The sequence below is a fragment of the Homarus americanus genome, unplaced genomic scaffold (assembly GCF_018991925.1).
Source record: "Homarus americanus isolate GMGI-L3 unplaced genomic scaffold, GMGI_Hamer_2.0 scaffold32159, whole genome shotgun sequence".
NCBI classification, from domain to species: Eukaryota; Metazoa; Arthropoda; class Malacostraca; order Decapoda; family Nephropidae; genus Homarus; species Homarus americanus.
In genome coordinates this window covers 135,726-279,904 of record NW_024742776.1, presented here as the reverse complement: position 1 = coordinate 279,904, position 144,179 = coordinate 135,726, and the positions used below count along the sequence as shown (strand labels likewise).

Below are 144,179 nucleotides of genomic sequence, written 5' to 3'. Positions count from 1 at the left end.
GACACGGACGGGTGGGGGATGGATGACACGGACGGGTGAGGAGGGATGGATGACACGGACGGATGGGGGGATGGATGACACGGACGGGTGAGGGAGGATGATGACACGGACGGATGGGGGATGGATGACACGGACGGGTGGAGGAGGGATGGATGATGACACGGACGGATGAGGAGGATGGATGACACGGACGGGTGGGGGATTGATGACACGGACGGGTGAGGGATGGATGACACGGACGGGTGAGAGGGTGGATGAGACGGACGGGTGAGAGCTTTGTCCGCAACACAAGGAAGGCGCTGATAACCTGAAGTTTACACACCCCAGCTATATTTTTCCCTCATATTAAACACCCTATCGCTCCCTGAGGGGGGGGGGAGGTTAGGTTAGGTCATTTAATCATCAGGTGAAATAAGCTGGGGTGCCTAATCTTCGGGTGACACACAATATTAACTCACCCACCAGCTCACTCACCTATCCAACCATCCACTCACTCACCCATTCAACCGCCTACCCACTCACCCATCCACCCAGCCAACCATCCACCCACCCATCCACCCACCCAGCCACCCATCCACCCACCCATCCACCCAGCCAGCCAGCCATCCACCCACCCATCCTCTCTCGTCATTTTCAGCCATTACATCCATTACCATCTAAACACAAGCGCCTAATTACTAAATAACATGTTGTATAATCGTCGTAAAAATTATACTGTTGATAAATGTTGATAATTATACTACTGCTGCAAATTATTAATAAAAATTACTGCTGTATAATTTAATAATAATTACTGTTGCATGAATTTGAAGGAAAATAACCAAACATTGCTAAGGGTTATATTAACTGTGTATAACCTAACCTGATCTCATTAATAAGATTTATAAGAGGAAATGATGTCATGAATCTCAGGTGAATGTTTACTCCTTAATATAAGTCAAGGTGTTACTACTATACCACCACCACTACCACCAATACCACACCATTGTCTCATAAACACTAAAATGTCTTTATATTCCAGTAAACACAAACACTTCTAATGACATAAAATCACTGTCTCAAAAACTTTCATTCAAGACAACGACATAAACGCCGCCATGTTGCCCCAAAACTTACCACTGTTGTCGTTGGCCTCAAGTCCGCACCTTGAGACTGACACCACACAACCCTCACCTTACTGCACCCTCCCTCTCTCCCTCCCTCCGCCCGTGACTCCTACCACAAGGATGACCTCCACAATTAACCCAATCATTAGTCAGCTAGGTCACAGGCGACGATGTCATTGGCTGTATCGTTACGGTGATGCTGGTGGCGTAGGAGAGCGAAACACGGGTTCGATCTTGGGGATACTTCAGAGCTCTTTGATCTCACTTCACTAAGATAGAGAGTGAAAGCGTTGAGGTGTGCCTTTTGGGGAGGGCTGGTGGGGGGGGGGGTGTTAACATTTCACCTCACTGTCACTTTCCTTAGCTTTAAAACTCAAGGGAAAAAATATATCGCCGGCTAAAAATTCCTTCCAGGTGTGTGTGGTTGGTCATCGTGATGTTCAACAATCCTTTACGAACTCTTCAGAAATGTAAGTTGTGTAAGTGGAAGGCGTGTGTGACAAGAGGGAGTCGCCGTGGGCTTGTGAAGGTGACATGAACGAGTTGAGGGAGTGGAAGACGGGAAGGAAATCGAGTTAATGATTCAGACGGAACAAGAGAGAGAGCGAGAGGGAATGACCGAGGAAGAGATGAAGGAACAGGAAGCAGCGGCGGTGGTGGACGTGTATGACAGGAGAACATGACGTCCAGTTGTTTATGGACGTGACGGGTGTGGTGACACTCCTCCCTCACCTGGACACTTCTTCACCCCCCACCTTGACACTTCCCTCCTCCCTCACCTGGACACTTCTTCACCTCCCACCTGGACACTTCTTCACCCCCCACCTTGACACTTCCCTCCTCCCTCACCTCCTCCCTCACCTGGACACTTCTTCACCCCCCACCTTGACACTCCCTCACCTCCTCCCTCACCTGGACACTTCTTCACCCCCCACCTTGACACCTTCCCTCCTCCTCACCTGGACACTTCTTCCACCTTGACACTTCCCTCTCCCTGACGCTCCCACCTTCGGACACTTCCACCTTGACGCCTCCTCCTCACCTGGACACTTCTTCACCCCTCACCTTGACACTTCTTCACCTCCCACCTTGACACTTCCCTCCTCCCTCACCTGGACACTTCTTCACCCCCCACCTTGACACTTCCCTCCTCCCTCACCTGGACACTTCTTCACCTCCCACCTTGACACTTCCCTCCTCCCTCACCTGGACACTTCTTCACCCCTCACCTTGACACTCTCCTATTCACTGCCTTGATACTTACCTCTTGACCGCCTTGACACTTTCGTCCTCACAGGCCAAGGGAGATGAGATCCTTGAGTGGCTGTCAGTGAAAGTAGTAATGCTTGGCCTCTCCCTCCCACAATACACACCTCTCATCAACATCTTTAATACGTGTCATGAAACGCACCTAACTTAATCTAACCTACCTTAATTTAATCTAACCTAACTTAATCTCACTTAACCTAACCTAACTCTCATTAATATCTTATAACAGGTGTCATGAAACGCAACTGTAATTTACTGACCACAGTCCTTCAGTACAGGTGTTTGACAGGTGTGGCATCACTAATAAAACGCACCAATATATTCAAAACTCGTAATAAGACTTGACACCTGTTGAGACTTGATCAACACTTCTGACGTCACAGGGTCTTTTAGTCTTTAATACACAAAATTACTTTACGAGATGATCCGGATTTTATTAATAACAGTCATATATTTTTTAATAACTCTTATATCTTAGTATGTAATTTTTTTGGGGGGGCAGGGGAGGGGGACAGGGGGAAGGAGGAAGAGAGGAAGGAAAGGAACAGGAGGAGGAGGAAACAGGAAGGAACATAAGGAGAAGGAGGGAGGTCTGAGGAGGGGAGGGGTGGGGGGAGAGACACGTTTAGGGTATTAACATAAACGGTGAAGTTTTAATAAAACGACTGAAAATATACAGAAATATATTTATAACACGTAGCAAAAAACTTTCATTTACATGTACAATAAATTATGTGTATCTCACCAGCACACACTGACGTAATTCACCTTATTCAACAATATTTCTCCACATAACAATTATACATCTTACCACAAACTATTATGAGTCATACATTTCAACAACACGTAAACTCAGTGACGCGTAACAGGTGATATGACTACACAATGATAAAACATATATATAATGAATCCTCTACCATGTCTTGTGCAACCTCCAGCTGTCAAGCTTGAAATTTAGTTATTGACAGACACGCACAGTGCAGCATAGTTTACCAACACCCGGGCCTCGTGAACCACTACACACACACACACACACACACTAAGCTATACTGGTTACAAAAATACTTTGCCTCAACTCTCTCTCTCTCTCTCTCTCTCTCTCTCTCATTCTTCTCCACCATCTCTCGTTCCTCCAGCATACAGACCTCCCCTCACCAGCCGCCCCCGTCACTTTGTTCCGTTCACTTCAGCCTGGCGGTGACTTGCTCTCTGCTATGTTTCATTATTTCACACTTCACTTCAGATATTTTACCCACAAAAGGCAAGCTAAATAGAAGATTGGGTGGGTGGGTGGAGTGGAGTGGTGGAGTGGAGTGGGTGGAGTGTGGTGTGGTGGTGCAGGTGGGTGGGTGGCTGTCTTCTTCTAATATTACTTGAGTATTTTAGTAACAATAACCAATTCACTGCATTGTTCTTTTACTTGATATATAATTTTTTCTTACACTCACTAATTCTCCTTTCTTTATTATTCCTTCTATTCCCTTCTTCTTCTTCTTACATTTGCCATCTCTTCTCTCACCTGCTCTCTCCTCCTATGTCTTCACCGTGGAGGTCAGGAAGCCACTCAGGTTAGTGACCCCTAATGATACTCCCTCCCTCTCACTGTGCCCCTTCCTTCCCCCTTGCCTTCTCATCTCTCCCTCCTTTCCTCCCTCCCCATCCCTCACCTCTCACTCAACCTCTTCAACTCGTGTAGAGAAAACAGTTGTTATTTCCTTAAACCCACAATTAAGATGGAGGGAGGGAGGGAGGAGGGAGGAGGGAGGAGGAGGAGGAGGAGGGAGGAGGAGGGAGGAGGAGGACACAAGCCTTTCAAGTGAAACTATTTGTGTCTTAACGTTAAGTAACTTATAAACTGATTGGACTATTTGACCTCCGTGTACACACACACACACACACACACACACACACACACACACACACACACACACACGAAAGATAAGTGTATGAAGAAAACTGATAATGAAGGAGAATTGAAAAGCAAGAGTGGATGACAGGGAAGAGGGGGTGTGGAGAAATGTGGAATAAGAGAAATGAAAGAAAATTAAGAAAACTATAAAACGTGTGTAATGATAATAATAAAAATACGTAATTAATAAAGAAAGAATTTATTAATATAGATGAGAGAGAGAGAGAGAGAGAGAGAGTGTGTGTGTGTGTGCTGGACCTGACTACTGACAGAGGAGGAGAGTGTACTGACCTTAGCAACACCCTCCTCCTCTTTATACATCTCTATACTACAGGTATATATATAGGAAGCCCCCCCTAGTCATGAACAGACGACAGGTGATGTTAAACCATAACTTAATAAAAAAGTTGACCCCTGACCTAGCCTCACACGCCACCTTCATGATTCCCTCCTGCTAGCTCCCCCCTTCCCTTCCCATCACCACCTCCCATTCCCTTGCCACCCCTTTACATCAATCCCTACCCTCCCCTTTACATCTCCCCTTCTCATCCCATTACATTATTTCCCTCCGTCCCTTCACATCACCACCCCCCAAGAACTCAGAATCCAAAATCTTATTCACAAGCATCAGAACAACTGCAGATCTAAGTTACTATTTTCAGTATACTGTTTAGTTCTGTACAGAGGTCTTGACTTATCTACGAGAGCCAAAATGTGTTTACAGTTTTAATGTGTGTTATCTTGATCCCTTCACCTGGGAGACGATTACTCCACACCGTAACGCTTGGAGGAGCACCACACGAGAAAGTGTCAATACTTCCGGGTTAGCCCGACTGCATTCCGAGGCAGACAAGCGCCAACGCCGGAAAGACGGTGCCGCCACCCCTCCCGCACTAGATGTAGCCCTCCACACGTGCAACATCTATGGATGACCCTGCCGGTCCCGTATCGGCCTCTCTAGTCACCTCAGAGCTCACCAACGAAGGTGACATCCTTAATAACTCACATTATTGTATAATAAGCTGGATGATCGTCATATTCGATTCTGAGTGACAGCAAAGTAGTAAGCAGAGAGAGAGAGAGAGAGAGAGAGAGAGTGTGTGTGTGTGTGTGTGTGTGTGTGTGTGTGTGTGTGTGTGTGTGTGTGTGTGTGTGTGTGTGTGTGTGTGTGTGTGTGTGTGTGTGTGTGTACTACTAGCTCGGTTGGACTTGAGATGATCAATAGTAACTACGAGTGTATCCTTGCATGACCTTGATCATGGAACACGCCACGGTGACACGCCTTCCTTCTCTCCCTCAAGTAGGTCTTTTCTTTCTTTCCCTAATCCCCCTTAACCCCTCCTATTCCTTCCTTTACCTCACCCCACAACTACCGTTCCTGATGCAACACACACACAGTCACACCACACCACTACACTATCATCAGCGACACAGTAACACCACAACACCTCAGGACAGTACCAAGCAAGGCTACATCCTCACACCCGATGCGTACACACTACCACCCTACACCCCCTTACTTACACTGATACACAATACCCACCATAGTTACACCCAAACACACCAAAGCACTACACCCTCACTATCTGCTAAATCCCCCACACCATAACACTACACTCTTGCCTCCCCCTACCGCAGATACACCTACACTACACCTACACTACACCCACATCTCGCCCTGGCTCCTACACCGCCGCCCCTCACGCCCATGGTCCTTAAGTGTCTCTATTGTTTCCTGGTTAAGAGAGGATACGCCACTTAACAACCCTAAACTGCCAATTCAAGGCCACGTGTGCTTAACTAGCGACCATTGTCCCTCTTCTAACTGGATGGGAACACACACACTTTAAATCTCTTTTAACATTAAAGTGTGACTGCTGTTACACACACACTCATTATGTGAGGGATTCCTCTTGTCACACTTTCTGTCACTGTCACGTGGAGGGACCTGTTATATTATCCCCTCGTGTTACAGAATCAGTGTTACGGATTCATTGTGATTTCTAAAGATAACATGTTGAAATATTTTTTGTTATATGGTTGTTATTGTTATTATAAACACATCTTGTACAGTGAGTCAATAGGGACGCACCATAGTCCTGCAGCAGTTTATAGTGTTAATTAAAATAACGTCCTGTCAAAACCTCTTGACACGAGTACTGTACGAGTATTGAGGTGTTAGGTGTTGTACCATCACACACACACACACACGACCACGTAAGGTCCTTCATATCAACACCTGAGGACGAGTTACTACACCACGTGAACACCTCACCACCTGGTGTCTCCATGACCAGGCCGGGCCATCAACTGTAAACTATAATAATTTGTATGTCCAATCAATGTTCCTTCTCCTTCCAGTAATGAAAGCTTTCGTTAAACGACCCACCCACCCCACGTCTTAATATGTAATAAGCCATTTTTGCCCAATGTATATTTTCAGCCTTCGGGCTGCCGACTTTTTCAATAAACCGTTAATTAATTATTATTATTACACACAGCCATGTGCTTGGTGGGGTGTGAGGTGTGTCGACCTTGGAGGGAGAGTTGATTCAGCAGCTCTTGTCGCCCCACTGCTGCTAATGCCTCCCTCCTCCTCTTTCCCCTTTGTTTACTCGGCACATATCTTCCCTCCCATCTCTCCACCTTTCCCCTCACCAACTTTCCACTCATCCCTACTCTCACCGCCACCACTTTCCGCCCTGACCTCACCTGTACGCCTTCACCCATCCATTAGTTACTCATCCGTCAGTTTTAACGAGGTGCCTCATCCGTCAATAAGGACTCGGGGAGGAAGCCGGGGAGAAAGTAAACAAGGGGAGACGACCTCACTCACAGGTGTAATTTAATTAACTCAGGTATACCTATACAACTCTCAGTGTTACCTTGATGTTTATCTCTTGTATTTATTAAAGGTATAAAGGCATCAATAATAATAATAATAATAATAATAATAATAATAATAATAATAATAATAATAATAATAATAATAATAATGATGATGATGATGATGATGATGATTAAGGCGATGACGATGATGATTAACGACAACAATGATCATTCCGCACGTGGAAAGAACATCCCTCATGGGCAAGAAGCATCCATCAGCGAGATTAGGAATGACAGCAACTGAGGTGTCTACACGTAGCCTCTAACTTTGTATTAGTGAAGAATATTCCTTGAAATATAACTGTGTTACATGACGTGCGATGGGTGGGTGGGGTGGGTGTGCGTGGGGTTAGGTGAGTGAAGAGTAGGTGTGTTGGTGGGTGGGAGAGTGAGTGGGTGGGTAGATGGAAAAAGTGTGTTAACGTTTACAAGAGCTGTTACACCCAAGACAACACATACACCCCACATACACAACACCCACCTACCTACACACACACACACACCAACCCACCCAAGCCACACACACCACCCACACGTCCACCCATTCAAGCCAACACAAACACCCCACCGCTGTCTTGCTTCTCTCTAAACTTTAACCAATATTCTAAAGAGTATTTATTTTCCTCGTATAAACCTCCACACACACATATAGTACGAACAATTTTCATACTAGAATAACACAATTAAGTGGTAACTGTAACGTAGGTATAAGTGGTGATGTGTACTTGTATAAGGTGCTAGTAAAGTGGTCATGTTAAGTGTTGATAGTGGTAAGGAGTAACGTACAGTACAGTTCCCTTCACTGGTGCGTTTACAGGGGCTTGTCAGGTTTTGTGCAGTGTGGCAGAGCTGTGTTTGTTTACATTCGACAGAAGGAAATTCGCAATATTTATGGAATCAAAACAATATTAAAACAAATATCTCAATGTAATGCTTAGTGAAATGTTTAAATGACGAGCCCCTGTAAACACACTAGTGAAGGGGACTGTACAACTACACTCAGCATGTGTACGGTTATGAAGACTTACAAGGTGTGAAGCCCTACACCACCACCACATAATACACGCCACAACCACCACACCATAACTTACACACAACCATTACAACACTGCTCTACACATCACGCCACGAAGCAGGATACAAGAGACCCGCGTGAGCAATGATACAATCTGTTATTTAGAGAATTTCAAGCCTTTTCACCCCCTCCAGTAGACTCGGCTGAGACATAACATAAATCTCGTGTTTATAAGGCGTCCGGAGGCGTGTGAGACATACCTGCCGCGCCTCCCTCAGGAACCATCTCGTCCACACCCAAACATCACACACATTCTTCTCAAGACGAGTGAAATTTTATTGCACCCTTAACTAAGAGTGCGGAGGTCATATTGCAACTATATCTTGCGCTAGTCAGGCCGCACCTCGATTATGCTGTTCAGTTCTGGTGCCCTTATTATAGAATGGATATCAATTCACTAGAGTCGGTGCAGCGAAGAATGACGAAAATGATTCCGGGACTTAGAAACCTTCCACATCAAGATAGATTAAAGAAACTAAACTTGCATTCCCTAGAAAGACGAAGAGTGCGGGGAGATATGATAGAAGTATTTAAGTGGGTGAAAGGAATCAATAAAGGCGATATAGATAAAGTTCCTATAATATCAGAGCAGGATAGGACTCGGAGCAACGGATTAAAGTTGGATAAGTTTAGGTTTAGGAGGGAGATAGGAAGAAACTTGTTCACAAATAGGGTGGTGGACGAGTGGAACAAGCTTAGCAACTTTGTAGTAAGTGCTGGGACGCTGAAAAGTTTTAAAAGGAGGCTGGATAGATTCATGGATGATAGAGAGTGGTAGTAACTCTCGACGTGAGCTGTCATGCACAAGCCAACCGGCCTATTAAAGACTCCTTATTTTCTTATGAGAGCTAGTACTCAGCTTCCGACAATTGTAAAGGAGTGTTATTCTCTCATCATCGCTGCTGTACAACACACGTGTAAACCAATAAAAGGAAACTATTACTGTAGATGCCCCGGAACAAAGAGCACAAGTGTGTACCAACAATTCAGCGTTAATGTTATACTCGGTCGTCAGGGGGCGGCGGCATTTTTTCTCGCTACCAAAACAGTAAACCGGGAAGTTCTCAAGTTAACAAATAATACAGAACACATACGGAACTAGACACACCTTAGTCGAGAGCAGCCAACCTGCCCATGTCCGCTCACTTCTTAATAAAAAACAAGACACCTTCAGCCTTTAGTTCTACAGTTTATGAATTACAGTTAAATAAACAAAGTACAGAACGCTGTCTTTGGTGTTTTCTACCTGGAGGAGAGGATGGTTGTCTGTCAGCTGTCGCAGTCAGTTCAGATGGCGGTGTCTGCTCCTCTCACACACAGCAGACAGTTGTGGTCTTCTGTCTCTACCTGCAGGATGGACTATGGCGCTGTGTTTCTGTTTACTTTCGTGGAGGGGCAAATGTGTGTGTGTGTGTGTGTGTCTGCTGCCACACTGGCCAGGTGTTGTGTCTGCTTCTCAAATCAGAAATGACGTGACGCCCCCGCCTCCACCCGTAAGTTGCGGGTTAATAATAATAATACAGAAACAGAGGAAATATTTCCGGATGATCTTCTGGCGGAGCAGCGGCGGTGTTGGAGGAAATAGCGTCGTGACCACAACCTGGGAGGCACCTGGTGATGACTGCCTCACTGCAGTACCTTCACTGTCACCCCATCAACACCGTCACTGCCCCTCCCACTAGTAATGTCGCTACACTCGGACTCGTCCCCACCTCACTATTATTTAACCCAAACACTAAACCAATAAAACACCGCTGTCCAGTACTGCTCACACCACAAACCTAACCTAACCCGACAACCATTATCTACACAGGCAAAACTATGTCAACATTCTTATAGTCTCTCCTTAACACAGAGAACACCAGTACACCTACAGCTGCCCCTCCACACAGTGTTACACAGCTGCTCCTCCACACAGTGTTACACAGCTCCACCTCCACACAGTGTTACACAGCTGCTCCTCTTAAGGTTAGATCCATAGCATATTTAATTTGATGACTAACACCCTAAAGCTACCTGGAGGGGTTAGGTTAGGCTAGGATGCATTAGGTTAGGGTGATTAATCTCCAGGTGATCCAGATGACCTCACAAGAGCGACCCTCCAGGCTATCACTAATAACACCAGGTATAACAGTCCCCCCTCCACAGGTATGTAAGAGGGGGTAAGAGGGGGCTAGGGCGGGGAGTGGAGGGGGAGGGGGGGGAGTAGGTGAGCCCGAGGCCCCGGATTCACCTGCCTAAACACCAACAGCACCTAAAACACACACACACACACACACACACACACACACACACCTTAAGACCTTCCACGTGCACCTGACCGTCATACACGAGAAGCAATGACGACGATTTACACTCAGCTGGCCATAATGAGGACACACGACTTAGGTACATTATAAGTGAATGATGTAAAGTTGTTATATAATGTATTCATGAAATATATTTGTTTCTCTAATTATTGATATTTATAAACTTTTCCATTAGTTTGTTTTATGTTGTTGGAAAATAGAAAACTATATATTTTTCATTATCGTCATCAACAGCATTATTATTATTATTAGACAATTAACAACACACTCTACAGAACAACACACTCTACAGAACAACACAGTAATATCTACAACTCCTCGAGGCCTCAAAACACCGACTACACCCCAGCACTGTCGTCACCCAACCACGATACCAGAGGCATTTAAGGCGTAATTATGGCGTGTGTCCTGCTTTCTCTAGAACGGAAACCCTAACCACGAGAGAGAGAGAGAGAGAGAGAGAGAGAGAGAGAGAGAGAGAGAGAGAGAGAGAGAGCATATACCGGTATATTTTTATGATATACTCTGATTACGTATATACCTGTGTTCTTATATTTTTACACACGCTCTTATAATAATTATCGACATGAAAACGAACAACTTTGAATTAATACGCAAATTTCCATACTCTGTCTATATTACTCTTGGCTAAATTATAACAACACGCCGTAACTCTTACTCCACCACCCTCAAAAAATCACACCCGCCAAATTACCTGCTTCCTGACCTACCTACCTAACCTAACCTAACCTAGCCTAGCCTAGCCTAGCCTAGCCTAGCCTAGCCTAGCCTAACCTAACCTAACCTAACCTAACTTCCCTCGGTACTCGTGCGGGTTTATCAATGTAGGATCTTGTACGGCCACTTAGAGGGTCATTAAGCTTGTCCCATCAAACACGAAAATTCAAACACTACCATAAGCGTCAAGAGGAGGGAGGGAAGAGGGAAGGAAGAGGGAAGTTGGGAGGGAAAAAGGGAGGGTGGATGAGAAAGAGGGAGGTAAGGAGGGAGGGAGGTAAGGAGGGAGATGAGAGGGGGAGGTAAGGTAGAGGGAGGGAGGTAAGGAGGGAGGTAGGGGAGGGAGATAAAAGAAGGAGAGGGGGGACGGGGGGGGACAGGAGAAGGAAGAAGATAAGGGGAGGCAAGGAGAGAAGGAAGGAAGAAGGTAAGGAAGGAGGGAGGCAAGGAGAGAAGGAAGGAAGAAGGTAAGGAGGGAGGAGTAGGTAAGGAAGGTGGGCGAGAGCTCACGTCTGTCTGGAAGCCAATCACGTCTTGAGCGAGGGACGCCAGCACAGACATACACCTGTGAATACATTAACAATACATAACACGAGTGTTTTTATACATCAAGGCATACATACACCCCGAGAAATACAAGCGCTAGTGAATGCATACATCTACAGTACTTACACGAGACGATACACAGGCCAGTGCATACATAATTATGACAGGCTGAGGTGAGAGCAGTTTGTCGCCTTCACTCTGGCATATAAGACCTAATCCAGGAGAAAAAGTCACAGAACCTAACCAAACTTAACCTAACCAAACCTAACCTAACCAAACTTAACCTAACCAAACCTAACAACCTAACCAAACCAAACCAAACCAAACCAACCTAACACCTAACAAACAACCTAACTTAACCAAACCTAACCTAACCATAGTTAAGTAAAATGCCTGAGTGTCTGTGTATATGTTAGGCAGTTAAATTATTATTATTATTATTATTATTATTATTATTATTATTATTATTATTATTATTATTATTATTATTATTATTATTATTATTTCTGGTACTTTTATTATCATTATTACTGTTATTATTTCTTGCCCCCCTTACCGCTGTTATTTCTGCCCTTCTCACTATTAATGCTGTTATTATTATTTAATTTCTTCTCATTATTGTTATTATCGCTATTTTTGTTATTAGCATTGTTATATTTGGTTCTATTTCTTCCTTTATTGCTATCATTATTACTATTAATCTTCTCATTATAAAAATCATCATCCCTTCTGTAATAATCACCTAACCTAACCTACTATTGTATATAAAATTACAATAAATAAATATACAAATAAATAAAACAAACAAACAAATAAAACCTGAATAAATAAACCAAATTAATATAAACAAATCAAATATACAACACACACACACACACCTCTCACCCCCACATTATCTCCAGCGTGGAGTTTAAACGTCGTTAGAAAGTCTCATTTACACTCCAGCACAGAACGAGTTTGTCTTAAGTGCGTGAAAGAGAAAGGAAGTGTCAAGCGAAATAGTTCAACCCATAACAGGAATTAGTTTATGCGATGGTGTGTCAGAAATCCGGCAGCGAGTCAGTAAATCCAGCGGTGAGTCAGTAAATCCGGCAGTGAGTCAGTAAATCCGGCAGTGAGTCAGTAAATCCAGCAGTGAGTCAGTAAATCCAGCAGTGAGTCAGTAAATCCGGCAGTGAGTCAGCAAATCGCAGTGAGTCAGCAATCCGTCAGTAAATCCGCAGTGAGTCAGTAAATCGGCAGTGAGTCAGTAAATCAGCGGTGAGTCAGTAAATCAGCAGTGAGTCAGTAAATCCGGCAGTGAGTCAGTAAATCAGCAGTGAGTCAGTAAAATCCAGCAGTGAGTCAGTAAATCCAGCAGTGAGTCGTAAATCCAGCAGTGAGTCGTAAATCCGGCAGTGGTCAGTAAATCCAGCAGTGAGTCAGTAAATCCAGCAGTGAGTCAGTAAATCGGCAGTGAGTCAGTAAATCCGGCAGTGAGTCAGTAAATCCAGCAGTGAGTCAGTAAATCCGGCAGTGAGTCAGTAAATCCAGCAATGTATTAGTAAATCCGCCTGGGAGTTCTGTCAATCCTGTCTAAAAGCGATTCCGCCAAAATGCTTAAGTAAATCCACCACACACACCAGACTCTGGGTTCTAAAAAATCCTTTCCCGGGAAACCATTGTGTGAAATGACACCGGAACACAACCCGCCACAAGTGCAGCCTGCAACTAATTCAGGGTGGTGCTGTGACGAACCTCTTATAAAAGACCTTGACTCGTGAGACTTAAATCTTTGCCATCACGAGCATTTAGCAGCGTCTGGCGTTCCACTCCATTTTCAACATTTACGTGTAACACCTGGGGCTTAGTATATCACTCGAGTCTTCCCTTATAGCGTCCACTGTGTTCTTCAACGGGAAGAAGCTTTATACCATCGTAATTTCTGTTGTTTATTGACCCAAACAAAACACTCCGAGTCCCTGGCCACTATGAAACAGCTGGATTCTATACTACAGTCCGGTTAACAAACTCCTTCGTGTTTTCATGTCATCCGGAACAATGGAAAGTTGTAATTAAAGTCAACGTATCAGAATTAATCACTTTTTCTCTATCTCTGTGTGTGAAAGTTCTTGTCCATGTTCACCGTCCTTCCTTGATCACGCCAGAATTACTTCGTCGTGCTTGAATAATAAACATCATGTAACTCTCCACTGCTGTATACTGTTCACGCATTATAAACATCACCATTAAAATAAAGGTATTAATTCAGGTTTAAGTATGCCAACATGTATCTATAAAGTGATACAAAATATGGGTAACCTGGCGATTCATCCATCCAGTTTAAATCACCTTAAGATAACCACACAAACTCTACCTCAGGTTAGGTTAGGTTAGCGTTGGGATAGTTAATCTCCAGGTGATTCCAAAATTATGTCTCTTTGTTAACATACGTTCAATAACCCGAGGCTCTTGCTGTGCCCTTCACTAACTAACGCTCAGCTCACCACTACATACGTTCAGTAACCGAGGCTCTTGCTGTGCCCCTCACTAACTAACGCTCAGCTCACCACTTCATACGCTCAGTAACCCGAGGCTCTTGCTGTGCCCCTCACTAACTAACGCTCAGCTCACCACTTCATACGCTCAGTAACCCGAGGCTCTTGCTGTGCCCTCACTAACTAATGCTCAGCTCACCACTTCATACGCTCAGTAACCTAGGGCTCTTGCTGTGCCCTCACTAACTAACGTTCAGCTCACCACTACATACGCTCAGTAACCCGAGGCTCTTGCTGCGCCCCTCACTAACTAACGCTTCAACTCACTACGCCGCTCAGTAACCTGAGGCTCTTGCTGTGCCCTTCACTAACTAACGCTCAGCTCAGCTCACCACTACAATACATACGCTCAGTAACCCGAGGCTCTTGCTGTGCCCCTCACTAACTCAACGTTCAGCTCACCACTACAACATACGCTCAGCGCCAGGCTCTTGCTGTGCCCCTCACTAACTAACGTTCAACTCACCCACTACATACGCTCAGTAACCTGAGGCTCTTGCGCCCTTCACTAACTAACGCTCAGCTCAGCTCACCACTACAATACATACGCTCAGTAACCCGAGGCTCTTGCTGTGCCCCTCACTAACTAACGCTCAGCTCCACACCCACACCAGCTCAGTAACCTGAGGCTCTTGCTGTGCCCTTCACTACCGCTCAGCTCAGCTCACCACATACAATACACTCTCAGTAACCCGAGGCTCTTTGTACTGATATAATATAGGAAGTCACGGGTTTATACCTCACCAAAACAAAAAACAAACAATATATAGAAACAAATATACAACTTTTATTTTCAACAAAACAAAATAATAATAATAATAATGTCATCTATTATTATTAAACAGCAGAAACAATTGTATCCTATAAACAGTGATAATAAAGATGTGTTGGAGATATTACAAAAGGAAAACTTACATAAGGATATACATTACTAGGAATTGACGTGTCATGGCAGATTGAGTCATTGTTTTTATGAGTTATTACAGTTTCAAAGATAACTGGCGCCAAGAATATTTTGTATTTAATATAATTCTAACACCAACACCTAATATTTACAACTGGAAATGACACGAAGTAAAACTCACTATTAACTATTATACAGAAAATAGTCTTTCTCCTGATAATTATAATTCATAAAGAAATTATTGAACAAAATAATGTCTCAAAAAAAAAAAGAAAAACCCTCTTAATGGCGGCCAGTCAGGACACTCCCTTAAGTTATGTTTGTATTGGGAAGCGTGACAGTGTGGGTGTTGTAGAACGAGTTGTGGCACGCCCTACAGGTAGCCGGGGAGGCCCTTGTGAGGCACTTGAGGTGTACACAACACACTACAGTGAGGGAAGATACTGACCCCGAACCCCCCTGCCCTGCCCTGACTCCTCACCCCAAGACAACACTGCACACCCTCCACTAATCCTCTTATCCAGGAAAAAAAATAATCTGTGGGTTTAATATTACTAGACGACGTACTGTGTTCCCTGCCACCACACGCGTGCTGCTGCCGGTCAGAGTATAACAACACACGACTCTACTGTACCTGCTGGATGTGTCTAAACCTCAACAACACACCTCCTCTATACTGTATATCACTGCTGTCACCATCATGTCAGGGTAATGTACACTGTACTTAATATTGTGCTAAGACAGTAAGATATATGTAGACTACACCACTCCCCTACAATCCTCTTATTACTAGTGATTGTACAACTCAGCTGTCCTGGTACATGTAAGGGCAAACAACTGGTAGTAACTTGTGTGATACGACGACCTACACACGGCTGGTAGAGAGAACACAGCAGCAGCAACAAAACATCGCCCCTACACCGTCTTATCACTTACAACACATTCATGTCAATTATCCCCAAACGGGAGTCAGGGGCACACACCAGCCTTGTGATCTACTGCCTCACTACATCACTCCCTGCTCCTACGTGGCACAGCACAGCACCACCAATACCACAACAAGCACAGTACCAACAACAATAGCAACACAACACCACAAAACAACACAACAAGCGCAGCACCAAAACAACAACAAAACAAGCGCAGCACAACAACACAATCCTCGTTACGCTCGATGGTTCTCTACCTCATGTTATCTATACTGATTAAATCTGTTCATACTGGTCAATACCACCGAACCATCCACATATACAATCACTTACACCCAAGCTACACTTAGTACTGTACTGCCTAACACACACTGGTACACTGCTACACCCTCCCTACATGTAAACAAACTCTTACCCCTGTCAGTCATTGATATATCTGTCAGTTCTATATCAATAAAGATTATTTTTAACTGTTCTTTCCTCCTCTATACAACAACCCGCCTGACGGTGTTACTGTACAGGCAGACAACAACATCCATCCCTATAGGACTCAACTCTTGTCTTTTCTCTGCCATGTTTACGCAGTCTTCACTTCCTGTCTTCCTCTTCCTCTACTCCCATTTATCCAATTAATTACATATCTGCTAGTCTGTCTAGCTGTTTGTGTCTGTCTGTCTTTCACACACACACACACACACACACACACGGAATCAGCACATGTATGTCACCTCTGAACGGTTCACTAGAGGCTGGGAGAAACGGTTTCTAGGTGGTGCTACATCAGTCAGTCAGGCGCTGTGTGTTAGTTCCAGCAGTTATGACACACTAACAGAGCCTCACACGGGTTGACTGTCAGATAGATCACAAGTTTATGGCGGTGGAAACTCATTTACCTTCAGTGGAAACATTTAACATGAGAAAATCCGATGACCCTTTAACCTTAAAGCTTCCAGTGACCGCAGCGTGAACACTAGTGGACCTATACACGGGGTAGTCCTACTCTCACTAGGGGCGTGAGAGGACAGAGTGAGAGTAAGGAGGGGAGTTAAGAGGAGGGGGAGACAATCATGGGCCCCCAATACCGTCTACACTGTTCTCATCTGTGTTCCGCCAAAATCAAAACACAATAACTCACAAGTGCTTCAGGAGCGACGTTAATGTGTTGGATAATAAGAACTCCTGATACAGTCTTTAAGAAAATAAAAACACAGCATAAACTTATTTTAAGGAGAGGCGGAGACTCCACACAGGGGCCCCTCCTACTAGTCACGTGTATTATACAGGGACATAAGTACACTTGTAGACAGACACAAGACACTACGAGCACTCGACGTCCAAAAGGTTGTAGTGGATAGTTTAAAAAAAAAAAAACGCTACAGGGAACCACAAAAACTCACGGTACTCGTGTAAGGTCGACCTCCACCACAAGTGCCAACACTCCACCTACCAGAGAGAGTGTTAGCTTATAATGTTTAACCTTGTCAGGAGCTTAAGGACCTTTATTGTTGGAGCGCCGCACCTCACACCAGCCACCTGTCCCTCCCATCGCTAATCACTCCTCTTATATTGTTCCTGTAGTAATTACTTAATACATACACATCTAAACACAGTTTATTAAGGTGTTGTGTGTGTGTGTGTGTTGCTGTACTGTACTGTTGTTGCTATATAATTACCACAGCACTCGAGGGTTACTGGTTATTTTTACTGCCACAATACGTGCCGGTACAACCGTTAATGGCACAGCTAATTTACTTTAACTACTGTCACGGGCACTTACAACGAGTGAAAGATAAAACAATGTTTCAAAGTAAAACACTGCCAGCGCTGCCAGAGGCCCTGTGTCTCTGTCTGCACCTGCCACATTGCTGTCTACTAGAGCCCGCCACATCTATGTCAACACCGTGGCAGCCTGGCCTCTACATGGCGTCGATTCGTGAGTACCCTTTCCCCTCACCCACAACAAATTAATCTGTGAAGGAGGTTTTCCGTTTAACATCCTGAATAAGCAGCAACAGCCAGGTTGATCAAGTGTCATATGGGTAGATTGTTTACACACTCACCTACGACAGGTGAACCAAAACCCCCGAAATCGACGCCAGATGTAAACTAGGTAACCTGTAGCACAAGGTAAGGCTCCATGGGACGCCTGTTGAACGACCAACACCAACAATAGGAAATAATACCACAATTCTTCACTCATATCTTATAAATGGACTAAAACTTCTGAGGAACAATACTTGGCCAACGAAAACTACGACACGAGATAATGTTATTAAACACTTGTATTGTCACCACCAGAAGCTCCCGTGGTCGGCTCTATAGGCATTGTACTTTAGGTGGAACATAATGTATGTACGGTACGGTTAGGTTAGGTTAGCATCAGGGTGTTTAATCATCAGGTGAAATAAAAGAAGGTGCCTAAATTTCCTGTTCCTTAACCAATCTCACAAGCATGACAGACTCACTAACGGACAGGTATACTAAGTTATATAACAGGTAAAGCTGATTAATTAAAAGCCCAATATCCCACTTCACGATCTTGATAACATTGGTTTAAGTTACTCCAAGTCTACAGGTAAATTACGGTGGAAAATCTTGCCCTTCAACACACATTGGTGAGCCATATTGTGTGTGACATAATGCCCGGCAGCTGACCCCACGCCCACTGATAGCTCACCACGCCCACTGATAGCTCACCACGCCCACTGATAGCTCACCACGCCCACTGATAGCTCACCACGCCCACTGATAGCTCACCACGCCCACTGATAGCTCGCCACGCCTACCACTATCAGGGGAGTTGACGGGAGATTAACGAGTCACTTAATATACAGTTAATTATGGCAGTGAACACTTTGATACACGACTGGGCTGGAGGCGTCGGGGGTAACTGTTTGACTGGTGGAACATGATTATTAAACTGTGATTTGTCTTCTTAATGAACAACTCTTATCACGCCAAATTCATTCCTTTAAATATTTTGTAATTTTCTGTATTTTCTTATAATATCAGTATCACCTTCTCAATATTTCAACGGGTGTTTTTGGTGACTCACGTGACTGTATTGTATCAAACAATTGAAAATATAATGTACGGAAGTTTAGTCCAATCATGGCTGCTGTGACCTGTATAGCCATAAACACGACACAATTATTACAAAAACTGTCTTACAATATGTTCTGCTGACCGGAGTGTGGGGGTGAGGTGAGGTCGCCCCCCCCCCCTCCCCCAACAACAGGTAGGTCTTGGGTGAGACAGTGAGGGACTGCCCGGAGTGAGACCCTCATAGAGACTCCCCCTCCTCCATCAAGGTTCCCTGAGGGAGAAGTCTGGTGAGCCTCACACTCACTACCGTACTCAGAACTTAAACCCTGGCAGTGTGTCGCCGCCCTGGTGACGCCCAGTTGGCGGTGCTACAGCAATGGGACACGCTTGCTTCACCTAACACACGCACACAACGCATTGCACGCAGGCACGCATGTGAGATATATCCTGAGCCACATATAGAAATAGTTATCAACTCCGGTAATATACACCAGATGAGCTATAAATGTGACAGCGACAATCAAAGGAATGTGTCTGCGGGAGCCCCACTATGCCGGTAATCACAGCCCGCACCTGTACAGCGCTTAATTGCGCTCAGGTATGCGGGCGGCTCCCATAGGTGAGGTCATCATCACAGTAATGAGCCTGCCGGAACTGCTGAAATGGTCCAACCAATTTTGCTACAGTTGAGATATTTGACACGCAGCACCGCAGCTTTATGCCAGCCACAGATATGAGCACCGGTTAGGGGAATACCTCAGTCAGATGAACCGGAGTATTTACTTATCGTGTATTAATGACAAATAAGTATCTTTAAAATGACGTTTAAATCAATACAAGAAATTTCCTATGCATGTGTTACCAGCAACTACTAAACAGCAGAATAACAATATATATTTTTGTTAATGACGATATTTTTGTGTCAAATTCTCACTTAATCTAAACTCTGCTCTGGAATTTGTTTCATTTCAGCGAGCACCAGACTGTTGGCCAGCCTCCCTCACTATTACAGTCACCTAAGTTCATACGGTGAATATTTCTCCTAAGTGAACATATAAGACTGTCCAACTGGCTGACTTAATCTAAAACACACAACTCACAGAAACATTATTACTGAAGATGCAAGAAAATAACTACGTCGACAAACTAAACACACAAATCACCTTAACCAGATACATTCACTTAACACTTTACAGATGTCCGAGGATGATGCTTAACCTTTTCGTCTTCAAATAATTAAGCCCAGGTAGGAGGTGTACAGGTGCTCAATGAAAGCATCATAATACCAGTCTCTAAATAATTCGAATATAATTTACACCTGTGATATATTTTCCCTTTTATCAAGTCAAACAGTTGCATGCATTCTCACATCCACCTCACCTCCCTCCCCATACATCCACCTCGCCTCCCTCCCCATACATCCACCTCACCTCCCGCCCCATACACCCACCTCACCACCATCCCCATACATCCACCTCACCTCCCTCCCCATACATCCACCTCACCTCCCTCCCCACATCCACCTCACCTCCCTCCCCATACATCCTCACCTCCCCTCCCCATACATCCACCTCCACCACCATCCCCATACATCCACCTCACCCCCACCCCATACATCCACCTCCACCTCCTCCCCATACATCCACCTCACCTCCCCCACACACCCACCTCACCTCTCCCCATACATCCACCTCACCTCCTCCCCCCATACATCCACCCCACCCTCCCTCCCCATACATCCCCTCCCACACCACTCCACCTCCCTCCCCATACATCCACCCACCTCACCTCCCTCCTCCCCTTACATCCACCTCTCACCTCCCGCCCCATACACCACCTCACCTCCCACCACCCCACCTCCCACCCCACATGATAAACAGCCATACACACAGAATAACAACAAAATACACAGTTCCACTTCCCCATTTTAGGTAAGAAAAAAAACCCGCAAAACACAAAAAGATACGTGTTGGCCAGGCTCAGTACCTCTCCATGTGTGTGTGTGTGTGTGTGTGTGTGTGTGTTGTGTGTGTGTGTGTGTGTAGTATCCCAACCAACACAAACAACCATCCAATTCATATATATCAGTACAAGTCTTCAGCAGCTGGGGGAGGTCAATGTGCCGAGTCTTAGTGGTGCACGGGAGGGAGAAGGGGCATGTAAATGAAGGGACGAGGATAAACATGTGTGGTGTGCTTGTGTTTACCTTAGGCTGGAAGCTTGCCGACAGCCCCTATCCTACCCCCCTCTACTGTGTACAGAGGGAAGAGGTCTTGAGGGAGGGTGGAGACAGGGAAGACGGAAGGCCCACGTGACAGATGTACATCCCACCTGGTACACAGCTGTCGTCAGGCCGTTGACTCACAGAGTACATAAGCAGATTACAGAAACTTTCTTTTTTTAGTTTAACAATTTTATGGGTAAAAAACTTAAAGTACAATTTACTTATTCTTAGTAGGTCAGCCACATATTGACACTGAGGGCGCTATCCCATACCACTGTTCACTGCCACACTGGACAGAGGTTCATACACAAATGAGGTAATAGTATAGGTCATATACATTAGTGTTAAATTCTATTAGAGGACGAATCAGTGAGGCAGCAAATTTAGGACAGGCTACATGAATGTTCTCAAGGACGCCTTAATGAATATAGTAGTTATATAGTTCATGATATGAGGTTTTGAACAGTGTCACATTCAATAATAATGTTCAAGTATTATGCTTTAAAAGTTTATTACAAAATTTACAAGCTGAGTGTTCCGGTATGGGTACAGCGCCACTAACTTGCCAGATGTGTCTGTATCTTAGTTTAATTCTGGCCACATTTCTTTTAATATCCCAGACAACTTTAGACATAGAGCCTGACGGTCTGTTCATTAATTTCAAAGCACTTTGGTAGTCACAGAATATCACCCCACCTCCAATGTATTTAAGGTAGTCTGTGGCTTGGTAGATCCCCATTAGTTCAGTTTGTGTTGTGCTGGCCCAGTTGTTCAGTCTTTGCTTGTTTGACATTATCATCTTTTCTTTATATATTACAACTGCACAATCTGTTCTACCTGTGTTTGTCTGCCCAGAACCATCAGTAAAAGCATAACATTCACTTCATTTAATACTCTCTATGTGTCTGTTAGTAGTTTCTAGTGTTACACATCTAACCACCTTGATGTTCAACATTTGCTTCCTACTAACAGGAGTGTAAGTAATAGGAACTGATATATCCAGCCGAGGAGGAACGGCATTAAAGGCTTCATCTGGAGTGACAACACAGCTGTGTCTGGTGTTTGTAGACAAGACTACCGAGTGTCTGCCCCCTTACACGACCTCCTACAGGCTGTAAGGCACGTGACACGCCCCTCTGTTGTGCCCCTCTACATCCTGGCTTATCTCCCCCCACCACCTCCCAGCCCCTACACAGTAGCTATAATAGCCCTCTCCCACCCAAAGACTAGACCCCCAAGAGCTAGACCCCCTCCAAGCCCTCTATGTATAAACCCCTAACCTCTCCCTCCACCCCCAGGTCCTCACTTCTCCACCTCAAACCCTCATCACTCCAGGCCTATCCTTCTATCCCTACTACACTAGCACTCAACCCTCGTCTTCCCACCCCTCCCTCAACAGGCAGCTGGTGGGGAGGAGGATAACATAAACAAGGGCGGGCAGACGTATGCACATACATACATTCCTTCCTTCCTTCCTTCCTTCCTTCCTTCCTTCCTTCCTTCCTTCCTTCCTTCCTTCCTTCCTTCCTTCCTTTCCTGATTTAACTACTACGTTGAATAAGGACTGCTTGAGGACATTCTTTCTGTTTATCCAAAATTTGTTAGCCCACACTGATCAGTCCTCAAATAGAATATGATTTCTATTGTACATGAATCATTGTCCTGCATGACAGTGAACAGTGATATCACCCTCTTCAGTAGTTTTCCTGTCAGTGTAGATTATTCTTAACATTCGCCCATAACGCCACATTTCAAAGGCCTCAACCTCTGTCTGGTGTCTGTTCAAAGTGCCCACGCTCCTGACCCATACATCAGTCCTTGTCATATAAAGCCTATCAGCAGCCTTTGTGTTAAATTGAACTTAATGTCCCTTTTTCATCAGGTCTTTTACATTATTAATGCTGTTTGTGCTGGTCCTATTCTTGTTTTCATTTCTTCCGTACATCTACCATCACAGATAATGTTACTCTTCAAATACACAAAATTTGCCACTTAAGTTCTCTGTTGACGACCATATTTTTTATTTTTTTAGGATTTATATTCAATGAGGAAACAACCATCACTTTAGTGTTTACAGCATTACCTCTTAAGCCATGTCCTTCACCTTCTTCCACTAAGAGTAAACAATCTGTCCTAATAATGTATCAATAAGTTAAATAACATAATTACCAGCTGAGTAAACAAGTCCCATTATACACACTACAACATCATCAATGTGTCCTTACCACCACCACCACCACCACCATCATGACCACCATCACCACCATCACCATCATGACCACCATCACCATCACCACCACCACCACCATCACCACCACCATCATGACCAACATCACCACCATCACCACCACACCACCACCACCACCACCACACCATCATCATGACCAACATCACCACCATCACCACCACCACCACCACCACCAACATCACCACCACCATCATGACCACCATCACCATGACCAACATCACCACCACCACCATGACCAACATCACCACCACCACCACCATCACCACTGTCAGCACCACTATCCTGCTACAGCCACAATATTAGCCACATCCCCCAATGAACGCCTCCACCAGCCTCTCTCCCAAAATACCTATGAGTGACCGCCTCCTCACATGGGGCAGGAAGGGAGGAGGGAGGGTAAGAGGGAGGAGGAGAGGGAAGGAAAGAAGTTGTATATTTAGCCTCCATTAGTGTTGAGAGACAGCAGGAGGAAGGTGAAGGAACACAAGGAACGAGAAGAGGGTGACCTACCTGGCCTAATATCCACTAATTACTGGAACTCACCTGTGGCCTCCAAATTGGGTACAGTTATATGTTAGAATCCTCAAATAACACTCCTTTTTTCATCATAACAAAATCTTTAAAAAAATTATTTAAAAATAAGAGAATTGTGTTAAGTAAATATATCATCTACAACACTAGAACCATTGAGCCTTAACTGTCACCAACGATCTATATAATTTATAAAGTTAAACGGTGGAATTCATGTGTGGAAGATTACAGGTAACAACCTGAAGATTAGACACCCAAGCTTACTTCACCTGATGATTAGCCGTTCTAACGTTACCTGCCCTGGGAGGGGTTAGGATAGGTTAGGTTAGGTTAGCGTGTTTAATCTTAAAGTAAAATAAGCTGGGGTGTGTAATAATAATCTTCAGGTCATCCGTAAAAAAAATCAAGAGTGAGATTTCGTTTAGACTCGTGACCGTCAGCAGGAAAGACAAAAACACAGTCAATTAGCCTATGTTAACTACAAGTCTCCTCACTGTTTACCACCACCAGAGGAAGTTTACAGCCGGGGAGGAAACACCTGAGGCCTTCTGTACTCCTCCACTCACCTACAACCTGCACAGGAGGCCGTGGTCACACTCCTCCTCTACCCACAACTCCTGAAGGAAATTCGGGCGAAGAGGATACATACCTGTGGGAGAAGAGAGAGAAGTGTTGGATATACAAAATACATAAGAGAGAGAGAACACCACTACAACACACGACAACAACACTACAACACAACACCACTACAACACAACACCACTACAATACAACACCACTACAACACAACACCATTACAACACAACTACAACACCAACACAATAAACTACAACACCGCTACCACACCAACACACACTACAACACACTACCACAACACAACACAACACCACTACAACACAACACCACAACAGGAAGGACAATAGAACCAACGAACCAGTGGAAAAAAAATGAACTTCATGTCAACAATAGAACGAGAGAGAGAACCGCCCTCGTCAATGTCTCTTCCTCCACTGTATCTCTCCTGAGCAACCTTCCTACCTCCTCCTACTCCCCAGCAAGCAATCCTTCCTCCAGCCTCAAACAACCTCCCCCCCCCACCCTTCCATCCTTTAAAACCACCCCCTATACAGCTGCCTCCCTCCCCCCACTATCAGGGACTCTTCCCACTTCCCTCTCCCCACCCATCCCACTCCCCACCCATCCCTCTCTCCCTAGCACCACTGCCTTGACCTCCCCAGTTTGTTTATTCCGAGAGCATCCGGTATGTCGCCCTCCACCCCTGCTAATTATGGGGGCTCTACCTCCCCCCTCTCTACCTTTACCACCCACCCACCTCAACACCACCACCACCCACCCACCCGCGCGCCCGCCCGCCCGTACACGCACTGATTCGCCCATTTATTTATTTACTCACCCCCTTTTTCACTCACTCGGTCGGTTACTCACTGGGACACCCGTTCACTCACACATTTATTCCTCTCCTCTCACTCATTCCATCGTTATCTTGTTCTCTAACTCTCTAACTCTTTAAACACATGAGAAGGTGGATGGTTGGATGGGGGACTATATGAATGGGTGAATGGATGGTTGTGGTTGGTTGGTTAGCTGGTTGGATGATTAGCTCAGCGGATGGTAAGGAAGACTAAAATCGCTTGGGTAAAAGACTGACTATAACTACCCGGGTAACAGTGAGGATGAGTGTGCGTGCATGAGTGCGTGCATGAGTGTGTGTTTACATTTTTGCCTGGATGTTGCCACCTGCTTACTTTCCGCCCACTAGTAACCCAATCAGTTATCGACCGCCCACTCCCTCCCCCTCCCTCGCTTGCCCATTCACAAGTTAACCAGTTAGTCATTCAACCCCCAACACACACACACACACACACACACACACAATATACTTAGTGACATATGGGATGGTGAGGGGAGAGGAAGTAAGGAAGAGACTGGAGAAAGAGTGGGAGGTGAGGAGGTAGAGAAGAGTGAGGGGAAGAAGAGAGGAGACCACGATAAAAAGAATGGAAGGCAGGATAGAAGGGGAAAGTAAGAGACGAAGAGACGGTAAGGGGGGGCGAGGGGAAGGGAGGGTGAAGGGAGGGTGAAGGGAGGGAGAGAGGAGAGCGAGGGGAGGGCCGAGGGGAGCTATATATACATACCTGTACACGAGGTAATACCCAGATGGCAAGTGTCACGGAAATTCCCCTCAGTCTCTCACTACCAGACACCTCCTCAGTCTCTCACTACCAGACACCTCCTCAGTCTCTCACTACCAGACACCTCCTCAGTCTCTCACTACCAGACACCTCCTCAGTCTCTCACTACCAGACACCACCTCAGTCTCTCACTACCAGACACCTCCTCAGTCTCTCAATACCAGACACCTCCTCAGTCTCTCACTACCAGACACCACCTCAGTCTCTCACTACCAGACACCACCTCAGTCTCTCGCTACCAGACACCTCCTCAGTCTCTCACTACCAGACACCACCTCAGTCTCTCACTACCAGACACTACTCACTGCGCCATCCTTCCTCTCTCCTCTCCTGACCAATATATTGTTCCTCACTGCATCTTTCCGCCCATCGTTATCCATTAACATCTATACATCATCTTTAACTCCAACTCTTCGCCTTATTTTTATCTAATTATTCTTTTATTAACATTTACTCCGTCATTTTTCGTTCGTTTTTTAATTACAGTGTTGTGTAATTTTTCTCCCTAATTCTTTATGTCTACTTAATCATCCGGTGAAATAAACTAGGGTGTCTAATCTTCAGGTGATCCGTTTACCGTCTTTATGTAAATACTGCAACGCGACTCCTTGCTCTTCCTAATATCAAGGTACAGGAGCCTCACACACCTGTATCTTCACACTATTATGGCTGTAACTGTATCTCAACACCTCCACGAGTACAGTATTACACCAACTACTGTACCATGACTTGCACTCTTGGATGGGATTATATTCAAGTACGGTTTAAAAGAACAAGACCTTCCTTCACTGTCCGTGTGTATGTTCAGCCTCAAGTTTCCAGTGAAGAGATAAAGTAATTGTCTTCCTAGTTCCTTGAGGTGTTCAGTACGCAGTAAGAATTGTTTCCCGTCGCGTGTTTACCAGAAATATCGTCAATGTTTTGGTACACAGTCTCTCCTGTTGGCGGGGTTATAATGAGCATACCATCACGTTCCTCAACCATTGCTTTGTTATGTGTCGACCTTTTCCACATTTTTCTGGCCCTTGTATTTCGGCGACCTTGTCAAGAGGGTAACAGTTCACGGTAACACGAGAGAGAGAGAGAGAGAGAGAGAGAGAGAGAGAGAGAGAGAGAGAGAGAGAGAGAATTACTACCCTCGTCTTGGGCGGCGTCTCAGTACCGTGGACCTTGTCGTTATCCCAGCCATCGTCGCCAAGGACAGATCAACTATTAACACATTACTGCCACGTCTGGTTGTGTCTTGTTCAGCGATTTAGGTTACTGTTCTTACTTACTTAGTGTTCTTACTAACTTACTTACTCACTCCCTACACTACACATCATTTCATCCTTACTACAATCAACCTTCTGCTATACTTTTCTCAACCTCAAAATTATTACTTTATTCTAATTATTTCTATATCTCTTCTTCCTTCCACTCACTCTATCTATCTATCTATATTATTCCTTTATCTTCCTCCTTTCCTCCATTTACACATGTTCATCACCTCCCTCCCCATACATCCACCTCACCTCCCTCCCCATACGTCCACCTCACCTCCCTCCCCATACATCCACCTTAACTCTTACATCCACTCCATTAGTTTTTATCATCCCACTCACCCACCATCATCATCACTTCCTCGCTTCTCATCCTCTTTTGCATTAACCACTTCCTCATTCCCCTTCTTCACCCTCCTTCCCGTTCCTCACCCTCCTTCCCGTTCCTCACCCTCCTTCCCGTTCCTCACCCTCCTTCCCGTTCTTCACCCTCCTTCCCCTTTCTCTTCCTCCCCTCCTTCCTCTTTACTTTCCCTTTCATCATCACTTTCTCTTCATTCTTTCATCACAACAAAAACAACTGCCGTCATACAGGTTGAGGTGACACTGTACGGTGATGAAAGTTTACCTGAGTAAGAGTACAGCAATACAGTAAGACTACAGTAATAAAGTAAAGAGTACAGCAATAAAGTAATGGGTACAGCAATAAATAAAAAGATTCAGTAATTAACGTTTTTTAATTAGAAGTTGAATAAGCCAAAATACATGTATGATAATTTTACTGAATATTATATTTTAAGTCGCCGTAAATGTGGTAATGAAAGGAACAAGTCTGAACAAAAACAGGAACACTCAAAGATAATTTCCTGTAACTGGGAAATAATGTTAATCGACCTCTTTTGTTTTTGTCCGACATCTTAAACCGCCAGACTATTATTATTATTATTATTATTATTATTATTGTTACGTTTCTTTAAGTCATGTTTTCGGGTCAAAATCCTCATAGTTTTATATTTTATAAAAGAGCAAAGAAAATTATCTTACGATCCACTGAGAATTCTGATCCAGGTTACTGATCCTTCTGTGTACCAACCAACCAAGTACTGATCCTTCTGTGTACCAACCAACCAAGTACTGATCCTTCTGTGTACCAACCAACCAAGTACTGATCCTTCTGTGTACTAACCAACCAAGTACTGATCCTTCTGTGTACCAACCAACCAAGTACTGATCCTTCTGTGTACCAACCAACCAAGTACTGATCATTCTGTGTACTGACCAACCAAGTACAAATCCTTCTGTGTACCAACCAACCAAGTACTGATCCTTCTGTGTACCAACCAACCAAGTACTGATCCTTCTGTGTACCAACCAACCAAGTACTGATCCTTCTGTGTACTAACCAACCAAGTACTGATCCTGGCCCTAAGTACTGATGTACCAAATCCAACCAAGTACTGATCCTGTGTACCAACCAACCAAGTACTGATCCTTCTGTGTACCAACCAACCAAGTACTGATCCTTCTGTGTACTAACAGACCAAGTACTGATCCTTCTGTGTACTAACCAACCAAGTACTGATCCTTCTGTGTACCAACCAACCAAGTACTGATCCTTCTGTGTACCAACCAACCAAGTACTGATCCTTCTGTGTACTAACCAACCAAGTACTGGTCCTTCTGTGTACCAACCAACAGACCAACCAAACAGATGTCACCACACCACAACAGACAACCACTTAACCACAACCCCACTTACTTTTACTTACAACTACGATTATATAAAAAATTTCAATAAAAACTGAACCGAAACAGGAAACAATGATTTTTCTTTTTTTTTGATTAAGACTTCCTGTCAGAACTTAACACCCCTCCCCCCTTCCCCACCATCACCTCCCTCCTATACATCACCCAGCTCTCTCTCTCTCTCTCTCTCTCTCTCTACACAGTCGAGAGCTTTCCTAAGTGTTTCCTCCGTGAGTTGAGGCGCCGAGAAGAGGTTGATAACAGCGGGAGGAGCCACCTACATACAGTATAGCGTGATTCCTGTTCGCTCCTGTTGTTGCTGTATTGGTGCTGTTTTCGCTGTTGCTGTTGTACTTGTCGGTGTTTCTAGTGCTGTTTCGCCTACTGGTGGTGGTAATGCTAGTGCTTCTGACACCCTTCTTGATGGTGATGTGATACTGCTTCTACCACCCCTCCTGCTGGTGGTGGTGTTAATGGTGTCTACGGTGACAGGCAGACATATGTATACATGACTTTGCTGCCGCCAGTCTAGCTTCTCTACATCCGCTTTAGGGAGGCTATATGTGTTTTCTGCTGCTCCTGATGGTGGTACTTCAGGCGTGCATGACTTCTCACTATGACTATGATGGTTCACTGATACTGGTGGCGGAACTACCGAATATGGTTCTCTCTCGCCCGCCACTCTCTTTGTTTCTGGTGTATTATTGTTGTGTTTGGTTCATATAAATGTTTTCCTTGCTGTTGTTGATGATTCTGTTGTCTTCGTTATAGCTGTGACTCCTGCTGTTGTGTCTCTTTATTATCACTAATGTTGCATCTCCTGCCATCCCTGCGGCGGTGAGCGGAGGTGGTGGTGGTGGGCGGCGGAGGTGGTGGTGGTGGGCGGCGGCGATGTTGGGCGGCAGTGATAGTGGAGGGTGGTGCGTGTAAGTCCGTGTCTCAGTGCAAATGCGTGTCTGCGTGCATGAGGGCGTGTGCGTGTGTGTGTTCTTAAGTACTGTACACTTGTCGGGCGTATACCAGCATCGTGTACACTGTGTGCGTCACAACAGCTGGAGTGACAAAATGCGTAATAGCGTAAAACAGTCGTCGATAATGATGATGACTCGATAATACTAAATGAGGCACGTCATTACCCTAATGACCTGTGATGGTTAAGACGATTACACAAAACAAGTTCATTGGAATGGTGATTGTTGTGTAATTATGACAAGCCAACGTTGCCATCATTACCGTCACGTGGAAAAGGTATGCGAGACAATATGAAACATGTTCACTAAAAGTCATTATTATATCAATCATCATCATCATCATCAGTATCGTCCTCATTGGCACAAGTACAGTGGAACAAGTACACTGAAATACAACAACATGAGAAAATGGATACATTCCATTGGTAGAATTTCATAGTTTCGGTGTACAGTTGTGGACAACTGCCTGGACACTTGGCAGTATCTGACAGGTAAGTACAGTACCTGAGGATCATCAGGTGAAGGGCATTGGAATTTGAACCTATTTTCTCAAGACTTTTCTATGTATTAGGGAGTAACTTTACCCCCATGTTGTGGTGCCGACAAAATGTGATGATAAGCGGAGTTATTAAATATAAACCCAACTTATATATCTCCCACAAGTAGGTGCCAGATGTTGCCAAGTGTTCAGGGAAGGTGTGTGTGTGTGTGTGTGTTGTGTGTGTGTGTGTGTGTGTGTGTGTGGTCTCCCAAGAGCATAAAATTATAGACAAGCACAAGACAGGACAAGAAAGCGACATTAAAGACGAATTAGTGGATGTCAGGGATATCACACACACACACACACACACACCATCCTTGACTACCGAAAGGGTCAAGACGTACCTGGCGCTCCTCGGAGCAGCCAGGTCAACTGTTAGGTTGGCCCATACCAACTCCCTCCCCTGAACCCTCCTCCTCCCACCGGAATATCAACAAGTTCTCGCCAGAAGTTACTATTTCATTTAGGAAAGGAATGGAACCAAATAGAGGTGAACAGTGGTGAACAGTGCTTAAGTCAGTGAGAATAACTCAACAGTAACAGCGTCGCACCTGCTAACCTTCACACAGTGAGAGTTCCCAGGTACCCAGTGATAACGGCCTGTGATAACCAGCGATGTGTTAATCCGTCTACGATAGGAAGGCCTGGGACCAAACCTCACTCATATAACACCATCTGTGAGGGAATTACTACACCACGTGAGGCCCCGCATAACACCATCTGTGAGGGAATTACTACACCACGTGAGGCCCCTCATAACACCATCTGTGAGGAAATTACTACACCACGTAAGGCCCCGCATAACACCATCTGTGAGGGAATTACTACACCACGTGAGGCCCCGCATAACACCATCTGTGAGGGAATTACTACACCACGTGAGGCCCCGCATAACACCATCTGTGAGGGAATTACTACATTCACGTGAGGCCCCCATAACACCATCTGTGAGGGAATTACTACACCACGTGAGTCTCTGGCCAACAACGGTCTGTGAGGAACTACTGAACCACGTGAGGTCCCTCCTAACACCATCTGGGAGGGAGTTACTACACTACATGTTTGCTGTTCAACACCCACATTAATCTGTATGTTCACTGTATGTTCCTTTACCTTTCTCTAATGAAGGCTTTTGTTAAACCACCAATGTATGTAATAAGTCATATATGTCCAATGTATATTTTCAGCCTTCGGGCTGCAGAACTTTTTCAAAAAACCGTTAATTATTATTATTATTATTATTATTGGCACACAATAATAATAATACAGGCCTTTCCGTCAGTAGACCAATTTGAACTTGATGATGTTAGTTCGGTGGTCTGACCCTCAATAAAACTTGTCTTTCCAGAAGCCTGACCTGACCTTTCCTTTCCCCAACATTTATTATCTCTCTCTCTCTCTCGCCACGTGGAGATTATCATTCTTTCTACATTCACCTGTAAGTCTTTCTTTACAGGTACAGTACGACCGCCTGGGAAGATATTGGAAGCATAATGTGTTGTCTAATGGTAGACCGGTAGACCCTGCTGCATATGGCATCACAAAAGTTGTGATCAAGTCCCAGGTTGCTGATCTGACTTTCTGCCTCATTTACACACAATTGCAGGGTCTCAATTGTTTCTCTTACTTTGACAACAACAACAAATATACTTCCTTCTGTTCCCTGACTCCCGTGGACCAGATTAGTTTCCTCATCTCCTTCACCAGTTCTACGTCTTTCTCTCTTCACTTTGTTCCACGTAAATTTATTGTTTTCTCTGTGTCTATGTTTTCTGTTTCACGTTTCTCTGGTTATTCCATGTTTTATTATACGTCTTTGGGGATTAATACAAGGGAAGCAGGAGGAGGCCACGATTGTCAACATCACCCAGAACACTGCCAAGTATTATAAGACAGGTGGACCCCAAGTGTAGTAAGACCCACCTGAACCTAACTTTAAGTCTTAGTGAGTAGAAAGACTTGGGTCTGTTAGCATGAGACCTACTGGGACTGGTACAAAATCGTAATGGTTAGATTAAGCAAGATGAGACCGTTTAAGAATGTGGCCTTCGTGGTCTTCGCAGTATTTGTTGCCGTCAAGTAACATACTTACTTATATACACTTTAAATCATCAATTATTACGTCTAAGAATGCCTGCTTTAGCACATTTTATACAGAGCTTCTTTAACACACCTTACAAAATGGTAATGTAATATATATATTCATTAACAGGCTACAATAACATGTATCATAATATTACATACCTTACAAAGTGTCTGGTTGAACGTGCCTTAAAACACTCGTTTGATGCGTCCTGCACAACACTCGTCCAAGTGCCTTTAAACAGTATAGGACTTACAAAGAGCTTTAATTTACACCAGAAACTCCCTAGTTTAGACCCTTTAGGACTGATACACAACAGTTGTCAGGGCGAGGCTGAGCTGTACACACTGGACGCTTCAGTTCACTAGTAGTCAAGCAAAACCGCCACCGAGGCCACAACACAAATACTGCGAGATCTGTTAATGGCCAAATATATTACGCGTTGGAGGAATGACTATACGTTGTATCAGTTGAGAGGGCGGGCAGACCTTCACTACCACACTGGATGGATGCTCACACCACGACACAACCACCGCAACATGACCGTCTGACCGTGATCGTCATCTTGTATTTTCCCTTAGGTGAGAACTCCTTAATAACCTACTACAGGTGCCTCCAATTTTAGGTTACGAGTGCCACACGAGGCGACCCAACGATCAGTGTAAGAGATAACGGTGAGATCAACACGGTCATTTGTTTCCCCAGCACTGCCTGACTCTCATATGCAGAAATCACAAGAGTCAGCGGGGCGAGAAAATGGTCAGTGCGTCTTATAATCGGTCGACCGTGACCGTCTTCTCTTGTATCACAATTTCCGGTCGTCGGTGTGACCTTAGTAATGCACCTCGATTTCTCCCCCGTTACTGTACCAGGGGCGTGACACCTCCACCACCAGAGCCGCTCCTTAATACAACTCCTCCACTTGTTTTGCCTGACTGATTAGGGAACTTTTACGGTAACACGCACAATATAATTTATTAACTAACACATTATATAAATCAACGTCCAATAATTATATAAAATGACGTACAATATATATTTTGACGTATAATATACTGTACTTAACAAACTGCCATGAAATATATATATAAAACGAATACGAGTCGAAAATCTCGCAACATGATAGAGGTGTGTTGTTGAGTCTGGCCTCGTTATCTCCCCTGCTCGGGTGAGACTCGACCAGCTTCACCCACCATCACACACACACACACACAGTACACGACACAACAGAACCTCCCGTGTAAGATGGCAGCCACCTCTGCTGGTTTACTTTTGATGATAAACTTGGCTTCTCTCCACAGTTGCCACAAAATCCTCCAGTGAGGCACCGAGGCGTGAAAACGGCTCCAGGTATAAGTTGTAACTGTGAGGTGGCCGTAGGTGACCGCCCAGGGCCACACACACTCACCAACAACAATAATTACACCAACACTTCACGTGTACACCTACAATTACACGTGTAGAAAATATCTATGGCCTTAAAAAAAATCCTTTTACGATTATTTTTGAAGGACATTGTAAAATATATAAAAACCACCAAGACACGTAACTCTCAGAACACTTTAGTTACTGGAGACCAACTTGAACATAAAACATAAAAATATAATGCATTGTGATTTTTGTCAGTTCACTTTTTTCACATTACTAAACCAACACCAACAGTAAACTGACAATACATAAAACATACTGCTAGGATATACTGCTCGGACAAGTTTCATTTCTTTGTATAGTAACACATTTTACAGTTCATACAGCGAAACAAACCAGAATGTACTAAATACAGGCGTTAGTGAGGCCCTCATCACCACACGTTAACGAACTGGCTTACTACACCTCCTGTCACCTACCACCGTCAGCACCTGGATTGGAACCTAAACACACACACACACACACACACACACATATATATTATTATTACTATTATTATTATTATTACACACACACACACACAGAGGCAACTGATACTAACACGTGTAACATAATCCTCTCACGTTAAACAAAACCACAACATTAGTTCCGCTGACGAGGAGGCGGCACTATAGGCAGAGCGCACCACAGACAACACCACCGTACGGCCACGACACCTCTACTGATGCAACCACACTGCCTTACCGTGTCGGAGAACCTTACCTGTGGCCGTATAGAATTAAAATAAAAGACCCGGTTATTAACAAGCTTCGCAAGACTACATAATATAACCTTACTCTTATGTCTAACTTCTTGTAATACCAATCTTAGCACAGTAGAGGTTCGTTACTATTGAGCCAAACACGAGGCGCTCATATATACAGTATATATTTAAGGTGATTCAGGGTATGTTACCAGACACTCTCCTGACGTACAGTAGGTTCATGGGTCGCCTCCTACCCCAGGTATTCGGTGTGTAACTGAGCTACCAAGGAGAGTATATATTTGATGACGAGTTGGCGACCACAAGCACAACACCTCACACTCCACCACCTGCTGTGTGTGTGTGAGGGAGTGTGAGAGAGACGAGGGAGTGGAGGTGAAGACAATGCCACTTATACTTGACGGACAGTCTTATTATGTTTGTTGTCCACCACCACCACACCTCCACATTAAGCAAGTGAGGATATGTTTAGTAATGAGTTGACTACACTTGTCACAACGGCCTCTCCCCACTCGCCTGTGTGACGTCTCAACACCCCCTCCCCCGATTGTGTGTGACACCTCCCCCGACTGTGTGTGACGCCTCAACACCCCCTCCCCCGATTGTGTGTGACAAAAACAATCATTAATGGGAACTGCCTTCAAATGTAACATATTGATCGAATTGTAAATGTAAATAATTTAAAACAAGTTAAACTTCTTACTAAACTTTCTAAACATAATCAATCCTCGCCTATCTTAACCTACCCTGTTTAAACTCTCATGGACAACCTCAAACTTGGTCCATCTTAACCAAGCTAATGCATCCTAACTTAAACTAACTTTACTTGACATAACCTAACCTAATCTAACCTTACCTGACATAACCATGCCTATGTAAATTAAACTAACCTGACCTAAATTAAACTAACCTAGCACGAGTAGGGAAGGTAGCCAAGAAAATGGAAGAGCTGGTGCTAGTACACCTTGTTTTACTCCCACTTAGATGGGGAGTAACTCAGATTGGGTGCCATTGTTCATGCCATCGCCCAATTACCTCAGAATGGCGATGAATTTTGCTGAGCAACCAAACGACTGAGGGTCTTGCCAAATGGCTTCACTGTTGACGAGCCGAAGGCCTTAGTAAGTTCGATGAAAGCCACGTACAAGTCATGACTCTTGTTTTCTGCACTTTTCCTGTATCTGGCGGGCAGCAAAGATCATGACAGTGGTGCCACGTGATGGTCTAAAGACACATTGAGATTCTGGGAGGAAGTTTTCCGTCTCGGGAAATAAATTTGTTCGGACTGGGGTGATAACCTTGCCAGCTACGGACAGCAGCGAGCTCCCGCGGTAGTTGCCACAGTCTGACTGGTCTCCCTTGTTCTAATAAATAATGACGATCGAGGCGTCTTTAAATTCTAGAGGATTTCCTCCTTTTCCCATATTCTTCAGAAGTGTGTGGAGACGGCTGGTAAGCAGAGGTCCTCCTGCTTTATACACCTCGGCTGGGATTCCATCAGTCCCTGTGGCTTTGTTATTTTTCATCTGCTTGATAGCAGTAGCTACCTCATCACGCGATGGAGATAGCTGGGGTGGATCAGCTCCTCGTACTGAGGAATATGCTGGGAAGTCAGGACATCCACACCATTTTTTTCTTTTGCACCGTTACTATGTTGAAATGCCCTGTAGTATGACCTTCTCCCCACCTTGTTATTATACACCATATCTGTATCACTTTTGTTACTTATATATTATTTGTCAATCAAGTGATCTATTTCCCCAATTATGTAACTGTACATTTTCAGTCTTTTAGCTGTCATGCTCTTTCAATGAACCGTTAATTATTATCATCATGATTATTATTATTACACACACACACACACACATCAAGCTTTCGTCTAAATTTGTACACATCTCAGCAGGTCCTGCCGTGAGGTGGAGGCAACGACCCCAACACTAGCAACGCGGGTCATGAATACACCATCTAAAGTAGTGGTGGTATACAGCATGTCACACGCCTTCACTACAGTACGTCACACGTCGGCTGGGGGGAGAGGGGTGAAACAACAAAGAGAGGGGGGGTGCAAACTGCCGGGTTCTCCTTGACGCTTGCCATTACGCGCGTCAGGGGAGCAGTTTGGTCCGTGCTGGGTGATGGTGTGTGAACCAAGCCAGTCTCTCTCTCTCTTCCCTGGCAACGTTATTGAACTTTAGAGTCAAATAGAGAGAGCGAGTCTCCACCACTCCAAAAATATTCAATTCATTCCCAGTAACATCCACCCAAGTCTCCTCCCAGCCACCACAAATATTTCCTCCCCTTAACATCCTTTACGCTCAACCACCTCTTCTTCTTCTCCCCCTCCTCCTCCACTTCTCCCCCTCCTCCCTCACCTCTTCTCCCCCCTCCCCAGGTCGTGGTGGTGGGGGAGTAAGACAAGGGGCCCCGGGGAGTTTACCGTTACCCGGCCATGTAAGGTGGATGCACGCCCTCACTTGCGCCACACCAAGCCCTCACCTGCGCCACACCAAGCCCTCATCCGCGCCACGCCACCACGCCCTCACCTGCTCACACCAAGCCCTCCCCATCCGCGCGCCACATCAACACGCCGTCACCTGCGCCACATCACCATGCCCACACCCGCGCCACACCATCAGCCCACACCCGCGCCACACCACCGTGCCCACACCCGCGCCACACCACCGTGCCCACACCTGCGCCACACCAACACCATGCCCACATCCGCGCCACACCACCAGCCGCCCGCGCCACACCACCACACCCACAACCGCGCCAACACCACCACGCCATCACCTGCGCCACACAACCATCGCCCATACCCGGCGCACCACGCCCTCACGCACCTTTGAACCTCATCACCACAGCAACACCATCAGAACACCATAACACCACCAACATCAGGAGGGAGAGTAAAGAGGAAGTCTGGTCGCCACGCCCTAAGCCCCGGGGTAAGCCACCTCCACCACCTGCCCCCCCCTCCTCACCTGACTCCCTCTCACCCTGCCCCCTCCTCACCTGGACTCCCCTTATTTACACTGTGTTAGATGAATAGTAGTGTGTGTGTGTGTGTGTGTGTGTGTGTGTGTAGTTCGTGATACATACATACAATAGAAGTATATATGTATCCTAAGCCACAGACGGATATATACATGAGGGCGTGGCAACACCATCTTCACACTCTCTGTCACCCCTCCCTTCCCCCCCCCACACCCCTCAACTCCTCCTCTCCCCTACCCCCCCACCCCCTCCCTTCCCCCACACCCCTCAACCTCCCCCCAGCACCCCACACCCTCCCCTCCCCACACCCCCAACCTCCCTACCCCCCCACACCCTCCCCTGCCCCCCACACCCCTCCCTTCCCCACACCCCCCTAACCTCTCACCTCCCCCACCCCCTCCACCACATTGTCTCCTGTACATAACACTGATTTAACGTGAATACTAATACGCAGGTGAGTGACACACCCCAGCGTCATACATGTGTCTTCAGTAACAAATAAACGAACAATAAAAAGATAATAAAACAATTTCAGTATATAAATAATGTAAGACAATTATTTAAGTTGGTTTTATTAAAGGATCATTATTACATATGAAAGATCTGCTGTAGATGGTCTTTGTGTGTGTGTGTGTGTGTGTGTGTGTGTGTGTGTGGTTTAGCATTGTTTTGGTGCTTTAACCTTTCGAACACCGTGTTTTAAACCTTTGAGTACGTTGGGGAATCTACTGAGTATGTTGGGTAATCCATTGAGTAATGTGGCTTAATCCCTTGAGTACGATGGCTTAATCCCTTGAGTACGATGCTTTATCCCTTGACTACGATGGCTTAACGCTAGAGTTCAATGGCTTAAGCTCTCGAATATTAGGACTTAATTCTTATGCACAAAGTGTTGGTTAATGTGGAAGCGTTAATGTGCTGTTGGTCTGTGGCGCCACCACGGTGTCAGCGCTCCCTGTACGCCAAGGTGTTGGGGCGTTCGTGTAAACCTTTCTGGCGTAAAAAGTGACAGATGAACGCGGGAACAACCTGTCAACGCCAAGCTGAGAATGATATCGGTGTTGCGCATAGAAGTGACGAATGCAGGCAGATAGATAGGTAGGTGGGTGGGTGGGTTGTTTGGGTGGGTGGGTGGGTAGGCAAGCAAGCAGATCCTTGACGCGGTAATTTGATCCTGCGATAACCTACACAGTGGTCGTCAAGGTTGTGAGGGAGCAACACACTCGACCATTCTCTTACTCACCCACGTACACACTCACCCACGTACACACTCACCCACGTACACACTCACCCACGTACACACTCACCCACGTATACACTTAATCACGTACGCAATCACTCAAGTAGATACTCAATCACTTACGCACTCGTTGACTCACGTTTGCACTAACACTCACTTACATACGCACTTTCACTAGCTCAAGGACGCACTCACTCACTCACTCACGTACGCCCACACATTCCTACTGGCGGTGGCACAACTGTTGCAAGTGGACTCTGATGTGATTTTTTCCTTTTGTATAACTTTTCTAGATTTTTCTTCTCCTTGTATTACTTCTTATGACCCCAAAAGATGTACACGAATAAAGCGAAATATAAAGTAGTAGAAGAAGGGATAGGGAGACAGGTGTACAAGAATGACATATGTACACGAGCAGTACATATTCACACAGGTGTACTAATGACAGGTGTACAAGCAAGAAAGGCGTACACAAGCAGTACATAATCACACAGGTGTACTAATGACAGGTGTACAAGCAAGAAAGGCGCACACACAAGACAACAGCACAGACGAGTATATAACCGATTCTGATGTACAAAAGATGTACAAGTCACACGAGCGAACATTTCCTTGTACAAACGAGACACGTGGACAAGTACAGTACAACCAGCCTGGGAGGCAAGCCGGTGAGTCAAGCCTGTAAAAAAAACCTGTAAGACAAGCCTATGAGACGAGCTGGCGACACAAGCCTGTGGGGATAAGCCTATGATATAAGCCTGTGAGACAAGCCGGATACAACCACTGCCGACCAGCTGGGAGTGCGAGCTGTCGAAGCAACAAGCCGGATGTCACTCTGTCCAGGGAAGATTTTAACCCTTGGTCGTCCATCACTCCGCCTATTATTAAGTCTGATTTACGGCCCAACAGCGTTTGGTCGCTTCCTTTACTGTGGTGGTGGTGGTGGTGGTGGTGGTGGTAGTGGTGGTGGTAGGTGGTGGTGGTGGTGGTGGTGGTGGTAGGAGGTGGTGGTAGTAGGAGGTGGTGGTGGTAGTAGGTAGGTAGCAAGTAGTGGTAGGTAGTGGTGGTAGGTAGTGGTGGTAGGTTGTGGGTGGTAAGTGGTAACGGTAAATGATGATGATGATGATAACGAAAAAGATGATGACTACGATGATGATATTGTACAGTTAATAATAATTTTGAAGGAAAAATAATAAAAGGAAGAAAAACCAAAAGAGAAAAAAACAAAATACTTGAGGATAAAGATCAGACTAACCCAACACGTAAGAAGAGAACGGTAAGGGAAGGAGAGAAGAAGCTGAGAGATCAAGAGGTTAAGGACGAGGGAAGAGGGAACACTGTACGGTAAAAGAGGGAGTGGGGAGAGGCATCAAGAGGCTAAGGACGGGGAGAGAGAGAGAGAGAGAGAGAGAGAGAGAGAGAGAGAGAGAGAGACTTATTACGAGGAAATAAGAGAGATGAGAAGCGGAGAGACGATGGAGGGACGAAGGAAGGATAATAAGGGAATAAGGAAGACAGAGAAGGGAATAAGGAAGACAAAGAAGGGAATAGGGGTGGCAAACTAAGGAATAAGGAAGGATGAAGAAGCGGGGACAAATAAGATATAAAAAACAAAGAAGAAATAAACACGAGAAATAAAAGAAAAAGAAAAAGGAAGGAAGGAAGGAAGGAAGGAAGGAAGGAAGGAAGGAAGGAGGAGAGAACATAAGGATACGTCAGTAAGACTTAAAGAAAAACGTAGGTAAATAAACGAACTTAATGACGTAAAAACAAAAGTGAGAAATAAAAAAATTAAATCATAAAAAAACGGGAAAAATAAAGAAAACGACTAATGGTTAAAAAGACATCTTGAACTAATGACTATTATTTACACCTTTATCTACCTGTACTTAAGGGTCATTATTAAAATCACCTAATTATACGTACAACCTTTCTGTGATGCTTAGAAGGGCAATTATACCTTGATATTATAGGTTGAAAATACATTAATCCCTTTAAACCACTAAACCTTTTAAGGGTATTGTTATATTACCTTAAATTACCTACAGTTACACTATTTAAATATGACTAAAACCTTTCATTGGGTTTATTTTTTCTTAGTTGTTTGTTATATATTAATAGGTATCATTAATGGCCTTATCATCAAACATCATTTATTGAGTTTTTCCGACACATTATTTGACGTCTTGAGGATAAGAATAATATATTAATTACATTTTTAATAATGTCCCTGTAACTGGCCTTTTGAAAGTTATGGTGTCTCAGTAACTGGCCTTTTGAAAGAACATTACCTACACCTCGACGAAACAGTTCTAATCAATTCAACCATTTCTTAAAAAAAAAAAAAACTTATATTTGTAAAGACAATAACGAGTGACCATATTCTCAGCACCATTTAATAATGCTTAAGAGGTTTACGTATCTAGAATCATTTACATAATATAAATAATAACAGACAGACTTACGTACGGTACACAAGAGGACCGGTTCCTTAACAAAGACACTCTCGGTTAATTAGTATTACAAACACACGTTACTGAAGCCATTAATTAACACACGGACACTGGGGATTTATCTAACATTATAACTTCTACTTAACTCATTAACAATTTTAACATCATGCAATATTTATTATTAAAAAGATAATATTTAACACACACACATTGAGGAGTTACCTAACATAATACCCGCTACTTATTAACATAATAGACTAATGTTAAACACCAATAAAGATATGATTGTTATATGCTTTTATATATAATGTTATATAAATATTAACATAATTAACATAAAACATATACCTGTATGACTATAAACACTTTAACTATAATTATATACAATATATAACAAACATTAAACACTAATTAATGTTTAAATTCAAGTTATATAAACACATATAAAAGACAATCATATAATCTAGTATAATTTTTTTTAACAATACACACCAGTTAATGTTAAAAAAGGAATGAGAATAAAATCAAGTATAAATGGTAACCTCTTTAACCTTATATAAACAATTTTAACATTATACAAAAGTTAAACTAAAAAAATAAATAAATAAAGTTGAGAAAAAAAATGGATGAACTAAACGCTCCATCTTCACTATGTCTGTGTGAACGTGGGAACTCTTAAACAGGTGAAGGACGTTCGAGGTTATATCTTGTGCTCGACTTTCAGTGACCACAAACACACGGCGTCTAGTGATGCACAAAAACAACAGTTATACTTTAGTTAATTTAAACACGAGGAAGGATTAAGAAATTACATATAGTCAGAAATCTTAATAATAAGTTGTTGTTTTTAGCATATATACAGCGTGTGTGTGTGTGTGTGTGTACTTGGTTAGTTATCAAGATATACAGTATCATCAAAAATTATCTGTCAGGGTGGGTCCGAAATGCTACACGCAACTCATGTCCCGGGAGGGTTGGTATGTGTGGCTCTGTTGTCCCGGGAGGGTTGGTATGCGTGGCTCTGTTGTCCCGGGAGGGTTGGTATGCGTGGCTCTGTTGTCCCGGGAGGGTTGGTATGCGTGACTCTGTTGTCCCGGGAGGGTTGGCATGCGGCTCTGTCCCGGGAGGGCTGGCATGCGTGGCTCTGTTGTCCCGGGAGGGTTGGCAAGGTGCGGGCTCTGCTGTCCCGGAGGGCTGGCATGTGGCGTGGCTCTGTTGTCCCGGGAGGGTTGGTGGCGGTGGCCTGCTGAACCCCAGGAGGGCTGGTGCATGTGGCCCTGTTGTCCCGGGAGGGCTGGCAGGTGGCTCTGTTGTCCCGGAGGGCTGGGTATGCGTGGCTCTGGCTGTCCCGGGAGGGTGCTGGGCATGCGTGGCTCTGTTGACCCCAGGAGGGCTGGTGGCGTGGCCTGTTGTCCCGGAGGGCTGGTAAGGTGGCTTGCTGTCCCGGGAGGCTGGTATGTGTGGCTCTGTTGTCCCAGGAGGGCTGGTATGCGTGGCCTGTTGTCCCGGGAGGGTTGGCATGCGTGGCCCCTGTCCCAGGAGGCTGGTGGCGTGGCCTGTTGTCCTGGGAGGGCTGGGTATGCGTGGCTCTGTTAACCCCAGGAGGGTTGGTATGGTGTGCCTGTTGTCCCGGAGGGCTGGTGCGTGGCTCTGTTGTCCCGGGAGGGTTGGTATGTGTGGCTCTGTTGTCCCAGGAGGCTGCAGGCGTGGCTCTGTTGTCCCTGGAGGGCGGGTATGCGTGGCTCTGTTGTCCCGAGGGTAGGCGTGGGTCGTTGTCCCGGGAGGGTTGGTGAGGCGTGGCCCTGTTGTCCCGGGAGGGTTGGTATGTGTGGCTCTGTGGCAAACTGATCCTACTACATCTGGTAACCGAACATCATCATAATTACGCCGAAATAATACACATTGCATTACTTATGTTAAACTATATATCAAAGTAAATGAATGTCCCAATATCTATCATCCGTGGACTCAATGTTTCACACAGTGTGGTCAGATACTTTTTTGAGGTACTGTACATTCATCTCGTCTCTTGAATGCAACCAGGACAAGCCCCCAGAACCACAACCACGGTAAACCAGAGTGGGAAGGGTTGGTGGAAAGGGTAGGGGGAAGGATAGGGGAAGGGTGGTAGGAAGGATAGGGGGAGAATAAGGTGTAGTGGGGGCGATAAGAAAGGAGTTACTGATAGAATGGACAGAGGAAGGGAAAGAGGAATAGGGGGGGAAATGGAAGGGGGGTTAAAGAGACAGAAAAGCAAACGGAGGAAGAGACGGAAGAGGGATAGTGGGATGGGACTGAGAAGGTAAGAGGAGAAAGGTGAAGGAAGGAAGGAGGGAGGGAGGGAGGGAAGATGTGATGTAGAGAGCGATAGTGAAATTGGTGGAGAGAAAGGGGGAAGGAGGGGAGGTGAGAGTTAGTCTGGAATCATGGGAGGGAAGAAGGGGACAGCCACCCATCCCAGCAAAGACTACCTTTAAATCTATTCAAGTATTCATATTTTTGTAACACTTTTATACTGTCTTTTACTATAACATTGGAAACTATTATATATTGTCATGTTGATAAGAATTACCATTGCAATAATACATATTTTACCGTCCAGACATGAGCCTGACTGTGTGTCCACCCACTCATCGGATTACTGTATATCAACTCCACTGTAAAAATGTGTATATACTTATAAATGCAAAACAATAAAAAAAAAAAATAATAAATAAAATGTGATATCCGAAGTAACATTCTAATATGTATTTACTAACACCATGTTACGAGTATTATTCCAGATGATACTAAATGTTACATAATACTTCCTTGAGATAAATGTTCGGTATATTTCAGGTGCCACTAAGCGAGTTCAGGCTCTCACTTGACTCAGCCATGTCAATATTGGTCTTATTGTTCACTCTGTGTCTGTATTTTCTGTCTAAATAAACTTTCAATGAGAAATTATATTTGAAGAGGTGGGAGGGACATTGGGAGAGATATAGGAAGGGTTAATGGGAGGGAGAGGTGGGAGGGGACAGTGGGAGGGAGAGGTGGGAGGGGACAGTGGGAGGGGCGTGGGTCAGGTTCCCAGCAGCAGACGTGACCTGTTCCGCCACTCAATTTGAGAAGGGCAACACCGGGAACCTGAGATCTTGTAGAGCAGCTCACACCGGTACTGTACTGTGTTCCACCCACATCACACTACACCTATACTCATACTCACCTCACTACACCCACGCCACACACTGACAACACTACACTCAGCAAACGCTATTACACCCCGACCACCTGACAGTTCACAGTACAAGGTGTATTACTCTGTGTATGTATCTTGAGGCAACATCTCTACCATAACTATATACACTCAGAGAAGTGACTACCCGTTAGGAACAGTGTGGATACAACACACTGTACACGAAGCCTTCAGTACACAAGGAGGCAGCGTGGCCTGTACTGCACTCGACCGTCTTCACTCCTCTAACTGTACTGCACTGTGCTGTGAAATGCGGTGCTGTGCTGTGCTCATTTACAGTTGGGTGGCCTATAGGATTGTCCCGGGATCGACCTTGGGATAGGAGGAGAGTATTGTATCCAGTCAGTCTGTGTCAGCACACACACTGATGATGGCAGGTCTTTGGTTACGTTCAGTCAACCTCACCTAACGGATGAATGTTTTTTCGCGTGCGAGGGAATTTTTCCCCGAGTATTTGTTTTTAAGTGTGGCTTACCGTAACACCTACCAGCTGTGGGTCACCTTAGTTGTATTATTATTTTGCCCAAGTGTGTGAACAGTGAGATATCATCAATACCAACAAGCGGCTCTCACTAGTAAGTGTATTGGACCAACAACAAGGACAGGAAGATAAGAAGAATACATGAAGATTAATAAGTTTTACAGAATGTTGAGGTCAAAGGTCACTTACTTCTCTCTTAGACGCGCACACCAGGAGGACCTGCTGATGTACTAAAGTGTGTGACGTGTTATGGCGGGTAGAATGACACATATGACACTAAACATTGTGAAAGGTGAGGATGACAGACAAGCACTTCGTACGACCCACCCGGCTGAATGGTGTCACGTGGTTTACTGTGACAGCTGTAGAGATGCAATAAGCCGTCACCTCAGCATGGCTCCATAGGTTACGACTATATATCTATGTAAACAAAAGCCTGTTATGTAATATTTCTATTTATCATTTCAATCTAATATCATTTGGAGGAGTTTTAGGTTATTTGTGCTTATATGGGAAGACATTAGGATTGGATTTGAAGATTTAAGATAATGTTAGGTAGGATAAAAGGTTTCAAAATACCCTTAAGCTGACTAAACGATTGGATTAAAGGTTCTGAACTAACGTGAACTCAGGTAAAAGGCTTCAATCCGATCCCCAAACCCCTTTAAGAGAGTAATAGTTGATACGAGATTAAGCCTCTCACCCACACGGTACCCTGAGAAAGCTTACATTACCTCTACACCACAAAGGAGCCGTGTTGCTGACCTAATGACTTGTGTGTGTGTGTGACTCGTACACTACTGTTTATAAAGCATGTGCGTGAAGTTAGTTGTTCTGGCCATATTCTTCTTCTCATTTATTTTTTAATTTATTCTTCTTCGTCTCCTTCCTCATCTTTTTCTTCATCTTATTTTCATCTTTATCATCATCTTTTAACCATCCTTAAGACCATTTCTGGACTTAATCCTGAGTACAATGTTTGTACTCGTGGAAATCGGTCATCGTACTCAAGGAAAATGCCAAGTCACTGTACTCAAAGGATTAAGATATAAGCGTAGAATGAAGTCATCGTACTCTCAGGGTTAATCAAGTATTGTACTCAGCAGCGGGTTTATTCAATGTACTCAGGAGATTGGGAATCGTACTCAAGGGATGGATAACTTTGTTCTCCATGAATAGTTTTCATTTTCCTCATATACAGCACTAGTCTCTCTCTCTCTCTCTCTCTCCTACTGTTTCTCTCACCCCCTTCCTTCATTGGTAGGTGTCGCCTAGTGTGGCCGAACAGACGACACCCACTCCACCCACTCTAGATAACATCACCCACTTATTGCTATCCTCCCTCCCCCTCTTCCTCTCTTTATCACCCCATCTATACCCTCGTTTTTCTGACCACAAGAAGAAATTGTCTAAATAATTTAACTGAACCACATAGTGTGTTTTTTCCTTACTTAATCTGAACCACATAGTTTGTTTTCCTTTCGTAAACTCGGCCACATCGTGCGTATTCCATTCCCGCTCCTTACATTTCGCCTCCACAAGTCGCTAACATCAACAAACATAAAACCACATAGTCTGGTCCCTTAGGCTTACATGAGGTACACAAAGCAGCAGCCGAACAGGAATATGGATCACTAACTCGTGGACTAAAACCAAGTGGACAATAGGAAATTTATTCACACACGTTAAAACGACAGTCAAAATACCTTTCCAACCCTACATTACTTAACTGGAATTCTTACCCGACCTTTTAACTGGTCTGGGATTGGTTTAGAGGGTATTAAAGGAGGCTTACTTCGACCAATCCCCTTGTAGATCAACTTTCTCTGTCGTTTCTATTGCACTGATCTTGAATGTGATTGGCTTGGAGCGTATAACCAAAAACTGAAATTGGCCAATCACATTGCAGTTCAACTTTCTTCGCCAATACATTCTATCCCACCCACCAACACCCACACTCCTGAACCCACCGCCCCCTACACCCACACTCCTGACCCCCATCTACCTACACTTACACCCGGCCCTACCCATCTACACCCCTGACCCCGCCCACCCACCCACCCGTCCCTTCCCGTTCCATTTACACAAGTTTGACCCCCATAATGCCTCAGTCTACGCCCATCTCAACCAGTTTTACCCCATTGATACTGTCTCTCCCACCCATCCTACCCAAACCCATTCCATCCTATTTAAACCTATCCCATTTTCTTTCCATCCCATTTCATCTTTCATCCTATCTCATATTTACCCATTTCTGTGCTGTTTCAATTTATTTCTTCGTTTCTTTATTATTCTCCCAATTTGTCCCAGTTTGCTCCGTTGTGCCTAATTTGCACATCACAACATACTGTTTCATCGCCTGTGCAACATCTATAGTTCTATACATTCACGTAAAACTACAAATCATTCACAGCACATCACAGTATATTGTTTTATTGTCATTACAGCATTTACAAATTCACGAAAAACCTATAAAAATACTTCACAGCACAGTGCTACATCACCACTACACCACAGTTAAGAATATCAACACACATTCTTTCTCTCTCTCGACCTTTTCTCCAGGGAAGGAACATTTACTGGGTCATAAAAACACTGAGGCAAGACCATCCCGGCACCACCTCTTAACACACATTCTTTCCCTCAATAGTGTCTCAGAAAAATGTATCCACACAACCTAACAGATTTTCGTGAAGATCGCGTGAATATTTCGTTATGACACCAGCAACATTGTCCTCACGTGTTAATGTGCGAGGTCTACCATAAGTGAAGGTAATGTTGTTATTGTAAAAAAAAATATTCAAGTGATCCCCACAAAAATCTCCCAAGAAAAACTCTAAGGAAGTGTGTATACATTTTTTTGAGACATTTTGTGTTTGTCACCTCCACAAGTCATAGCAAAAAAATATGGTCACTGAGTTGGCCCTTTTGAGACGATAAACGACAAGGAGAAGTAATAGGGACGTGTCTTGGGGAGTTTTGTGGGTGGGGTGTGTAGGTGGGTGGGTGTGTAGGTGGGTGGGGTGTCGTGGGTGGAGGTGTGTAGGTGGGTGGGGTGTGTCGGTGGTGGGTGTACAGATGGTGGGTGTGTAGGTTGAGTGTGTGTGTGGGTGTTGTGTGTGTAGGTTGGTGTGTGTGTAAGGTGTGTGGGTCAGTTGAGTAGTGTGGTAAAAGACTCGGCTCCCGTTGACCAAGTACCCACCTGCCACGAGTCGTATAATAATCAAAAGGACTTAAAAAAAAATTCACTAAAATCCAAGTTAGTAAATTTTGTCACAGGACTTATGGTCAGTAAACATGTCTAGCTAAGGTAGAGTCTCAGGTCAGTAAACATGTCTAGCTAAGGTAGAGTCTCAGGTCAGTAAACATGTCTAGCTAAGGTAGAGTCTCAGGTCAGTAAACATGTCTAGCTAAGGTAGAGTCTCAGGTCAGTAAACATGTCTAGCTAAGGTGGAGGTCTCAGGTCAGTAAACATGTCTAGCTAAGGTAGAGTCTCAGGTCAGTAAACATGTCTAGCTAAGGTAGAGTCTCAGGTCAGTAAACATGTCTAGCTAAGGTAGAGTCTCAGGTCAGTAAACATGTCTAGCTAAGGTGGGAGTCTCAGTCTAATTCTGCGGCCATTTACTGTTATTCTTAAGAGGAAATTTAACCTGAGAACAATTGATAAATAGAGGTATAGGTATTGGTGATTTGTAGTGATGATGGTGGTAGTGATGAGGTGGTAGTGGTGGTGGTAGGGTAGTGGTGGTAGTAGAGGTAGTGGTGGTGGTAGAGGTAGTGGTCATGGTGGGGTAGTGGTGGTGGTAGGTGATGATGGTGGTAGTGGTGGGTGTATGGTGGGGTAGTGGTGGTGGTAGGAGGGTAGTGGTGGTGGTGGTCATGGTGGAGTAGTGGTGGCGAGGTGAGGTGGGATTAGAGGTAACAGTGGTAGTGGTGGTAGGGTAGTGGTGGTGTGTAGTGGTAGAGGCGGCCGTGGTATGACTGGCTGTTTCAGTAATGACGAGAAGCCTGGCAGGGTCCGGATGGTGTGGCACACACACACACACACACACACACACACACACACACACACACACACACAGACAACAACAGAGGGTGACGACCACTTCCGGTGTCGGCATCCACCCCGCGCTCCCTGCACCACCACGACTACCACCTGCACCACCTCCACCCTATTACTACTACTACTACACTAATACCATCACCACCACCATATTGTACATACACACACAATCTTGCTAGCAGCTTCCTGTCTATCACCTGGTGTACGTGTGTGTGTGTGTGTGTGTGTGTGTGTGTGGCATCACCTGGCGTCATCAAATAGCAGACGCGGGGAATGAGAACATATATAAGAACATGTACAAGTAGCAAGTGGCATAAGTGGTGGTGGTGGTGGTTAGAAAATGTACATGTAAGTGGCAGTAAGAGTGAATAAGTGGCGTAAGTGGTGACAATGAAGCTCGTAAGTGACATGAAGAGTCGTGGTGATACCTGAATAAGGAACAAAAATCAAATAAACAAAGATAAAAGAAACTCCACTGCACACGACATTACTGAAGACTTTTCTTTACAACAACACGTAGCTGGCGGGACACGTAGCTGGCGGGACACGTAGCTCTTACAGACAGGAACGACTGATAACTGGCACGAGAAGCGAACAGTGGCCGTGATAAAGTGCAAACATTGTGCAACACCTGCTGCCTATCATCAACCTCCTCCAACACCTGCTGCCTATCACCAACCTCCTCCAACACCTGCTGCCTATCACCAACCTCCTCCAACACCTGCCTATCACCAACCTCCTCCAACACCTGCTGCCTATCATCAACCTCCTCCAACACCTGCTGCCTATCACCAACCTCCTCAACACCTGCTGCCTATCACCAACCTCCAACACCTGCTTTCCATCACCAACCTCCTCCAACACCTGCTGCCTATCACCAACCTCCTCCAACACCTGCCTATCACCAACCTCCTCCAACACCTGCTGCTCATCACCAACCTCCTCCAACACTCCGCTGCCTATCACCAACCTCCTCCAACACCTGCTGCCTATCACCCCTCCTCCAACACCTGCTGCCTATCACCAACCTCCTCCAACACCTGCTGCTTATCACCAACCTCCTCCAACACCTGCTGCCTATCACCAACCTCCTCCAACACCTGCTGCCTATCACCAACCTCCTCCAACACCTGCTGCTTTCACCAACCCCTCCAACACCCCTATCACCAACCTCCTCCAACACCTGCTGCCTATCACCAACCTCCTCCAACACCCGCTGCCTATCATCAACCTCCCAACACCTGCCCATCAACCTCCTCCAACACCTGCTGCCTATCACCAACCTCCTCCAACACCTGCTGCTTCATCATCAACCTCCTCCAACACCTGCTGCCTATCACCAACCTCCTCTCCAAACCTGCCGTCATCACCAACCTCCTCCAACACCTGCTGCCTATCACCAACCTCCTCCAACACCTGCTGCCTATCACCAACCTCCTCCAACACCTGCTGCCTATCACCAACCTCCTCCAACACCCGCTGCCTATCATCAACCTCCTCCAACACCTGCTGCCTATCACCAACCTCCTCCAACACCTGCTGCTATCACCAACCTCCAACACCTGCTGCTCATCATCAACCTCCTCCAACACCTGCTGCCTATCACCAACCTCCTCCAACACCTGCTGCTTATCACCAACCTCCTCCAACACCTGCTGCCATCACCAACCTCCTCCAACACCCGCCCATCATCAACCTCCTCCAACACCTGCTGCCTATCACCAACCTCCTCCAACACCTGCTGCTTATCACCAACCTCCTCCAACACCTGCTGCCTATCATCAACCTCCTCCAACACCTGCTGCTTATCACCAACCTCCTCCAACACCTGCTGCCTATCACCAACCTCCTCCAACACCTGCTGCCTATCACCAACCTCCTCCAACACCTGCTGCCTATCACCAACCTCCTCCAACACCTGCTGCTCATCACCAACCTCCTCCAACACCTGCTGCCCATCAACCCTCCTCCAACACCTGCTGCCTATCACCAACCTCCTCCAACACCTGCTGCCTATCACAACCTCCTCCAACACTCTGCTGCCTATCACCAACCTCCTCCAACACCTGCTGCCTATCATCAACCTCCTCCAACACCTGCTGCCTATCACCAACCTCCTCCAACACCCGCTCTATCATCAACCTCTCCAACACCTGCTGTCAATCACCAACCTCCTCCAACACCTGCTGCTTATCACCAACCTCCTCCAACACCTGCTGCCTATCACCAACCTCCTCCACCTGCTGCTTATCACCAACCTCCTCCAACACCTGCTGCCTATCACCAACCTCCTCCTCAACACCTGCCTATCACCAACCTCCTCCAACACCTGCTGCCTATCACCAACCTCCTCCAACACCTGCTGCTTATCACCAACCCCTCCAACACCTGCTGCCTATCACCAACCTCCTCCAACACCTGCTGCCTATCACCAACCTCCTCCAACACCTGCTGCCTATCATCAACCTCCTCCAACACCTGCTGCTTATCACCAACCTCTCCAACACCTGCTGCTTATCACCAACCCTCCAACACCTGCTGCCTACTCACTAACCCTCCAACACCTGCCGCCTATCACCAACTCCTCCAACACCTGCTGCTCATCACCAACCCCTCCAACACCTGCTGCCTATCACCAACCCTCCTCCAACACCTGCTGCCTATCATCAACCTCCTCCACATCTGCCACACCACCTCCAACACCTGCTTATCACCAACCTCCTCCAACACCTGCTGCCTATCACCAACCTCCTCCAACACCTGCTGCCTATCACCAACCTCTCCTCCAACACTCTGCCTATCACCAACCTCCTCCAACACCTGCTGCCCATCACCAACCTCCTCCACCGCGCTTCACAACCTCCTCCACCTGCTGCCTATCACCAACCTCCTCCAACACCTGCTGCCTATCACCAACCTCCTCCAACACCTGCTGCCCATCATCAACCTCCTCCAACACCTGCTGCCTTCACCAACCTCCTCCAACACCTGCTGCCTATCACCAACCTCCTCCAACACCTGCTGCCTATCACCAACCTCCTCCAACACCTGCTGCCTATCATCAACCTCCTCCACCTGCTGCCTATCACCAACCTCCTCCAACACCCTGCTGCCTATCACCAACCTCCACCTGCTGCCTATCACCAACCTCCTCCTCCAACACCTGCTGTTTATCATCAACTCCTCCAACACCTGCTGCCTATCATCAACCTCCTCCAACACCTGCTGCCTATCACCAACCTCCTCCAACACCTGCTGCCTATCACCAACCTCCTCCAACACCTGCTGCCTATCACCCATCTTCTCATGACCTGTCCACTCTAACCTTGATCCATTGTTAACCAAAAATTAACATCATTTCAATCCAAACTTGCTCCAAACATGTCTTAAGGTTAATATATACTTCTGAAACACAAACATCAAAAGACATAATGGCTCGTCATAAGCCATCTACTACATCACCAACAGTTACCAAGATGTAAACACAGGCTGACAGTTTCCATCACGTCCATTTACACATTTTTTTTCGTTAATACATAAACCAAGATTTAATTAGTGTTATTTAATGATAATAAATAGTTATTTATTATTCATTTCATCATCAAACCACATATTTTAGTTAATCGTTTGTTTAGTAAAGAAACTACTATACAATAACAGACGGGTAAGGACGCCCCTGTATAATATATATGTGAACGTCAACACCAGAAAAAAAAATAAAATAAAAATCACGAATAATATTTTGTGAACACTGACAAACACCCAGGGAAAACATCGATAAAAAATTATATAAAAACCCCAACACGAGACAAAGATTAAAACACACTTCAGTGACCCAGCATATTATACTGTACACTTAACTAACATTTCCACCCAAAAGGTTTCGATATTCGTGACAGCGTTAAAAAATATAGATATTAATCACTACAGTTGCAAAAGGAGAAAAGGAATTTAACCTCTGAACAATATCTTGTGTGTAACTGTGTGTGTGTGTGTGTGTAAAAATGATATTCCTGGTGACAGCGAAACAGCACGGAGAGGGAGGGAGAGGAGGAGGGGAGGAGAGTTGGAGGGCATGTGTGAGGTAGAGTGAGAAAAGAGATGTGGAGGGGGAAGAGAGCAGAGGGAGAGGAAGGACGGAGGGAGAGAGAGGGAGGGGTGAGGGAGGGTAGAAGGGAAGGAGCGAGAGGCAACCGAACCATCCCACCTGACTTCCCGGGTCCTCTCTGTGGCTGTGAATGGCGTGTTTACTGTCTACCTGGGGGGTGGGGGGAGGGCTGGGGTGTGGGGAGGGCTGGGGGTGTGGGGAGGGCTGGGGTGTGGGGAGGGCTGGGGTGTGGGGAGGGCTGGGGGTGTGGGGGAGGGCTGGGGTGGGGGAGGGCTGGGGTGGGGAGGGGGGGGTGGGGAGGCTGGGGTGAGGGCTGGGGTGTGGGAGGGCTGGGGTGGGGGAGGGCTGGGGAGGGAGGGGAGGGCTAGGGGAGGTGTGGGGAGGGCTGGGTGTGGGGGAGGCTGGGGCAGGAGGGCTGGGGTGGGGAGGGGTCAGGTGTGGGGAGGGCTGGGTGGGAGGGCTGGGGTGTGGGGGAGGGCTGGGGTGTGGGGAGGGCTGGGGTGGGAGGGCTGGGGTGTGGGGAGGGCTGGGGTGGGAGGCTGGGGTGTGGGGAGGGCTGGGTGTGGGAGGGCTGGGGTGGGGGAGGCTGGGTGGGGGAGGGCTGGGGTGTGGGGGCTGGGGTGTGGGGGGCTGGGGGAGGGCTGGGGTGGGGAGGGCTGGGGTGGGGAGGCTGGGGTGGGGAGGGCTGGGGTGGGGGAGGGTCAGTGTGGGGGAGGCTGGGGGGGAGGGCTGGGGTGTGGGGAGGGCTGGGGTGTGGGGGAGGGCTGGGGTGTGGGGAGGGCTGGGGTGTGTGGGGAGGGCTGGGGTGTGGGGAGGGCTGGGGTGGGGAGGGCTGGGGTGTGGGGGAGGCTGGGGGTGTGGGAGGGCTGGGGTGGGGGGAGGGCTGGGGTGTGGGGGAGGGCTGGGGTGTGGGGGAGGGCTGGGGTGTGGGGGAGGGCTGGGGTGGGGAGGGCTGGGTGTGGGGAGGGCTGGGGTGGGGGAGGGCTGGGTGAGGGCTGGGGTGTGGGGCTGGGGTGGGGAGGGCTGGGGTGTGGGGGGAGGGGCTGGGGTGGGAGGAAGGGCTGTGGGGAGGGCTGGGGAGGGCTGGGGGTGTGGGGAGGGCTGGGGTGTTGAGGGGAGGGCTAGGATATAGGGGTTTGGATGGGTGACTGTTGTACTAAGGCGGTGTGTGGTGAGTGTGTCTTAAGATGGTGTTTACATACACCGGGTGTTGACTATGTGGTGTAGATGGCGGTAAATTTATCCCCATGTGGTGTCGTAGAAGTATGGTGGTGTGTTTACCTTTATACACTGTAGTGGTGTTGGTCATTAATGTGATGGGGGCCACTACACTCCTCGCCTATACACGATAACTTCACGTGGGTGGGGGTGTGGGGGTAGGGAATGTGGGCGTGGGGGGGCGGAGTTGTGAATGTGGGCGTGCGGGCGTGGGTAGGGAGTATTAACTATTCATTAACCCTACAACACCTCGCCCTCACACCTGTTCCTGAACTTGAGGAAATATTTAGCATCACCTGAAGATTAGACACCCCCAGCTTATTCCATGTGAATAATATTAACCTAACCCCTCCCTATAGGTCGCCTTAAAGGAGGTAAATATTCAACTGAAATTTAACCGGGGTGTCTAATCTTCAGGTGATCTTTTTTTTTTCCAACACGTCTCAATTCTTCAGTTCCTCTTCGATGTCTTATCTCGCTATCCATATTTTTTTCTATTCATCTGACTTTTCTCTGCTTCCATCTCCACTCACTTCCCTTTTCCCTTTTCTCTTTTCCCTCGTTCCTCTTCCTCCTGTCCTTCCCTTCATCCCCTTCTCCCCCTCCCTGGCGGCACTCCTTCCCTTACTCTCCCCACTCCCTCCCCTACTCCCCCTCCCTGGCGGCACTCCCTCACCTTGAAGCTCGTCTCTCCCAGCTCCAGGTGATCGTGGCCAAGGTGTAATTCCCCGTGCATATGTTTACCATGGGAAGCTGTGGGTCCTAGTCTCTCCCATCGTGAGTCAACCTCCCCTCCCACTCTCCTCTTCCATTATTCTTTTCTTCACCTCTTTTCCCATATTATCCCTCACTCGCCTTCAGTTATCTTACCCTGTCCTCCCTCTCCCTTCATTCTTCCATTCTCTCCCTGTTCTTTCCTCATCCTTCCTTCCACTTTTCATTTTCTCCTTTCCTTCTTTTCCCTCTCCATCCTCCTCTCCTTCTCTCACTCGTTGCTCCTTTCCACCTTTCTCATCTCATCTCTACCCTCCCACTTCTTTAATTATTCTCTCTGTTCACTCTTCTCCTTCTCCTCTATTTCTCTTTTCCTTCCTTATCCCCTTTCCTTCTTTTTCCTCCTCTCCTCTTCCTCTTCCACCCTTATCCTTACACCCTTCCCCGTTCCCCTCTCAACCACTCCTCCTCCTCCCCTTCTTTTGTTTTGGTAGGCGTATCCATAACTCTCTCTCTCTCTCTCTCTCTCTCTCTCTCTCTCTCTCTCTCTCTCTCTCTCTCTCTCTCTCTCTCTCTCCGTTAAAAGGTATACCACATAAAGTATAAACCTGATCTATCAAATATGACGTATAGCTGAGAGGAAATATACCCACAACTCGGATATAACACAAACCAAGTATATATAACACATTAAGAAAATCGACCAAAGTTATGGAGTTTTACTGAAACTCGACACGACCAAAAACTTGTCTCCATCACCAGTAGTGATCCTCAGCGGGTATAAGATGCCAGACGATACGTGGAAAGTTTAACACGTCAATGGTCGCTCGTTCACCCGCCCAAATGATAAATTGTGTAAATATTTTTTCTCTGGTCACACATACAGCTTGTTAACATGTGAGGGTGACGAGGGAAATGAATGTTCTTTATAGGAAAAGACATAGGGAGGAACAGAGAGACATAGGGAGGAACAGAGAGAAGGAGATGAGGAGAGATAGAGGGAGAGAAGGAGGTACTGAGGGGGGGGGATAGAGAATAACAAGACTATAATTAAACCTGGTGGAGTCAGTGACACACAGCTCCCCAAGTCACACTTCAGGATCACCCGCTCCTCAGTGTAAGAGACATACACTTAGTTATTCATAATAATAATGATTTAAAGTTGTCGAGATCCAGAGGTGAGTGAAGAGTTAATATGACGTCGCTACACCTGTCTCACATAGTCAAAAAAATTAAAGTTATTGATGTTTCAAGCTTTTTTCTATTCAATATCAAGATTACGTTAATTATATACAGTATCTAATTATATACCAGTATGTATATGTATGAATATCGTATGGTTATATACATAGGTCTGGTGTAGAGTTAAGAAGGGCCTCTATATACACATCACAACACACTACACCCTGGCGGACTACTGGAGGAGCCACAGGTACACACTACACCCTGGCGGACTACTGGAGGAGCCACAGGTACACACTACACACCCTGGCGGACTCTCGCTCCACTCCACTAATTATTCCAGTGAAAAAATTTTCTCGGAGCAGCAGCAGCAGCAGCAGCAGTAGGAGCTACTTCCGGTGGCTGACATAAACGTTGCCAAACCTTCCGAGTATCTCCTCCTCCTCCTCCTCCCTTGGTCACCCCAAACCTGGCAACACAGCGCAGACCACCATCACCACTTGTCATGGGAAACGCGTCTGGTTTGGTCTATTATGCCAGCCACTGCATACTCTCACACCGACTTTCAAACCTGCCAGGAACCCCAACTAACAAGGACATTAAGCTAACTAACCGCAGAAGAAAGAAAAATGTTACAACGAATTAGATATTCCAGAAAGTTGACGGGAACACTTTTATACCCACACACTGTACGCTACAACCAGGTGGGAGTGTGAAGGAGTGGGAAGGTGAGGAGAGGAGTGTGAAGGAGTGGGAAGGTGAGGAGAGGAGTGTGAAGGAGTGGGAAGGTGAGGAGAGGAGTGTGAAGGAGTGGGAAGGTGAGGAGAGGAGTGTGAAGGAGGGAAGGTGAGGGCGGGAGGGTGAGGAAGGGAAGGTTAAAGAGTGAGAAGGGAGGGAGGTGAGAAAAGTAAGAGGAAAAGGGGGGGGTGAGGGAAGGAAGGGAAGGTGTTATATAACTAGGCCTCCTTCCTGAGACAGGTTCCGGTGTGACAGAGGTAACTTGACTCCACACTGTCGGAACTATATTATGCCACAGTGAGGGACAACACGTGATTCACACTATGCCAACCTTTTATTCATACACTATACCACTATGTATAAGTCTCCATACATTACTGCTTCTGTATGTATCCTTAATAATTCACATATTCAAAAGTTCACATCTTATACCGCCCCTTAACTTAATTTAACCTGACCTAAACTGTTACTATACATTAACACACCTTAACCTAATCTTACCTGCCCTAAACTAGACTAATCAGACCTAACCTACCCTAACTAACACCAATTTATCCTCATCATGCACCTGGGTCAAGTTAGGTTAGCTTAGGTCAAGTTTCATTAGGTTTGTTATGATAATTTTTGGGTGTGTCTTTACCCCACAATTGTCCTGTACTTCAAAGCCATTGACCACTTTGTGAAATCTAAATTGGTGGGAGTGTGGGAGGTGTGGAGGATATCTCCATAATTACTCACTTCAGATGGACATAAAGACCAGATTCAGATGAAACAAGAAACAATTAATGCCGAATAACACCCTCATACAACCCACCTCCTGCACCCCCACAACCCCCACCTCCTGCCCCCACACAACCCCACCTCCTACACCCCCTCACCTGCTGCACCCCACAGCCCCACCTCCTGCACCCCCAAACAACCCCACATCCTACACCCCACCTCCACACCCCCCACCTCCTGCACCTCCTACACCTCCCTACCCCCACCTCCTGCACCCCCACACAACCCCACCTCCTACACCCCCTCCTAATTCGACAAAGCCGCCTCGTGTTCACCTTCGCCTAGGAAATACCACTGGTGACCCTTGGTGTGGATGACCTTATACTGCCTGGGATCACTGATTAGCTCCTCCCACATTATCTCACCTGGTGATTACACACTCCTAACGCTGCCCGGGAGACTTAGGTTACGTTTGTGTTAAGTTAGCGTTAAGTCAGGTTAGGTTTGGTTGCGTTAGTTTACGTTTGATTCGCGTTTGGTTAAGTTAGCGTTAAGTTGTGTTAAGTTAGATTAGGTTTACGATAGAACCATACATATGTACTGTACATATACTGTACATACATAAATATACACAAATATATATATATATATATATATATATATATATATATATATATATATATATATATATATATATATATATATATATATATATATATATATATATATATATACCCTGTATATATAACTTCAGCAATGGACTTGTTACGTGGAAAGTATAGTTTCATGACGAAGAGGAGAACCAGGGAAAACATAAACATCTTGACTAAGTTGGGTTGATTTAATCATTAACGTTTCAGAAAATCATTTTCCACCATCAGAGCCAACTGTAGAAAACAAACCAAAAGTGAGTTATCAAAAGTCTTTATGATTTACCTATACATGCCCTACAGCTAACACACGTAAATCATTAAACAACTGAGGACTGCAGGTGTGTGGGTATGGTGTCCATAGTGTTAAAGATTGTTTTAATTGAACTCTGGACTTTGAAGACTAGTCTATAAACAATTTGTGGATATAATTAATTGATAAGCTTCTTAAGTTTGTTTCTAAGGGTGAAACTGAGTGGGCCTGTGTACGGGATGGTGAGATAGGTAGAATATTCAGGGACGGTGAGGCTGTGTGGGACCAAAAATCCTATTAAGGGTTTTGCCTATATAAGTGTGTGTAAGTCTCTTAGGGAAACCATCGTTAAAGAGTAGTTCATTTATGTATTTCAGTTCAATGTCCAGGTGGTAATCGCTTAAACATATATTAAAGGCTCTGTTGTTAAGAGTACACATTAGATTTCGTTTGTAATTAAGAGGAATGAAAGATGAAAATTTTGAACTCAAATCTGTGAATGTTGGATTTCTGTACAAGGCTGTCTCGAAACTATTATGAAGACGGTGGACATTAACATCAAGAAATGGTAGAATATTGTCCCTTTCTAATCCACAAGTTAATCTGATGCTGTCATGCTTCGAATTTAGATAATTTAGGAACAAAGGGACACTGGGCACTGTAAACGCTTCTGCGCTTCACCTTGCACAGGATGTAAGGGGGTGCCCAATAAACTAGCCCCCTCGTGGACAATCTGTAAAAATCTGTGATTAAGTGATATGAAAATAAAAAATGTGTCATCAACATACCATCGATAGAACAAAGGCTTAAATTGGGAGTTATATATCAAGTTATCGATCTATCATGTATTTACCTACGAGTATCTATCTATCTATCTATCTATCTGTAAGTCCTTGGTGAGGTGACAACTGTCCACTCACCTCTACCCGTCACACGTGCTGCACCGTATCAAAGTCCTCACTCAACCTCGTGTCGGGATATTTTCTACACACTGCACCTACCGACACACAGGAAGCATCCGTCTTTCTTTCTCTCTACACTTCCCCTTTCTCTCTTTTTTTCCACTTCTTCCTTCTCTCGCCTTATTGTTTCTCCCCTCTCTGTTCCCTTCTTTTCCTCTACCTATTCTTACTCTTCAGTCTCCTTCCTCCTCACCACCACCACCTCCTCCTCTGTACCCCTCTTCCTCCTCACCACCACCACCTCCTCCTCTGTACCCCTCTTCCTCCTCACCACCACCACCTCCTCCTCTGCCCCTCTTCCTCCTCACCACCACCACCTCCTCCCTCTGTGCCCCTCTTCCTCCTCACCACCACCACCTCCTCCTCCTGTACCCTCTTCCTCCTCACTACCACCACCTTCTCCTCCCCTCCTGGCACCCTCTTCTCCTCCACCACCACCTTCTCCTCCTCTAGCTTACCCCTCTTCCTCCCTGCCCCACCACCACCTGCACTCACTCCTCTGTACCCCTCTTCCCTCCTGCCCACCCACCACCTCCTCCTCTGTACCCCTCTTCCTCCTCACCACCACCACCACCTCCTCCTCCCTTGCCCCTCTTCCTCCTCACCACCACCACCTCCTCCTCTGTACCCCTCTTCCTCCTCACCACCACCACCTCCTCCTCTGTACCCCTCTTCCTCCTCACCACCACCACCTCCTCCTCTGTACCCCTCTTCCTCCTCACCACCACCACCTCCTCCCATCAGCCCAGCCAGCAGTGTTCGTCACGACCTCAAACCAGACTTCACATACCTCAGAGCATGACGTCAGGTATTGTGTAGACATTGCGTGTTCATTTACTAATGCCCAGGTACAGTGGTGAGATGTTCCTGCCCAGCCAACCATAACACAACACAAACAATACTAACATACTCCGGGCAACACACTAACAACACGATCAATACTAACACACTAGGCAACACAACAATAGCAACAGCAACACACCAGGTAACACACCACCAATACACCAAAGTACATCTCAACACCTCAAAATCCTCAGCACACAGAACCTAAAAACCATAACACAATACACCTCTAGCATGCAACACCCACCCACAACACAAGGTACACCCACAACACATACACATTACACACCCACCCACCCACAACACATAAGGTACACCCACCCACCCACAACACATAAGGTACACACACACCCACCCACCCACAACACAGGTACACACCCACCCACCCACCACACATAAGGTACACATAATGGGGGGGGAGGAGAAATGATAAGGTGAGGTCGGAAGTGTTTGCTCAGGTAAATTATAAGGAAGAAGGTAGAGAGGGAGGGAAAGGGAGGGAAAAAGTGGAAATAAAGGAAGGGAAGGCATGGGGAAACAAGAGAATGCACACAGGAAGAGGGGGGGGGATAAGATAGTGAATGCAAGAGGCGGAAATGGAGATGAGGGAGGGAAGGGGTAGGGAGAGGAGGAGGGAGGAGGGGAGGGAGGGAGGGAGGAGGAGGCAGCTGGCTGTCAAGGAGAAGGCCCAGGTGGGAAGATGAAGGTGGGTGGAAGAGAGATGGGGAGGGAGGGAAGAGGAAGGGGGAGAGAAGAAGGAGGGGGAGGGAAGAGGGAAGAGGGAGGGGGGAAGTGAGAGAGGTAGGGAGTAAGGGCCAAGGTCACACAAGGACAGGTAAAAGGCCACCTCCCCATCCCTCCCTCCCTCTCACCTCTGCCTCAAGTATGCGGCGCTGAGAGAGGAGCAATGGACTCAAGCCTGGGCAACGCTTGGCTGCTCCTGTGTGTGTGTGTGTGTGTGCTTGGTGGTGGTATGGTGTGTGGGTGGTGGTGATGATGATATAGTGTGGATGATGATGATGAAGATGAGCGAGAGAGAGAGAGAGAGATTTATCACCATGTGCGGCGTAAACGTGACGGACACTGGCTACTTCCCGAGACCAGAGATCGGTATCAGACAGCCAACAGACACTGAACATTGAAGAGTGGACATGTGGCAGTTCAGGTATTGGTACTGGGAGTCAGCAGGTCCACCCACTTCACCCACTTCACACACACACACACACACACACACACACACACACACACACACACACACACACACACACACACACACACACTCCATCAATATAAGACAATAAGGCTAGTCTAGTGCCTGTACCGACAGACAATAACTAACCCATGACACAACCCTAACACACTATTAGCTTAGCTAGGCGGTCAGCCCGCCCTCTCTTAACTCCTAAACTTCTTCAATTTCCGAACTATAACTTCCTTCCCCCACCTCTAATCTTCTTTCACCCCTTCTTGCTCTACAAAAAAAAAGGGGCAGGATCACCCACACGGTCAGTCACCACCTGGGTCCCAAGACTTACGTGACGCTTACAACTGCGTAATTGCCTGGGGCTGAGCAGGTCACTGGTGGTCATCATACCTGCCAACAGACATAGAAGTTATTACACATTTGTACTATATTTTGATACAATAGTTAATTATATATAAACTAAGCTCTCAATAATGAAGGACTAATTATATCCTAATTATCTGACATAAGGTAATGATTGTCAACTTTATTTAATATTATTGACAAAATATTGGCGACGTCTGACTTAATAATGAGATGAATCTTATTCTACTGAAGTAATTTGACACAAAATCTTTATGTAACAGAATGGTGAATTATTACTTACTTATACACTAACGTAGTTATAATAATTCTATATTCATCTCCACGATAAAAGTTAATTATCTCTCATATAACAGCTAAATATTTTGTTTTTAAACTTCATTAATGCTTAAGACAAATAATTTTCTAATAAGGTGAAGGGGGAAGCATCTTAAAGTGATTCAACATTAAACACGCTGTCTTAAGATCTCACTCCAGCTACGGGATAATTTCAGCCTCTGGTAACACCCGCGCTCCGTCAGGTTGGACACAGAGCCTTACTGGTATTTGTGACGTTTACTTTATAATATAATAACAAATTCTTAAATTAATAAAATAATAACTCCTTGATTTTTCTATTTACTAACAATTTTGGTTTAGGTGATATTGTATTTTTCTTAAATTTTACTGAAAATTAAAAGTACACCTGAAAAAATATCGAAGATAATAAATTTTCTTCACTGAAAATAAGTGAGATAATTTTTTGGTCGAATAATCTGACACAACAGACGCCGCTACACTTATTTAGGCAACACTACTTATAAAACAAATCCAGGTAAGTCTCTCAACACTTTTGACGTTATTTAGATCTGGCCGTCTAGAGTGTTGAGGAGGCAGACAAAAACACAATTTCAGAGACCAAATCTCTTGAGTATCCATGACAGGCGCCTGGGGAAGAGATGAGACCACTCGCTGTTTACACTACACAAGGCACGACATTCACACACTAAATAATACACCGACTTCTTCTGTCAACAATAAACAAAATATATAAACAAACATCATTACGTGGAACATGATATATGGTAAACAAGTCGGATGGTCGTAAGCGAGGTGGGTAAAGTGGTAAACAACACTCTGTACAATAGGGGAGATACTGTACTTTGGCGAGACGACTCAGACAAACTCCAGGGGGCAGAATAGGAGATGAGTTTTCTCACTTACTGTCTATTCGTGCTGAAATAATCCTTGGCACAAAAACATTTCTATTGCAAAATTCAGATAGCCCAGATTCAACGTTTAGGGGAGAGGGAGAGAGAGAGAGAGAGAGAGAGAGATATTACCAGTAAGTGTGCTTTGGGCCTTTGGGGCGGGAGAGGGAGGGGGTGGGGTTGTGTTGGAGAGGGGAGTAGGGGGTGGGGTAGTGTTGGAGAGAGGGGAGTAGGGGGGGTGGGGCTGTGTTGAGAGGGAGTAGGGGTGGGGCTGTGTTGGGAGAGGGGAGTAGGGGGTGGGGGTAGTGTTGGAGAGGGAGTAGGGGTGGGGTAGTGTTGGAGAGGGAGTAGGGGTGGGGTAGTGTTGGAGTAGAGGGGAAGAGAGTTGTTGTTAGATGGGGAGGGGTGGCTCTTCACACGGCCCCCAGCATCACCCAGACCAGCACATTGTTTACGACACTCAATTCTTGGTATGGAACACCAGCCACATCTATCGTCAACAACTACTACTACTACTTTGCTCTCACTCAGAATCGAGTATGACGATCATCCAGCTGTGATACAATGAGTTATTAAGGCTGTCACACACACACACACACACACACACACACACACACACACACACACCTGTACGACTGTCCCCAGGTGACCTCGACCTCATTATCACCATACCTGTTCTTACCTTAACTCCTTAAAGTGTAATAAGATACGGTACTGACTCGTCTTGTTAAGGTAGAAGTCCCACAGTGATAATTCCAACGACAATATAACCTGTAATTAATGATGGTCGTATCTTAAGGTCAGTTAGTAGTTAGGTGTTCTTTAGAGGTTCACTTACGGTATTAAAAATAACGGAAGATGAAAGCTTTGGGGAATTAACAGATGAGAAGAATGGGGATTTAAATTCTCAAGATGAAAACCCCATCGCAACTACGTTATTACCTTTCGGAATTATATTTATGATTTATTGTTTGATCCTAAGAATTATATCTAAGAATTATTATTTGGTCCTAAGAATTGTCTCAGCCTCCCCCTGGCCCTCCTACCCTTAACCTTGTAATATTTCTGTTATTATCTCATCATCACTAATTATATGACCAAATTATCTCATTTTCCTTTTCTATAAAATTCCAGTATTTCTCTTGAAGTTTTTGCCATTCTTAGTACTTCTCCGTTTGTTTTCCTGTCAGTGTAGATTATTCTTAACATTCGCCCATAACGCCACATTTCAAAGGCCTCAACCTCTGTCTGGTGTCTGTTCAAAGTGCCCACGCTTCTGACCCATACATCAGTCCTTGTCATATAAAGCCTATCAGCAGCCTTTGTGGTAAATTGAACTTAATGTCCCTTTTTCATCAGGTCTTTTACATTATTAATGCTGTTTGTGCTGGTCCTATTCTTGTTTTGATTTCCTCCGTACATCTACCATCACAGCTAATGTTACTACTCAGTCATTTCGTGAAATGTCTGATTACGGTTTGACTGTAACAGTGTAACATATATATACCACCGTCGTGTACGTCCCATCGTGTGTGTACTGTAAATACCACCGTGTATATGTGTGCCTACATCACTTGTTTAAGCCCCTCCGTTTGTGTGTATGCCCCACCGTGTGTGTATGTCCCACCGTGTGTGTATGTCCCACCGTGTGTGTATGTCCCTAAGTGTGTATATTCCAAAACCGAGAAAGAAAAATATATTATCATTATTAAACTGGTGTTGTCATCTTCACACACCACAATAAAAGTGCCGGCCACATAACACACAGGAACTCATCACGACTCTCACACCAAAGATCCCACCAAACTGGACCCAGAGACAGGACGACCAAGTAACGTGGAGGAGAAACGGGCGGCTGAGGGAGGGAGAGAGGGAGGGAGGGAGGGAGTAGTAAGTTTAACAGGCAGGTTAGGGAGTAAAGTAAGTTGGCTGGGTGAGAAAATGTGAGGGAGGATGGGATGGTTATTGAATCAATGGGTGGGTGAGGGCTGTGGCGTGGGTGGCGGAGTAACCCAGCAACAAGGGGTAGCGGCAGCTGACACACACACACACACACACACACACACACACACACACACACACACACACACGAGGAAGTACCTCATTAACATAACATAACTCGCCCACCTGACCAACCCAGCCCTCCACCTCCCTCCACTTCTCTTCCGCTCACCCACATTCCCTCATTCTTTCCCGTTATCCACTCTCCCTCACTCCTTTCCGTTATCCACCCTCCCTCAAATCACCACTCCCTTCATCTACCCTCCCTCACTCCTTCCCCTCCTCCCCACCACCTCACCTCCCTCCTCCTCCCACCACTTCCTCACCCTCCTCCCACCACTCTCACCTCCCTCCTCACCTCCCTCCCACCACCTTCACCTCCCTCCTCACCCTCCTCCCACCACTTCCCGCCCTCCCTCCTCCTCACCCTCCTCCTCCACCACTTCTCACCCTCCCTCCTCACCTTCCTCCTCCCACCACTTCCTCACCTCCTCACCATTCCCTCACCTTCCTCACCACCTCACCCTCCTCACCACTTCCTCACCTCTCCCCACCACACTTCACCTCCTCCCTCCTCACCACCTCCCTCCCACCACTTTCACCTTCACCTCCTCCCACACTTCACCTCCCTCCCTCACCCTTACAATGAAAAATAAATAATCACATCAGTTAAATGAACAACGTGAATGGCAACTACAAAGCGCGAGATACACATTTATTTATTATATATAAAGTCAATGAAAACAACACAAAGAAACTGAGGACTGAGGGAGAAAATACAATGTAGAGACTAAATGGAGATAGGGCAGGGAGGAGGAGGAGGAGAGAGGGAGGAGAGAGAGGGAGGGAGGGAGGGAGGGAGGGAGGAGGGAGGGAGGGAGGGAGGAGGGAGGGAGGAGGGAGGGAGGAGGGAGGGAGGGAGGGAGAAGTACAGATTAAAGTGGAGGTAATTATGAGTGAGAAGAACATCATAAAGAGACGGGAATGACAGGGGAAGTAACACAGAACATGTAAAGTGAGGAAGAGGAGGAGGAGAAGAGGAATACAAGATTTAGAGAATAACAAAGAAAATGAACGACTGGACTGATATCTATAGAAGGGGAAGAGAAGGATAATGAATAAAGTAGAGGGGATATGAGGGAGGAATAAACAGACTCGATAACTGAGGAGAAAGAACAGACGAAGGTAGATCCCCATTAGTTCAGTCAGTGTTGTGCTGGCCCAGTTGTTCAGTCTTTGCTTGTTAGACACTATCATCTTTTCTTTATATATTACAACTGCACAATCTGTTCTACCTGTGTTTGTCTGCACAGAACCATCAGTAAAATCCTAACATTCACTTCATTTAATACTCTCTATGTGTCTGTTAATAGTTTCTAGTGTTACACATCTAACCACCTTGATGTTCAACATTTGCTTCCTACTAACAGGAGTGTAATTAATAGGAACTGATATATCCAGCCGAGGAGGAACGGCATTAAAGGCTTCATCTGGAGTGACTGGGACATTCATTTTCAAGAGATCAGTGACACTCCTATGAAATCACGCCCCATAGTCTCTTGTGGAAGGTTGGATGGAGTCAGGATTACGGGTGTGGGTAGTGAGGTGGGGGCGATGAGCGGGTGTGGGTAGTGAGATGAGGGCGATGAGAGGGTGGGTAGTGAGGGGCGATGAGCGGGTGGGTAGTGAGGTGGGGGCGATGCTGGGTGTGGGTAGTGAGGTAGGAGCGATGGACGGGTGTGGGTAGTGAGGTGGGGGCGATGAGCGGGTGTGGGAAGTGAGGTGGGGACAATGGGCGGGTATGAGAAGCAGGGTGGGGCAGGATTAGTCAAAAGGGCATCAGCGTTGAGCAAGTTAAGGAGGTAAGACGCAGGTCAGAGGTCAGGCCAGAGAGCGGCTGTCGGCACCAAGGGGACCAGTTTTATCTGTTCTTTATGATGGCGACCAACGGGGAGCCGAGACGCACCAACAGGATTAACTAACAGGTTCAATTCTCCTGTTAGTTCCCCTTGATCAAGCTGTGGGGCGACGGCAGCACCAGATGTTTATCACCTGGTGGTCGGAGTCAATAAACTAATGTGTAGTGTAAAGGTCGTTCACCTGAGACCCTATTATGCCTGCACCCTTATTAGTACAATCTGTGGGTGGGGTGTGGGGGGAGAACACAGAGAATGCATGCAAGATCATGTGCACCACAACACACCACCACACCACACCCCCCACCACCACCACTACACACACCCCCACCACACCTCCCCCCCCCTACACACACCCCCACCACTACACACACCCCTCCCCCCCACCCCCCACCAACACACACCCCCCACAACACCCCCCCACCACTACACACTACACAGGAAGATCACCAAGGAGACACATCCACTTCCCTTTCTCTAACTATAAACATTTCTTACCTTTTACCATGACCACGCCCACACACTACATCAACTGACCACGCCCACACACACAGACACACTACGCCAATTCACCACGCCCACACGCCATCCTCACACACACTACAATCCCACAGACGCAGCCCATCCAAAATCTACAAGTTGAGACTATGATTTCTGTGCATCAATGAGAGAGAGAGAGAGAGAGAGAGAGAGAGAGAGAGAGAGAGAGAGAGAAGAGAGAGACCCGTCATGTCAAGCTGCGTCACCTGATGGGCCCGTCAGTATAACTTGTAGGTGTGTGCAGGATGAGGAACGACCACGCCTGACGCACCACAGCCGAGAGTAATAACGTGAGAGACGAAGAGGTGGTGTGGTTCTCTCCAACACTGTCACTCGTTCTCTCCAACAATCACTAGGCCTTCCAACACTCACCTGTCTCCAACACTCACTCGTTCTCCAACAATCACTCGTTCTCTCCAACAATCACTCGTTCTTCCAACAATCACTCGTTCTCCAACACTCACTCGTTCTCTCCAACACTCACTCGTTCTCTCCAACAATCACTCGTTCTCTCCAACACTCACTCACACCTGGGATACGTAGCCTAGGTATACAATAAGTAAACCATAATATTAAACGAGACTACAGAAGGTCTAGTGGGTCAGCTCCTGTTTACACCCTGCCATTATCATTCATATATCTGTTCAACCTATAACTCCCCAACGAAGCCGAGTTAATGATGGTGTTTGGTAACCTTTTTTTTTCCCCCACTCGTCCACAACTTTATTTCCGAACCAATATTTACTTAATTCTTTCCTAAATAAAAATTCTCCACTTTAAAATCATCGCTATGCATCTTAATAATAATAATAATAATAATAATAATAATAATAATAATAATAATAATAAATAGTAACGAAACATACACCGACAACTCATCAGTGGCCAGAGGAACAATGACTTGAAAAAAATAACATTTATGAGGCAAGATTATGAGGAAGGATTAAGGTAGGTCTATGAGGAAGGATTGAGGTAGGTCTATGAGGTTACATTATGAGGAAGGATTATGAGGTAGGATTGAGGTAGGTTCATGAGGTTACATTATGGGGAAGGATTATGAGGTAGGATTATGAGGAAGGATTGAGGTAGGTCTATGAGGTTACATTATGAGGAAGGATTATGAGGAAGGATTGAGGTAGGTCTATGAGGTTACATTATGAGAGGATTATGAGGAAGATTATGAGGTAGGATTGAGGTAGGTCTATGAGGTTACATTATGCGGAAGGATTATGAGGTAGGATTATGAGGAAGGATTGAGGTAGGTCTATGAGGTTACATTATGAGGAAGGATTATGAGGGGTAGGATTAGTGGAGGGAAGGATTATGAGGTAGGGATTATGAGGAAGGATTAGAGGTAGGTCTATGAGGTTACATTATGAGGAAGGATTATGAGGTAGGATTGAGGTAAGTCTATGAGGTTACATTATGAGGAAGGATTATGAGAAAGATTGATAGAGGTAGTCATGAGGTTACATTATGAGGAAGGATTATGAGGTAGGGATTGAGGTAGGTCTATGAGGTTATACTTATGAGGAAGGATTATGAGGTAGGATTGAGGTGGGACTATGAGGTTAGATTATGAGGCAGGAAATATAATAGGGAAGATGTAAACAAACGGTCTCATCTCGGCCCTACCCTCCCATGTGTATATGTGAGACCGTACCTACCTTCTCTTGTCTCCATAAGAGCCGTATGGTGAGGGGGAGGGAGGCGTATGGTGAGAGGGAGGGAGGCGTATGGTGAGGGGGAGGGGAGGGAAGGGTGAGAGGGAGGGAGGCGTGGGGGGAGGGAGGCAGGAGAGGAGGAGGGCGTATGGTGAGAGGAGGGAGGCGTATGGTGAGAGGGAGGAGGTGGCGGGGAGGAGGAGGCGTGGGTGAGAGGGGGGGCGGGGGGAGGGAGGCGTATGGTGAGGGGGAGGGAGGCGTATGGTGAGAGGAGGAGGCGTATGGTGAGAGGGAGGGAGGCGGTGAGAGGGAGGAGGCGTAAGTGAGGCAAGTCGGCGTGTGGTGAGGGGGGAGGAGATAGGCGACGCGTGAGGTCAGGGGAAGGGAGTGAAGAGAGGGAAGGAGGAGAAGGGAACGTGAGGGGGAGGGGCTGAGGTGAGGAGGAGGAGGGAGGTGAGATGAGGGAGGGGGAGGCGTGATGAGGGAGGGGGGGGGAGACGTGAGGCAAGGTGAGGAGGAAGGGCTGAGGTGGAGAAGAGTTATGTCCTGGACACAGCCTTATAACACAAGGCATTGAAGGTGTGTGTGTGTGTGTGTGTGTGTTACTGGTTGAATCAGTGAACTTTTATGAATGTTTGGTGTTTTAAAGCATTTGCATTTGGACCATTTTAGTGTAAACTCTGTAATCATAATTTGTGGTCAATAAAATATCTATCTATCTGTGTGTGTTTATCTCCATACCACAACTAACTTTAATTCACTAACTGCTCTCAGTCTGGGAACAGATGTTTATAAATAATTTCTCACTTGCTGTATAAACATTCATTCACTCACCGTCCTTTAAAAAAATATAAAAAAATAAGACTAAATCCGGAACCAAAAAATTCCTTATTATTTTTTTTTATAATATAATTTTATTCTTCTCTTTTGTTAATTAACTTTTAAAGATCAGCAACGAAAGAACACGACGAAAAATATAAACGATTGACAAGTTAAATTTAATACACATGTACAGTATTAGCTCCTAAGTTTCTATACAAATGTCAGGGCAGTGCATTAAATTTAAATTATCATATCACCCCCTGTAACTTTCACTGGCTATGAAGTGACATGGTCACATAACGTGGTGCGGAAGTTCCTTTAGGAGCGGCCCGAAGAATATTCACATAGAAGCCGGCTAATGCAGGCACTCTCACTCAACCCCTCCCCCAACAGGACGCGTTTTGGAAGACAGTAATATATATATATATATATATATATATATATATATATATATATATATATATATATATATATATATATATATATATTAATAATAATAATAATAATAATAATAATAATAATAATAATACACACAATAATAATAATAATAATAATAATAATAAAATAACAGAATCAACAAAAATATCTTCATGTAGGGAACAGTTCTGCAAAACCCGAACACATATGTCAAACATATACGATAAGTGCACAACACCCTTAACAAGAATAAGAGGCAGTAAATACACATATGGCCCCACACTGACCAATATATAGGAAAAACTCCAAGGGGGGCAGTGTATGGAGAGAGAGAGAGAGAGATTTATTATTATATGATTGCTGAACTTTAGTCTACAAAGGGAGCCATTAATCTCTATTGCTATAACCAACCACAACTTACAGATAAGCCAGACAGAAGGCGGGGAGAGGGGGGTGTTACCTGAGCTTCACCTGTATAGTCGACCGTGATATATTTACCACAGTATAGGATTTTAACATGATTTTACATACATATATTTTATACATTTTGGAAATCATTCATCTGCTAAGTTATTTTTTTCTGCATTTATGCGAAAAATAGTGAGTCATAATAAGGTAGAATGACGTATTAGCACTGAACGGTACATGATGAACCAATTGTGAACTTGTTCAAAGATTTTATTGAATATATATCTATCTATCTATCTATCTTTCTTTCTATCTATCTACCTTTCTATCTATCCGTCTGTCTGTCTGTCTGTATGTATCGATAAGTCTCTCTAAGATTTTGTAAAGTAACTTATACAATTTTACTGTTATCAGCCATGACCAGACGTGAATGTGAACTATAAATACAAACACTGCAAAGACTAATTAAAAAGGTGAAACATATAATACAAAAAATATCAAATGTACTTAATCAATTCACTTCCCTATGATTTACTTTTGATCAAATTTTTACGACGCGAATAATGAAAAAAATTCCTGTGTGTGGCCACGATCAAAACTCCCTGTACACGCCTGGCACGAGTAGGGGTAAATAATAAACAAAATTGTGACAAAAAAATGGACAAAGAGACGAGGTAAGATACTCTGCAATTAACACCAAAGACGAGAAAACGTTCAATAAGCATCTCACTCAAGAAAACGTTCAATAAACATCTCACTCAAGAAAACGTTCAATAAACATCTCTCAAGAAAACGTTCAATAAACATCTCTCAAGAAAACGTTCAATAAACATAACTCAAGAAAACGTTCAATAAACATCTCTCAAGAAAACGTTCAATAAACATCACTCAAGAAAACGTTCAATAAACATCACTCAAGAAAACGTTCAATAAACATCTCTCAAGAAAACGTTCAATAAACATCTCACTCAAGAACTTTAATAAAAAAAAAACATTAATCATTAACAGATAAAACTGAAGAGCTTGTGCAGGAGAGTCGTCCCCCTCCCACGGATGAAGAAACGCGAATAAGAAATAAAAACAAGACAACAGAAATTCCTGAATCCTGTTATATATCACAAGTTGAATGACATGTGTTCATACTTGGTAAGGAGGAAGAGAACACCACTGGTTTTAGGCCACACTCAGGCGGGAATGAGTAGGTCGAGAGTCAAGACAATGTAAGCGAGTTTAGGAGCATTTATATTCTGCTCCTGTGAGGTTCAGCGGTGTGCTAATGAGAGAGAGAGAGAGAGAGAGAGAGAGAGAGAGAGAGAGAGAGAGACAATCTGCACATCAAGAAACATTCACCTCTATAATCTACACACACAACAACATAATACAAGACTATAACCAGAATGTATTAATGCAAGACCATCCTATTGTACAAGATAATTATTCATGACTTTATAAATATCTATAATTTAATGGTGGAGGATGGAGGAGGAGGGCGTGAGGAAGATGTATAACCCTGTGTTGGTTGTGAGTTAAGAGTGGCGTCCATAATGGTTGTGTAGCTTCGGCACCACAATCTGTCCTCGCTACTGAGATACGTAAGGATGTTGTTGCTGCTACTGGTGGTGGTGGGGGTGGTGGTAGGGGTGAGGGGGAGAGCCCCACCCTGCCCCACTTACAGTACACGCCACACCCGGAAGGAACCAAGTATTTACCCGCTATTTATAACCAATCGATATATTCTCACACTTTATCAATACTTCAGGCTGAAATATAACACCAAAGAGTTTTATCACCAATAGCAATAATTACTTTGTGTGTGTGTGTGTGTGTGTGTGTGTGTGTTGTGTGTGTGTGTGTATTTGTGTTTAGGGAGGGGAGGCTGGGTGTGGGCCAGGCATCATTACACCTCAGGTACCCGGAAGTAACCAGGTGTTAGCGGTGGACGGTCGAATCATGACGGACTTTACAATCTATAACGGTCAGTAATCGTTCTCTGGTGGTGAAGGGGGGTAGACTGGTGGTGTTGGGGAGGGAGACTGGTGGTGTTGGGGAGTGGTGGTGAAGGAGGGGGAGATGGTGGTGTTGGGGAGGGGTGGTGATAAAGGGGGGGGAGACTGGCGGTGTATATAAGGAGTTCGGTGTTGTGACAGGGTGTTCTGTGGTGTCATAGATCCTGCTCGACCACTGGGAGGCTAGCGGGTGATTTCAACGCGGGGTATTGGTGTAATCTCAACTTGCCAGTCCTGGTGTGAGACAGGTGAGGTCATGAGCACGCCAGGCCACTACTCCACATCATATATCATGTGGCCAGCGTTCGGCCTATTAAACTGTGTCCCACCGCCATCTTCTGATATACGGACCATCACTGTACCTGTAGCTACGTGTAGTCTATACCAAAACCTGTGACATGTAAAGACACTTTTGAACAACAGTATTTATATCGTGATTGTGATACTCTCCGTGTACAACCCATTTCAGAGTTAGGTCGTACAGTTAGGGCCAAAAGGTGAAATTGTCAGAGAATATTTTAAATATCAGAAAAAGGAAATCTTAAAATAGATTCTGTCTCTGATTTTTTGACCTGGGGTTGTAAATGACCGTCAACGTGGAATCTGGGCCACAACCTTCCGTCGGGTGACCTCCTCCCACCTGTAAATCACCTTACGAATGGTAATTCTTTTCTGGGGGCTCAGTCACTGGCCCCACCAGCCTAGATATTGGCCGTGTGAAGATATTCACACACTGTGATGATAACGTGAAGGAAGACACACACGTACACATATATATATATATATATATATATATATATATATATATATATATATATATATATATATATATATATATATATATATATATATATATATATATATATATATATATAAAAACTTACAAACTAAAATTAAACTCTATTTTTTTCTTAATAATCATTCTACTTCAGGACGTTCACACGATCACGAGGTGTCTTGGTGCTCACTACATGGCGCCCCATCACCTTGCCTCGCCACCACGTCTCATGATGATAGTGGTGGTGGGGTGGTGGTGGTGGTGGTGTGTGTGGTGGTGGTGGTGGTGGTGGTGGTAGGTGGTGATAGTGGTGGTGGTGGTGGTGGTGGTGGTGGTGGTAGGTGGTAATAGTGGTGGTGGTGGTAGGTGGTGGTAGGTGGTGGTGAGGTAGGTGGTGGTGGTGGTGGTGGTGGTGGTGGTGGTGGTGGTAGGTAGTAGTGGTGGTCAAAAGTCAAATCTAAATGGTGCCATGATAAGCGCGGCACAATTTACATTAGAGAGAGTGACGGCAATTTATTGCACTGACAAAACAAAATACTGGAAGAGGTATTGTGTGGCGTGAGACAGTGGTGAAATACAGGGAGGAGGGGGTGTGATGTTGGAGGGAGGAGAAGAGAGGGGGTGATGTTGGAGGGAGGAGAAGAGAGGGGGTGATGTTGGAGGGAGGAAGAGGAAGGAGGAGGAAAAGGCGGTAAAGATGAATGGAGGAGGAGGAGGAGATGTGATAAAGATGGTGGAAGGGGAGGAAAATGGGTTTATAATGACGGTGGGAGAAGGGGGGAGGAGGAAACGATTGTAAAAAGGAGGGGGGAAGGAGGGAAGTGATGATGATGGAAGGAGGGAATAAATTAACAATGATGGTAAGAAGTGATAATGATAGTGGTAAGAGTGAGAGAGATGATGATGATGATGAGGAGGAGGAGGAGGAAGTGGTAGAAAGGACTAGAGGACGGAAAGATGAAAGGAGGGGAAATTGTAATGATGAGAAAAGAAAGGCAAGAACGAGAGAGAGAGAGAGAGAGAGAGAGAGAGAGAGAGAGAGAGAGAGAGCAGCTGCCCCTCCTTACATCTAGCTTGGGGGCATCGCTTGAGGGCATTATTAAGGGCATGGGAGAGGAGGGGCGAGAGTCCAGATGATGGTGATATAACAGAGCGTCAAGAGGCCATAAGGGAACATTGTGGAAGTCTCACTCCCTTCAAACAATACCTCCCCCCCTCCCTCCCTCCTCTTCTGCCTTCGTGTAGGCTTATGGCCATCTCCTCTAAGACACCACCCGTCTCAAGGATCAGCCTCCATAATTCTAATTTATCTTTTGCCGTCTACTCTAATTTTCCTCCACTAGTATTCATCATTTTCCTTTTTTTTTCAAGTTTGTTGGTGGTAGAGAGGGAACGCGCATAACTCTCACCAATATATCAAGGGTTCGAGCCTCGGCCCAGAGACACGTGAGAAGGGTGTTATACAGTGTGACCCTCACTACCAAACACCACAGGTTTCCCGGTCCTCGGTTTCCTCCTGTACTAACACTGGCTAAACCGCCCAAACGGCTAGTAAGCTGAGTCAGCCTATATCAAATTCCCTCCTATATTATAATATTCTACATAGGTCTATTGCCCCACTGTTAAGACTCGGGCTTCAACCAACGATATACAACAATACAGTATTGTCCTTCACTGACACATGTAGGTCACCGTCAAACACTGACAGACTCACCTTCCTCCACACACCTATTGTAATACTAATATAAAAGTCTGTCTCTGAACCACTTACCAACTGTACATTAAACAATTACTTACAGTACGGCGTCTGCCACACTTGATGTACCAGTAACGTATAATCTTAATATTACTAATGGTTATAATAACAAAAACGAGAACAACAACAATAATAATAATAATAATACACAATAATAATAACAATAACAATAATAATAATAATAATAATAATAATAATAATAATAATAATAATAATAATAATAATAATAATAATATTCCACATAATCATCTCCCCAACATGCTGTTTACATAATTACTTTAAAAGGTCATCATCAAAATTGCCCATTATCGTGATTATTGTCCAGGGGTCATGATTATTGTCCAGGGATCATGATTATTGTCCAGGGGTCATGATTATGTCCACGGGTCATGTTTATTGTCCAGGGATCATGATTATAGTCCAGGGATCATGATTATAGTCCAGGGATCATGATTATTACCCAGGTATCATGATTATAGTCCAGGGGTCATGATTATTGTCCATTGTCCAGGGGTCGGATTATTGTCCAGGGGGATTATAGTCCAGGGTGATTTTGTCCAGGGTCAATTATTGTCCAGGGGTCATGATTATTGTCCAGGGTCATGATTATTGTCCAGGGATCATAATCATTGTCCAGGAGTTATTATAATCGTCCACGTTACCATCAACAGGGCCATTACGTCATATGACAAAATATGAAGAGCATTTATCACACCCTTACCCTTTATCTCTGACATCAGGGAGGGCAATAATGCAAGTATGATACGTTTCTTTAACCACAGAGAAGTGTGTGTGTGTGTGTGTGTGTGTGTGTGTGTGTGTGTGTGTGTGTGTGTGTGTGTGTGTGTGTGTCCCATACTTATAAAGTTACGGCTTTATATTCCCTCGGTACATCAGTGGGAAGGTCTAAGTATCCTGACCTAATCTCACCTACCATTTCCGACTCATGGGCTCATCGTAACACGGGGTAGTGTAGTTCGCCTTCCACACAGAAAACAGTTGCAGGAATACACACCTACAGGTATCGAGTATAATCTTCATACCAGCAGGTGCGAGCCGTGTATACCAGGAAGATCGAGTGTATGTCTTCCTCACAAACCGGTTTTAAAGAGCCAGTCTAGTAGTGCATTAGCGTTCTTCAGGCGGGGTTCTCGGGGTCTCTTGTTCACGGTACGCCCCAGCCAGCCGGTCTCCCTTACAAGGCTTAAATGGATAGCCTGTTTGTGGACGGCCAAACCATCTTCAACCGTGCTTGAGTGTTTAGGAGTGACAGGAATGAGGATAGAATGGTAAATAAGTAAAGAGGGGGATTGCCTAATATTCAACTAGTTAAAAGGGGCACACACACACACACACACACACACACACACACACACACACACACACACACACACGGAAAGATTGGTATATATGTAGATGGATATACGAAAAGATACACGATACACCCTGTGGAAAGATATACTTAAAAGAAAGTCCACAAATACGCATACAAAGAAGAAAAAAGGGATGTAAGGAAGGAGGCGAATGTGTAGATAAAGTAGGCTGATGGATAAACGTGTAAGTGGAATAATAGGGCAAGTAGGTAGGTTGGTGGGTAGGTGCGAGGCTGGATGCGCCAACATACCTTATATCATGTTGCGTCTGCAGTAAGTAGCGTTAATACACAGGTAAAGTGTCAGGACCACGGAGGGAGGGCAACAGCGCCTACAGAAGCCCAGTATGTTTTAGCTAAAGTCACTTCAGGTATAACTGAATTTAGAAACAACTTCAGTTAAAACGTCAATGATAGAAATTACCTGTTCTACCACAGCTGTCACAGTGTAACCCATGTTACTCATATCTCGTACACATATGTAATCAAACCGGCACGGGCCCAGTTTGACACAGTTTTAAACATCAGGAGAAAAAAGAGAGGAGTTTTAATCCTCATCAGTTCATACTTCAATATCAAAAGAAGGTTCGTGAGAGTTGTGACAGCGGGTTCACTCGCCAGCATGACTAGCACCTATATAATGCGGGCTGGTACAGTACTCAACCAAGGTACTTATAAAACATCCCTCAAAAGTTTGTATGAGAAATGAAAGTGAAATATGACAACAAGACGTGTCCGAGACCAATGTGACAATTCCAGGCTGTCATTTTATGAAAAGAAAATGACGTTCTTTATCGTCAAAACTGTTCTGAACACATTGTATTTCATCACAGTTTGAAGGTTGACCTTTACAGCATCTATAAATACTGTACATCTTAGCTTAAACAGTCCCAATAACTGAGACTGAAGCTATGAAGACATGTACGCTATACGAACAATTGCGTGCAATCTAGAGTAATATTATCTTTGTAGTCTATAACAAATTAATTTTTCAAGAAAGGAGGGGTAGAGGTTTAAGCCGGACACCATCACCAGCATACCAAGTGCAGCAGCCACCAGCAGCAATAAGACTACCAACAAAAAATGATCAATAATAATACTGGAATCTTCTGCAACACCAAACTGAAAACAAATGGAAAAGACAGACAAAACACCACAATCTTGATAGAAACTGCCAGCAAGGTGAACTGTTTCAGTAAACTAAGTAAATGTCAGTAGCATCAAACTAGCACAGGGGATATATTATCAGCCAGAAGGAAAGAGTAACAGTAGGAGCAGAGTCGCTCCCCGGATGAACCTCACCTCAGCTTCCCGCCATGATGCCGCCCGACACTGGCTGGCTGGGCGCCGTGGGCGGGCGCCAGACCCGTTACATCCGTGTCGGTACGCACCAAACCCAACAATTCCTTACTATACCTAACTATACCATTACGTTGCTCTTACTTTTTTTGTTTTTTTACATGACCATCCAGGTGGTCGTCCGAGATGAGGTGTTCTGAGCAGGCAGCTTGTGTTGTGCTCTCGTTACGATGAACATGATGAATGGCGTGGTATGTCAGTGTTGCCAATACGGGATCAGAGATTATGGATCGAATTATTTCCTGAACCTGGTAAAACATATCTCGAGAATGAACACATGTCTCAATATAAATCGTAATTATAGGTAAATTTACCATATTTCCTTCCACAGGACTGAACTATATTCCAAGAAATTAAATTTCTGGAGACATTCATATCTCATAAGTCAAAATATCATAAAATACAAAATGTAGCACAAACATATGACGCGCGCACAAAAAATCCAACACCTTGCTGAAATCAGATTCCTCCATTCCTTTAACAATCGTGTATCAAGCATCGTGTTCCTAGAGAAGGTTACGGCTTCTTTCAGACCACGTTGATCCGAGGGCCAGCCCCAACCCTCCTCCCTCCTTCCCTTTATCAACATTAAAAAAAAATGGCGCCAATTCCTCATCAACAGGGTCATACCACCTTATCTCATCACAAGATAACTCTAGTAATAATCTCAAATAAACATTCCCGGAAAAAATGCTACAATGCACTTTACTGGGAAGAAGAAAATAAAGTAAGAATAGGTAATGTGGCAACAGGTGTGGTCGGGCAACGAACCAAGACGTCTCCCATACAAGCGTCTTGCCACACCGCCCCACAACACGCGGCACCACTGCACGCTCGTGACTCCCTCTGCACGTAAATATTAAAACTCAAAACAATAACAATGAACTATAACACACATAGACTCAGGAAATCACTTCAACATTATCACGAATGACATCAATAGGACTCGGTGCAAGAGGCGTATATAATACAACCGTGTATCTCAGTAACACTTACGTCACTTGTTAGTCCACATGTTCTTCATAATTATGTGGTAGGAAACGGCTGTTACGTTATTATTGTTAAGCGTGTGGGCTACGGCGAATGGCTCCTTAATACAAACCTCAAAATATCACTTCATCGCTAATGGTCGTTAAGTATTCAGTAAATACAAAATACAGTAGTTTGAAATGTAATTTGTTATAAACGTAAGAACCGTCAACAGTTCAAAAGTAAAATGAATCAATAGAAAAACAGAATTTGCAGCATTTTTAAGTAAAGAAATTTTATTGCCAATTCCGTAACAGAGCTGGGCTATTTGCTGTGTCCCTTCATACAAGAGAACAACACACATCATAAGAAAGGTAACTGTGGGATCAAGCCTCAACACGGTTTACTCCTCAGTTCCGTACATTCTTGGCCAGGGTCACGTCACGGGGCAGCAGAGCACCAATGGCCATAATTCTTCCCTACTTTGCCTCTTGCAAATAATACTATAGAAAGTTTACCACACGGAGAAGGGAGGACTGCTCCTACACCATCAAGACGGCTGTATTTCCTGGACTAACATCGTGGTAGAGTTTACCGGTGTATATAGCTACCGTTTCGGCTAAGTATGTTATTGCTTGTTCGTACATTACTTACCCTGGATGCTACAGAACAACATTTGGTGTTTGTGTTTACAGTCTCTTGATGTTTGTGTTTACAGTCTCTTGGTGTTTGTGTTTACAGTCTCTTGATGTTTGTGTTTACAGTCTCTTGATGTTTGTGCTTACAGTCTCTTGATGTTTGTGTTTACAGTCTCTTGATGTTTGTGTTTACAGTCTCTTGATGTTTGTGCTTACAGTCCCTTGATGTTTGTGTTTACAGTCTCTTGATGTTTGTGTTTACAGTCTCTTGGTGTTTGTGTTTACAGTCTCTTGGTGTTTGTATTTACAGTCTCTTGATGTGTTTACAGTCTCTTGGTGTTTGTGTTTACAGTCTCTTGATGTTTGTGTTTACAGTCTCTTGATGTTTGTGTTTACAGTCTCTTGATGTTTGTGTTTACAGTCTCTTGATGTTTGTGTTTACAGTCTCTTGATGTTTGTGTTTACAGTCTCTTGATGTTTGTGTTTACAGTCTCTTGGTGTTTGTGTTTACAGTCTCTTGATGTTTGTGTTTACAGTCTCTTGGTGTTTGTATTTACAGTCTCTTGATGTTTGTGTTTCCAGTCCCTTGAAGTTACACAACCAAAACATATAAGTACTCCACTGTTTCTTTACTTAAGTCTAAATGTGTTATGACATATATACTGTAATTGTTAATTTATACAAAATGGAAAATTGAAGAGCAACCAAGGTGATAAACTGAAGAACAAGATGTCGAAAGTGGCGGGATATTCCCACACATATATTTCACCAAACACGAAATGATACACAGTGAGACACATTCACCCTTCGAAAACCTTGACTCACCGTCTCAGTTGTCAGTTCATGAGCCATCGGCAGCGACTCAGTGGAGGTAAGAACACCAGCGGTCGTCTTCCACCTCGCAAATTACAATGGTCCACTGATTGAGATCTTATATTTTACGAACTTGAATGGAATTCCCTTTCACTAAATCACATGTCGATGACAGTCAGATATGTAGAAAAATGTTGCCGAGATTTGTGAAAGGACTTGGTCAAACACAGATCCTCTGTCTACACACTGGCGACAGAAACAAAGTGAGAGAGAAATACTAAAGACATTTGGAGAGAGGAGGAGTTCCCATTAGTCCAGGACTCCAAGTGAAGGACCAGGGGGATGTTATGGATAACAGCAAACAAACAAACAGGTACACACGATATTACGATGACCACTTGGTCTGCGCAGCTCTGTGACACCCCAGTTGCCTTGCACCACCAGTCACTGGGTCGGACAGGCCATTCACCGTGGTTGGTTCTTACCAGACATGGGGTAATCTGTAATAGTAATCGATTACAGTTTTTAAGTAATCATGTTCGAAATCGATTACATTCTTATTTTTGGCAAAGTAATCATAGATTATATTCAAAATGTAATAGTAATCACGATTACAATAGTATCACATACCGGTACTTCATTTCCTTTTCTTATAATACCGAGCTCAATATTTTCAATATAGTCATCTACATTCGGTCATTTACCGTACATGACGCGACAAACATTCACCATCCACAGAACGTGCGAGCACGCAGACTTAGGCTAATCATTTTTATAAATTAAGTGACGCTTCAGCAACAGTGAACTTGTTTATTCTTATGAGATTAAACGAGATTAAGTAAGTATATCTTAGTATGTAGTATATCATACACTTAATTTTATCAGAGCATTAAATTACTATCCTCTTATAAGCATTAGTGTTAATAACATTCCAAAACTTCAGAACACTTCAGTTAGTTAGGTCAGATACATTTCTGTATTTATAATTCCCATATTAATCTTATGAAAATTTATATCCATCTACTAAAATTAAGATTTTTTCTTGTCTATTAAATGCCTGCACCATTAAGTATAATGCACCACGTCTACCTTTTTCATCTCGGAAAATATGATTAATTGTACCAGGTTGACAAACAGTACAGTAAATTGAGTTTTTGTAGTACGTTCGTTTATTAATGCACATTCCTTTTGAAGTAATCATGAATACGCATCATGTACCGTAATCGATTACATCCGGTTTTACTGTAATCATAAAATTACCATATAATTGTAATCGATTAAATTACCGATGTAATCGCCCCATGTCTGCTTGACACCCAATTCCATCTTGGAGAAATATCATTTTCAGCAGCTGATGTCTGTCATGCATTACCTTTCACGGTTCCACGAAAGCTTGGTAGTGACCTTGGCGGAGCATAGTGCTGGCCGCCGGTGAATGAAACCAGTTAATTTGGACACCCTGCCACTACCGTAAACACAGCAGCGCTCGCGAGGGATATCAACATGTAGCTCCTGTCATCCTCCACCATACAATGACAGGCTTTTCAAAACTATACCAGCCGTGCGTTCGATCGTCCTCTGTCTACAGGGATTGTCTTTTATGGTTGGAGCATGGACCAACTTGGGTGTGGGTGGCGACTACCCCAGCACCGGTGGACGAGGAGACTACCAGGTTGGCCTACTTAACTAAGGTCCGGGGGGAGCATTATGACACACCACGCCAGATGGTATGTGTGCCCACCTACCACCTCACCCAACTGACAAAATTAAGACACGCGGAGTCGAGTTTGACAATTATGAAGTGATGACAAAATCATTATAATTTTTTCCGTGGTGCCCTCTTCGTTGGTGGGCTCTAAGGTGGCTCCAGAGACCAATACGGGGGATGGTGGTCTACAAAGGTTGTTTTGTGGAGTCCAGGATATAGTCACAGGAAAAAATTCACAAAAAAGTCACAGAACCTAACAATACCTAAACTAACCTAACCTATTTTATTACTTTAATTGTCAATGGTATTTAAATAAAATGAATCTTTTTACTAACCGAAAATGTGATTTTTTTTTAACTATTTTCGTTCACCTTTTTGTGAGACCATTCATACCGTCATTTCATATTATTCTAAATATTCATCGAGAACATACTGGGAGGAGCCGGTTTCCCCACTTTTGTATCACCTCGAGCTTCCAGATGGGCGAGTTATTTCATGGTTAAACATTGATGAGAGACAACAGCATGTTGAGGATCGCGGATGGCGGGTCTCTTGATGCGGCCAGGTGGAGGTGTGGGACCTGGTTCAGCCTCCTGCCACACACCAGGTGGTGCTGTCTGCCTCCGACACAAGAAAACAAAATACAAGACAAATTACCGCCACTCAATTTATATATAAAATATGTAATAAACGCGGTATATATTTCACCCACTTCAGTTACGTCTCAAGCGATGTGTGTAAATAGTAAGCACCGAATGCTATGCCTGGATGCCTACATAATTATTACCTAGGAGTGCAAAAAATCCCAGGTAATGATTTATCTGATTTACTTCCGGCTCACTCACTAGAGGCGGCCATGCCGAGGGAAGAAGAGAAGATAAACAATCGAGGTTTCACAAGTCAAACACCCAGAACTGTGTAGTGTGAGGAGTGCTTCCTGCAACACGTGCATCACCTTACACTATGTATTGTACAGTATGTGTCGTACTCCACAACGAACGCCGTCTGACCTAGCTATTGTAGCTATTTCTTCTTAATTACGCCACAACACGCTCAGATCCTAGTCACCCACGACTAAACTCTACACAAACAAGAACAGCATTACTGTAGTATGCAGCAAGGGCTTATTAAAGCACAGTAGTTGTTTCAGCAGCACCTTCTCCGTGCTCTCTACCTGCTGCGGTGCTGCCACCAAACAACCAAGTAAGGCTGGCCGAGACTTAGCTAAAGCTTTATCACATTCGATGAGATTTTACCCTACAAATGACCTCGGGGTTCAGAAGCCTGGGAGTTCTGGTAGGGGCGGCCATACTCGGTATCCCTTGGGCCACGTTGGCCATCAGACTGCGAGAGGACCAATGACCCTCTACGCAGTGGTCCCCAAACTTTTGTAGGCTCTGGGCCACATTTATCATTGTAAATATAGTGGGGGGCACCAAAACTTTGGATCTATTGTACATAAAAAAAATCATAATACTGCACAGCTATTTGCAGTTTTACACGTCTGACTGTTACCAGTTACACACTACTGGACAGGACGCGTGTACAGGTATTTACCCCTGTAAGAAGGCTGGCTCTGGGCCCGGTCTGGGGTAAATACACACGTCCTGTACACGACAGTTGTATCAAGTTATTACATATTTTCATTAATTTCGCTCTTACAAAGAATCCCAAATAATTCACACTTTTCTAATAAACCCTCGCGGGCTGACATAGTAAATGATTCCGCGGGAGCCAACTACAGGTTAGGGACCACTGACTGCTCTTACAGCAGCAGAGGAGATCGCTTACTGACAATGAAACCAAAGTCCAGGGCGCGATAGCTCACTTAGCCCAAAATCTTAAGTGGGGGGCAAAGTGAAAACTAAGTTCGCATGCTGAAAACAAACTTACGATTGTCGTAGCCCAAGACAGCTGACACCTGTCAACCCATCAGAGTGCAAATTACAAATATTTTTCTGTCCCTTCGACCAATCGCAGAGCGGATGCTATGATGCAATAGCACTACACTTGAAACACACATGGGAGACCACATTCACCTCAATGCTACTGCAACACAATATTAGGTGCGAATCAACAAAACCAAAACTGAGGTTTAATTATTCTTTTATTCTATATTTAATTAGATACCTTCTCTTCTTTATTGTGTAATTATTTTTTTCTACTTTCAATCAATCATATTCTGTTCTTTCTTTATTAATGTCTTACCTTCTTTTTTCGTACTTTGAGAGAGATGAGGAGAGGCATAGGAGTGTCATGTGTGTGTGGGGGCGGGTAGACCGTTAGGTTACATTTGGAACACGCTGGATAGCTTCAAACACAGGTTGGATGGATATATGAGCAATAGGGGGTTGGGTGTAAACGGGACTGCCCAGTATGGGCCAATAGGCCCGATGCAGTTTCCTCCATTCTTATGTTATCCTCCCGACTTTGTGTAAACAAAAGAAGTTGGTGGAGGTAAGATGTGTGTTATCATTACCCGTTAAAAAGAACAAAACTTAAAGTATGCATCCTTTTGAAACTTAAGCAAGTCATTTAACTTGTGTAAACTTCCCCAAAAGGAAACTTTCCACGGCCCTGAATGACATAGTATAAAATGTTCTAGCAAACGCTTACTAACCAACGCTTCCAGTTGTTAGAATAACAGTTGATAAGAGCCTAGTCATTCAAGCTGTAAACTGAGCACACCAATACGTTGTCAACAACTTTTTAAACAAGGAACACAAAGTGTCCAGCAGCTGGACGTTCACGTGGAAATTTTTCTCTAAAAAACTGCCGTGGCAAGCTTTCTGTATCTCACGGACAGCCAGCTCGCTTTTACCTCAAGTATAGTGTTTAGTTACAGCAGCCGTGATCACATGGCAGCAATATCACGAAGTGTAACTTTTCCTTCATTAGGCTCCTCCGCCCCACCAAGCATGTCGGTCGTCGTGATTTTTTTTTTTCGACACATTTTTCTCCATGAGAAACTTTCTCTCGCCAAGACAAATAAAATAAAATAAGAACATTCTAAGTAACTTGATAAATTCACATAAGAATGTGTCTTGCACTTAACATGCACAATGATTCACGCTGAGATAATCACCTTAGCTCACCAGAAAATATATCAGACCAGAGGTCAGAATTTCACATTACGCTGACTGGTTACAATCTTCTCCAACACAAAATGATATTCGAAAAAGAAGCCACAACCTTACAACTTGTGCGAGAGGAGCTTGTCCATACCACACCCTCCACATCAGTTACAAGACAAGACATATCAAGGATTAGTTGGAGAAATGTTCCTGTAGAAGATATTGAAAGCCTCCACCGTGTTCCCAGTCATATTATGACAGTGCAGTACAAGCTGCGAGTGGCTACACGAAGGTGAAGCAACACCAACGTAGGCAGTCTATAACATGTAAATTTTGTAACTATGTTATCAACAATGTTGTGAAAATTACACTAAAATGTTTGCAATATTAGTGTTGGGGTCATTATCGCCAACAGAAATATGTCAAGTAAACTGATTGGTATGAACTGTGTGTTTATTTCACCTTACTTGCCAACAGTGTTGACATCTTTTATCTAACATGTTGACGACAATGTTACCAACAATGTTGTGCTGGTGTGGGTCCACCTTAAGAGGAACAGAAGACAGAATATATATTACTGTAGATCCGGGATGTCTGCTAAACAATACTACTAATAATGTAATTATGTAGCTACATCAGAATAAGATAGAAAAACATGAGATTGTCTCCCTACTATCATCGTCCGTCCAGTCCTTCCAGCAGCTGAGATAAAGAAACACCACAGAAAAACATGGAAATTCTATTCATGACGAACAGTAGAAAGTATGATAACATACAAAATATATGCCTGAATATTAATGAGAACAGGAAGAGTACGGTAAGTTAAAGGAAGAAGAGGAAAATAAAAACCATAATGATTAAGGAAGACAAAAAAGAATAAGTACATGACGAAAGAACCGTAAGGTAAGCTGCAGGTACACGTAAATACCGACACAACCTTCTCATCACAAACACAATAGGACCCAACAATGTACAATACTCTCGTGTGTCCCTCAAAAATGGTGACATGATGCTTTACGTCACAATCCACCAACCTGAAAATACCTACGTCACAATCCACCAACCTGAAAATACCTAACAAAAAGGAGGAACAGTTTACGCCACAAACAGTAATGTATGTATCTACAGAAGAGTAGGAACAGTTTACGCCACAAACAGTAATGTATGTATCTACAGAAGAGTATGTGGTCGAGATGCAGGACAAAGTTTGTACCCAAAGTCATAAATATAATAAATCGTAGCAACAAACATAAGGCGATAACCTGCCCTCACATCTATTACCAGAGTTGTATATCTCTTCATTTTTAATTGTTGATGACTAGTGTATTTACTAACCTTGAAATGAGCGCTTAAAGACGTTGACTGTTAAAGCCTACAACGTCAACAACGGTGCATGCCATTATGAGATGCCAGGCCCTGAGGTTGACAGGTGTTTAGAAATTAACATTCTTCGTAAAACAATGACTAATAGTTTGAAATAATAGTAATAACAATAATAATAATAACCCAATTATTGATACTTGACCGTGTAAAATCGTACAGCACACTTCAAATTTGTCAGCGGTTATCTATGGAAGCTGGCATTTTATTCTGGCTAACGCCAGACGATTATATTCACCTGAGAGAAACCTGTTGTCACTCAATTGGGTTAATGCGTACTACAAGTGTTTAATAATAACTGTAACCAGACAGACGGTACGAAATTGGAACGAGTACCAGCATAATTCCAAACAGGTATTTGCGCGATGTTACGTCACATTAGGTTTGGCAGTAATGAATGACGATCAACTGCATTAATACTAAGAAAGAGAAAACACAACAATGCCCCCCCCCCCCTCCTTCCCATGGACAGAGGTATATATAAAAAAGAATTCAGTAGTTACAAGCAAAAGTAATTTCCTGTCGTGGTAACGGCCTGCGGTGAAAGGTGTTGTGACCCCAGCACAAACTTCTTAATTGTTTGATCAGCTGTTTCCTTCTTGGCTGACGGCCCTGGCGTAGTTCGTCGACTCGGCACCAAAAATTACTTAAGACGGCAGGTAATATTTAATTGACCTGTAGGAGTGAGTCTTCAATTACGGGACCTGCAGCTGCTTTGAACGGTTTCTAAAAGCACCTTTCTATGCCAGATGTAAATAATAAGATCGTCAATTATACTGGAGACTATGTATATTAACAACAACAATGTTACTAATAATACAGTAATAATAATAATAATAATAATTGTAATATTAATATCGTAATAATATTTATAAACATTATGGATAACACCTGGGGAGGCTGTGTGGCAATACAAGATCATCTGCCCAGATGTAAATAAGACGATTAAACAGATAACGCGTAGTTGTAGGCTGATAAGAGGAGCCATTCACCCTAATACAGGTCAGTCCCATTAAAATACAATAATTATTCGATCTACAGCAACAGAGTACGACATTAATTACTTAAGTTAAAAAAAATTTAAATGTAGATGGTATGTTGTATTATATAATGAGTTTTATGTTCTTACGATTATGATATATCTTGTTACTCAATGACAGCCCAAGAGTTTTTTTCTGACATAATTTTAAGCATGATATTTCACGCAATCAGTTACGTGGAAGGATTGAGTCAATGGTTAATGGGTTTAATTCACCTTTACTATAGATTAGAAGACAAAGATTCAGTGGTTATCATGGCCATTCAGAGTCTAGCTGTCCTCACCTTGACCTTGTAACAGTGGCTTGAAGCAGTTGTTGGCTGACACCTTGTGTATTACTGTGCGACATGTACAGTCACCCAAAAAAGTCCTGTCGCGAACCACGATTCAAACTCGTGAACCCGAAGCAGTAGACACTGATACATTATTCTGTCCATAAAGATTCAAGAGTCTGAATCTCGGGGTTCATGGTTCGAGACAGGACTTTTTTGGGTGACTGTACCTTGCTGAGACAGTTCCACCCTCTACTATTCATCACCAGCATGTACAAATAACGCACTTCGGACACAAAGTACCTGGAAGCTTGTCTTTGTGGTGACGATACGCCAGGTAAACCAAAAAATACGCACCTGGTAAAGTTGATGATTTCCTGATTATGTACCGCCGCTGAGGGGTGGGTTTGTAGCCTTACTCCGCCCACCTCACTTGTTACTAACGCATCTATGCCTTCACCACAATGTCTACCACACCTTACACACTCACATCAGTAACAATAATAAAGTCAACAACACTGGCAGCCTTTGACAACCAATTTCAATTGAGTATGTAAGATTTATTTTATCACTGGAGTCACACAGTTCTTGGCTCCCTCGCCGAGTGACCACGTTAGACTGGTACTCAAGTGTAAACTCTGGTTGGTGTTGAGGTGATGCCAGGTAGCCCTTCAAGCACCACACTTACCTTTATTATATATCCTAATATTTACACGAAAAGAGTTTGTACTTATGCAAACAATCTTTTATTTCAATTGTGCTAAATAATTTTATTATTACATTTTATTGTCGAGAGATATGTTAAAAATAAACAATAAAAAAAGCGGCGTGCTAACTTGACGTCGACCCGCCACCTAGCGGAGGCGGGAGGAACGAAATGAACCCCAGGGCAACAGACCACACCATGTTAAGAGAATATAAATGTTTCGCTGATCTCCGTGTGTTTAGTCTTGTGGTAAATACTATGCCTCGAATACGAAAGCGTAAATAGTTCTCTATGACGAGGATATATACAGTATATCACATTAATGTCGGTTTATAATTTTGAGCAGTTAGAAAAAATGTACCAGGAAGTACTGGCGTCACCAGTGAATGAATGTACTGTATTAATTACACAACGGGCACAAAACCCGTTTCTATTTAAACACCAATCGCAATAAGCTTTCATTAAGAGGCGTATGAATGTTCTTCCATGAATATTATAAACTCAAGGAGTGAGGTTTAACGGGCAGCGTGAAGTTTAAGTATCACGATATTTACCAGAAGATATTACAAAGTTAAAGTAATATTAGTAGCTAAGACCAAACATTGCCCTAAAAATAAGATATACCTGTGCATATTAACATTGTATATGGCCACAAGTTTTGGCAGTCTACTGGCATCCATGTAAAATGGTCAGTCCAACGAAGTTGTTCATGGATAATAGTAACCTTTATGCTCCTACAGTTGGTGTCATTGAGAATACATTACTGGCATTTTTCTCGTCTTCCCTGCGAACCTACTTTTCATTTTATTTACGTAATCACTGAAGGTCACAGTCATCTACATCAGCCAACTTTCTTGTAATAATTTCAAATGACCTTTAATATCTCAACCAAATAATAATTCATAAGGAGAATATCCCAAACGTCCTTGTTTAGTACTTCTAATATCATGTAAAACATACCGGGGTATTCCTTCATCCCAATCATTTGTGGTCTCTAAACAGAATTTTGTCAGCATGTTCTTGAGCGTTTGGTGAAAGAGCTCGAAAGTACCTTGACTTTCAGGATGGTATGCAGATGCTAAATATTGAGTGACACCTAAAGTGGCCATTACTTCTTGAAATATCCCAGAAGTAAAATTTGTTCCTTGATCAGACTGGATAACGCTGGGAAGACCAAACCGAGGAAAAAAGCCAATCAACACAGGTACAGTATTATTGACTTGGATGTAATACGATACAAAGGAATTGTCTTTGGATAACTAGTAGTGGCACACACAATAGTTAAGAGAAATTTATTACCAATTTTTGTTTTAGGGAGGGGACCAACACACTCTATGATTACCTTGGAGAAAGGTTCACCCACCACAGGAATTGGCTTTAGTGCTGCAGGTTTGATTATTTGTTTGGGCTTGCCTGCCATTTGAAAAATATGACAACAATGACAGTACAGTACTGTATTGTGCTACTTCAGATGTTACTCCTGGCCAATAAAAGTATCTAAGGATCTTATCAGAAGTCTTTTTAACTCTAGGGTGTCCTCCTATAAAGTCATGAGCCAAATTTTGAACATTACCGCTGTAGCAGGATGGTATCTGATGAACTCTCCAAGCGTCACTAGCTGGAACTTGATACGCTGGACTTGATATAATAGTACACAGGGTTATCTTTACTCTCCGATTCTGTAGCAACTTTGGTACACAAAGAAATTAACTCAGGATCAGCTTTTTGTGCATCAATTTTTATTTTTATTTATTTTTTTGTTGCACAGTAGCTAGTTTATTGTGCACCCTTTACGTATCCTGTGAGCGGTAGCACAAAAAGGATTACAGAGTAGAGGCCACAAAGGGTGTTTATTGGACCCCAGTGATTTTGATATCATTATGGCAATGAATGTTACAGAGTATTTCCAGTACATAGTTTGTTAAGTTGGTACATAGAATTTTGATTAGGTACTACACCTGTAGATGCAAAGTGTGGATACAACCTTAGTATATCAGCTATCTTGTCATCAGAGATAAAGTGCTGTGCCATTGCATACACAGTGTGCTTGGATTTATCCCTATAAGGTTCTATTTTTTCAGTCTAAAATGTAGTGTTGGAGTGTGTGGCCATATGTTTGGTCACACACTTTACATTTAGTTTTGTTCATATTGTAATCTAATGATCGTGTTACTTGTTCCGTAAACATGTTTTACTTGATACATCTCATCATGGTAAACAATGGACTGAGTAATGCCTGTTTGCACTTTGTCTACTGGCTTCAAATTCATCAGAAAGCTCTTTTCTGATTACAGTTTTTAAGGTTCTGTTTGACAGTCCTAGATTGTACTCAACATTGTCATTGTTGGGTGCGAGTGTAGCGAAGGCATCAACTCTACCATGTTCACTAATGCCCATGTGAGAGGGGATACACAATAGCTTGATCCTGATACCCTCGTCAACAAGACACACATCTTTGTGTCTGGCTTCAGAGAAAAGCGGGTGACAATCTCAGTTTAGGGTATCACGAGCAAATAGTGAGGATAAGGAGTCAGTGATGATGGGACTGTCAGTGGTAGTGTCTTCAACAAGTTACAGGGCTGAGTATGGCAAATAGTTCAGTTTGTAGAGTGGATGCCCAGTTACTAAATCAAGTTCCTTTCTCTATTACATTACCGTTAGGCTGAGTCACAATGACAGCACTTCCATCCCTCCCACAGACAGTGTTAAGAGAGCCGTCAGTGTAGATGGTTTGTATGATGTTATTTTCAGTCTGTAGGTTATGTGTGTGGTCAAGTGCTCTCACTTTTGCAGTGTGTTGGAGATAAGGATTATGTGTGGTCAGTCGTTTTGGCGGGTGCGTGGGTGTTGTGATGTCTAAGGGAACTGTCCACCAGGGTGGCAGGAAGCGCTGCTGTGTCTCAGAATTTACATCACATTCCACATTACTTGACAACTCCCCCATAGCCTTTGCAGCTTGACAACAAGTGACTGCACAGGATGGGTAAAGATCAGGAATATGTGGGTGCCCGTCCTGATGATGCTTCGGCTTATGAAAATTTTTATTTTTTTAATTTTCACGATAATTTCAGGACTCATAAATTGGATTAGATTTGATTTAAAATACCTCGTTCATACTACTTGAAAAGAACTAGCAATCAATCATAGTTTTCTTGGAAATGTTTACATAACGGCTTAAGTCACCGATATGTTCCCTCCATAGATAGCATTATTGTATGGACGGTTGGACCTATTTCTGAAGTATTACATAGGACAAAGAATAAAGAGATCTGTTACATGTGGAAGCTGTGAATTTGAACTTCTGACAGTCTTTGGTCTGGCATTTCCATCCAAGCCATCCTTATTTTTGGAATGCTTCTTCCAGAGTATCTGATTATGACAACTTTGACAATGTATTCACAATTTAGAAGTCGATGTTGTTGAAGCTATTTAATCACTGGCAAGAGATCCTCAAACAACAAAGGTAAGAAGGTAAGTATCGTGTGCCATGGTCTACAACTGTCTGACACAATAGTAAGGAAGCATGTTTCTTTTTATATAATAGTTCACAGGAAATGTTGCCCCCAGTATGTCTCACCTGAAGTTTAACCTCCCAACATCATCTGGGGGAAGTGGGAGGATCTTCAAATGATTCATATACAGTATGCGAAATTGTCAATAGTGACGGTGTTGGTCTACGTCTCAGACTACGTCACTGGTTTTTGTAATTCAGCACTTGTGGTTGTTAGCAGAAAAAATATAAAGGCAATTTGTGCATAACACTTTTGGCTCGAGAAAAATTGATTAATTTGGAAAGGATATGAAAGCTGTGAGTATATCATGCAAGATAACTGTAAGAACCACTGGAGGGTGTTAGATATAACACTCAGCGAGGAGTGTGTTCCTCCGAGAGCAACATTTTGTTGCAAACAGTGTGGTATGCAGAGGAGGACGTTATGGTACGTTTTTATCACATCATCCAGTAAACCCAAATACACCTTAAAGTCCTGCCTAGTTGATGTAGTTCTGGATTAACATATCCAAACACAGCTAGACTTTAATTAACACGTGTAGTCCTCAGTACATGTACTTTATATGACTCCAGCCACGTTGAGTTCAAGAAGGTCCTGTTCAGCAGAGTAAACCCATGAGTAGCGACGCCCGAAGTACTGAACTACACACACCCAGACCAGGAGGAGAAAGAGGCCACTGAGGAAGAGAGCGATGGCAATGGTGTTGTACCCAGCCAGGAGGAGCAGAAGCAGAGACACCACTGTCAGGGCCAAGTAAGGTAGGACCAGGATCAACAGGAAGCAGACATTACCCAGCGACTGTGTCATCTTTCTCAGTAGAATGATGAAGCTTTCTCTCAGAGTGGGGGCATCAGGGTCCTCATTGTATGTGTTGCACCGTCTACATCTGCTGTAAAAGTGACTGAATTAGGGATCTCATGTTTTGAAGGCAATTCAACTGATTGCTCTAGGGAAGGGAATTAGGATATGTTTATTCATGGATATATTGCTGATATATAAAGGTGATGGGGATGTAGAAGCATGTGTCTTCTCTTATAGGTTCTCCCAATCACACTCTTGTTTTTGCATCTTGCACTCTTTTTTCCTACCTCAAACCTCTCATTCCCTGACACGCACTATCTGACACTATTAAATTGAGGTAAATATGAGAGTTTAAATACATTTTACACCGACTCTGTCTGTTCTGCAGATTTTCAAAAACAATTCGCTCTGGTACGGAATTTTTTATCCCTCGTTCTAATCCTTCTAAGTAACCTGTGTCATCTTTCTAGTTCAGTTTACTGTCAAAAGGTAAGAAGTCAAAGCAGGTATCCTACAGAAGTTAGGTACCATGTCAGACATTCAATAAACCCAGCCCCATCACTGAACCACACCCAATATTCTATAAATCCAACCCATCACTGAACCTGCTAATGACAAAACTTTCTGGTCATTAGTCAAATCCTTTTATTTCAACTTTTATGGCCAACAATATCTACTACCATCCGTCCTGATCTCACAACAGCCAATCATTTATTTTCTATGCTTGCCTTAAGCTCATGCCTTGATTCTGGTAACAACTTCCTCTAATACTTCTCTAAATTCATTGCATTTATGGACACAACCAAGTACAGTAATGCATTTTTACCCTCCTATATTTTTCTGCTCAACCCAAACCAAAACAAAGCACTGGGAACTGATTTTATCCCACCGCTCACCCTCTAAAAGAAAAAAGTGAAGCTAAACGTGATCTCTCCGCTCTTAACCTTCTCTTGGTCTCCCTGTTTCTTTAATTTCCTGAATATTCTCCTTTACCTCCATTCACCATATCCATGTTTATTTTATGACTCCTTTTGTATGAATGTTTAATTCTTGCTCCGTCCATCTTGGTAATCTCACCATTCCCTCCAGCAACACCCACTCCTCTACTGATGAGATTAACCTACACAAGAGTTTATCCATACTTTAATAATATTCAAGTACAGTGGGGAATAATTGACATTGTTACATTTGATGCTGCCAAAGTACAAACTTTTCCTTAAGCAAGATCATTATAATCAGCCTCCACTTTAACTCAAACACAATCCCAATATACCAGCCATCAGTTTCAATATCAATGAACTTATTTTAACCAGTAACCTCTCCTGAGTGTAACTAATTTCTAAAATTGGAGAGAAATACATTTAGAAATTTTTCATCTTGTACGGGTCGTCCGTAGTTTACCTCTGCACAATTTCTTACCCTTTACAACACTATCGGTCCTACGTGTGGGTGGTGTTTCACACTCCTATTTTTACTGGTAATAATTATTTGTATGTACTGTATCAAAATTTGATCTGTTTAATGTAAGACTTCGCTTACCTTCTTAACATAGACAAATTATGGTTTATGGCCAGTAATATAAAAACATGATAACAATGAAAACAGTACACAATGTTTTTGAACCCATGACGTAAGTTTCATTTGTACTTCAATAATAATTATCAATACTGCTGTAACTAAATAATTTATGATAATTTATATACAGTACAGTACATGATTTAGAAAAAAGAGCACATATTTTCAATATACAGACAAGACAAAACTTTTTTTTACGGGGAATAGCCCACCCGGGCACAGGTCATCGACCCACAAGGGGGCCAAAAAATAAGAGTAAAAAGAAATTAAAAATAGTAGAGAAAAGTCTGTACAGCATTAATCTACACCACAAAAATGCCGGAAAACCAGCTTTTTAAAGTGAGACAGATTGTATGAGTGTAGAAACACAGAAGAAGGCAGAGCATTCCACAGTTTGGCTGTGTGAGGAAAGAAGGATGTACTATAACGGGTTATTCTAGTGTGACCGACATCCACACAGAAACTGTGGGCACCGCGGGCAAGACGAGTGTTACGAGCCCTCGGCCTTGCCGGCGGTACATAGGATGCCAAATCTACCGAACATTGCCTGTTAAAGTACCTGTAGAAGAGAGAGAGTGGAGAAAAATTGTGGTGAAGAGAAAGGGAAGAAAGATTATCAACTAAAGGAGGAGAGTTAATAAGCCTTTGATTCCACCCTATCTAACAGTTGAAGAGCCACCCCAGATATGAGAGCAGTACTCCAAGTTAGGATGAATGAATCCCTTATATACTTGAAGCAAATGCTCATGAGTGAAGTAGCTACGGCATCTGTACAGCATTCCCAGCTTTCAGGAGGTAGCTTTAGCAATGTTGTAGATTTGTGGCTTCCATGACATATTAGAAGAAATGGTGAGGCCTAGCATATCTATTTTAGAAATTGGCAGAATGATTGCATCCTGAAATGTGATTTGTGGGAGATCATCTAATTTGGAAAGTGTATTTGGTAAAAACTGTGTTTTATTACTATTGAATTTAACCAAGTTTCTACCTCCCCATTCGGAGATGCTGCACAGATCCGCATTGATAGATGAAATGATATCAGCTCTAGAAACAGATCTAGTTTGAGAATTAGGGGAAAGGGAAAAATGTGAAGAAGAATGAAGAGTAGAATCATCAGCGTAAGAATGGATAGAATTAGTCGTAATGTGAAGTAAATCATTGATAAAAAGAAGGAAGTGAGCAGGTGAAAGAAAAGTACCCTATAGGACACAACTATTGGTAGATAAAGAGCGAGAGATCGAGCCCTCAAAAACAACTACTATGGATCAGTTCTCAAGGAAGCTAGAATTTAGAGAACAAAGTGGGGGAGAGGAAGCATAAGAGGGAAGTTTAAAAAGCAAAGACTTATGCCATACCCTGTCAAATGCTTTGGAGATGTCGAAGGCCACGACGAAAGTTTCCCCATAATCCTTAAGAGAGGATGACCAAATTTGGTGCATTAGGAGAGCAGATTACCAGTAGATCTCGCCTGGTGAAAGCCATACTGGTGATCCGACAAAAGAGAAGGTGACGGAGATAATGAGAGTTTAAGATAGTTTTGAAAATCTTAGAGAGAGATGAAGTGAGGGCAAGGGACGATAGTTAGAGGGATTAGAATGGTCACCGTTCTTCGGGATAGGCTGAACCGAGGCATGCTTCCAAGAAGAAGGAAAAGTTTGGGTTTTGAGGCAAAGGCAAAAGAAGCAAGCAGGCACAGGGGCCAGAATTTCAGCACACTCCCGCAGAACAAGAGGGGGTATTCCGTCCGGTCCATGCACCTTACTCACGTCCAACCTGGATAACACACCAGCAACCCTACGAGTGGAGATTATAGGAAAGTGCATAGGTTCTGTAGGAGGAGCAGGAGTAGGAGGGATAGAGTTTACAGTTTACAAAGAAAAAGCGATGTTTACATTTTTATAAGTTGTTCATGGAAAATGTACAGTATTTACCGAAAGAATTGTGGAGGTTTTAGAGGACGTAATCATATTCATATATGAGTGAACTTATATAATCTTTTTCTTTCTCTCAAGGCGAGTGATGCTGATATGACAATATCTTTCAATGACCTGACCTGTTGGGGAGTTTGATGTTGACATGGCTCTCGTCGAAGGTGACTTGGCTTCTGCCAATTAATCCTTCCATGAATGGTGATAGATGTCTTGGTCACGCTCCTTCAGCTGGAGGCCAACCTATCTGCAAATCACACTTCCATTATGTAGTTCAAGGACACATTTTTAACACAAGACACTGTTAACACCTGAGTGTTAACACATAACAATGTTACCACAAGACATTACTAACACTGGACACTGTTAACACAAGACACTCTTGATACAAGCAACTGTTTACACAAGACACTGTTAACATATGACAGTGTTAACATATGACAGTGTTAACATATGACAGTGTTAACATATGACAGTGTTAACATATGACAGTGTTAACACAATACAGTGTTAACACATGACTGTTTAACATAACACTGTTAACACCTGAACATATGACAATTAACACAAGACTTTTAACACAAGACATTGTTAACACATGACTATTAAATAATAAAACCGTTAAAACAAGACACCATTAACACAAGACTTTTAACACAAGACATTGTTAACACATGACACTGCTAACACAAGACACTGTTAACACACGACACCATTCAGACATGGCACTAATAATATCTTGTACCCTGTACTATTAAGAAATGGCACTGATACAGTATAAAGTGAACCTCTAAATACCTAACCCGTAAGAACATGGCACTATTAAACCATGGAAATTTTAACTCTTGGCACTATTAGTATGTAGTGCTGTCAACACATAGCACTGGCAGTTTATTCACTGTTAATACCTAACACTGTTAATACGTGGTACTCTGTCTGATAGCGCTGGGCACTGCACACTGACTCACTATGGGTGGAGAGTGGACCAGGCAGGTGTGGATGTAACACCTGTTGTAGATGAACACTTGCATCCACACTTGTTACACACACACACCGTTAATATATTCCTGCACCCAAGTACACTTCCACTCAGAAGTTTGTTATACACCCACAGTGAGGGGCACAAAGCTTGTTGCACTCTTCCTGGACGTCAGGTAACTATGTTGAACATCCCACCAACACACAGAGCGAAACAGACAATGGAGCAGTTTGATTTGAACAAAACCTCATAAAAAAAGAGATGGGGAGAATATTAATATGAATATTGACCAATGTTACTGATGATGGATGATGAAGATATGTTAATAACCTGCTTATGAGATGAGGGAAAACCAGTGATAGGAGTATCTATTCATTATCAGAATACAATGGGGAAATCTGTTTCAAATGAACACTATAAGAAGTAGGTGAACAATGCTCATCAAAGTACAGTATAGTCTGGGTTTTACTCGGTCAATTAAACCCATGGAGGTCAGCGTTTAACGCGAAATGCGTAAATAAAATAACAGAACATATGGGATTAATTGAAATAGAGACTGGGCCGACAACCAGACTACCCTTTTTCCGACACAGTACATACGTTGTAGTAAAAATAACATCTTAATGTTATGATGGTATGCACACACAATTAATATTTAAGAGAAATATCAATAATATTAGGTTTTTTAACACTTACGTTAGTAGAAGAGATGGCCGGGCACACAGGGATGGGGGGTTGGTTCTGAGGCAGAGGGCAGATTATTGGCCCTCACCTGTATCACTTGTATCACTATGCACCACAGAGGCTAGCGGGGCCTCCTTGTCAAACCCCTCAAAGTCCACATCCTCACTATCACTGACTTGGGCTGGCTCTGGTGGGTGGCGGGTGAAGAACTCGGTAATGTTTTGTTGACTGGGCAGGCAAGGTTAAATAGACCAATCACAGCGCTCGGTGGAGGGGGTGCATGGGTGGCCCAATCACAGTCTGCGACGTCATCGACCAGCCGCTTGCCGCGTAAATTAAGGAATGTACCGCGTAACTAACAATTGGCGCGTCTGGACAGGTGCCGCGTAAATGGCCAAACGCGTATAAAATATCCGCGTAAACCCAGACTATACTGTACAGTATATCAAGAGTCTTCACTGCATTCATTATTTGAAGAAAGGATGGGCTAGTTTGAATTTATTTGATTTTTCGATCTGATCATCTTTTGGAAAAGCACGGATCACTTTTGGATAGTGAAAAAGAGGTGTACAAATGCAACTTTTGAATATGCAAATTCTCGAATATTGAACATACGGATAACTAGGGATACCTGTACATAAATACTGCAAACTACCTCCCATTAGTTCCATCACACAACCTAAGCACTTGTCTTACCAAATCTCACTTTCATACAACTTATTAATAATTAATATTTTTACTCTCCTTCAGATAACTAAAGCAAAAACACTAGAAAAAAAATCTATCCATGTATAGTACTAAACAATGATTTGAAAGTCTACAATCACCTTGACTGTCTTTATCAGACTATACAAGTACATTAAAAGGTTAAGGTAAACAAAACACATTTGATTGCCAATTTCTATTTATTAATTCAACAAATGAAACAAGAAAGGACAAATCACTTAGCTGAGATAATAAACAAGAAACTAAAGTAACTCCAACACAGGATGAAGATAATAAACAAGAAACTAAAGTAACTCCAACACAGGATGATGCCACACACCATACAGAACACCCTGTTAGTTATGTCTCATGCAATGTCAACTTATTTGGCTATAATTTCTCACTGAATATCCTACACCTTCCCTTACAGGGTTGCTTGTGTTGTACTCGTTGGAGGCAACAGGAAAAACTGTTTTATAGAGTAAGGCCATTTTCAATTTTACATTCAATGACAATTATGATAAGTGGCAGGTACTGTACTGAAAAAATGACTAAAAATGTAACTTTAGGAGTAAATTTGGAAAAAAAGGCACATCATTAATGCAACAAGGGGGAGAAGTTTACTGTATCTTGATAATTATACAGTACATGAAAAATATTATTTTAGTTTTAAAGTGTAGTACTGTACTACCTGTACTTAAGACAGGACACAACTGTGATTTAACTCATTATTCTGACGTAATTTTGTTTTTTATTAGAGATACAGTATCAATATAAAATGTAGGTGTTGTATACAATATGCATTGTGATTCCTTCAAACATATATTTTTTGCCACTGCCAAAATTAAATAACATGAAAACCTAAGTATCATATACTGTAGAAAAATAAATTCATGGGATTATATACTCCAACATATTTCTAAAACCACCAATCTATTGAAAAAAAAAAAAAAGTTAGAATTACACTGAATTCCAACCCACTGCCCAACATAACTATCTGACTGGAAATCACTTTCTTTCTTTCTATCTTTTTCCAGAGGGGAGGAGGGATTTACAGCCTCAAGTACAGCGCATGGAATTTATCAATCACAAGAAACATTCAAATATATGCCATTCATGATGAATTATCACAATCAGGACTCGAGCCAAATGCTGTTGAAAAAGGAGCACAATGCAGGTGTTACACAGATTCTCCCAGAGATAGTCAAGGATAACATTGCAAAATGCAACATTTTTACTCTTCTTGTGATTTTTCCCATTGCCAATCAATGTCCCCACACATACACATGTAGCTATGCAATGGGACAACCTGATGTCGCAGGGGGGGTGCTTGTAGAACACCATTGCTTGCATCCCATTTATGTGATCATAAACCCACACATGTGAACCAGGACCTCTGAGGCATCAGTGGCCAGTACACGTGTAATTACATGAGAATGACCACAAGGCCGAAAGTGGGCACATAAGGCCAATGATGTGCACAGAAGGCCATATTTGGGGATACTGGGCCCTGTAGATGATGCACAGCTGGAAGGGATGATAGGTGATGACCGGTCAGGAGCAAACCTGGAAATAACAATGACATATACACAGTTGAAACACACACATGAAGTGCTTCAAAACTTCTCTGCACTCAGCATATACAATGGTAATTAAATTTACAGTATCTTGATAAGACAAAATTTCCTGTTACAATGATCTTTTTTTATTATTATTTCACAACAGTAATGATATTTTTGTTATTCAAAACTCTAACCCATTAACACTTCTCCAAACATTACTTACTGATTAGTGATCTGAAGATCTTATCATACTCTTATAAGGTGCCCATTAAAAGATTCTTTCTTCTAAATACATTCAAACAACAATTGCCCTGAAGGTGCACTACATACTCACACACAATTCTCTCCTACACAGTCTACCACCTTCAGGTTTTCCTGACTTGTTCTACTTTTTAGTCTTTATCTGTAACCCCAAAAGCCTTTTCTGCTATAAAGGTGAGGTGACATTATAGGAAAAAATCCTTGTCACACTTCTGTTCATCCTGTATCAATCTGTAAACCATTCTGTTCATTCATTTTCATTTATTGCCCTTCTCCCTGTCCTTTGGTCTTACCACTTAATTATTTTAACTCACACCATTCAAATAAAAAATTTTCATTCACTCATATCCACAATGCTTCTGAATTCCATTTAGCTATATGCTGTACAATACACTCGTGTCCTATGAACTTGTCAATTCATTCTCCTCAGGTAAAATAATCCAATCACATTAAAAAATGTCTGCAAACTTCATGGGTCATAAATTTTTACTTTCACATTGCCCTCAATTTAGACATCCAATCTGCAGAAATGAGCATTTACAGTACAGTTTAAAATTAGAGAGCATTTGCAAGGAACAACTGTAAATTGATTTTGAACAGTTTAAATACCTTTAACCGGTATACAGCTACTGTACTTTACTTTGTATGTTTTGTCTAATATTGAAAGTTACCCAAGGAACATAACTTATTTTCCCATATTATACTCATCCGACACCCTAACCTAACCTCAATTTACAGAAGGGTTAAGTTACTAAAAAGCTTGCCATAAACTGTTTCCATATAAAAGACCTTATATTTCCACTGAATCCCATTATATAATGGGAGATGTGTTCCTACAGAAAAAAAATTCCGACCCAAAACTTCATAATACATACAGTACTGTATTGTATAGAATTTAGTTTTTTTACCTTTTTAAACACATTTAAATGAAACACAATAATATTTTAATAATAAATAATATAATACTGGAGGCAATGTACAGCATAGTTAAAGCTGTGAAATGCTGGAAGCTATGAGTATCCCATCTCCCCTATGTCGACTGACGTGAGTGGTGAGGTGTTGCCTGACTGACCAGTGGACTTACTCCCCCATGCCGGAGTGGAGTTGCCATTAGCGACATATTGTCAGATGAAAATATCTGATATAATTTACTAATATGTATACATTGACTCAAGAGAGTTATTCATAACTTACTACGATATTTGAATACAGGTTGGACCTCGCTAATCCGGCAGCTTTGATGGTTTGGGACGGTATCAGTAGGCCTATAATATAACATTATCTCTTCGCCTTTTCTGCTAATCTACTTTTTTCTGTGCCTGACCCTCGCTTTATGCGATGGTTGCGTTCTGCGACAACACAGCACAATGGTAATCCGCATATACTGTAGTGAATACTTAATCTTATGGGGAAAATATTTAATATTTTTTTTTATGGGATTAGCCCATCAGGGCACAGGTCAATGACCCACATCAGGGCTTGGGGGGCTATAAAAGTTGTAGAAATATCATTACAATACTCTAATGTGGATTAGAAATAAAGATAATATAATATAAAACCATAAACCAAGACATATGAAGAGCATTGGTGTTTGTGTGGAAGGAGAAAGTTACTTCTAGTGCACTGATAAAACTTACTCTACAGACCTTTTTCATCAGTGATTACAACAGGTGAACGAAAGGTAACAATGAACTTGGGTACTAAAATATAATTTCTGTAAGTATGAAATTCCGTACAAAGCGGTTCCGTATAACGAAGTCTTCCTGTATATTGATGTAAAAGTATGGCTAACCGACCACCAAATAAGAGGCAGATATTTATAACTGATCACCCTAAGCACCGTCCCTATAGTTTCCCGTAAGTGGAATAGCAGTGATATTCCCATTAGCCGGAACAATTGGTGCACAGCACTTCCGGGAATGAGAGATTTCCAGGTAACAAGATGACTCTCTCAAAGCCGGAAAAAATCCCTCAATCCCGGAATTTTTCAGGTAACGGAAAAATGTTCTCTGAAGTTCCCGGAAAAAACCTCCCCCATTCCCGGAAATTTCCGTAAAATGTGCCCCTCAGAAAATCCTTCCCAAAGTCACAATTTTCCGGAAAATTTCGGCTTTGGGAACGAATTTCTGAGAAAAATTCAATTCCAGCCATCAGAGAGTTCCGAGTTTGAGGGATTCCGACTAACGGAGATATTATATACTGTATAGTGTGTACTCCTTCATATATTAAATCAACTACTGGATACTGCTCCATTAAAGTTAAGATGATTAATACACAGGTTAAGAAGTTTTGTTTCCCACAAAAATTGCTAAAAAATTTGTATTTTTATGTTTGGGGGGGGTGTAGGAACATATCTTCCTTTATATAATGGTAGTCAATGGGAAAAATGGCTTCAATTTACAAAAGTCTTTTTCAGGAATGTATCCCTTTCACAAGTCAAAGCACTCCTGTAATAATAAAAGACAAACATGAAGCAAATTGGCCGAGTTACTGCCGAGACATATTTAGAAATGGGGGAGAAAAACATCTTCATCTGCTGACTGGGGATAAGTAATATGTAGCTACAACTCACCAAGCACAAAACTAAAATTCATCAGTATTCATGGAAAGGATAAAAGCTTTCAAAAGTAAATACGGTCTCACTTGCCTTATTCCATGTCTCTTATTTCAGCTATGCCCTTTTGTAGATGTTTGCCATTTGCACATGAACTCCTCAATGTGTTCCAATACTGCACCTGTAAAAAAAGAAGAGATAGTTATAGTACAGTACTATACTAATTTTATACTGTACATGTATCAAAGAACACCTCATGTATGACAGCTAAAGTAACTGAATACTGTAAATGATAGTGAAGGAGGGAAAGTCTATTGGCTCTCCTGTCTGGCCATCCTGTGTTGAAGTGTTGTGGGTGAAAAAAAAACCTTGATTAGAGAAAAAAAGTCCTTAAGAACTATCAAGATCCTTTGTATCCTCAGAGGATGAGGCATGATAAACAAGACAAGACAGATCATAAATGTAATTTCATATATACAAAAGATCAATACAGCTCTAGTCTGCTGATAATTTCCAGTTGGAAAATAATCAAGCATAAAATAAAAGACACTTGCATAACTTTCTTCTAAAACAATCATGTACTGTACAGTATTAGGATTTATTTGCATAGTAAGAGGACTGTGCAATCTCTAAATTTATTCTAGATAAAAAATAAAACCTATCTGAAACTTGTCTACAACACAAGAGTGCAAATATAATAAAGCTATTGAGGATTTTGTGATGTGTGTGTGTGTGTACGTGTACTAACCTGCAGCTTGGGTGAGGCCAGAGTGAGAGAAGGTAGCATTGGGTGGTTGTTTCTCCCCCGTCAGGAGGGTCACTGTAGCAGCCTTGACGTTGGAAGAGTTTTGCTGCACCTGTGCACTTAGATAATGGCAACACTCCAATATTTGGTACCACTCCCTAGAAAAAATAAACATACCGTTGAGTAAATAATGCCAGACAATCACTGAAAATGCTACAGTATATACAGGGTATTCCTACACAAATTTTGAGGCATAATCATACATCTCAATATTCATAATAATACAAAGCAGAAAATTATATTTTATTTTGATCCGTGGGAACTTTCTCAGTCCACAGAATAGAACAAGCATTACATATGGAAAGACTGACAAGGATAACCCTAAATGCTTCCCTCCTCCCCACTTTATATTCCACAGTGTGAAACAAAAATTATGTACAGGTACAGTATCTCTCATTAAACAAATGATCACTTAACAAATATTTGCTTATATGAATATTCTATTCTTACAACTCTTTCTCACTGCAGTATATGAAAGCTATTCCTGTTTATATGAATATAGTCCTTTAGCTATGTGGAACATGCTTGTGGTAGAGTAACCTTACCAAGCTGTTATCGTTATTTTCAGCTCGTAATTATGGGTAGGTATATGTAACTACTTTTTTTTTCTCAGTTACATGCACACAATCCTACATACATACTGTGAAAAAAGTAAAATAAATAAATATCATAAGGGCAAACTTTTTTTCTTTTTTTTTTAGTGAGGAATACCACACCCAGGAACAGGTCATATGAGAGAGTGTGTGTGTGTGTTAATCTACACCATGAAGATGCTGGAAAACCAGCTTTTTGAAGTGAGACACATAAGAGGATGGAAACAATGAAGGAGGCAGAGCATTCCACGAGGCTTTTATAGAGTCGAGTGTAACAGCCGAGAGAGCACACATGGACTGTGAGACGTATGAGACCGCCTGGCAACACCAGCTTATGAGTGACTCGCCATGTACAAATGTACTGAGAGCCAGCACCAAGCTGCCAAGAGTGTATGAGAGACTGAGGAAAAATTAACTTTTTTTCTATAGATTTTACAATGTAAGTGGCAAAAAAAAAAATAAATAAATAAAAAAAAAATCACAAAATAAATAAATTCATATGGTGTGTTAAAACCCCGAGGGTGTTAAGTCAAAGCTAAAAATTATAATAGGTTTGGTGTTCTTAGGTAGCTTGAGTCAGAAATACCCTATCCCATCAAATTTTACACTTTGTATTATAAACAATACAGTACAGACCCTGCCCAGCCCAGAATTTCCACCAAACCAGACAGGCCTTTCCCCAATTAATCATGATTAAAGAAAGTTTCATGTATATTGATGGGAAAAATTAATATAAGTGCACCCATACAAAGCTCTAGTTATATGTAGAAATAAAATTTTCTCGGTCAGTCAGTAACAAAATGGTGCACAAAGCTGTTGCACAGCGAGGAAAAAACTGTTCTTGTGAAAAAGTTCACGAGATAGTACTCTATTATACAGTAGTAACCTTCCTCTTACCATGCTTCTTTGTCTTTCCGTTTTGGGTATTTAATCAGAGGTAGGTGTGTCCTTTCATGTGGCCGTTGGGCTCTGATAAATCTTGAGCCATGACGAAACTTAATCTCCAGCCAGCGGATGGCATCACGTGCACCAAGGCTCTCTCGCTTTTGTTGATCCAGCAAGTCAATGACTGAAAATGAGAAAACAAAATACTGTACCCTGTACTTGAATTCCAACCTATGACACTATAAAATGATGGTCAGATGAAAAAAGTCAAAATTGATTGATTGATTGTGGTAATTACATCCCTGGCGACGCAACAGCTTAGGTCATACACAAAGGGGGCAAGATACAAACATTAATAATATATAGCATAACATAATTGTGAAAAACAATTAAACATTAACAAATAAAACTTAAAGCTTGTGTAGAAGGCTGGCTTCCTCCACGAAGGGGAGGACATTCCCTCCCATACTACAGTACCCACTTCCTCAGTCAAGAGGGTTGGCTGGCTGGTCACTCCAAATAAGCAAATTCTACATTGGACAAATCATACCGGTAAGTTTAATGATCATAAAATAATCAAGTACTGTACAGAACTTAGTGATATTAGTGATATTTAAGCCAAAAAATGGTCTCCTTGTGGACAATTTCAAAACTTTCTGATTTAAAGTTACCAACCAAAGACTTCCTCTGGCTTTATCATATTCTTGTTTTCTCAGCTTTTTCACCTGTAACCCTATGTCAATGGCAGTCTTTGATGATACAGTACAGGTATTGTATTCCCAATTTACAGAACGGTTCACTGAGTTTTGGCACATGCCTCCTCCTCCCGCTCTGACTGCCATTTCTTCTCCAATTTCGTAGCAAGGCCAATGGACTTGCGTTGCTTCTTCACAACACTAGCATCAGTAGCACTTGATGGGTGCTTGGAAGCCACTTCGAATGGTTAGAGTACAGTATTTATAGCAAAAACACTTAAGCACACATGAATGATGTGAAAGCCTAACAGAGACTGGCTTGGCGTCGCTTGGGGATGCTGTGACGTTCCGCGAGTTAGAGGTACAGTACTGTAACGCGCCAAGAGAGGATGATGCGCAGAAAAGAGTAGTCTGTGACGACACAAAAGCGACGTTATATTGAGTCGTCAGGAAGTTAAACAAATTTTGGGGATCTAAAGATTAGCGACTTAGTACTGAAACAACGATAAGCGGGCCGACGTTATACGAGGACTTACTGTACCATTCAAAGTAACAGTTATAATAGTTTTATAAGTATAAGTAGTTTGTAAGTTTACCAATTGAGGGTGGGAGCCAGCACAGGTATTCCTGCCTCTCACACAGCTGTTTTAAGGCTGCTACACGTTTATGTCAGTAAATAAAAGTTTATTTGAAGAATGTACAAATACTGTATATATGAATATAAATAAATAATTGAATAAGATAAAAAAGGGAAAGAAACTTGCTATGGAACTATGGAGGTGGAAAGTGAGGGTGTGTGACTACAGTGGGTTAGACGGCCAGCAAGCGCACCATGCAGCATACCCGTATGGGTTATAAGAAACTTTTCACAATTTTCCCCTTATTTTGTGGGTAATATGGAACCTATCTAGGGTGATTATGTAAAATTTATTTTTTGTGACCAGGGGGTGAGCATAAGGGGTTTGGTACTGCAACCAGTGAAGTGCAAATTTCATCAACATATTCATTTAACAAAAATCTACTAAACTGAAGTTATGGAGTAGCTAGAACATCCCAAACACTCTTTCTTACCTGCTTGTGGGATGATAATCATGTGTGTGGGCTTAGAGAGAAGCATCTTAATGGCCTGAAGGTGGCTGACAAGTACAGTTGCATCTGGAACTAAGTACAGGCCCAAGGTGGCTCTACGAGCAGTGCGTTCTTCCAAGTTACGCACTTCGTGCTGTAGCCACTGTGCTGTGAGTGACTGCATCCCTGCCAAACGCCGTGATTCTTTCTTTGCCGGTGGAACAGATAAGAGATCTTCCTCGGTTGGAGATGAGGATGCTTCTCGACTTGGGGTTCCCTATGGAAATGGGATATTTAAAAAATAGAAAGTGTTGCAGAATTTGTTTACTAAGTTGATTGCATATTGATTACAAACAGTTATTTCACTTTTATTTTAAAGTTTTTATGCATAAAATATAATTTTTTTAATGAAATGTCTACTAAATACTGCATACATCCTGCCAATGGTCACACCTTGAAAACTTTACTAAGTTTAAGGGGAGAGCATCCAGATGAAAATTGGAAAATTAGAAAAATATTAAAAAAAAATTCCTGAGGAAAGCTGTTGCCTATGGCTATCTGCTGATGTATTTTCATTGCTTAATTCGTAATATTTATGTGGCTATGCAATATTGTTCTACCCCCCCTTCATTTAGAAGACCCTTCTGTTGATATAGCAAAAGCTGTAGAAAAGTATTTATAATAATATTTTGGTGTAAAGTAAGACCAATCACTTGGTAAAAATCAGTATTTGTCACCTTTCTCAGCTAGCTAGCAGCAGGACCAGAGTCTGAGGCTGCAGTTACCCATGAAAGAAGCGAGAGTGAGGTTCAACTGTGTACTGCTCTCGCGCCACCCTTCTCGGCCCGTATCTCAAAACGAGTTTTCTAGCCATCAGATCCCTACGGCTCAGCCATTTATGTACCCAAAACAAAAGCGATAATCACGTTCAAGAGGAGTGAATTACCTATACTCCACATGCGTTTCAACATGATCTAGTAAGAAGTAAAGGAGAAGTAGGATTTTGAAAATTCTAAGAATATAAGGGAAAAATCAGGTATCAGGGATTAGGGATTAGGCAGAACCGATTCAGGGGTATAGCAACAATGTATCTGGTGTCCTTAATTGCTGACAGGAAATTGATATTGATTGGTCAATTATAAACAAATTTCGTGCTTCAACCGGACTCTCCCCGTAATAGATGGTTAGTTTTGTCAAAAATGTCAAAATTCCTTTAACCTTTTGAACATGATTCCCGCACCCTATGCGGTAAACAACACCAACTGCGGTAATCATTTTTCCACCCATACTTTGAATCTTATTGCCAGATAGACTCCTGTTTGATCAGCTGCCTTGTAGGGAGGCACAACCTACAATTTATCACTTGGCCTGCTAGTCTCTTTTCAGTCATGGCCACAGGTAGATGTTCATCCAAGTATCTTAACTGCAGTCTGAGTGCCCAAGAAAGAAAGAAAGAAAGAAAGAAAGAGAATGGTATAAATCCTTGTGTATGTATGTATGTGTGCACACAGTAAATCCTAGGCTTTGTTTTATTCCACACGAAGCCTGCTCATTCGTCTGGAGCAAAAAACAACAATTGGCCTGGCAATCATCCTTCAGTTTTTTAAGATCTCCACCCCAATATCAAGTGACCCTTGCACCTCCATCACACCAGCTAGCTCACTGACCCACTCTCATGACTGTTGCTGTCTGCATCCACTAGTATTCAGCAGAGTCCCTAGTAGCTCAGTGGAGCAGCCTTAAATTCCACTTGATGTGACAACTGCCAAAACCTGTCAAAATGTTAAGTTTGTATAATTGAAGTCTGTAATTGGTGAGTACCTGCTTCACAACAGGCCACTTACCATGCCAGATTCCTTGTTTTTTCTTTTATCATCAGTTATTACACCATCCATTGAGAAATTATATATCCCAGTTTCAGCATTGTGCCACAATGGAGTGTCATGTCGCCGCACCATCTCTTGGCCAAAGTCACGAAGACGCCACATTCTCAGCAGCACCTGTAGGAAGGACACCAAAATTAAGTCTCGTTGAATTGAAAATACAGTACAATATATTTACCTAGTACTGGATTGTAGTCATGTATTAAGTGTTTTCCAATATTAATTTACAGATTTGTCTATCATTTATCTTTAGTAAATGTGTGTCCCCACCTCCACAGAAACGCCTCAACCCACACCCACGACCACAAAAGACTCAAGACCTATCAGGCACTGCTCCTGCTGTGGCAGCTGCCCTGGCCAATGTTGGCCCACTCTCCAACCTCCTCTTCCCCACGGGGAAGTCAACAAAATCCCGCCAAAGTGACAATTTCATCCCAGAAAGAAGTGGGGATCAGTGTTGAACAGTGATGAACAGTGCTTAAGCCAGTGAATTCAGCACCAGACAGTGGCAGCATGAGCCACGACCCACCAGTGAGGTCCACACCCAGACATAAGCACCCCTGACAACCGATCACCATATTCTGACCAGGCGGTGTTAATCAGTCCACTCTGGGAACAACCATGGGTTGGTTTTACACCTGACCACGAGATGATAACACCACTTAGCAGAGTAAGATATTCTGACACCACACCACATCACCTAGTGTCTCCATGACCATGTGAGGTCCCTCATATCAACATTCGAGGATGAGTTACTGTACTAAGTGGAAACCACACCACTTGGTGTCTCCATGACCATGTGAGGTCCCTCATATCAACATCCGTGGATGAGTTACTGCACCATATGGCCTACGTGACCTCACACAGTAGAGTCCAGTCATTAACTGTAAACTATAATTTGTATGTTCAATTCATGTTCCTTCTCCTTATAGTTATGAAAACTTTCATTAGACAACCCACCCACTTCATGTCTTTGTACTGTATGTAATTAATCATTTCTGCCCATGTATATTTTAAGCCTTTGGGCAGCTGAACTTGTTCAATAAACTGTTTTTTATTATTATTATCATTATCATTACAAAAGAAAACCATGAGTCTAGGTTTTTAAACATTCGTACCATCCTACACTACTGGGAAGCAAGTAAGGCAGATTAACAGACAAAAGATTACATTTACGATAAATATTTAGTGATTTTTAGCTATTAATACTGACACTGCAGTACAGTACGTACTGTATATTTAACATTTGAAAAATGTACGGTTAGTGCGTACTCATGTTTGGAGAAAAATGTCAAAGACTTATTCTCCTTAACATAGAGTAGGGGACAATAAGTTTAGCTTCTCCCAATATGGATAAAGAAAAATTCCATTTGTCAATTGTAGAGTTCTCTATAGTGTGTTCTCTCAATGTCTTACAAGCCACTTCCTACTTGTTGTCAGGTGACTAGAATGAACAAGACATACCAACACACATTCTCCCTTCATTTGTTAACATTAAATAATTTTTTTCTGCTGTACATTAATAAATGCATTTTACTCTGTCACTCCCCTGCTATAAATAGGCCCCAGACATGGTTTACTCTTTATACTTCACACAACATAATTATCTACTACAGTAAACCTTCGTAATTCCGGACAATTATGGGGGAGAAGGTGTCCGGATGTGGCAAATGTCCGGATGAACTGGGGGATGAATGCACGTTACTTAACCTTATGCGGAAAAATTAGGATATGTTCCACAATTACTAAAATTCAACAATAATGCTATAAAAGTCGTGAAAAAATCACTGCAATACTCTAATGTGGGTTAGAAATAAAGATAATATAATATAAAATGATAAAATATAATATAAAACTTTAACTAAGACGTATGAAGAGCATGGGTGTTTGTGTGGATCAGTGAAAGTGTGTGAAGTGGCTGACTCGCCACTCCAGCAGCATCCTTTGACACGGCACAGCACGGGGCACACGCATGCATGCACACACACACAAACGCACAGTGTCACGTTTCACAACCATTCCTGGAGCATGAATGCTATAAATTTGTAGAAGAATCATTAAAATACTCTAATGTGGCTTAAAAATAAAGATTATATAATATAAATCTAAAAATAAGAAAAAATAAAGAACATGGGTGTGTATGGGTGGAAACTGAGCTGCCTGATAACATAGGAGCCCTCCCTCCTTCCTTCAATGTGGCGTCACATACACACACATCATTTATACAGTACCGTATTTTATGGCAGGGAGTATTTAGGAAAAAGATTATGTGTATTTTCCTCCTGTAGCCATAGTTTTCTTAAAATAATCTATACAGTACCAGGAAATGTGTGGAATAAATAAAAATAGTACCAAAAAAAAATACTGTAAGGCCAAATCAGTAAATAAAAGCCAAATGAAAGTTTAACACAGTCGCCATTTGCATACACTACCTGTTTCACCACAGTAACGAAGATCAGCAGGGACGCTGATTCCCTTGCAACGCTCCCCCCAACCCTTACACTCTGCGCTCTCCTCCCATACGTGTTTGCCCTTAGGACAATTATTTCTTTTACCTTTTTCACAATATGTATATAGGACGGTGTGTGCATGTAACCGAGTAAAAAAAACGAAGAAAGTTATGTATATCAACCCGGAAATACGAGTTGAAAGACCACCAAAACACCTCACAGCTTGACCCAGCAGCTGATATAGACTTGGTCCATTTTAGCAGCAGCATCAAAACAAAAAAATGGAATCTGGATCTAAGAGGTCCGGAAGTGAGAGGGTTTACTGTATTAAAAATATAGTCGACAACTCAGGCCAGAAAAGTACTGTACAAGGGGGAAATATATCACAGACAGTCTCTAAAGAATATCTATAAAAATTATATCATTAGGCTTAGAGAAAGTAAGCAATAAAAGGTTCAAAGAGGCTTAGTAATGTGATGCAATATACATAAGTGTGTTCTGAAATCAAGTTCAACTTTTAGAGGGTTTTTTCGGCTGAATAAAATCGTCTGTTATTAGCCAAAATAATATAATGAAGTGGGTCTTGGCCCTCTAAAGGATTAACATTGAGTTAATGATTTCTCCATGAATCCCATTACCAAGTCAAATAGCTCATTATCATGTGTCTGGTATACCAAGCACTTGAATCTCAAGTCAAATACAGTATACACCATTGACTATGTTAAAAACTATTTTATACGTTACTTTTCCAAAAGAAAGTTTATATTTATGTGATTACCGTTAACTAATGTCCTCCCTTATAAATATCTCACTGGTAATACACAAGTTGATATATGCATCTTTCAGCCTTACCAACTCCATAGTCTTAAAATTGAGTGACTTGTGTGTTCCAGGTAGGTAAGTTGAGATAAGTGTGTGGAGCATGAGATCTTCAGGCAGTGGTGTTGTTTGCAGGGCATCTACCATGCGTCTGCGGGTAATTCCTTCTGAGACTCCAGCACTATCTTGTAGAAGACCAATGACATCATTACGAACTCCATGTGAATCTGGAGATACAGTACCAAGTTACATGAATAGAGGAAGAATATTTTTATATCAATGATAACAAAACAGTTGTCACACACTAAAAATAATCAGCCCTGCTATGAAACTTGTCTACCTTTCTCTGAACCTTGTCTAATATCAAGGGAGAAAAACTATTCAAATTTAGTACCTATAAATAAGGGACTGATTCTGAAATCTCATTTTATAACCAAACATTGATTGTGCAACTCAAGGCCCCTAACTTCTATGAAGGGCTATACAGGAATACCCCAGTTATTACAAGGGATGCACCCCCTTTCCTAGTCTGCCTATCGGTATGAAATATTTTATAACTTTTAATTTGGTATTCAACAGGTAACTCAAGTGAGTCTAAGTTTATCCAGGTTGGGTGAATGCTATTTTATATGTTCGACTGCAGTTGAGTAGCACGTCCAAGGGATTAAAGAACAATGACAACAAGTAGAAACATATGTTTATATAACAAACACAGATGGAAATACTAAGACAACTTACTGTTCTTCAGCTGATCTAGATCCACTCGTGTTAGGTTAAGAAGTTTGGCAATGGCTGTCCATAAAGAGTCTGCTGTCTTCATGCACAACTGGATGACCTCGTCTTCCCTTTTCATCCAATCACATGCAACAAACACAGCTGCTAACATGCCCTCTTTTCCAATGAGCTCCAGATGTTCACCAGCACTAAGGCCTTCCCACTCCTGATCAGATTCAATTTTCACATCCTGGAATTTACAAATTAACTTACAACACATCCAAAATCTATTTTCTGTCCATGGAAGCCATTCAGAATTAATAATTTAAAATGTTTATATTACAAATTACCAAAAAACAACAAACTAATTCCAATCATGGATATTAAGCAAATATTAAGCATTTACAAGAGGGTGTGTGTGTAGACTGATTACATATAAGTCAAATACTGTAGCATAGAAATCCAGGTTGATTACTTTCTTGCTAGGAAATCAGATAAGATGATTGTTTAGGATGTCTAGGTTATATCTGGGAAAGAATGTGCCTTGCAACACATATTGCTTGTGTGTGACATATTACTTAAAAAAATGCAGAGAAAGAAACAAAGTTTATGTTCCAAGGAGTGTGGAAATTAAACGAACATTACAAGAGAAACATTTTATATTGCATTGAGAAGAGTGGAAACCAACTTAGATGCTGGGTCAAAACGACGGATGTTCTGTTGAGTGCAGCTGACAAGATGTGTGAAGGGATGAAGGGCACAGCCAAGATTGCCGTAACATGGTGGTGGAATGGTGATGTGGAGAGAAGAACATTGTATTAGGCTTGGAAGATTGGTAGTGACAAAGAGTGCCAGAAGAAAAGTTTACAAGGGTAAGAAGCATGAGCAGGACACATTCACGGATGCTGAACATTGGAGGCACAAGAGGTGAGGTACAGTATTCAGAACAGCCATGCAAATAGTAGGTAGAAACAAGGATGTTGTTGGTGAGAGTTGAGAGAAATGGCTATGGTAATGATAATGACAATGAGGAAATCAAGAATGCCTGGAGATAATACAAAAACCAACTACTGAATGAGGAGTATGAACAGGACAGGAGGTAGCAGAACCAGTACAAGGACAGTGCTCAAGGACTGAAAGAGATTGGGTGAGGAAACCAAATGACAAAACAAAAATATGGGAGGACAGCCAAGGGCAGGCCAAAAATGACACGGAGAGAGGTGATATGATATGACAGAATCAAGAACCTGACAAGAGAGGATGCAAAAGACCATGCAGCATGAAGAGCTAACCTAACATAACCATGGTTAACCCATGCAAGTGTAGAAAATGGCCATAAAACATTGATGAAGATAATAAGAGGCACAACACTGTTCATGAAACTCACCTCATCGGAATCGTCATCATCCTCTGAGGAACACAACTGAGAGAGATCTATCTCTTCCTCTTCCTCCTCCTCCTCTTCCTCACTTGATGCAACTTCTTCATCATCATGGCCTTCATCATCTTCATCACTCACTGATGTATATGAACCACTCAGCTCATCTGTAAAAGCATGATTATTGAAAAATATGAGGAGACGAGCGATAAACCTGGTAGATGTTTAGATCCTTGCTGTGAAGGAATAACATCATAACTAGAGCTTGAGTATTGCTAATGTTGTCTAATGTGCCTATTTTGTTCATTTATATTTACATTATTCTGCTATAAAATTATTAGGCATTAGCCAAAGCTGAATGTTCTTAAGTAGAGGAGCGCCTGTATTGTATATGTGTGTGTAGACACACAAACACATGCTATAAGAACAGCCCAGTTCCATCCATTGTAAAAATTATCAACAACTTGTAATCAACCATTGTATTCACTCCCAGCCAATCTTACCTTTTTGCACTGTCACTATGTTGAAATGCCCTGTAATATAACCTTCCCCCCACTTAGTTATTATATATCATACTTGTATCACGAGAGACACCTTGCGGGACGCCACAAAACTTGCGTGCCTCCTGTGCTGGCCGCAAAAATGCCGGCAACTTTAAAACTACAAGCAGACATTCTTGGGTACATCCAGGGTGTCATCCACGAATAATAGAGGACCGCAAAATAAATATACATGAATTCCGGGCAAGCTGTACTAATCTGAGTGTTACAAGGAGTGAACATTTTATTTTCTTACATATAATTAACCTTCAAATATAATTTATTGTAGCTTAAATCAGAATCTACCCTCTGTATACCATTAATTTATCAAAGTTAAAAAAATCACAAAAGGACACCAACTCACCATCACTAGCATTGGGAACATCACCATTAACTCTGCGTCGTCTACGGATATTAGCCAATCTAATGCTGCACCCACTTTTCTTTCTTTTAAGAGGCTTTGACTCTGCATTTTCAATTACAAGGTCAGAGTTCTCTTTATCCTCCTTCTGTACTACAGTAGAGTCATTAACATTTTCTTCCTCACTTTTCTGGAAATTAAGATAAAACAATTAACACTTTTCTATACAGAAGCAGTTATAAAAAATGTTGGAAGTTAGCTTCTCAACTACAAAACAATGAATTACATTTATCGGTGTACATAAAAATGAAGGATTGATCCTGAAATTCCATTTCATAATAAGCATTGATCAAGCAACTCATATGCATGTATTAACAAGCTTGCAAGTTTAACACTAGGGTTCCCAGACTCCTCAACTTTATATATACTGTATATACAGTTCCTCCCCGACTTAGGACGGGGTTAGGGACCCAAATCCAGGTCATAAGTCGAAATGGCCGTAAGTCGAAAATGCTTAAATAATACATAGAAAATCTAAAATGGGTGTCTCTTTTTCTTCTCAGCACCACAAAACTCTCACTTTTAAGCTTGCCAGCCATTTTAAAGTGAAGTACAAATGCAAATTTTGTCAGTACACAGCTCAATCACTGACATTGGGACTCAAAAATACGTAATTTGACAAAATTTTGGTACGACTGAGGCGGTCGTATGTCTGGGTGGTCGTAAGTCGAGTAGGTCGTAAGTTGGGGAGGAGCCGTATACACTAGAACTAGGATATAGCCATAGTAAACAGTAGTCAACACACTAGAACTAAGATATAGCCATAACAATCAGTAAACAGACACAAAACTAGGATATATATATAGCAATAGTAATCAGCCATGCTGAATTTATCCACTACAATAAATTAAATATGATATTCTTTCCATTAAAAAGAAAAATGTTTAACCTTTTCATTCTCAGGAAGAAGTCTTGACAGGAATGAGGGATCAACAAGTGAGATGCGTTGCTCCAGGCGACTAGTGACATGGGTAACAAGAGTCATCAACACAGACACGAGAAGGGCTTGTGCCATGCTTGTGTGTGATGACACTGGGGACAAAGATAATCACAGGTCAAAGAGTAAAATCACACAATGAAATAACTAAATTTATTAACTTGTTCTTTTATTCCAAAAGTGTTTCAACATGCATATACAGTATTAAATAAAAGAAGTTTCAGTAAATTAGCTCTGAATTTTGTACCATTATTTTATATAGAAAGCTAAAAAATAAAGTACTGTACAATAAGTCCCCGTTGAACATTAATCCTTTGAACGAATCCCCAGTATAACAAAAGCAAGTTTTTACTCCCCATTTGCTGATTAACCAAAGAATGTTCTACTATTACGAAAGGTAAGTCACCCCCACCTTCCAGCTTTCTCACCCCCACTACCTCAATTAACACCACCTTCCTCCCTCCCTCCCACTCATTCTAATATGACTGCCATTCATGATACAATCTTGTACAACTAAAAATACTTTATTGCCAAACCAGTAAATAAAAGCCAAATGAAAGTTTAACACAGTCGCCATTTGCATACACTCCCTGCTTCACCATAGTAACAGACCAGCTGGGAGCTACCCCGAGCAAGGCCCCCCCCCCCTCCCACACTGAGCCAGCTAACTTGTGTGTAAAGAAATGTATATTCCTTTTATGTGTTTGCCCTGCGGACAATTATTTCTTTACTTTTTTTCACAATATGTATGTAAGATGGTTTGTACATGCAAATTAGTTGAAGAAAGTTACATATATCTACCCAAAAATATGAGTTGAAAAACAACCATAACACCACAGCTTGGCCCAGTAGCCTGGTGGTTACAGTGACAAATCTAACCAGGCTACAGTGCCATGATTAATCACGAATAAACATTATTATAACAGTAAATACTAATAATAACAGTAAATCCAGTGAAATGTGGCAGGGACTGAGGAGAGTTAAGTGCAGATGAAACTCAACTAGCAGTCCCTTGACTCACTTCCCTTACACACACCTGTTGCCAGGTGTATGATCAAAATAAGTATGGGTGAAATACATATCTTGTAGTCTAATTTGAAAACGGTGACAGGCACAGTGATAAACGAATTGTATAAACTATGCATTTACCTACGATAACATGCAGTAATAAGAAACATTGTATCATAACTAGACTGAATGAAATATTCCCATAAACAGCAATTAACTACTGTTTATGTTTCCCACCTCCTCAGGCACCTGTGTCTAGCATAACCGACCGGTCAACCAGTGCTCATGGACCTATAATGTTCTTTGCTCTGTTTTGGGAATGCTTCTTAAAGATGCTTGTGGGAGGCTTCTTAGCCCAGAACCCCCAGATTTTTGGTCCAAAATTTCCAAAATCCGGATTTACCGGGTCCAAATCTTCAAGGGTTTACTATTAAGTTACACACCATTTTTTTACCCAAATAATCCTGAATACTTTATCTAAAAGTTTGGTTAAAGAAATATATCAAAAATAACAAAAGATCTACTATATGATACGGGTGTGAGTGGAGCTGTGTGTTACAGCAAAGACAGTGGTATTTTCCAGGAGTCTGAATGATACATCTCGCAGGAGCTGGATTTATTTACGCAAACACCACTGTACTGCACACATACAATATTGTTCATAATGTAAAAATGTGTACAAATGTACTACTATACTGTATATACTGAACTCAACAGCAGTCACTGTTCACTCGCTTTGAATAGCGCATCACAGTGGTGTGGAGTGAGCTAGCATGGGAGGTCCCACACTGGGGTGGGGGGCCGGGACTCCCGGCCACTACCTTGGTAGTGGTTGGGTGTTGAGTGGAGGCGTCAGGACATGTGTGTCAGTTTTCTATGAATAAATTATATGGGTAGCTTTACTTTTCTTCAACAATGATTGAACAGACTTATTATATTGTTATCCGGGAATACTGTACAGTATTTTACTATAGTCATCACACTAAAAATGGCATAATTATTTCTCCACTACACTGTATGATGCCTGGGTGGCTTGGGACAGTGGATCATGAGTAGCTAATGCCTAGGGAGTGTCCAGTGTTTGAAAAATTGGCACACATATCATGATCCCCGATTGGGTACAGGAACAGTCAGCCATGCCCATCCCCAATCAGGGACAGGGGCAGTTAAAAGGTTAAGGATGTCGAATCCCATTTGATTTTGTCCTTGGTGTTTCTTTTTAATTTTTGAAGTTTTAGCCTCGCTAAACTCATTACTGGGATGTGATCTGATCCACAAATTGCTCCTGGATAGATCTTGGTTATTATTATTGAATTGCTGAATCTTTCCCGAATAAAAATTTAATCTATTTAATTTCTGAGTATGTTGTTCACACTGTACTATAGTGAGACCCGTGTACAGAGATGCCTAGGATGTTGTTCAAACTATCATAGGACAGGACAAATACTTACTTTGCTTTTTGAGCCTTTGAGTACAGATAGATAAAACAGCACATACTGTCACCATGGCTTCAGGAGTCAGACTAAATGGTGCTGTTATCTTGTCTTGAGTTTCTATAGGGGAGTCATGTCCATTTTGGTTTGAGGTTGGTAGGTAGCCATTTGGTGGTAAACCAGAGGGTGGAGGGGATGTCTCTGAGACCTCATTATCAACATCATCATAAGTCTCCAACACTTTCCCAAGCTGAACAAGCACATCCTGACACAACTGAAATTATGGATGAAATTAATTACACCTCTATGATACATGTTGCAGTAGCAATAAATAGTTACAGAATTATGTATTCATAACTTAATCTGGTTTCTCTGTTTACATTTCCTAGGCTAAGTACTTTACATTTGTCCACATTAAATTTCATCTGCCATTTTTCAGACCATCCGAAAATTTTAATTAGATTTTCCTGTAGTTTTGCGGAGTCTTCGTCAAATTTAATTACACGCCCTATTTTGGTGTCGTCAGCAAATTTATTTATGTTGCTGTCTACGCCTATAACTACGTCGTTTATGTATATAATAAATGGTAATGGTCTAAGTACTGAGCCTTGGGTACTCCACTAGCGACATTACCCCAATCGGATTTGGTGCCATTAATACGGACTCTCTGTTTCCTGTCCTGTAACCATGTCCTAATACATCTTAGAACATATCCAATTCCATGAACCTCCATTTACGCATTAGTCTTTCGTGAGGGACCCCGTCAAAGGTTTTGTTAAAGTTGAGGTAAACCACATCATAATCGTGTCTGTCATCCAGTGATTCAAAAACAGTTGAGAAGAATGATAATACATTTGTCAGACATGAACGCCCACTTGTGAAGCCATGTTGGGAATCATTAATCAATTTGTGTTTCTCGGCGTGATTAGAATTGAGTTTGAAATTACTGCTTCCAATAATTTGCCTACCACTGATGTTAAACTAATTGGACAGTAGTTAGAGGACAGTGATCTATTTCTCTTCTTGAAAATCAGTACAGTACAAGTATCACATTTGCTATACTCCAGGACTCTGGCACTTCACCAATTTTTAATGAAATGTTAAATAAGTTTGCTAAGGGCATACTAAGTTCTGCCTTACATTCCTTTAATACTCTGGCAAATATCTCATTGGGACCTGGCAACTTATTAGGTTTTAGTTCATCTATTTGTTTACTAACATCATTACTAGTCACTACAGTACTGAGTACAATTCTGTACAGTATTATATACAAATGAATTTCATGTAATGGTGATGCCGGAATATTATGTCCAAGGGGTGATGAAAGTCAGCAAGAGTTTCTGGCCTGGATATGGTGAAGATATAGGCAATTGTCATTTTGATGTATATTGCATCATAATTAATCATACATTAAAAAAAGTTAACTGTATCAGCATTTATCTTATGGTAATTCAAAATTTTCTCTTTCACTATTGAAAACTTTCATTCTATCATGCAGAGTGACCAGTATCATGAACACCACTCACACTCCCATCTTTTACTGTCATTCATTCTCTTTGCTTTTAATATCACATAATTATATAAAGACTGACCCTTGCAACCTCCTCAGTGGCTCTGTTATTAACAAAGCATGAGACAAGAGTGAGAGAAGTATGCAGGAACATCTTGTGGTAGTGAGAAGGTGTCTTGTTACCTTCCTCCTCCACTCCATTCTCATAGATTGCCCGACTCTTGTCCAGCAGCCTCTTTAAGTTGCCTTCAGCTCCTTCAAAACTCTTCTCACATGTAAGTCTGTAGGATAACAATTCAATTTAAAATCACTTGTTTTTAATATTTTATATTTTAATTTTCTTTTTAATCTCTGGAACTGCAAAACATAATAAAACATTCAACTTACATAATTTGCAGTTAAGCAGCAAAGTTTGCTGTATACTAATACAATGAAGGAGATTGCAAAGATAACAAGATGCCCATGGCCATAAACTGCAGTATTGTATAAACATATTTACCTAAGTGAAAGCTGCAAGTGCTTGTCTATCTGACCAAATCAGTTTCAAATCACACAAAAGAAGCGTGAATGCCAACAACAGCATTCTTCAGAAACAGCATAAACTAAATTTTAAGAAAATAGGTTCAATTCTAAAAAAAAAAAAAAAAAACGTCAACTTGGAAAGAAAGCATTGAAAACAATAAAGGACAATGCAATGATATCACCTTCACATACCCTGTAATTATGTATAAACACCAAAGTTGGTAGTAGTCGATTAGAGTACAGACCAGTCAAATATCAGTAGCCATGGAGGCAAGCTAAGAAATACTGTAAATTTTAAAATTTTGCTAAATTTCAGTATATCCAGGGATGTAATTACCACAAGCAATTGATCAATCAATCAATAGGAACCTTTCCATAAACCAGGGAGTGTCTGTACTATAGTACAGTACAGTTCATTAATTTTTTATATAAAATATATTACCTGATTTATTATTAAAATATATACAGTATTTTCTAACAAAGCCTGAGGTACAAATTGTAACTTAAGTTCATGACAGTAAGTTAAAATCAACTTACGCTCTTAGGTAGTGTGCTGCAGCTAGTAGAGATTGGTCACTTGTAGTGTAGACAGTTGCCAGGTTACTGTGAGTCAGGCCACCTTCTGGGTAATAGTGCAATGCCTGGTGGTCAAGACACAAATAAGTCATAGAATTATAGAATATCTAAACTCCCAATATATATCATGACATGTAACACAAAATAATACACCACACTCTTACCTCAAGTCCTCTACTACACACCACAATACCCAAACACCTTTTAAAGACAGTATTCAATGCATCACTCTCAATTACACAATATCCTTCCATGTGAAAATTTCCTTATTGTTTTTTAAACCAATCTTTAATTTCCTCTGCACATATCCTCACTCTCCTCCAGAAAACTTAAACAGTGCCATTATTTCCTCATCCATCACTGTTATTCCCATAAATTTCCACAACTACAAATAATGCCCTCAGCAAACATCAACTCTGATCATATACGTACCGAATTGGCAGGACGTTGTCTGAATCATGGGTATCTAAACAGTAGAGAGGTTATAATGAAACAACTTTGTCGGGGACAACATTAAACGAGGACTTACTGTATTACAATCGACTTACTTTCCTCCTAATTGTCAATCCTTTTATCCCAACTCAGACTCCTAGATGGAATGTGATCAATTCAAATTGGTCAAATATGCAAAACACACAAGTAAATCCTAATAACAGTGATGCAAAAGCATTTAATGTGAAACTCTCCACGTGGGTTATAACATGACACTTGGACTGACCTGAAGGTAATATCGGACAGGAAGGTGGTGTGGAGGCGGAGATGGGAGGTCCAACATGTAACGGGTTAAGTCGCCCAGACATGTGAGGCACCTGTGTATGGAGTCACTACCACTTTCTCCAGTTGGGGAAGCTACCGTGCTATCCTCGTCATCTATAATGTATTTATCTATTAATACATGAGGAATTTGTCACTGTACCAAACATTATCCAAGAAATAATAAAAAAAGGTGTTCTTGTTGTGCTCCTAACCAGGGTATAAGCAATAAAATGCAAAGGGGCAATGAAGGAACATAATAGGTTGCTGGAGCAGAATGCTTTAATCCAAAGGGACTTGATGAAGTATTTACGAGAAGTGAATTATGCCCAAATTTTACATATAAGTTACAGTATGTGAATTAGGAGTCAGGGTGACACACCTGGGGGAAGTAATGGAACAAAATACTATATATTAAGAAGATATTAATTGCTCAATGGTGTGGTCTGGCCTAAAAAAAGAAAGGTGGTGTGGCAATTACCATATCACTGAGAACAAAGAAACAAATAGATAAATACAGAAGCAAGATCTTTAGAATTATGGGCTTAATGTGCAGGAGGACAGTGGGGTCTCATTTTGTGCGAGTATATTGTACCGGTACACGTCCACGCATCAGAAAAAGCGATGCCCTTTAATGTGTGTTAAAATCACTATATTGTACTGCACTCACCAGACCTTTACTCTAAAATAACTTTGAATAACACACTTAACTTTCCAAAAGCGATACATAATGCCATATAAACTGCAAATACTGCATGGGTCAAGCTTTGGCCGGGTAGGGTAATGTTCGGTGTCACCCCGGGTATATCACATTTTTAATATACAGTATTTGTTTCTAATTATTTGTGAGAGTATTTTACCATTATCATTTATTTGTATGTGTTTTGTGTGTGTGTGTCTACACACACACACACACAAAACACATATATACAATACAGATAAAAGAAATAATTGTCCTAAGGGCAAACACATGAAGGGAATATACATTTCTTTGTACACATGTAAAAATTTACCCCCCCCCCCTCCACCGGTCAGCAAATATTTTTCGCGGATTTGGCGATTCGCAGCCATTTTGAGAACCCAAGCCCCGCAAATTTTTTGGGGGCCCCCCCTGTATATCAATCAATGCTCCTCCCCACCCTGCTATATGGCAGTGAGACATGGATCAAGGAACTTGAAAGCTTTCACAACATAGTTTATGTTCCATACTACGAGTTCGCTGGGAAAACAAGAGGACAAATGCCAGTATTCTCGCTGACACTAACTGTAGCAACATTGAGGCTACCATTGTTCATGAACAAATACGTTGGACTGGCCATGTTACCCGCATGGATGACAGGAGACTTGGCAAAGCGGCTTCTCTACAGTCACCTAACGAATGCTAAACATAACACTGGCGGGAAATGGAAAAGGTACAAGGATACGGTAGTCTTAAAACAAACCTAAAAAAGTGCCACGTGAGAAGGTGTCAATACTTTCGAGTTTGTCCAACTACATACCAAGGCAGACAAGCACCAGAGCCGGAAAGACACTATCGCCGCCCCTCCCACACTAAATGTACCCCTCTACGGGTGCTACGTCTGTGCCGGTTCCGTATTGGTCTCTAGAGTCACCTCAGAGCTCACCAGCGAAGGTGACATCACTAATAACTCATATCACTGTATCATAGCTGGATGATCGTCATATTCGATTCCATGTGACAGCAAAGTAGATCTAATTCACCCACTTCACACCAGGACAAGATCTTATTCACTCTATATATTCCATCTGGTTAACCTGGACCAACCAAACCTCCCCTTATCCTGCAAGTATATAAAAGGTATTACCTTATAAATAATAAATGTCCCAGTCCATAAAATAAATTTCAAAATATAAAAATAATACAAAAATAAACAAAAGCTTCCCTTTAGGTGGTCTCATTTATTTACATCAAACTTTTGTATTTGCACTCTTTCTTCCCAGCTTAATTGCAATAGCGAAATGAGTTTAAGACGATGTTATAATACATTTGTTATAAAAAATAACAGATAATCAGTTTGAAAAAATAAAATAAACTTACACCGTATAGTACTGTACTGTAGTGTATATACAAACCATTATTGGGATAAGGCAAAAGGTCTGCAAGGCGGAACTGTGGTTGGGATGTGCATGTGAAGGAGTGGAGCAGCTGGTGGTAGTAGGCCACTCCCGTCCACAGGTGGTTGTGTACCCAACATGCTTCACCACTGGTCCATGCATTACCCTGAAGCAAATATTAAACTGATGAGTAAAACTTACTCGATATTTGGGCCATGTAACAAAAAAAATCTATCATAAAAATGGACATTTAGTGAATTTAGATCCTCCTCCAGACATAATCAATAAATACCCATACCTTTCTCATTTTCTTTGCTGCAGTAAGTGGTTCATAGTATACTTTACGCCAGAGTATCTCCTCCATGCGGCGTGCCTGGGGACTGGGGGCCAGTAAAATAACTCTTTCGCACGCATCTCTCAGTCTGGCCCGTACCCCAACAGACTGTGCTGTGAACAAGGCCCCCACCACCCCAGCCTCACCCAGTGCTGCATTAGCACGACGAACACACTCGCTCACATGCCTGAGAATAAATAAAATAAAATTAATAATAATAATTAGCAAGAAAAAATATCAAAAGTACCCACTAAAATAATAATCTTGTAAGCATTTGAAAAAATACAGTACCTTACTCCGAGAACAACAAGTGATTGTAACTTTCTTTCAGACAACAACTGGCACATCTCGGAGAATTTATTCAGGATCATTATGGTATCAAATTTATCTCTCTAACCCAATCAGAAGTTCAAAACAAATGCTGTGAGGAAGGGAGGTAAGGAGGGAGAGGGAAATGGGTCCATTGGAGGGTAAATGTTACAGCACTTCTCCCCCAGCAAAAGGTTGCCTCTCACTCAGTGTTTGTCAGCAATTCCTGCCTCATTCATGATACAATATTGTTTATTTGTTATTCATTACATAGTAAAGATATGCTACTATAATAATCTATGCTTATTAATACCTGTACCCTTCATATACATAAACGTGTACAATATACAGCACTATGTACACTACTGTACAGTATATACCTTATAGGTAAAAAATAATGTTATCAGAAACACATTTCCATACAGCAATGGTACAAAATTCATTTCTCTAACACAATCAAAGCAGATGTTGTGAATAAATGTTTACTAAATACACTTTTTTGCTAGCATCCTCGCGCCTCAAAAATACCTTAGCTTTCGTCTTTATTCAAGACATCTTCAGGTCATGAGACCCATTAAATCCCCACTCAACAATGGGTGACCTGTCATTGCCTCAGGTTAGGTTAGTAACATGACCCAATAATCCCCCACCCAACCTCCATCACAAGTGTTAAGATGTAATTACAGTTATGTATCAGTCAGCTGATTGAAGTGTCTGCCTACTCCAGGCTAAAGATGACAGGATCTGTTGGCAAGTACAGTATATGCAGTATAGTAGTACAGTACAGGAGCTCCAGGACTTACAAACTAACACCGATATGAACTGGGTAAAACTTGAAATTTACAGTACAGGTATTTTATTTACCTAATGACTTATTTTTTACTTTCATTTACTGTATTTTGTCATTCTATTTCTCCTTTTGTCTTAAATTAAGTGATTTTAGATGTATATAAGGACTTAGGCTATGATATAGTGGGATTTTAAACATTGTGTTGTAAGTACAGTATATGAACCTCATCATTTATAGCGACACAGAATAGGTTTAAGAACCGATTATGCCAAGAGAAAAAAATAAGGAAAAGAATCATGGAAGTGAAGCCTATAACATAAAAAACAAGACAGTCAAGCCAATATTTTTGGTAACACCTGATGTGAGGCTCTGTAGTTTTTTTAAAGTTAACCAATACTAGATTCAAAATGTATTAGTTTAGTAGCACTTGTAAACACATGGAACCATGGGAGAATTATCAGCTGAACATTTATGGTAAATAGTTCATTTCTTCACAAACAATGCACATAGACATGATATGACAGCGATATAATCAGTTTTTTGCCACTTTTTATCCTGTAACTTCCCTCATCTTTAATGCACTGCCCACTAAAGGTGATTTATGATTGCAGAGAATAACGGGAAAAAATATTGAAATTTAAAGGATTTTTTTTTATTAGTTACGACGTAGTTACTATCATTCAAACAATGGTAAATCTTCACTATCGGAGAACACACGCATCTTAAGAATTTTATCTTTGCAATCAACACTTCAGACAATTCTAAGACACTTTTCTTCTCTGACGTTTCCCTCGCAAATAACTTAACCTAACCGCCTAACACGGGGGCTTCGATCTGCTCCCCTGGATCCCCCGACATATACTGTATAAGTGTCTTTGAATTGTCTAACCTACCTATAGTAAAGATAATATTCTAGCAAAGGTGAAGGAGACTGTTAGCACCAGATCTTACTCATGGAATTGAACCAAAACTTCTGGAAATACTATTTGATGATACTCAACATGAAAATGGAAGCAAGAATGCAGAAAACCTATTGGAACCTGATCTAACCAACCTAAAGCTCTGGTTACATTTTTGTGCAATAAATCCATGATTCCATTTCATCCTCAGGCAATAAGTCAAGGGTACAATCCACACACTGGTGAAAGGAACCATTGGTCAGGCACCCAACTCGTGCGGCTAGTTTGAGCTCATTTGGAGAGCAGAATTGCTTCATTGTATGTTTCTATGGCAGCATTAACCACTTTAGTGAGATGTGTGGTCCTGTTAAAGAAGACCAAGACAAGAAAGAAACAATTGTGGGGACTAACAGTATCCATAATGAAAATTTAGTGTGCGTTTGTAAAGTCTAAGCGATGTTTGTTTCCAAAGGTGATGCAAGTACGCGAGTGTCAAATGACATTCCTGTCGTAATGTATTCTTATTACTACTTTTTATTTACTATGACATTCTTGCTCATGTTTCGCTATTGAAATACACTCTTTATATTTTTGGTACATTTTAACATTAATAAGAAAAAATAAGAACCGTAAATTTTATTAATACAATACTGTCTATAGCAAACGTCAACCCACCATACCGTGGATTTTCAGACGCTCCGTATCGTTCCACTTTCGACAACAAATAAGTTGTCACTGTAGAGACGTCTTCAGGAGTTCATCGTTGAAAAATCAAAGCTACGGTGAATTTATTTTGGGTAGAAACTCATGTGTGACCACAGCTTATCCTTACATAACCAAGCTAACCTCGCCTAACTTGCCAACCTGTGCATTGTGGTTTTGATTTTCTTACTATCATCCAAACAACATCTCTAGAAATAATGAATGAATTCAATCCGATTAATACAGTATTGATGACTGGCCCATGAATGAGTTATTTGTTTTACTGTTTACTTTCTTATTTTATTTTCATCAGTGTGTTCTGATATGATAATGATTGTTTGTGCAAATGCTTTGTTGGTAGATTTTGTAATTTAGCACCTAAACGGACAATACTTTGTGTTCTTATCGGTAATGTCGCGGTCAAGTCTCATCCCTGGATGTAAAGAGTCAATCAGCTTGATCAACGCCGATGCTCAGGGTATGCTTAAGAAACACTTGGTACGGACGGCTGCTCTCACGTCGACAAAAAATGTAAAATTAAGTAGGTTAGGCAGGTTTGTTTGGTTAGACTGGTGCGGTCTTCTAACATCACTTCTGCTGCTTGTTTTTCATATAAGCTAAGGTTAGGTTAGGTTAGGTTAGGTTATGTTTAATTTAGAAACAACTACTTTTTCAATATATTTGCACAAACTACGAGTGTCACTAAAAACAAAGCGAAATTGCGGCGTTTTAATAATCGTTTTCAATGAAAAATCGGCCGCGAGTCAGTCGTCAATAATTACCTTCAATCCAATGTAAATGGTAATAAACATGCCTGATCTGAGATCGCTGTTGTTTCTTGACATGTAAACAAAGACCCGCAGATGCTACCACATAGCAGACACGCAGTGGCTCCTGAATGTACCTCAACCTGCTCCAGTGTTGGTCAAGTCTGGCCTTGAAACAGCTCACACTCGGTGCCTTCACAACACTCTCTCGCAGGTTGTTCCACGAGTTCACAACTCTCACTCCGAAAAGGTTTGCCTTCTCCTCCACTTTTACTATATTTTTCATTAGATAGCTGGATAACCCAGACGATTAATCTTACCTATTACTGCTGTACATCAGTAATGTAAACTATACCATTGCCCTGAACCTAACCCTTAAAATAAGTTATCAAACAGTCACAATCTTAAGTCAGTAAATCAGTAATAAAAGTTTTGATTGATAAAAAATAACAGTATAAAAGTAAATAAGATAAATTTTAGAGGCAAGCAACAAAGTACACACTTGTCTGGTATATTACAAGACTGTACCACCAAGTGAGCACCAACTATAACATGGTACAGTAGTGTGGCAGAGGGCAGTTTATCTTTACAACCTTTCACTTAACCTAACACTTTTGGGGGGGATTTCCGGGCACTTCGCCTCCTTTCACGAGGGCCAAGTTAATAAATATTAAGGATAATACAGGTAATAGATACTAACAGGTCCTTATAAACACAAGAATTTTGTTAAGTTTCACTTCACATCCTTGACCCGATGTTGTTGCAGGCTGACTAAGAAAGACGACTTCCACTAATATTAGATGCCCCACTTACTTGGTAAGCTTTTTAACTTGCTCCAGGTTGTCAGCCCTCTCCCCTGTAGTCAGTGTTGATCTCTTCATGGCCCTGTTGCTTCATCATATCACAATCCTTCGAGAATTGCGACGAGAGATGTTCCCGTACGTGTCATCGGACATCCTCCACCAGGTCCCGAGGTGATAAGGAGCCTTGAGTGTCGTACCTCTCACTTATACTCGAATCTCTTATAAAACAGACAAACATGTTTGCATGGAAGATTTTACGTTAATAATAAAAATAGCCTTATAAATTGTGAAAATCAGTCGTAAGGTTCATTTGAGCACCAGCCTCCTAATGTTCTAAATTTTCTGGAACTGAACGGAAATATTATATATATACTCTCTCTCTGTATATATATATATATATATATATATATATATATATATATATATATATATATATATATATATATATATATATATATATTGTATTGCCTATAATAATATTGGTAACCACTGGTTCCCAACGGCCAGGGTCGTGTGTACAGCAGTAGATATCTCACAAGAGTTGTCCACTTCCCCCTGGCTGTCCCGCCAGTCCCCGACGGTCGGTGTCAGTGTACAGACACACAACAGGCAGGTAGAGTTCCACCAGGACACAGAAACACTTCTGTGCACTGTAGTCTTTTTTAATAAACAGTAATCCTTCACAACACTGTTAACAGGGTAATGTGACCGATCGCCCAAGCGGCTAACGAGCCGATCAGTGGTGAAGAGGATAAAGGTAAAAGTTCAGATTAACTCCACACTTCAAATCTCTAGTCAGCACACTACCAGTATACAATTCCTTAGTCTTCTCACTTTATATTAATCCCAACAATTCCACAATACTTGCACAACAATTGTCTTCAGTTGTTCTGCTAGGCTTACACCCGTATTATTAAACATCTTCCCTTGAAGAGGTTCGTCGTGTCGTAAACCCTATGTTAAATGTGAAGGATCTTTGCTGGCGGGAACATTAACTAATATTACTGAAATATGAAGCGGTAGCTAGTACCTGCTTCTCGTCACCCTCTTCATAATTGTTTTGTTAGTTTTATTGAATATTTCTAGTCAATACGATTGGTAATTTTATAAATCTATTTTTCTTTACATTATTATGACATTACAAAAGCTGTGTTTCCTGTCAGTGCCAAATGCAAGCTGCTGGAGTCATCTCTTACTAACGCTGGTACTAATCAGGAAAGCACATCTAAGGTAATTTATGAAACTTTTTAGCAGTTTTATAAGTGAGTTTCTGCCTGAAAAATATAAACTAGCGACGTTCTTGCCTAGACATATTAAAATGGATAAAGGCAAATTTCACTGAGAAAATCGTCACCAAACCTTATTCGGCATATATTAATTAAGTACAATGAAGTTACTTAATTATTTTTTTATCAGTCTTTAACCATGACAATAGTTATTGATGATACCTACAATGTATTCAGTCGTCCTGTGGTAGGGGGTGGGGACTTTTTATATATATCGAGACTGAGTGAAGTTTCTCCTCTTATTTTCCTCTTAAGAATTTTCCTAATTCTTTCTTTATATATATATATATATATATATATATATATATATATATATATATATATATATATATATATATATATATATATATATATGTGTGTGTGTGTGTGTGTGTGTGTATATAGCTCTCTCTATTTTCTTTTTCCTTTATTTTCTGTTCTTTGTTACTTTTCTCTTTTCAGTTATATTCTGATCAAGTTTTATTCTGACCTTGGGCTTTCCTGAGAAACTCCTTGTTGTGTTATAATCTTCATTATTCACGGTCGCTGCCACCACCTTGGTTTTTCTACCAGAACATTAATCACTTAACTAAGGTGATAGTAACAAGGCACGTGGGTGGTATCAACGTGGCGAGTGTCTGGGGCACGTAGATTTGTTTGTATTTAATGGTATGAAGGTATGAGGAAAAACAAAGGTGAATACTGCAGGAGAATGATGCCCCCAACATACAATAAAGATAATTTATTTAAAATTAAGTTGAACACCGGACACTTTGTCGGAATATTCATCTATAAACCACTCCTTGGGGTTCACTCAAGACTTTGCCAAATTTACGTTAACACTGATAACAACAACAGAGACCACCTGGCCTTACTTCTACATCAGTCACTAAGATTTCACGTCACCAGGACCAATGTTCAGTCAAAAGTACTACTGTATACTGTAGGTTTCTAGTAACATTCTATGACAGTGACACACAACAAGGACTGGTCGTCCACACTTCAATTTTATACTAAAATGTCATTTATGAAGCAAACAAACAACAGTGGGCCCAATACATTGCCATGTGGTACCCCGCTTGCGACAGGTACAGATGATGATTTCGTGCCATTAACCACCACACACTGCTTGCGGTCATGGAGGAAGTCTCCAGTCCACGCTAGGACATTTCCCCGAATTCAGTACCCTTCCAGTTTAATTTTCAGCCTTTTATGGGGTGCACTGTCGAAAGCCTTGGCAAAATCTAGGTATATATTGTCAATATTACCACCCTGTTTCAGAATATGGGTCCAAATATCGAGTACCGTGAGTAATTGTGTTAGCAGGAGCGCCCCGGCATAAAATCGTGTTGGCAATCCTTTACAAGGTTGTTTCGTAGTAGATGTTCCATCGCGGCATCTCTGATAATACTCTCAAGTACTTTACATACTATGCTGGTCAGGCTCGCCGGTTTATAGCTGTTCGTGGAGTGACTATCTCCCTTCTTGAAGATACGACTAACATAAGCCATTTTCCAATCAATGGGGACCTTTTGTTCATCCAGGCATTTACAGAACAGGATCTTCAGGGGCTCGGCAAGCTCGTTGCACAACTCTCTTAGCACTCTGGGATGCACCATGTCAGGGCCGGTATGAACCTTTAGCTTTGACAGTTTATTTCTTCGGTGAACACAAAGTGGGCCAGTGCTGTGTCGAACAGTCTGTCCTCAAACGCAGGTAGGTTAATTGCATCCTCTTGTGAACACCGAGGAAAAGAAGCTGTTCAATGCCTCAGCTTTATCCTGGTCAGAATCTGCGAAACTACCATCTTCAAGCCTCAGGTCTGGTACTCCTACTTGCGCTTTTAATTTCGACTTTGCATAGCGGTAAAATGCCTTTGGGTTTGACCTGACCTCTCTTGCAACCAGCCTCTGGAACTCCTTTTCAGCCCTTCTACATTCTGAATTTGCTTGGTTCCTGGCTCTTGCATACATCCTCCTGTCCTGCTCATCGTTTGACCTCACCCACGCCTTGAATTTCTGGGTTTTCTTCTTAACTTTGTCGACCGCCGAATGGTTACATGTGTAGGGATCCCCTCGTATTCCTAGAGGCACTGGGTTTGGCCTTGGGTATATATTTATCGCTTAAATGGTTCACTTTACTAACTATGATATTCAGCATAGTGTCTGCATTTTTATGCCATTGTGAGTCAGGCCAGTGGATACCCCTCATCTCCTCCCTCATCTCGTCGTAATTTCCCTTGTAATATTTGCACCTTGGCCTGGCTTTGTCATGAACTAGGTAACAGTTAAATTTGAGTGACATTACATGGTGACTGGTGCCAACTGGGGCTAAATGTTCCAGTTTGGCCACCATACCCTCCTTGTTTGTTATGATGAGGTCCAGTGGCTTGGGTGTTTGATTCCCCCTGTAATGTGTCTGGTCTCTAACATGTTGGAACAGAAAATTATCTCTCAGAGTTTCTACAAAAAGAGTAGCAGGGTTATTCAAGTCGTTTGGTGTGAACTCATTTCTCCAGTCAATGTCACCATAGTTAAAGTCCCCCATGATAAGGAGGTGACCAGGGTTGAGCCTCGCTGCATTGTCTATTAAGGCTCTTACGCCAACAGTGCGTAACAGAGACGTGACCGATCGCCCAAGCGGCTAACAAGCCGATCAGTGGTGAAGAGGATAAAAGTAAAAGTAAGAGACGTGGCTGGAGTGGCGAGTCAGCCACTTCACTCACTTTCACTGATCCACACAAACACCCATGCTCTTCATATGTCTTCGTTAAAGTTTTATATGAGGTGCTCCGCATTACAAGGGGGTAAAGCGCCACCCCGGGCAAAATGTGTTTTTTGATGGATATCACTATGTATTTTCTCCCTTCCTCTACATGTTGGCATTGGATGTAACCCCCTAGGTAAACTAGAAATATGGTTGAAAGGCCTTCAAAAATAGGGTGTCATTTCGCCTCAGGCTGGGAGCTATGTATCTGGCTGTGTGCTCAGTAAGAAAAGGTGGTCACATCCCGTTCAGAATGGCAGGAGCGCGGGCCAATGACAGTGCGCGTCCTGCGGACCATACCCCCTGAGTCGGCCAATCACAATAGATTTCCCTTGCTACATCACACCTCCTTGGCCAATCTGGGCGCCCAGATGCTGCCTCCCTGTAGTCTTGCCGCGCTGCGGTTCAGTGTTTCTATTGCTATTTTGGATAACTTTTCGGCATAACATTGACGTTATTCGTGTTCCACAGGTGTGAGAAGCGCTACACAATGTCTGGCCGATTTTAGAGCAAGATTCAAGTGAGGCCAGGCCTTCTGGTGTGGGTTCAGGAGCCCTAAATCCTGAGCGTGTGTCTAGTGACGGCAGTGCTCACGTGGACACCCCAGCCATGCTTGGTGATAGCGATTTTGGTGGTGAATTTAGTGGTGATTATGGTGATGAAAGTGCTACTGGCGATGGTGATGGCCATTAAAGTTATGCACACTCCTCAGGATTTACGTAACTTCAACTTAATACAATCGTCAGGGATAATAAAACGAAGGAACTAAACAAAGTCAAATTGTAATACTCTTGTCATAATACTGTTTTTACCAAAGATTATGCAAACTTTCTCCGCCTTTGTATTAATATGTTAATTACGTTGGGGGGGGGGGTTGAGTGGTGGTGTTTCCTTATTATTCCTCACTATTATACTGAACAATATTATAAATTTTGGGCTAATAATAGGGATGGAAAAAGATAAATACTGATAGGCAAATGAATATTTTTATTATTTAATTTTGAGGAGGGTTGGGGGGGGGGGTAGGTGTAAGACGAGTGTTGTTTTTGGTGACCATTTACTTGTTTTACAGTATTAGTCCACAATAATAAGAACATTTTGCAGATAAACACGGTTATTGTTGGTCTGAAGATCAAACAACCATACATGACGGGTAGTTATTCTCATTCAATTTGTGATAAAATAATAACTATTCACAGTGCTAACTTTTAGTTTTTACAGTTCGCTTCTTGGGATTAAGCTGCACGATAAAAAAATTAACCCTCTCGCTTGAAATACAACAAAGTTATGGTTGTTTTAACTTCGAAAAACTTTAAACGCGTTTTTCTCTGCTTTTTAAATTTGGCGCTTCACCCCCTTGTAATGTGGAGCACCTCATATTATATTTTATAGTTTTTATTGTATTATCCTTTTTCTAACCCACATTAGAGTATTGCAATGATTTTTTCACAACTTTTATAGCATTACTGTTGACTTTTAGTAATTGTGGAACATATCCTAATTTTCCCCATAAGATTAAATTTTCACACTATGTTTGTAGATTCCCATCATGCATAAAGTGAGGGTCAGGTGTGTGTATATACAATATATAGCTGGATGATCGTCATACCCGATTCCGAGCGACAGCAAAGTAAGTACAGTAAATATATACTTTTTACTCTCACTTGGAATCAGGTACGTCGATCACCCAGCTATATACATGTATTGTACTGTATATATATACGTGTGTTGGTATACAAACTCTATTTGGTGGTTGGGTTTAATGTTGCCGTTTTTAAATGTTTTTGTATGTAAATTGCACTAATATTAGATGATATTGTATTTGAAATTGTTGCTATATTATGTTATTGTTTGACTTTTTTTTATATGATACTCTATGTAATGAGATATTTTAAGACAATTGTGTTAAAAATAGATGAGACTTGAGTAGAAAATAAGACAAATTAAGTTCCACACTAAATAGTAGTAGGTTTGAGACCCTCAGTCTGGCTGCCGGTGAGAGTCAGAGGCGGCCCTGGACTCCCAAGAAGGCAGACTTACATTTGCTGAACTTGGGGAACACTTACTCAGGTTTTTGTGTATCAGTACTGCCCAAGTGATTTATATGAGGTGACCATTGGTTGTGTAATTGTGTTACATATGTGTGTTGAGAGTTTAAGGATTAGATTGTTATGACTAGTTTGTTTGAAGAAATGAACCAGGCACTTTGATTGTTCGATGTCCAGATTATGATGTACTTTACAGTACACGAGTTTAGTTTATATTACAGGGTAATTGATAATTTGTCATGCAAAGTGCCACACTGACATTATAATTCACAGTATATTACCTTAATTCATTAAGTGTAATGCAAAACCCTAACCCTTCTGAAGCAGTCAATGAACCTGCTCCATTTGTTGTTTGTTACTTATACTCACATTAACTTAAAAATACTGGTATATTAAGTTAACAAATCCCATGTCTAGATTCCATATCATAATACAGTATACCTTTTAACCATTAAACTATTAAAATTTATATATACAGTATCTACAAAAGGTTGGGGACCACTGCTCTAATGAAACATTATTTTTTTATTTATGTATTCTTGCTTTTATTTGTGTATCATTATACTTAATACATACAAATACCATTTAAAAGCTATTTTTCACACAAAACCACAATCTGGGCTCCATCAAAAGTAAGTAACTTTTAGAAATCCGCACACAGCTGGTCCCAAGGTGTTTGGATTTTTGAGCTTTGACTGTTTACATACATACACATATATATCCTCCTATACATAATGATAATCATACACACCTACTCCAAAGAATTCATTAGCTGCAGTGATGCATACACAATCCAGGTCAGATTCAAACTCTAAATATGGTTGTCTACTGAAAACAAAGTAGCAAAACATTAACACCAATTCATCCAAAATCTTAAAGTAACATTCAGGTGACAAATCTTAAAGCTATGGCCAAAGTCTCGTAATGATACACTTTATATTAGTATTCAGTGTTAACATGGTCCACTAAATAATGAAATACAAAATAGATTGTAAACATGATCATTGGTATACAGTACTTACAGTCAAACCTTTACGTACATCATTTGGTCCAATGGTCTGCTTCCGGGGATGTATTACTAATGATACACTCACCACATATAATTACTCGTCAATGTGTACCTGTGTGTACAGTTCATATATTCACATATCCACAAGTCACATCTAAAGAAGTTAATGCATTGTTTCTTAGATCCACAAAGAATACAACTTCCATTAAACACAAACTGTACATGAGAAAATGCAAACAAAATGGGACTTTTCCACAATATAGTCACTAGAATACACTGTGCCGATATGTTCATTCCTACAAATAAAACATGTTGAAGTAATGTACAGAGTTAAACACTTTTCTTAAAGGAAGTAATAATTCACTTTTCAAGGAAGGATCTTCAATTTTTTTGCAGGTACTGGCAACTTGTGTCCTTGTAGCACCATCTGCAAAGGTAATTTCTTTCATTTGGTGAATAATAATTACAAGACTGATCATGAGTCACAAAAAAGGCCATATGAATTCTCAACCATATTCCAGAGAAACTAGCTATGGTCAGTTATCTCATATTACGTACAGTATCAGGAATTGCAAATCAAAATTAAGCACAGCCAAGTGGGCCAGCTGGTGCCTGGAAAGCCCAGACTGTCTGCTGGAAAGAGGGAGGCTAATTAGCACCTCTGCTAATGGGAATGTTGCCAGATGGTGCAGTTTGGTCCATTTACCTCTTGGACACAGGATGAAAGATTCCAAAAGGGGTCTCTTTCACACCCCAGTCTGTTACCTAGTATTCTTGGCAGGACTACATGAGGTCACTTGAGCACAAGGAGGATGATAGGGGTGTTAAGAACCAGATGATTGCTCTTGACCACCTTCGGCACCTCCACTGCTTCCGCCTGTTGCTCCTCCACCCACGGCACCACCATCTCCTCCAGAGTCTGTTAGTAATATCCCATGTTATGCAGAAACATTTTATATGAGTAACAAAAGTCTATTATACTGTATAGGTTAACATATCTACTAATATCCACTCAAAAACACATATTTTACAGTAAATTTAGAAGTGTGTTCGAAGAAGCAGCTGAATGTTAATTGTGAACATGAGTGATGAGAGAGAGAGAGAGAGAGATTGTTTCATTGTAGTTCCTCATATGCCAAGATTAACATTGGCATTATTCTGGTGGGTGTCTTCTAGGTAAGAAAAATGCTGTAACTGTAGAAAATATCAACGTATTCACGGACTGCTTGAATCATCTTCTGTTTAATGCCAAGAAACATTAACATATTACTTTAAAAATTATTATGATGGATTTGTTTCATAAATGGGAAAAAGATTGATTGTATCCTGAAAATATGGTAAGGTGGACGTGACGATAAACTGCTTCACTGCCCGTGCTAATACAATATTAACATTACTTTTGGGTTAGATAGGATATATATTTTGGTGGGTTGGCCTGCAGAAAAATACCTAAATCGTAATGCGGCCCATGACTGAGGAAAGGTTGCCCATGCCTACTGTAGGGGATTTAGAGAGAAGTTCTGTGGAGAGCACACTACAATTTGAATTTAACAATGCTTTCTTTGTTTTTAAGTGCCAGTATGGTCCAAGATCCTAGCATTCAGATAAAGGAATAAATGAGTTCATGTCCGCAGTGCTCCATTCAAGAGAACAGTAAGAGACATACCTGAGCAGGAGAGTTTCTCCAAGGCCTCTGGCAGGTCAGCCGTGGAGGTGGCGGCGTGGGAGGATAGTATGTCCGGTAAGGCGTTTCGTCGCCCTGTCCGCCCGGTGGCGATGAATTCTGTTGTGGCATCTCCCGTTCCATCTCGTGCCCCCTCCATCACACACAGCATCCTACACCTGCAACCAAATTTAATATAATACACCATTTACTAACAATAGCCCACAGCACACCTCAAGATTTGATAAATTGTGATCCAGAAACATTTCCTTCATCACCTGGATAGGTGCCAGTAATAAAGGAAACGAAAATATGTTGCCAATGAGAAAGCTACTCTGAAATGTGTTGCCTGACCAGGTAAAAAAAAATCAGACAAAATAGCCCATTGTTCCTTAGCATTTCTAGGTATACCTCACTTAGGCTAGCTTTAAATACACAACAGTGCACCTTGAGGCACCAAAGTACACCAATGTACACTAAAGCACACCTAGATACATAAAAGTACATTAAGGTACATATATGTTCACCAAGGCACACCAAAATAGACCAAAGTTCACCAAACAATACTTAATTACACCTAGGTACACCAAAGTACATTAAAGTGCAGCATATTCACCAAAGAACATCTTGGCACACCCAAATACACATTGGTAAGCCTTGGTACACTGATGTAAACCTTAGTACACCTCAGTACAGCCACAGTCAAAAGTAATCATCCACTCTTACTACAATACCTGTCAGCTAAAGGCCTTTCTGCATAAGAGGGAGAGGGGGATATTTATGGGGGGTAGAGCTAGGGGTGGCGAACCTGGATAAGGTGGGGTCGCAACTTCCATCATATACCCCCCCAACAAACGGCCTCTCCCAAGTCAACCATTCCTCTCTCCATCCCACTGACTTACTACGCAAAAGGACCCGGCCAGGCGCAGGGGTTAGGTGGTGGAGTGGATGATTACTTTGACTGCGACTGTACACTTGGTACACGAAATTACACCTCGGTACACCAAAGTATATACCTTAGCACACCAAATTACACCTAAGTACACCTAGTTACACCAAAGTACAACTACGTAAACAAAAATACACCTCAATATACCTTGGCACACCAAAGTTCTACATATCAAAGTGCACTTTCGCACACAAAAATACTGTACGCCTTAGGACACCGAAGTATACACCAAGAACACCTATGTACAATGAAAGACGAAAGTCGTGTCGTGAAATTTGGTGAAAACATATGCCAAAGGGCTAAAACTTTTGGTGCGCTCTGCCTTGTAGTAGGGGGGCTGTAAAGGCCTGGGACTTAGGGATAGAAATCCCTCACCAGCCTAATTAGGATCTTATAAAAGGAAAGTCAAGGACCATGGTTTTCTGAGGAATAACAAATAATCGTTTAAGATTGACATCTCTTTACTATAAAAATATAACACAAAACTCTGACACCACCCCTGAAGATGTGAATTACACGAAAGCGCTTGGGAACTTCGTGTTTTCTTCTTTCTTCTTTCCTTGTGGTTATCAGCATATACATGGATCACGCGCACCTACAGTGATTTACTTGCATATATATATATATATATATATATATATATATATATATATATATATATATATATATATATATATATATATATATATATATATATATATATATATATATATATATATATATATATATATATATAGAAAAGGGCATCCACCACCTGTATCAGTATGTTTAAAAGAACGGTCTTCAGATTTTAGTGAGTGTGTGTGTGTGTCCCCTCCCCTCTCCCACCTGCTTATTGCCTCCGTCGACATAATCAGGCTCTCTGCCAAAATCGACGTATACACACACGGAATAAGTTGAACTTGCCTCAAGACAGAAGGCAGTGAGGTCCTTACAGTCCATACGAGATGGTTTAACTGTGGGTGCACCGAGAGACAGGGGGGTCGCCATCATTGTACTGTACTACTAATAACTGTTATCCACATCTCTTGTGAGGGGGGTCCGAAAATACCCTCCACTCCGAGATTGTGATTGATCTTGGAGACTGGGAAGAATGCGTGGCACGGCAGCCTGGGAATGATGAGTAATGTAAGAGTCAGTGGAAGCAGCATGATCAGTGCAGATTAGCGAGGGGGAATGTCGTGAGTTGCGTTGTGGTGCGTGTGTGTATACGTGATGTAATAATCCCTCTATTACGTATGATTAAAATAAAGTCATTTAAACACTGCGTCTGTTATCTTTTTACCATTCCTTTGGAGGAATTGGTTTTTATGAAAGAATCTCAGTTGTTCATGTTTTAAATTTTGTGATGAACTTTGAAACTTGGGAAAACATTTTATGTCTTCAGTTAATTGTACGTATTATTATATACAGGATATGTGGGGAGACTTTTGTAAATGTGACTCATTGTTATGCAAGGTATGTGATAATTACCGCCTCCCAGTACGAGCGGCGACATACTATCAGATGAAATTAACTTATTTGAAACTACGCACAGAGGGCAACCACTGAGCTCCCATCAGTGACCATCATTAGGTCATTACCAGTATATTGCCTGAATAAAACATACAGTTGGGTGAATTTAAACTGGCCTTTACAGTGAGTGTCCAGCAGGACTTGTAGGCTACTGTACAGTGGTATAGATCTGTCCTCGTGTGTGGGTTGTTGAACGGTTTCTTATTGTTATCTAATACCTGATCATCGTCCATTATCTGATAATTTTTTAAAGAATTTTTCTCAGTAACTTCTGCTTGAATTTTCTTTTTATCATGGTGACCGTCTCTCAGGCTTTATCAGACATAATCATATGTTATCTAAGAAGGCCACCGTTACTACCCCCAGGTTTCGGAGTATATAATTCAGCGTATGAATGCCGTTTATTTATATATTTTTATTTTATTTTTCAAACACAATGCATGGCGTTCATGTTGGGGGAGATGTTATGCTTAAGTCAGTGAGGAAGATAATGTCAGACTTCCCGAAGCTTAATTTAGCTGTTACCAAGGTGATGACCTGGGCCAGGAGGAGGCCGGAACAAACAATTCTGTTGGCCACACAGGTGTTATGTGTAAGATATATTGTATATAATGGAGCAGACAAATTTGTAATGTGCTAGATATATATTGTAAGTCTTAATAACACAGTCTCTGTCTAATATCGTCTCACTGATATTCTCCTCAGACTGGTCGGGTTAAAGGATATTCAGAAATATAAGGTTTCTCCTACAGTCACCTATGGCACAACAAACTCTAGGGTACAGAGTCGCCACGTTTCACTTGGTGGTGATCAGTGCTGCAGCTGTTGTCATAATGCTCGTCCTTCCCACCGTCTTGTTCAACCATAATATACTAAACAATCTGCCACATAATATTCTCGGTTCCTGATCACATACGATTTATTCTTGATTATTTACGACGAAGATCCATCAAATGTCATCCTTCACACTAACAAAACAGTGTTCTATCTCTCACAATGTTTATGTGTTTATGGACTATCGAAATTACTTATCTTGTTACGTGGCTAAAGACCTTAATTATTGACGCGTAGTAATAACCTTATTAACGATACTGTACAGATAACGATATGGTACAGATAACACACTTTTGTTCACTTCTCGTAGTCGTACGCTCAAATTTTTTTCCTCTCACATCTGATAATATCACATTTTATTTTTTACTTAATTAGGATAAACACCCAGACAGTATTCTTCGCTATGGGTGAGACGCGTGTGGTGACAGTACTAACGGCCGGCATTTGATCACGTGACTCATGACATAAGCGAAAAATCACGAGAGATATATATTTAGGAAATTTAATAACTTACAAGAATAAAAGTTGGCGTATTAACAGTGTGGCCAGCAAGAAGTGTGACTAACAGTGTGGTCAGCAACAATTGTGGTTAACGGTGTGGCCAGGGACAAGTGTGAACATTGCAGATGATGTTACCACTAGCACGTGTGGCCAAACGTAGGAATGGCCAGCAACAGTTGTGGCTAATCGTTTGAAAAATTCGCCCCAGTTTACTCAACCTATAGATTAACCACCCTAACGCTAACCTAACATTATCTTAACTCAACGTAACGCAATCTAGCATAATTCTGACGGTAACCTAACCTAATCTTCCTGATCCTAACCTACCCTAAAGCTAACCAAATCTATCGTTAACCTAACCTAATGTAAGATAACCCCCGCAGGTAGCGTCAGGTAGAATCAGCCGGGTGAGGAGATGTGATCATGTACATAAGAGAGACTCACCGTGGAAGTTTGGCAGGTGTTGATGTGTGGACATGACGTCATGAAGGAGGTACTACACCAGGCTCTCAAGGCTCCAGCGTCTCCACCAAGGCTCCATCGTCAACTGTCGGACACAAAGAAAAGTTTAATAAATTCACATACATTTCAGGATGTATTCCCTACAGATAGATTTTATTCTCATTAGCGTCAATATCTAACACGCTTCCCCAGAACAGTTTCCCCGTCACCCCACCCCCTTCCCAACCGCCCCACCCTCCCCTACCCAGCTCGTCGTTCCTAACCCCTCCAGCTATAGTTCCTCCCTTCATGGTAACGACTTCATATTGTTCTCATAGTTTTCTCCTTTGTCCCTCCCTCACCTGCGTCACACCTCACTCTGGTGTCTTGAGCAGCACCTCTGCCTCTAATACACCACAACTGTTATATTGTCGGAACAATGAATGACAACACACACTATTAAACGTCCTTCAATCTTAATGAATTTAACTTTAATTATCTTTTTTCCCTTCGTAAGTGTAAGGGCGGTAACGATCTTCCTGCTCGTTACTGCTGCTCACTCGCTCGTTTGCTGGCGCGACCCCCACTTGGAGGGGGGTTGGACGGCAGTGAGGAGGTCGCTGCTACCAGTGTCACCGACAGACATTACCCAGACTTCAAACCAGATGCTCCTCCCTGCTGCTCCCAAATTCTGGTGGTGTTCTCATCAAAGGCTCTGGACCTCGTGGGCTGTGTCCCCAGACCTTCACCTATCGACTGTCAATCTCTGGACACCTACCACTACCGCAGCTGCCACGACCGCCAGCTCATCTCCACCGTCTGTGCCCGGTGTTTTGTCTGCTGTATCAAGACATCGGCCGCTGTCGCTCGAGTGAGGAGCTGAATGGACCTTCCCCAGGGCCGCTGCCGTAGGAATTATCTGTTCATCATTTGATTCCATTGTTTGTTTGATTCCATCAGTTGTTGACTTCCATTAATTGTTTGATTCCATTAATTGTTTGACTCCATTAACTGTTGACTACATTAATTGTTTCACTCCCGTAATTGTTATTTCATGTTTGTTGACTTTCCTTTTATAAGATCCTGATTAGGCTGGTAAGGGATTTCTATCCCTAAGTCCCAGGCCTTTACAGTAAGAGATTTTACTTTCTTCCTAACCTAACCAAACTTGACCTGACCCAACCACGAGAAGTAAAGAAAAAAGTTCCTCCTGAGCCAATAGGTCAAGGGTGAACCATGAATTAGTCATTACTGGCGTCAAGGTGCATTTGAGAACACATCCCTCACGCTACATGTATATACACCAGGCAGGTCAGGAAGGCTGACACTGACCTGACTACACGCAATCATAAACATACTGTACTGCTGCCAAATAACTTGTTTTACTCGACCTTTGACACACACACCATAACAGCTTCACCCCTTGAGTTAATGTTCACTTTATTTAGCGCCAATATACTAAGGTTGCCAAATAGTAAATACTGTACAGGAAAATGG

General features: G+C 42.4%; 1 protein-coding gene and 2 long non-coding RNA genes across 3 annotated transcripts; all 3 read right to left on the bottom strand.

Annotated features, from left to right (window-relative positions):
• Window positions 1–62,595: 62,595 nt before the first annotated feature.
• LOC121877042 lies at window positions 62,596–89,392 on the bottom strand. Its single transcript, XR_006090875.1, has 3 exons — window positions 89,113–89,392; window positions 81,664–81,782; window positions 62,596–62,660 (listed from the first exon to the last, which is right to left on the bottom strand). It is a non-coding gene; the product is annotated as an uncharacterized LOC121877042 (long non-coding RNA).
• Window positions 89,393–92,123: 2,731 nt separating this feature from the next.
• Window positions 92,124–98,281, bottom strand: LOC121877044. The gene is made up of 3 exons (XR_006090876.1): window positions 98,186–98,281; window positions 97,403–97,524; window positions 92,124–93,859 (listed from the first exon to the last, which is right to left on the bottom strand). It is a non-coding gene; the product is annotated as an uncharacterized LOC121877044 (long non-coding RNA).
• A 2,303-nt stretch (window positions 98,282–100,584) lies between these two features.
• LOC121877043 (protein SMG5-like) lies at window positions 100,585–129,875 on the bottom strand. The gene is made up of 18 exons (XM_042382655.1): window positions 129,702–129,875; window positions 125,386–125,608; window positions 125,106–125,253; window positions 122,977–123,128; window positions 122,220–122,323; window positions 121,243–121,441; window positions 119,669–119,924; window positions 117,162–117,304; window positions 116,216–116,402; window positions 115,322–115,479; window positions 113,959–114,184; window positions 113,254–113,447; window positions 109,913–110,068; window positions 108,072–108,345; window positions 106,318–106,489; window positions 104,771–104,925; window positions 104,116–104,203; window positions 100,585–101,211 (listed from the first exon to the last, which is right to left on the bottom strand). Exons 1-17 carry the CDS (start codon window positions 129,767–129,769, stop codon window positions 104,136–104,138), a joined length of 2,883 nt encoding a protein of 960 aa, XP_042238589.1. The 5' UTR covers window positions 129,770–129,875; the 3' UTR covers window positions 100,585–101,211; window positions 104,116–104,135.
• Between the last annotated feature and the right edge of the window lie 14,304 nt (window positions 129,876–144,179).

Bases quoted from the DNA above. Each gene is read 5' to 3' on its own strand.
- LOC121877043 (XM_042382655.1), bottom strand. From the start codon at position 129,769: ATGAAGAGATCAACACTGACTACAGGGGAGAGGGCTGACAACCTGGAG. The intron at 123,129-125,105 runs GTTTGTATATAC...AATACATTATAG, and splicing joins TTTGCCTTATCCCAATAATG to ATGACGAGGATAGCACGGTA. The intron at 119,925-121,242 runs GTCAGTCTTTAT...CCATAATTTCAG, and splicing joins CCACTGAGGAGGTTGCAAGG to TTGTGTCAGGATGTGCTTGT.